General features: G+C 39.7%; 1 protein-coding gene across 7 annotated transcripts; it reads right to left on the bottom strand.

Annotated features, from left to right (window-relative positions):
* Positions 1 to 3,344: 3,344 nt before the first annotated feature.
* Positions 3,345 to 92,374, bottom strand: LOC101443891 (zinc finger protein 596-like). Of its 7 annotated transcripts, XM_058289611.1 has the most exons (9): positions 92,246 to 92,349; positions 89,961 to 90,021; positions 79,651 to 79,682; positions 65,737 to 65,807; positions 61,232 to 61,317; positions 53,626 to 53,752; positions 52,848 to 52,895; positions 52,162 to 52,253; positions 46,141 to 51,723 (listed from the first exon to the last, which is right to left on the bottom strand). In XM_058289611.1, exons 5-9 carry the CDS (start codon positions 61,262 to 61,264, stop codon positions 50,098 to 50,100), a joined length of 1,926 nt encoding a protein of 641 aa, XP_058145594.1. In that variant the 5' UTR covers positions 61,265 to 61,317; positions 65,737 to 65,807; positions 79,651 to 79,682; positions 89,961 to 90,021; positions 92,246 to 92,349; the 3' UTR covers positions 46,141 to 50,097. The 7 variants fall into 7 exon arrangements, with proteins under 7 accessions (XP_058145598.1, XP_058145594.1, XP_058145595.1 ...); XM_058289612.1 differs by lacking the exon at positions 65,737 to 65,807 and having other exon boundaries at positions 92,246 to 92,374; XM_058289610.1 differs by lacking the exon at positions 79,651 to 79,682 and having other exon boundaries at positions 92,246 to 92,323.
* Between the last annotated feature and the right edge of the window lie 51,805 nt (positions 92,375 to 144,179).

A 144,179-nucleotide genomic window follows, 5' to 3' on the forward strand; every position in this document is an offset into this window, starting at 1 on the left:
GCAATATATTGAGGACTACTCCAAGTCCTGAAAATACCCCAATATCACACCTCTTTTTCCCTATCCCTGCCTTCAGCAACTCCCTTGCCCACTGTTGCCACATCAATGATATAATTTCTCCCATTGCTAGAATCACAATAATTTTATAATAGAATACCAGTAAGTCAACTCTAATTTATATTTTAGTCCCCCATCCTTAGGACCCTGGGATGGTGATGTCCAGTCAACCTCTAAATTGCAAGGGGGCTTAGATCCCACATGGCTGATGGATGGGAATTTCCTGCTTGCAGCTGTAGACTCTCAGTTCCCTGGTGTGGTCGTTCACCATCCTCACCTCCCTGGTAGCTGACCTGAATAAGTTCCATGCACCAGAAAGTAGATGTTGCAACACTGCTGAAGCTCAAGGTCAAGCTGGCACATAGATAGACCAGAGATTCAAGTCTCCAGAGCATACACCAACCCCAGCATCAACCGCAGGTTCAGTAAAAGTGACAGAAGAGACAAGCATAGAGACATCACATCTGAGTCCATATCCAGGAGCACTAATTCCAAACTAGGGCCCATTGACAAGACACTGAACTCCAGAGCCATCTGTCATGACCATAGGACCTGGGTGTCTCATTTGCCCTCAGGAGATCCCCTACATGGGCTTGTATCTATTTTGGCTGTCTCTAATATACTGCTGAGATGTGCATAAGCATGACCCCTCTGATGACCTCCTGACTCATTTGACTTTACCATTTCCATCTTTTACTCAAGGTCTTTTTCTACTTTGTATCACCAGGCAGGTCTTGGTAGTAGTCCCTTGGCACCAGAGAGGCTCATCCCCAGGAGTCATTTCCCATGCTGTAGGGGAAGGTAATACATTTACATACTGGGCTTGGCTTAGAGAGTGGCCACATTTGAGCAACATGCAGGCCCTCAGGAGGTAACTCTTAGGCACCCTGCAGCTCTAGGCCAAGTTGAACTTTCAAGTACACAGGCTCATAAGCATAGTCATCAGTATCAAGGGCCCATCATTGGGCTTTCCTTCTTCACTGGTCTTTGCCCTTGCACTTGGGGAACTGTTGCTGTTCTATTGTGGAATTTGACAGAGCTCCCCAGGTTTGGAACTCAGCACTCCCTCAGTTGTCATGTAAAACTCTACCCACTATGTCAATACCCAATGAACATCTGAATGTATCAATATACACTATATGCATGCTCTGCTGAATTCCCTCCCACCCAAGCTTATCCCATCAATGATACCCCACCTCAGTGCTCCTTCCCTGCCATAGCTGAACCCCTCTGTGATCCAAAACTTCTTCGAAAATGAAGGATAATATATTGCCAAATTCAATTGAGAGGAAAATAAAATAGTAATGATAGGTTTAAAGATTAGAAATGGAATACATAATAATTTAGAAAAACCAAAATCAAGTAAAAAATAAATCAAGGTATTAAAAAATGAAAAATATTTCTGACATTTTTCCTTTCATCACTGCAATAGGTGTCTCCTTGTATGTACAGTGGCAAAGCAATCACTTCCAATTCTTCCTTAGTGTCTACATCCTTTTTTTTTTCATTATGTCTTCAAAAAAGTTTTAGGTCACAGTATAGTCACATATAGAATATAGAGTACTCCTGTATACCCAACATCAAACCCTTTTCCCCCTTCCCCAGCAACAGCCTTTCTCCATATGGATGTTACATTTCCTGCAACTGATGTACATATATTGAAACATAGCTATGAACCATGGTTCCATTATGGTTTACATTGTGGTTTACATTGTAGATTGTACAGTTTTATAAATTTTGGCTATATTATGGTTTCTATTTTAGATTATACACCTTTATTAATTTTTGGTGATATTTACCATGACCTGCATCCATCATTGCAGGATCATGTAGAACACTCCCATTGCCCCCCAGTTACCCACTCTTCCAACTATTCTCTTCCTCTCTGCCCCTCCCCTCAAGGCCCACAGTGACAACCAAGTTTCACTGCTTGAAGGACAAGATCCATAGGTACTTGCAACAATGCTGAGGGCTTGATACACTAATCTGTCCTCTCCCATTATGAGCCACCCATGCTCTAGAGACACATTCCCCTGAGAACATTAGGCATTCCCAGGATGGGGGTACAACACCTTCTCACTTCTCCACCCACTGATATAACACACTATGACATGATGAGCACTCACACACTCCCAAAAAGCCTGCTCCAGGTGCACCCTGTGCCAGATGCCCCCATCGATACTATACCAGTAATCCTTCCTTATTATATTTTCTAAAGAGTTTTCTTAACATTATTGTTTCAACCACATACCTGACAACCTCCCATGTCCACTTGCTTCCCCCAGTGCTCCCCCCAATTCCTTGGACCTCTGACCCATCCTCTCAACACTAGTCCCCCTCAAGCCTGTAAAACCCAAACCAATAGTATCCTTATGCCCCCATCTTATCCCTTCACTGCAAAACTACTTACCTCAACTTTTGTCATAGATTTTGCCCATGTGGACATTGGCTCTCAAACTTCCTCTCCCCACCTATTTCCTGTAAGCCTATCTTCCAATCTCTAGCTCCATGAGACAACTTTATTTTCTTAATTCATATCAGAAAGGACATGTAGTATTTATTTGTCCTTCAATGCCTGGCTTGCTTCACTCAACATAATGTCCTCAAGATTCCTCCCCTTTATCCTGTATGTTAGTACTGTATTCCTTCTTCTTTTTAAAAAAGATTTATTTTTTATTTCTCTCCCTTTCCCCCCACAGTTATCAGCTCTCTGTGTCCATTCACTGTGTGTTTTTCTGTGACCGCTTCTATCCTCATTAGCGGCACCGGGAATCTGTTTCTTTTTGTTGCATCATATTGTTGTGTTAGCTCTCCATGTGTGTGGTGCCATTCTTGGGCAGGCTGCACTTTCTTTTGCACTGGGGGTTCTTCTTACAGGGTGCACTCCTTGCGCGTGGGGCTCCCCTATGTGGGGGGCACCCCTTTGTGGCACAGCACTCCTTGCATGCATCAGCACCGCACATGGGCCAGCTCCACATGGGTCAAGGAGGCCCAGTGCGACGGTTTGCTCGGTCGGTAGAGGTGGGGTCTGGCTGTGGATGAGGGGTCAGTCCAGCTCAGGACGAGGGGTCGGTCCCGCTTGGGACGAGGGATCGGTCCGGCAGCAGACGAGGGGTCGGTCTCACAGGGGTTGCGTGGTTCGGCTGACGGGGTCGCCCGGCGAAGCCGGCGACGAGGGGGTCACCCGGAGAAGCAGGCGACGAACTGGGGACAAGTGAGGCCAGGCCCTTGTCGGGGGCTCTCAGGACTGGAGGGTGCACGGCAGAAGAACTACCGCGGAGACAAGGTAAACATGCAAGTCCACTTTATTGAGGGAGAGGCAACAGTTTTATAGGGGCTGGGGAAGGCTGATTGGTCGAAGCCATGCCCTGTTCTGATTGGTTGCCGGAGAAAGGTCAGTGGGCGGTACTGGACGGGGGAGGGGTGGTGATTAGGGATTGGCTGTTGCTGTTGCTGGGGGAAGTGGCAGGGTTTAGTGATTGGTGGCTGCTGTTGCTGGGGTAGAGGGCAGACTGGAGTTTCCCGCCCACGCCTGGCTGTTGCTGCTGTCGGGGGGAGGGAAAAGGGCAGACTGGATTTTTCCGCCCACACCTGGCTGTTGCTGCTGTTGGGGGGGAGGGGGGGGAGGGAAAAGGGCAGACTGGATTTTTCTGCCCTGCGCCTGCGCAGGGAGAAAGAAGAAGAAGGGTGCCACCCCACAAGGCATCGTGTGGCACCATCCGGGAGGAGGGGCGGCCGCGGAAGCATGGCTGCTGAGAAGGGGAGACCCAAGGGCACTCTGCGCCCATGCCGAGCTTCCTTCAGGGGTGGCGGTGGGCCCGACCAACCACCCTATTATGGGGGCAGCGGTTTGAAATAGGCCTACCGTGGCTGCCGCCCCCTGCCAGGCCAGCAAACCACACTTCAGCCTGAGGGGTGACCACAGCCCAGGGTTTGAACCATGGACCTCCCATGTGGTTGGTGGACACTCTATCCATTGGGCCAAGTCTGCTTCCCTATATTCCTTCTCAAAGCTGAGTAGTATTTCATTATATGTATATACCACATTTTGTTTATCCATTCATTTTGGATATATATCTTGGAGTGGATGTGCCAGATCATATGGTAATTCTTTGTTTAGCTTGTTGAGAAATTCCTGAAATGTTTTCTCAGTAGTTGCACCATTTTTCCTTACAACCAACAGTGTAATGTATTTACATTTCTGAATAGTATCATCAATACCTGTCATTTTGCATTTTGAAAGCAATAGTCATCCGACTCATTGTAAAGGGTTATCTCACTGTGATTTTAATTTGCAGTTCTTATATGCCTAATTAGATTGATAATATTTTCATGTGTTTACTAACCACTTATATATGTTCTTTGGAGAGATGTCTTTTAAAGTCCTTTGACCACATTTTAATTTGGTACTTTGTCCTATTGTGTGGAATTGTAGGAATTTTTAAATTTATTTTTAAGGAAGTTGTGAGCTCACAAAAGAGTCATGCATATTGTACAGAACTCCCATACATCACAACTCCATCTTCATCTTGCATTGTTGTGGAAAATTTGCTGTAGACTATAAACGAAAATCATCAAACTATTACTTCTAACTCAGGTGCACAGGTTACATTAGGTGTATTTTTCCCATAAACTTCCCTATCTTTAACATCATGTATCAGCATAGTAAATGTGTTATAGTTCAGCAGAGAATGCTCTTTATTTGTACTATTACCCACAGTCCATCACCAACCACAGGGTACACTGTGTTATATAGTTCCATTCCTGTACAAACCATCAAAATATATACTTAGTGGCTCTCAGTTTCATCAGACTATGCTATCATCCTTTCAGACAATGTTTTCATTACTTCAAAAAGAGACATATATTTGTGGTGTTTCTTTTATTAACCTTATTTAACATTTCTAATTACCTTCATTTGTTCCTGTATATTTTTGTTTCCATTCATTGTCTTTTTTAAATTCTAATACAACTTTGTTCCTACCTCCTGATATTGTCAAATATATTTCAATTCTATATGTTGTGAACTAATTCTCTACTTCATTAGGAATAATGGAGCTACAAATTGCATCAGCAATGAGATGTTTTGCCCATAATTTTAATAAGAATTAGTAAATGACTATATCATATACAGGTAAGTAGGTATGTGAGTAGAATGGCATGAGTACAAATTGGAAATCATTTTGGTAAAGTTAACTGGTGATATTTACAAATATGTAAAATCTATTTTATCAATTGCTATCAAATTATTTATTTTAGAAACATATTTTCATATGTGAACAAAAATTCAGGTACAAAAATAATATTCAAATTATTCTTGAAACTTAAGTAGAAGGTTGCATTGCAAACTGTCTATTGGTTACTCTATTTCTTATAAAAGTTGCATTGAAAGAAGTTGAAATTCAAGCAGACTTGATTTGCACATACTTGCCAAGTCTCACATAATTCAATCTCATTGAAAATATTTTTTGATTAATGATGTATTTTAAAAGTCTTTCACTGAAGCCCAATACACATCGAACCCAGACAAGATGTGAAAATGTATATGCAAAGCAACATCTGGATATGTGTCTCCAGATTATCCACTACACATGCTTTTGTCCCTCCCAGTTAACACACAGCTGGCACAGTTCTTCAGTTACATCTCACAGTTTTCTTCACTTGGGTAGTGACTATCTATTAAGTCTCTCTGATTTTCTGTCAACAGTGGTATAAGCCCAGATTAGGTTAGAGTTCAGATTGATTTACAGAAAGGGCTTTTTAAAAGGTCAAAGATTTCACCATGGGGGTGTTGGCTCACAACCTTCCTCTCCCCACACCACATTTCCGGTAAGCCTATCTTCAAGAGTTGTTCTCAATGATATTGCAGGAACAGATGTGGGACATCATGTATACTGCCATAACCCACTGAAGGGACTGGGAGAGAGTGTCAACTACAATGTAAACTATAATCCATGCTTTGCAGCACAGCTCATCAAATGCAATGAATGTACCACACTAATGAAAGAAGTTGTCAGTGTGGGAGGAGTGAGGGATGTAGGGAGTGGGGTATATGGGAACCCCCTCTATTTTTTAATGTAACATTTTGTATGATTTATGTATCTTTAAAAAAGATAATAAAAATAATTTTTAAAAAGTCATAGATATGTTTGAATTAACATATCGCCCACATTTCACGTGAGCTTGGATTAGCATCTTGCCCACATTCCGTCTGTCTGGATGCAACCTTGAATACACATTCAGTCTTTCTTTCTGAACATTCAAAGCCCATCCTTTCTGAACATTCAAATCCACTTAACTGGATTTCTAGAGACTAGGCACACATGGATACAGAATTAGATGATTTTGAATTTATGCACAGGCTATATTATATTTCCCACTCAAGGCCAAGGCCAATTTCCCTTAAGTTTTGGCATCACCACCATCAGAGTTTCCCTGGACTGACTGGCATGTATAGAGAGTTTGCATTGCTAAATGGCCTCCCAGGACTGGAGTTGTTGCCATGGTCACCAAGGGCAGGACTGCAGCCTCTCACCATCCCACACCCACAAGTCAGGACAGACAGCTTAGGTTATCTCCAAAAAGACAAAGAGCCTCCCACCCATAGCCCACTTCATTTTCCCCCCTTATGCTGAAGCTTAACTTGCTAAGTTTTGGCATAATTACTGTTGGAGCTATGAGGTGGATGGCTCTTTTGATTGATTACTTATTAATTTTCCAGGATCCTGTTTTCAGTTCAGAAGTTTTCATTCTGGACATCAGAATCATGGGGTAGGGCCCCCCTGCAGTCATCTTGGGGCCACCAGTGCTCACGTGGATTTCCAGTTAGGCTCCAGATCCATCTATTAATTTTGTCTTACACTTAAAGGGCTTACACCTTTAATCTTAAAGGGGTGCTGAAGGGAGATGATCTCTTTTCTGTAATTGCTTCCTGCTGGCCATGGGCTGTAGTCATGACCTAACAATGTGTAAAACTCTATTTTATTTTCAATGGAGGAAGATGGATCTGGCATTCTGTACGAAGTTGGATGAAGTTTTCATATGGTTAATAAGATGTTCATTCTGAAAGAAACAAACAATTAAAATTTTGGAATACCCATTTTTAAAAGAGGACATTGGATTACAGAGGTAGGCAAGGTTAGGTGCCTATGAAGATGGCACCCCTTTTTAAAAGCTGGTGGGAACAGTATATATATATATATATATATATTCTCTAAGTTATTTTCAGAGAGAAATTGAAATAGATACTTAGCTTTGTTTTGAAGATGCATTTCAGGCTGTTTAATAATTGGTACTCATGTGTTCTGTTAGATGCTCCTGGTGAATTGGCACCTTTTGGGTAGTTGGTTTCATTCAGGATTAGTGCACCAAGTTGGAAATTTTCTAAGTTTTTAGCTGTGGGAGTGGTCTGAACTACAGAATAAAGGTTTTTTACATTTTGGTTTTAATTGTACAATCTCTCATAATTTTGACTGTTCAATAAGTGATTTATTATTAGCAAGCAAGCCTCATTTTTGCTACACAGTAGAGTACAGTAGAATAGTAAGTTGACTGAGTCTGGTTGAGACTGCCACCTTATTCTATAGACATGTTTATTAACTGTTTAGAAAATGAATTTACCAGGAATTTAACATGTTTAATATACTTTTGCACATGATCCAATAGAAAAGAGAACGTTATAATTATTAGGCATATATTTAGTACAGGATAAAAGTACAGCACTTTAATATTAATTAATGTATTAGGATTCTGAGTTGCAATTAATAGTTTTAAATTTCAGGATTGTAATACTTTACATATTATCTCTCCATGAGAGCAGGCCATAATGCCAATTGTGTTTAAGCTTTACTTACAGCATCCTAGTATCATGGCTCCACATAGCATGTTCTTCACACAGTGAGCAAGTCACAGCATCATTTGATCCTAGAGAGAGTTTCCAGTATTCTACCAGCCTGGTGCATAGTGCTATCTGGCACTATTGAATAGTGCCAGTCTGGAGGTGATATCCATTGTACACTTGGCATACAGGGTCATCATTGGCTGCTGCAGGAGCTTGAAACTGAATGTAGTTTCCATCAACTTCAGGAGCAGAACCAGAGGCTGATATAGCAAATATTTCTAATTGAGGGCTGAGTGACCAGCCTAGCTAATAGCTCACATCGAGAGGCACAATATAATGTATTCAAGGCCTGGTTTGAATGCACAAAAGAGTTTGACAATGTTAAAGTTTATTCCTTGATTTTATATATATTTTAAACAATTTAATGCAACACATCATATATCAATTGACTGTTTGCTTATACAATTTTACCCCTAAGATAATAGTAGGTATTTTACTTTAGTAATAGAGGGAATAAATTATTTTTAATTGTTAAAAAGGAAACAGAAGGTTCCCAACAGAATTAAGATGACTTTTTATTACAACTTACTTAAATATGCACCTTGCAGTGGCCTTCAGACAGGTTTTATTATCACGAGGTTATTCTTTGCCACCAATACGAATCCAAGTTTTTAGTTAACAATGACTTCTTGAAGTAGAACTATTTAAACATTTTCAGTTTGGAAGATGTTTTACAAACTATAATCGACTACAACCACACTGATGAGTTACCTTACATTTAAATAAACTTACTAAATTACAATTACTAACTAAAGAAGTTTATTTAAGAGAGCATATTTACAATCTTTCTTCTTTAGCTTAATTCATTAAAGTGAACTAATTTTTATTACTGTAAAGATTTTGTACATATAATGTTAATTTATTTAATGGGTATTTGATAAACTAAGGGAGATTACACCCAAGCTAAATAAAATTGAAACCATTATAGTTTATGCAGGAATGTTCTCTTTTTTTTTTTTTTCAGGAAGCTAAAACTTTTCTTTAAGTTATGAAAATGAATAATTTTTAAGAGCATACTGACTACCAGGTTTCAAAACACATTACACAATTTTACCTAATTTGTTTAATCATAATCCAGGAAAGATCTCTCCCATAGTTTTTATGGGCTTTTCTTTACTTACTGAAATTTGTCAACAGAACTACTAACTACCTTTATTTTATGGCTGTCAAAAGGTTTAAATGGGGAAATTACAGGGCAAACTGATTCTTAATTCCCCAGTCTAGTAGATAGGCTTAATCTGCCACACCTAGTCCTGCCCTCAAAGCTCTTGCAAAGAAGAGGCCCTTTCCCAATAATTCCTATATACAGATTTCTATATGCTCTTTCTATTCTGTTTAGTCTAATTTGGGCTCCAAGAATATATATTCACATATATAACTGCATATTTAATTTTTAACAATTTGAATAGAGCTCTTTTAAGAATTTTCATTTGTTAATTTGATATTATTATCCTGATGTATGAAGACATACACTGAGCAAATGGGCAGACACAAATAGTTAGACACAGAAACACAACCCATTGGTGTTACTTATAATTTGCATTATTTTATATACTATTTAGCTTAATTTGGGTTCCAGAAATACATATTACCTATAAAACTGCATATTTAACCTCAACAATTTGAGCAAATAGGCAGACATGGATAGTTTGACACAAAAACATATTTTAGTTACTTAAAACTTCCATTTTTTACAAAGTAAGTGTGACTGCAAAACATTTCAAAGAATCCTGAAACTTTTTCTTAATTTGCACTATGACTGTGAAATTTTGCACAAGAATTTTGTTTCTTAACTAATGACTTGTAACCAAAATGTTCCCAATGCTTTAGCACCATTTTCTTTTGTTTCAGAACCTTATATCTTACCTTGAATTTAGCAGAATTTTGATAAGCAACAAGATTAATTCTATATATATTTACCAAGGCAATTTGAAGCCTCAGGGAGACTGGTTTCTCTCATGAATTGCCACTCTTAGGAACACTGACAGTCAAGGCAGGAGACTTCCTTTTTTTCCCCACTCCTTGGAGATAATAAAACTCCAGTGGTTGTTTAACCCCAAGGGCTAAGAATTTCACCAGGCAACAATTTAGTTTACACTTGGATTCATGAGAGAAAGCAGGGTTCCTAACACCATTAGGACAGGAGACAGGGATGTCTCGGCTTTTCCCTGGACTGTAGGGGCAGAAGCTGTTACAAAATAATCATAGACAAAGGCAAGGGGTGAGGTTAGGCTTGAAGTGACCATAAACCAAGGTAAGGTTAGTTTAGAATTTACCCTTACAATAATAGGTTCAGGCTAAATTCACCCAGTTATAATTTCAGTTATTATCCTTCTGCTGTTTTATAATATAAATGCATCTATAAATGATCTTAACTCTTACAGTTTTCATTAAATTTTAACCTTAAGGTGAACTGGATACCTTAATTAAGCTACAAGGATTTTATTAGTAACAATTCTGTGAAGTCCTGCCTTTTCCTAGTAATGGAACAAATTCTCATCTGCAATTTACACATTTAATTCACCAGCAAGAGAATATTGGCATTTAAGGATTCATTTTAAACTACATTTTTACCTTTTTCCCGTGAATTCTTAGGTGCCAGCAACTGACAAAAGCCAAACATAGATTTTAAAGTGGGATTTCATTCCTTTTTTTTAAATTTCTTCCTCTGTAGTCTCACAACCCTGAAGTTCCCAGCCAGACCATTGAAAAGGCTATCAAGTGATTAGAGGTTTATTGTTTGAAGCTATACCCTCCGTTCTTCAGACAAGTTTACCATTCTAAAACATTTTAAAGTATTTCTACAGTCTTAGAGAGATTCAGAAAAGTAGAAGAACCTGGGCAGAATGCAAATCTATTTTAGCCTTTGACACCTTAGGGAGGGAACTTTATTGCACTTATTTTGATCTTGCTTTTCATCCCCTTCACCTTCTGCCTTCCAGGCAGTCAGGTGCATGACAATCAAATAGGAGTGCAGCTTATGAATAGAATGTGTGGACTCATTGGAAAGGGGCAAGCCGCTCCCCCCTTTCCAGCTTTCTGCCAAAATGGGCAGACAGAACCTACTCAAATTCAGCACCCTTCCTGGGGACCCAGCCACCCTGCCTGGGGCAGCCCCAACAAACCCAGGTGCATGGCATGGACAGACAGCCTCCAAGCCCTGGCAAAGGGGCAGACCAGAGATGAGGCAGCAGAGGATGCACAGACATCCAGACTCTGCAGTTTTGCCCTTGCCAATTGCAAGGGAGGATTCCAGCTCAACTAAATTCCACCACTTCCCATAACTACGCAACTCCAACACCAGCATTGACCTGACACAGACAGAAGCACAAAGGTCACTAATCTGACCCGCAAATTCTCTCTATATATATTTTTTCCAGCATGGCTGCCCTTGCAGCCATCACAAACCTTAGAGAGAACATTGAACATTAACATCTGGTATAAAGTGAATTTGTTCGCAATTCAGCACCATAACAAGAGATTCCAGCTAGACCTTTTTCACTGTTTAACTTTACACCAAGCTTCACTAGAAAAACTGATCCATTTTCATGTAACCAAGCTTTTAAAAATCCAGACAAATTTCCAGGATGTTAGGACTCAAACCTATAAACATCCCTTTCTATTATAATCAAGCCTCCGCTCCATCAGTGAATATAACACCAGTACCAGATTCTAACGTGCAGTTAGACAAACCCAAAACACCAGGCTTTTCTGTTTTTCTGCTTTTTCCAGACCTAGAGAAAATGGCTTCCCCACAATTTTCTGGGGCTACTGGGGTTCTCTTGGTAGATGATCAGCATCCCTCCATAGCAATCAAAGCTACGGTTCTCCAGACTGTGCTCCCCCAGGGAGTCTTACCTTCTTCCATGTTCAGAGTTCTTTTTCATTCCCAGAATCCTTCTCTTCAGACCTTCCATTGCCCTTGATTTTTGTCAGGAAGATTTTGGTGGAGCCCACATCTTTTTTGGATTAAATTTAATCCACGGGCACCCAGATTTGGGGTTCACTCGAGTCCTCCCAGCTTCCTTGGGGATTTGGAAGGGGTGGTAAAATGCTACCATCTTTGGCCTTCATTTGCAATCCCAGACAAGCCCCCCCCAAAATGTTGTAGAAGTTGAGAGAGGTTGAATTATTTGCATATAGAAAGGCCAGGACTCAGGAATGATTTTGAGAAGGAAAAATGATTTATTGATGGCCGGCCAGGCTCTGGAGCTTTCTGTTTCAAACCTGAGCCTCAAACAAGATATTCAAGTTCCTTTTACACAGGGTAAGAACTAAATCATTCTTTGTTTTGGTGTTCAATAGGTTTGAATTAGCATATATCTTCCACATCCTAGGTAAGCTTTTAGCATGGACTTCATTCATTCTAGATAAGCTTTTAGCACATTTGTTTTGCATTTTCCCTGAATATTTAGTTTATAGGGTTTACAATGCTAAACTGTTTCTCTGGGACTGGAGTCGTTGCCATGTTCGCCAAGGGCAGAACTGCAGCCTCTTATGGTCCCACACCCACAAGTCAGGACACAGACTACTTAGGTTATCTATGAAGAGATGAACAATCTCCCACCCACAGCCCACATCAACACCTGAGTCCTTCATAAAGTTATTTTTCAAATCATTCTTAACAATCAGTACTTAACCCTCAAGTGCTCAATGTTTTCTTCTGCAGTTCCTTCAGCTTTGAACCATATTTTAACTCATGTCATCAAAATGTCAATGGCTTCCCTTGTTGCCTTGAAACCACAGAATGTACCTGTCAGACTTGCTTATCTAACCTCTCTCATCCTCAGTGTTAATGCAGTTCACCTTCCTGCTCTGTGTTCCTTTTTCTCCTGACAAATGTAGCTTCTTCTAGAGGAGCTCTGCTCACTGCAAGAAGGCAGGATGACTGTCACTTTCAGACTGACCTACTGACCTCAAGTATAAAATCTTTCAGTCTCTGCTCCTCTTTATTTCAGGATCCATCAAAAAACTACTCAATAAGTAGTTGTTACTCTTCTTTTGTCCCAAAATTTTTATTGAAAACTTACTAATAGCATTGTGTGATGAATCTGATTGAAAATAATTAACTTCACGATTTGCAAGTAGCTCTAACCTATTTAAGCTAGCTTCATGCAGAATTCAGATTATTAAAAAATAATTGCTTAATTTTTTCCTCACTAAATTCCATATCAGACTTCTTCTATTGTATTACAAAAATACAACAGGACAACTCCACGTCCTGAAAACGCCTCCACATCTCATCTCTTCCTCCCGTTCCCCACATCCAGCAGCCCCCATGGCTACCATTCCCACACCCATTCCACATTTTCTCTGTGGACACTGGATTGGTTGTGTCCATTGCACATCTATGTCAAGTGGGGGCTTAGATTCCACATGGATACTGGATGCACTCCTCCTGCTTTCAGTTGTAGACACTCTAGGCTCCATGGTGTGGTGGTTGACCTTCTTCAACTCCATGTTAGCTGAGGGGGATAAGTCCAATAAATCAAAGTGTAGGAGCTGAAGTCTGTTGAGGCTCTGGGCCTGGGTGTCATACTATCAGTCCAGAGATTCAAATCCCCTAAATATATCTAAAACCCCAGCACCAACTACAATTCCAATAAAGTAGCATGTAAGTCTAGTGAAAAGAGATCCCCTCTGAGTCCAATTCCATCACGCAGAAACACCAGCTCCAAAGAAGGGTCATCTGCCATGGCAGTGAACCCCATCTGCCATGACCATAGAACCCGTGGGTCTCTTTATTCCTCAAAAGAACCAATACCTGGGGTTGTATCTACTTTATCTGTCTCTTAGACTCTGCTCAGTTAGCACTCAGAAATTGATAATACAATTTTCTTTTTTTGGGTCCCTCATCTATAAAATGTTTATTCATTGTATTTTTTATTTTTTACACTTTTTAAATTAAAGTTAATAGATCACAAAGAATGTTACTTTAAAAAACAATTAAAAAACCATAAGAGGTTTCTATATACCCTACTCCCCACCCCCACCCTATCATTTTTGTAAATTGTTTTTTTTTTTGAAGATATATACATCACAAAAGAAGGATCCAGTCATTCTGAAGGCAATTTTCTTTTAAAGAAGTATGACATCATAAAGGTTATGCACATGTAAATACAGATTTTTAGCTATGATTTTTTTTTAAGATTTATTTATTTATTTCTCTCCCCTTTCCCCCCACCCCAGTTGTCTGTTCTCTGTGTCTATTTGCTGTGTCTTTATCCGCTTCTGTTGTTGTCAGCGGCACAGGAATCTGTGTTTCTTTTTTGCTGCGTCATCTTGTCATTTCTCCATGTGGGCAGCACCATTCTTAGGCAGACTGCACTCTCTTTTGCTCAGGGCAGCTCTCCTTACAGGGCGCACTCCTTGCACATGGGGCTCCCCTACATGGGGACACCCCTGCTTGGCAGGGCACTCCCTGCACGCACCAGCACTGCACGTGGGCCAGCTCCACATGGGTCAAGGAGGCCTGGGGTTTGAACCACGGACCTCCTATGTGGTAGACGGATGCTCTAACCACTGGGCCAAGTCTGCCACCTCTGATTATTCTTAAATTGGATGCAGGTTGCAGGAGGATAACTCACAAAGTAGTCTTATCCTGGAATAACTTGGATAGTGCACAGATGATAATTTGGTAATTAATATATTAATTTATGTATTTATTGATTTAGACATCCTTGTAATCTTTATTTATAATATCTATCTTTAAAGATATTTTAGAGTGAATTATGTACAGGTATTTGTTTGGAAGTTGTGGAACTCCATTATGAACAATGCTTACATGACTTTCATGACATGTTATGAGAAAGTTCTGAAATTACACATGAAGTATAAGGAGTCATGTGCACTATTTATTTTTATAACAAGGACTTTTATTCACTATGTAATGCTGAGTATAACAAAGTGTTGGGTCAAGAGAAAATAATATGAAAATAATCATTGAAATTAATTGATTTGCAATAATACACAAGAATCTAAGTTTATATTATTTTAGGATAAAACATATCAATCAGAATTATATCTGTTTAATTGTAGATTTAAATTAGCATTCTGCTTACTGAAGCTCTGGTCAGTGTGCAGAGCTGCTCCATCTGCTGCTGCAACCAGCTCATTCTTTGCTTCCATGAACAGCTATGGATTCTGCTAAAACTGCTTGAAGTGTGAGTTTATTTCATTGAATGAAAAAGAAGAGGTTTGTCTCATTGTGTGAGTACTTTTCATATATATATATATTTTAAACATAGTTCCCTTGACAGTTTTTCTCCAAAAATCAACTAAGCAGTACAAGAAAGAAACGCAGGTGATTTCTGGAGAGAATGGAAGGAAGAGAGAAAAAACGTTAACATCAAAGTCTCAAAAGTTAATTTTAATTATTATTTACATTGGATAGCCATGTCAAGATTTCTGATAAGGGTCTACCTGGGGGCAAGGCTGAGTGGGCATATTTGATAGAGATGACTGACATCCTGTCTGGAGGCTTTCTATTATAACAAGAGTTTCATGTTAAGTTTTATATCCAAATGGGGGTCTCCAATGGCATCATAGAAAACACGCAGGAGCACAGGTTTTGGCACCAATAATAGCCAGTGCCCACAGGTAATTTCAAAGAGAGAATTGGTTCTTGGTGGTTAGGGAGCAGAACCCAAATAAAATCTGTCTATGAGCAGCACTTGTCTATAAGAATATTAATGTATTTGAATGCAGAAAATGCGGGAAACGGACTTTGGCCCAGTGGTTAGGGCGTCCGTCTACCACATGGGAGGTCCGCGGTTCAAGCCCCGGGCCTCCCTGACCCGTGTGGAGCTGGCCCACGCGCAGTGCTGATGCGCGCAAGGAGTGCCGTGCTGCACAGGGGTGTCCCCCGCGTAGGGGAGCCCCACGCGCAAGGAGTGCACCCATAAGGAGAGCCGCCCAGCGCGAAGGAGTGCCGTGCTGCACAGGGGTGTCCCCCGCGTAGGGGAGCCCCACGCGCAAGGAGTGCACCCATAAGGAGAGCCGCCCAGCGCGAAGGAGGGAGCAGCCTGCCGAGGAATGGCGCCGCCCACACTTCCCGTGCCGCTGACCACAACAGAAGCGGACAAAGAAACAAGACGCAGCAAAAAGACACAGAAAACAGACAACCGGGGGAGGGGAGGGGAATTAAATAAATTTTTTAAAAAAATAAATCTTTAAAAAAAAAAAATGAATGCAGAAAATGGTGTAGATTAAATGGATAATCAGAAAGAAAATCAGTTTCCCTAATATTCTCAGTGCTCTTGATGTGGGCTATGGGTAGGAGGCTCTTTGTCTCTTCAGAGATAACCTGTCTGTCCTGACTTGTGGATGTGGGATGGTAAGAGGCTGCAGTCCTGCCCTTGCTGACCATGGCAACCACTCCAGTCCCAGGAGGCCACATTTAGCAATGCAAACTCTATATACATACTAGTGAGTCCACAGAAACTCTGAGGGTGGTGATGCCAAAAGTTAAGGGAACTTAGACTTGGCCTCAATTGGGAAATAAAATATAGCCTGTGCATAAATTTATTTATTTTTTATTTTTTTATTGACTTTGTAATAATATTACATTAAAAATATATATGTGAGGTCCCATTCAACCCCATCCCCCCCACCCCACCTCTCCCCCCCCCAGCAACACTCATTCCCATCATCATGACACATCCACTGGATTTGGTAAGTACATCTTTGGGCACCTCTGCACCTCATAGTCAATGGTCCACATCATGGCCCATACTCTCCTCCATTCCATCCAGTGGGCCCTGTGAGGATTTACAATGTCCGGTGATTGCCTCTGAAGCACCATCCAGGGCAGCTCCATGTCCCAAAGACGCCTCCACCTCTCATCTCTTCCTGCCTTTCCCCATACCCATCAGCCACCATGTCCACTTTTCCCAATCCAATGCCACCTCTTCTATGTGGACATTGGATTGGTTGTGTCCATTGCACCTCTGTCAAGAGGAGGCTCAGATTCCACATGGATGCTGGATGCAATCCTCCCACTTTCAGTTGTAATCTCTCTAGGCTTCATGGTGTGGTGGTTGTCCTTCTTCAACTCCATCTTAGCTGAGTGTGGTAAGTCCAATATATCAGATTGTAGGTGCTGGAGTCTGTTGAGGCTCAGGACCTGGCTATCACATTGTCAGTCCAGAGATTCAAATCCCCTAAATATATCTTAAACCCCAACATTAACTGCACCTCCAGCACATTAGCATGAAAGTCTTATGAAGGAAGATCCCATCTGAGTCCAGATTCATCACACATAAACACCATTTCCAAAGAGGGGCCATCTGACCTGGTAGTTAACCCCATCGGCCATGACCATAACTCCCATGGGTCTCTTTAGCGCTCAAAGGAACCAATATCTGGGGGTTGCATCTGCTTTATCTGTCTCTCTGACTCTGCTCAGTTGTGCATGAGGGCAATCCTTCTGCCAGCCTCCAGACTCTTTTTTAGAAACTCGTAGCCATATAAACTCATTTCTCCTTTCCATTTCCCCCTTACTTTAGGTCAAACAGCATTTTAAAGTCATGTTATTTTATGTAGACAGGGATATTCTCCTGATCCGAATTGAACCTTCCGTTTAAGGTCATTTTCCAGTTGCATCATCAGTTGGTAGTTGATAGTGGTCCCACGGTGCCAGGGAGGCTCATCTCCGGGTGTCATGTCCCATGCTGGGGGGAAGGCATTGCATTTACATGCTGAGTTTGGCTTCGAGACTGGCCACATTTGAGTAACATGAAGGCTGACAGGAGGAAATTCCCAGGCACAATGTTGCTCTAGGCCTTGTTCTTATTTTAGGCTTATCAGCTCACAAGCATAGTCATTAGCATCAGGGGCTCACTGTTGAACCCTCACTCCCTCCCGGTCCCCGCCGCTGTACCTGGGAGACTGTCGCTGCTCCCCTAGGGACCACGACAGAGCACCACTGGCCAGGAACCCAGTACCACCCCTGCTGTGGTTTTTAATTGTTGCCACTATGAGTATATCCAAACATTACCATGCACCCTGGACATATGTTCTGTACAGCTCCCTGTCAGCCATATATCACCTGTCATTGGTATCCCATACCAGTATCCCTCCATTGCCATTGTTGAAACACTCTGTGATCCAGAACTCCCCGAAATTTGAAGCCCAATATAATGTCATGGTCCCTTACTAGGGAATGGCATATAGCGATAGGTTTAAAGGTTAGATAAAGAACTTGGATAAAGTTAGATAAAGAACTTAGATAAAGAATGTTGACTTGAAAAAATTCTACATCCTATCTTTTTCTTTTTTTTTTTTTTCCCCCTAATTATTCAGCTTCTCTTCACAGGAGTCCTAGACCACAGCAATGCATATATATAATATACAGCACTCCCATACATCCACCACAAAACCTTTTTCCTTCCACAGCGATACTCTTACACCCTATTCACATCATATTTACTTAACGTGATGTACAGAGTCTAAGACATTAGCTTTCTAACAAGGTGACATCTGTGCTTACATTATGGTGCATACTTTAGGACACACAGTTCTTTACATTCTTAGTTATCCTATGTTTTACATTATGGTTTACATTATCAGTCTGTCATCTCCTATATGTTATGGTGTAATATTACATGTTTTATATCCATCCTTGTGTACTCTCAAGAAACTCCTCTCTTACCCCCCATTTACCTTGGTTCCACACATTTAACGTCCATTTTCCCTTCCACCTTGGTGCCCACAGTGACACCCAACCTCTGTTTCCTGAGGAGCCACTTCCAGAGATAGATGGAATAGTGTTCAGGGCCTAACTTGCTCAACTGCCCCAATGCCCTGGGAGCCACCCTTTCTCTCGAGGGATACAGTTCCCTCTATTTGATGGCATTAGTCCTCCCCAGGATGTGGGTCCACCCCCACTCTCACTACTTGGGTTTCTACCCCATGGTATCACCCACTCTGGCAGAATGAGCATTTAGACATTCCCCAGGAGCTCGTCCTGCATCAGACCCTCCCCTCCGAGCATTCTAAACAGGTAACCCTCTTTATTATATTTTGATATGATTTTCTCGGCATTTTACTCTCCACCAACACCTGACCCTCTCCTGTGTTCGTATGCTACCCCTCCCTCCCCCCACTTTTGGGCAATGTTACCCATCCGTCCCTCCCCAGCCACCCTCAAACCCGCAAAGCCCCAACCAAAGGCAACCCCTTGCCCCCCTTTTATCTCTTCTTTGTGTTCATACTTACCACCATCTCGTCTTAAATTCCACCCCTGCAGACATTGGCTCATATCCTTCCTCCACCCTCCGATTTCCTGTAGCCTATCCTTCAGTCTCTTGCTATCTAGGGCAGCTTGTTTATTTCATATCATTGAGGTCATGTAGTATTTGTCCTTCAATGTCTGGGTTGCTTCACTCAACATAAGGTTCTCAAGATTCATCCATGTTATCACATGTGTTTGTAGTGTGTTTGTTCTTACAGCCGAGTAGTATTCCATTGTGTGTATATACCACATTTTATTGATCCACTCATCTGTTGATGGGCATTTGGGTTGATTCCAACTTTTGGCAATAGTGAACAATGCTGCTATGAACATTGGTGTACATATATCGGTTTGTGTCCTTGTTTTCAGTTCTGCTGGGTATATACCCAGCAGTGGTATTGCTGGGTCATATGTGTGCATAAATTTAAAGTCATCTAATTCTGTATCCAAATGTGCCTAGTCTCTAGAAATCCAGTTAAGTGATATGGGCTTTGAATGTTCAGAAAAGATGAAAGATTGAATGTGTATTCAAATTTGCATCCAGACAGAATGTGGGCAAGATGCTAATTCAAGCTCACCGGAAATGTGGGCGATATGTTAATTCAAAACCTACCTGGTACTCAGGCAAAGACTTAACTAACAAAGAAAGTAGTTTTCTTTGAAAGAAGAACCATTTCACTCCCCACCCTGTATAAAAAGAACTTGAAAATCTTGTTCGAGGCTCAGGTTTGAAACAGAAAGCTCCCAAGTCTGGCTGGCCATCAATAAATCATTTTTCCTTCTCAAAATCATTCCTGAGTCCTGGCCTTTCTATATGCAAATAATTGAACCTCTCTCAACTTCTTCAACAATTCCATAGATATCTATCATTATATAGGCCTTGTCCCTGACATCAACATGACTAATATAGATTGTGCCTTTCTACAATGCCAGTTGTTTCCATTAACCCCTTTGCTGTACCTAGGAACTCTTGATTCTTCAATCATGTTCTGTCCATGATTGGAAACATGATAATGTTTATGATTCCCACCATTAGGCAGTAAACATTCCATACTTGTGTTTTTGGGTCCAAGTTTTGTCCAGGGTTAAGCAGATCACTTACAGTTCAGCGCATTGTGTATTTTCCCCCAGTGCCATAGTTAGTTTGTCTTTCTGAGGTTAGGTACACAGCAGCTGCTGCTCAAGGGATGCCAATGGCTTCTGCTTGGCTCATCCATCAGTGAAACAGCATCTGATGGGCATCCTTGAATTGGGGACCTCTGGATTCCAATGCAGGGAGGGGAGGGCCTTCATCTCATATTATAACAGAATCATTGTTGAGGGAGGCTTCTGCCACCACTCTGTGCAGGCATGTAATTGTTTGGAGGCCCAGCCAAGAACAATCTTTAATTTACTGCTTCCATTTGATAATACTCTGTCATTGGGCACATCCTGGATAGTATTCTGATTACCCAGGACATGTTATCTGATGAGGATTTCAAGACTTAGGAGGATCTGAGAGCTCTTGGCAATCCTTACCATTTCTATTTATACCAAGGCCCAATAGCATATCAGAAGTTTCCTTTGAAGGACTAGTTCTGGGTTTTGTCTGGGAACTTTATGGCCTAAAAGCATGTAACTCTGCTTTCCATATGACCCAATATAGTAGTGCCAGGAGGGTGTGAAGATGTGGAATAGGTCAGCACCAATATGCAAATAGCCTAATAAACTAGTGGGATTCCTTTTTGGACTTGGATGGTTTTGGGAATGCTAATTTCTCTTGCACTGCTTCAGGGATCCAGTGCTAGCTTGAGCTGATATACCAACAAAGAAATTGACCTGTTGAGCTGGGACTTGCATCTTCTTAGAATTTATGACCAAACCAAATTGTCAAATCCTACTTAACAATGCATGCTGTCTCTGGGCACTTTGTTCTTCACCCTGGCCAAACAACATGAAACCAACAATATAAGGAAGTACTTGGAGTTCTTTGGGAGGGTGTAGCTTACTCAAATCCTGTCCCATCCGTTGATGGCAGATAATGGTTGAGTTTAAATGCACATGTGGCTGTTCAATGAAAATCCACTGTAGGCATTGTTATTGGAAAAAAAGTTGATTCTGGTCTTCCTCTCAAAGTGGGAAGGCAAAATAGATATTTGCAAGATCAAAATAGCATATCACACATCAGGGGAAGCCAGAATAGTTTACAAGAGTGTCACAATGTCTGGGACTGCAGGTGCCAAAGGCAATACTTCTGCATTCAAATACCAATAGTCTGCAAATAGTTAACCATGCTCCACTTACTTTTACCAATGGCCACAATAGGCTATTCTAGACAGAGATGGTGGAACAGAGGACAGCTGCAGAAGGAAGGACTTTTATGAGTTCCTTTTCTCCACCAGGAAGGAGTATTGCCACTGTTGGACAATGAAAAGAAGTGGGAGCACTGGGAGATGTTGAGTCCAGCTCCCCCCAACTATGACAACCAGAATTTGTTGGCATTGGGGAGCTTATGCTTGTTGTCATGCTTGGGATGTGCAGTGGCACAGGATATCAATTGCTACAATGTATTCTGTGGCAGGAGGCATGAACACAGTGGTGGCCAGAGGCCAATGGAACAATGAACAGGGTAGCAGTAACCTACAATCTCCAAAACCTTGTGGAATGCCTAAGGTCTCCCCTCTTCATCTTCTAGAATGATAGTGACATGGGTGTCTGTATCCAACAATGATATGAAGCTCTGTTCACTACCCCCAAACTGTATATACACTGAGGCATATGGCCTACAGTCCTGGAGAATTATTGGAGTTCTTGCCCACAATCCTCAGCTGTTCTCAATTTAGTCATGTCTTGTTTAAGAGAATGCTCCCAGAGGCCAGACTCTTCACTCACATTTGAAGGTGGAGGCAGGAGCTTTCCAATTTGCTCTTCCTCTACTGCCTATATTTGGCAATTGAGGGGAGTGGATCTGGAAGAATTAGATTGTGCCTATTGAGCCTGTGGCCCTTATTCTACGTTATATTTTCCTCAAAGTTCTCCACTGGAGATCAGATCTCATCTATGTATTCCAGGTAGCTGAAGCCCCAATCTCATCAACCTCAGTGTGTAACTATCCAGCTAACTTCCTGGAATTCCTGGGTAGGTTCTTAAAGTCCCATTTATTGCTACACCTTCTCCATTGGATGGAAACAACATGCTTAGTTCCTCCACCTGTGGGCCATTACCTCTACCCATTCTGGTAGGGAAGGGGTGAACCTTCAGTTTAGCCCACAAGGACATCAGTCCTGTTTTGTCCAAAATACTCTTGTACAAAAAGAATGCAAGAGCAATGAAAACAATGGTCAAAAAAAGAAACAAAACAAAACCCTCCATTCTGCACTTCCCCATGCACTGTGCTTGCCAGAATAAAACCTGTGGAGCAATTTGCTCTATGGTGCATAATGGGAACACAGGCTCAGTCACAACAACTTTTAGTAAATGAGCACTTTATTCCTTGCACAGAACAAAGTGTCCAAATTGTCCAAAAGTGCAAGGCAAAGGATTCCATTATGGCCAGTCTCCCAGGAAGGCTAACTGCTCATGCCTGTGTTGGAAGTGACAGCTCTGTATGCTTCTCCTTGGAGAGGAGAGACTTGTATTCTTTGAAGGTTCAGTATTTATATACCACAGCATGTGATGATCTGGCAATGAGCATTCTCTCCCTGATAAGCAGGTGGGACTAAGTATTCCCAGTTTCTACATTTAAGGGATGTTCAGGCTTTTCCATTAGACCTAACAGAGACAACAGGCTGTGGAATGGAAACATAAGGCATGCATACACAATAGAATTGGGAGTAGATAAGACCTGAGAGATGGTCTCTAGGTGTATCTCTGACTACCCCAGTGTATTAGATTCTCCAGTGTGCTCCCTGTAAGCACCTGTTATTGTATATTGGGCTATTTTGTCATGTCCTGAAATAGTGTTCTTGCCCACTGTAACATTAAATTCAGGTAAGCTCAAAAGAAACAATCCTCAGAATCAAATACCATCATTTTGTAACAGTAGTCATGTGGAACTTCTTCCAGGGGTGGCCTGGTGATATTTATGCTTTCAATACAAAAGAAGATTTCTTCCTCAAGGTTGAGACACTGTATGTGAAGTCCTTGGGCTTCAAAAGATGTCTCCCATGGCCAATGGACTCTATCCTTCTTATTTATAGAGTGGTGTCCTTGAGACAGTAGTGAAAACAACCAGCTCACCAGTGTGGTCCACAATATTGACATTTTGACTGGAATGATATGGACTGATGGTTAAATGCTGTTACGGTTGAAATATTTGCTTAGGATGATGACTCCAGCAAAATACTGTATCGTTTGGACAAGGAACAAATTATCCAGGAAACAGTTGGTCAGGTAGGTTAGGCAGACAGGCAGGCAGAGAGGGAGATAGAAATATCCAAGGGCCCCAACCTACACAAGACAGCAGGATTCCAGCATGAAGATGTCAAGAGACACTGCCAGTAGCAGAGGCAAATCCCCCAAACTTGGCTATTCCTGGCTGAGAGACCACACCTCCGGACCTCCTTCCCTTGGGTTGGAGGTGGCAAGCTGGCTGCATCTAGGATTTTGTGCTAGGATTTTTTTATCCAGGATGAGGGAAAAGAAGGCTGAGTGGCCTGAACTAACAGGGCTTAGAGTCAAGTGGGTGGAGACCATTGAGAAACAGCAGTGAGTCGATCTAGCCATCTGGGGAGTTTAGAGATGGAGGGTTCCCTTGCTAGGGAGAATTCTGAAGTGTCCTCCAAGAGATAGCCCATTAGGAAAAGGAACCCCAAGGAGGCAGGAAGTGCCTGGTAAAATCCCAAGGTCTTGAAAACAGCATCGAATGTGTTCCAGCCACCCTCAGAAGGATGGTCAGGGGCTCTGGTACTGCCCAGAGCAGAATCCACTGTGGCAGGGAAGTCTAGTAGGATGGTGTCCATGGGGGGTGTAGACGGTGTGGATGAGGGTTTTTAGGGGGGTGAAGTGTTAGGGCAGCACCATACTTAATCAACTGCACCACCAGGACCACAGCTATAAGCTTCAAGGGCCTTTCCAAGGAAGACTGCTCTCAGACAGCAAAGGCACAGGAGATGGCAGTGAAGGTTCCGCCCAGTGCATGGGACTGTGGAGGCTGCTGACAGGGAATCATGGGGAGACTCTAAAGCCCCACCTCCCTCTCCTTGCAGACACCTTGAGATATGCCTATCCAAGGTCATCTAAGTTCCCAGCTCCAGGGGCATTTTCTCCCAGACACTTCTGCCTTCAGATGACCTGCTTCCAAGCCCAAGCCCACCAGTGTCCATCACAGCCCCTGGCTAGGGTTTCCCACTATAGTGGACTGCATCAGAGCTATGATTTGGCTTCTACTGCTGAATTAAACAGATGCTCCATTACAGAGTATGTGTGTGTCAGTTGAATTTGCATGGGTGGACTAGGTGGGATCTCGGTGACAGTGTCTCCCCTAGCACCAGCACTCTGAATAGATGTTAGTTTTCCACCTTGAGTAATTCTGGTTGGGCTCAGATGGCTGAGGACAGAGTCTGGGCTGGAGAATGTGTACTTATTTTATGGAAGCCAGTAGCAAGAGTGCTGTGGCCACATGGGTGGGAAGACATCTTCTGGGATGGCTGTACCCTATGAGATGATAGGCATGGTGACTGCTTGGCCTAAGCTCCCTAGAGGAGTGATGTTCCAGAGTGTTGGGTGGAAAATGAGGCCTTGGGCATCCTCCTGAAACTAGCCTGGTGCATTCGATCAATTCTGCTGGGCTGGTGGGGCCTTGACCAGGTGGGCTGCCCAAGGACATTCTAGGAAGGGACTGCAGGGCTGGGCAGGCCATCAGGGTAGAGTAGTGGTTCCAGCTATACACATCAGGAATGTGTGTGGGGCACTTGTGGGCTGGGAATGGGTGTGTGTGGTTGTGTGGAGATGGGGACTGAGCCAGGCTGGGAAGGGTGGGGCACACAGAGGGCCCAAGGTCACACAATCTGAGGATTTCTGACTTGGTGGGATGTCAGAATACAAGGGGAGGAAAGCTTCTTTGGAAACTGCCTAGCAAAGAGACTTGTACCCCAGGGAGCCCTTGGCCTCTGGTTTGCTATATGGGTAGCTGGGCACTGTCAGGGCCATCTCAATGCCTGGCCTGCCTGCTGGCTGCCACCCTAGACCTCAGGGTGTGAGCAAAACCCAAGAGTGAGGTGTACCATGGGGGCCAGGACACCCAGATGAATAGTGGACATTAGCAGGTCCAGTGGCCCCTAAACCTTGCAGAGTGACAAGTTTTAGCAGCAATGCACAGCACATACTCTTGAGGCTCCAGGCTGTGACAACCAGCATCTATGGCTATACCACCCTGAATATGTCTGATACAGACGGATGTCTGATTTTTAAAGCTAATCTGGGTAGGATCTGCTTAGTATTTGCATGGGAGACTGCTTGGGAATATTAGGTGTTGTAGGCTTTTAACAGCAGCATTTCTATAATGCATGCATGTTTTCTTTCTCTCTCTCTCTTCCCTCTTCTTTTGGCAGCACCTGCCCAGAGCATGACTCCCTCACCAATGCCTCCTGTCTGCAATAACCCTGCACTTTTACCATCACCTCTACCTATGCCATTGGGACATAGGTAGGCAGTTCTGTCCCAACCATTAATTTGATCATCCCAGTCAGCATAAGCCCAGGCCTGACAAGGGCAGAGGAGACTGCAACTTTAGAAACAAAGAAAGCTCACATGCTAGACCTCTTCTTGGCCATTGGGGCCCTAAATCCCCTTGGCACCTGCATGCAAATGGGCCCCAAAGGAGTCACCCTTGTCCTTTGCTGCCTTCACTGGCACAATATTGATGAAGTGAGGGAACTATCCCTTCCCTTTGCAACTTGACCCCTTTCTACACACTCCCACTGTACTTCAGTCTCCAGAATGCAAGACACATCACCTATGCCTCAGGCCCCCTTAGACATGTTCATGGCTTCTGATCTCTAGCAAACATGCATGGCATTTTCAGCAATTCCAGGGGGCCCCTATGTAGATGAATGAGAAAAAACACTCTTGGAAATAGAGAAATAAGCAAACAGGAAGACATACCAGTGACCCATTGGTCCTCTCACACAGACTGGCAGGGTTCAGAAGGGAAGATGCCATGAGAGACTGCCAGTGGCAGCAGTGGCACATCCTGGGGAATCAATCTATCTGATTCCCAGCCCCAGGCCAGTGTCTTACTCTCTTGGTCCAGCCCAAGCATGAACTTCTGGCTCACCATTCCGTCTCCATCCTGGGCACTCTTCATTGTCCACTAGTCACCCACTGGAACAGAGAGCCCAGGTCCAGGGCCTGTGACTTCTGCCACATCTGGCTGCAGATCTGAGATTTCTTCCCTTCAGATCAGAGGGTCCAGGCTGCCTCCAGATCTGCCCTGTGCTGAGATCCATTCTCAAGGAAGAGAGGAGAGCTGGCTGAGCAGCTTGCTTTCATGGAACTTAGAGTTGAGTGGATGAAGACCAATGGGAAACAGAGCAGGGAGCCACTCTAGGGTAGGAGAGGTTTACAGAAATTGGGCTCATTTGCAGGGGAGAATGAAGAACTGCTCCTATGCCCAAGTAATAGCCCAGTGAGAGAAAGATCACATAAGTGCCTGTAAGCACCTCAATCTATGCTTTCCAAAAGTCTTGGAAATAGCACACAACATTTTCCTTTCTCCCTTAAGGCAGAACTTCAGGATCTCTGCACCCACCTAAATCAGAATGGTTCCAGGGTGGGGGTAGAGATGGGGTTGGCATGAGCTTAATTTGTGTGTGGTGTTGGGGCAGCAGCATCCCAAACCCTACTGCAAACCTCAGACCATAGCTCTGTTTTGCAAGGCTTTTTGAAAGCCAGCCCACAGATAGGAAAGGTGGAAGAGGTGTGAGTAAAAGTCAGAGTCCAGGACAGAGTGCTTATAGTATTCATGGAGGCTCAAGATGGCTGCTGAGCACATAACTGTGGGTTAAGAAAAAGCATGAATATGGTGAAGTAGAAATCATCATTTTCCCAGTTTGACAGGTCAGGGTGTCTCAGCTTTCTTCTTTTTTTAAAGGATATGTTTTATTTATGTATTTCTCCCTATATTAGTCAGGGTTCTCTAGGGAAACAGAATAAACAAGGGATATCCATTGATAGTAAAGATATATCAGAGTCTTTCATGAGGTGTGGGGATGCACAAGTCCAGGTTCCACTGGCAGGTTGCTACCAGGAGCTCCAATGAAAGTCCAATGAAGATACTTGATGAGTTCTTGGAGATGCTCGCTGTCCAAAATGAGCTGGGAAATTCTCTCAATACTAGAATCACTTCACCTTTTAAGGCATTCAACTGGTTGGGTTAAGCATCACTCACTGCTGATGGTAATCTCCCTGACCGATGTAATTATAACCAGCTATCTGTAATTTCTCACTTCAGAAAAGTCAATGGTAACTAAGGTCTATAAATGCCTTGCATTACAGTTAGCCCAGGGCTTTCTTGACCAAACAACTGGGCACAATTACCTGGCCAAGTTGACACAATAGCCTAACCATCACACTCCCCATCATTGTTTCCACTTGCTTTGTCTCTTTCTCATCCTTGTTTCTTTAGGAAGCACTGGGAATCAAATCCTGGAATGCTGATGTGGGAGCTAGTTGCCTAATTACTTGAGCCACCTCCATTCCCTGCTTTGGTGTGTCTCTCATTATGTTTATCTTCTTGTGTCTCTTATTGCATCCTCTTCTTGTGTCAGCTTGCCACACCTACCTGTCATGCCAGCTCAGTGTCTTATTTAGTAGGCACCAGGAACTGAACCAGGGAACTCCCATGTTGTAGGTGGGAGCCCAATTTCTTGAGCCACATTGTTTCTCTCAGCTTTCTTCTTTATCCAACCTAGAGTTTGTAATTTTTTATGACATTCCTTCAGGGATTTTTTAAAGATCTATTTATTTATTTACTTATTTCTCTCCCCTTCCCCCCACCCCGGTTGTCTAGTCTGTGTGTCTATTTGCTGCATCATCTTCATTGTCCACTTCTGTTGTTGTCAGCAGCATGGGAATCTGTGTTTCTTTTTGTTGCATCATCTTGTTGTGCCAGGTATCCGTGTGTGCGGTGCCATTCCTGGGCAGGCTGCACTTTCGCACTGGGCGGCTCTCCTTATGGGGTGCAATCCTTGCACATGGGGCTCCCCTAAGCGAGGGACACCCCTGTGTGACATGGCACTCCTTGTGTGCATCAGCACAGCATATGGGCCAGCTCCACATGGGTCAAGGAGGCCCGGGGTTTGAACCGTGGACCTCCCATGTGGTAGACGGACACTCTAACCACTGGGCCAAGTCCGCCACCATTCCTTCAGTTTTTATGATAGCTTTCTAAGGGGTGTGTCACTGTAACATTATAATTTTATAAATATGCTCAATCTTAGTTACTTTTGTACTTCGTATACAATTTATTTGAACAATATTAGAAGTTTTCATAAGTTCATGTTAAAAAAGAAAAGGTCTCATTGGATTTTAACATTTTTATTACTGCTTTTAACTTATTTGTATTTTTTTTGTACTAGTTTTCCAGTTTTTCCAAACATTTAATTATTCAGGAATTCCAAGTGTCTTAAATACTTACCATATTTATCATACAAAGATATATGTCAGAATAAGGCACAGGAGTTTATTCCACCTTGTGTGTACACGGGTAACTGGAAGCCATTAGGTAAGTAGTTTGGAATGCTAGCTCTACAACCCTAAAGATATTTGTCATGTCAGAGCAATATTCTTGCATTTTCAGAGAAGAGTGGGTATGCATCAAATAGAAGTGAAGAACTAAGGTTTGTTTCTTCCCACCCACTGTGTTAAATATGAGACTAATTAAAAAACATTCCACCTGTCTCACAAGATATCAGTAAGTACAGTAATCTCCACTTTTGGCAAGAATATGTGGGGGTATTGGTTTAAGTATGAGACTTATGCGCCAGGGCACAGGTGACTCAGGTTATATACCACAAATTATACAAACCATGCCCTCAAAAAGGATATATATCAGTATTTTCCTGAGATACAGATTTTGAAATACAAAATTAATTTTCCTACACTAAATCTCATATATTTGTTGCAACTTATCCTTATGATATAGTCATTCTTTGCCCTTCTGTATAAATCCCAGCCATGTAAATGGAAGATTCTAGATAGTATCTTACTCTCAGCATTCCCTCCCTCTCATTTCTGGTTCTTCTGATTTCAGTAAGGGCTTCAATGATATTCAGTCTTGTCCAAATCATGCCTTCTAATGATTTGGGAATCTACATTAAATTCCATGGCACGAGTAGCCAAAAGTGGATGATGAGTCAGATGGCTGAGTTAACTTTTCTCCAACCACTCAACTTCTCACCTTGTGCTACTGTTTAGTCTTTCACTCCTTATTTCTTGTGTCAACTCATCTACCCTCCCTCAAAGGCCTACTCATTTTTAACTAAAAGACCTGCTTCCAGAACTTCTATCTCCAAAATATGACCTTGAGCTGTAAAGCTTAACCAAACAACCATTTGAGCTCTCTGAGAAGAGATCAAAGGCATACGATAATCTTAGTACTATTTATGCTTCTAAGAAGTCAGGAAGTCTGTGGCATCTAATCTGAGTCTGCTCCCATTCACTCTCCCACTCCAGCTCAGTCATTGGAGAGGTGCTATGAAGGAAGGATATGCAAGGAGACCAGGAGCACTTCTCACACAATCAAAAAGGGCTCAATGGGTACAGATGAAGCTCAGTGACTGAATGAATCCCTCCCATGTTTGAGGTCCCAGTTTCAATCCCTGGTAATTCCTATAAAAGGGATCTCATTAAATATGGAGCAGTGGCACACCTATTCCAAGCAGCATAATCAGTTGATAAGATGATCTGGGGACAGAAAATTGGGGATGACCTAGGGATGTGTTGTAGGGAAGCACAGGTCTAAATGGGGCTTCATGCAGGAGCAGTAGAGGGCAAATAGGGCCCTGTAGCAGTTTGATATAGTTATGAATTCCAAAAGTAGACAATGGATTGGTCTGTACCTGGGTATAATTAAAGTATAATTAGGGCTTTGATTGGGCCATGTCAGTAGGGTTGTGAGTCCCCACCCACCAAGTGATAAAAGACATGGCAAAGGACAGTTAGGAGTTTTGATATTGGAGTTTTAATGTTGGAGTTTGATGCTGAAATCTTAAGCTGAAGCCCTGAGAAATAAGCACACAGAGGAAAGAGAAGCAAGCCCTGGGAAGAGAGGAACCCAGGAAGCCTGAAACCTGGCATCTTTCTCCAACATAGACTTTGGTGAGGGAAAATAAAAGTAACTTATGCTTTATGGTCTGGTAATGTGTAATTCCTACCCCAAATAAATACCCTTTATAAAAGTCAACAGACTTTTGCTATTTTGCATCAGGATCCCTTTGGCTGGCTAATAGAGGCCCCATTATCCATACACTCCTAGCTGATCCTGAGGCTATACACATGCACACAGGAGAAATGAAAGGGCACAGCAGAAAGAAAACATCAGAGCAGATACAAAAATGTCAGGGAACTTTCAATAATGCTCTACCCACATAGACTGATGAGCAAAGGATTGAACCCTTATGGTCAAAGTTGGTTGAAAACCACTTCTGCCCATTTATTAGTTGAGTTAATCTACACAGAAATGGGTGCAACCTATCAGAAGCCAGAAAAAATTGTGCAATATATGTTATATAAAACATGTTACTTTTTGTGTTTATGCATATACATGCACACATATATATCAAGAACAGACATATATTGTTGTATAGTATAGGGGAGAGAAAAGTCATAGATTTAGGCCAAGCCAAGACCAAAATAAAAATATGAATGAGAAAAATTAACAGCAGCAACAGTAAGCACCATAACAATTAAAGCTAAGACTCCAAATATGCTACAATACATTGTCATCCAGAATGATCATTTTTCAGAAAATGAAGGTGATTCATGGACAGGGGGAAATGTATTGAATAGGAATGGTCCATAACTATCTTCAGAAGTCTTTCAAATGAAGACATCAAACAGCTATTATAAATCTGTCCAAGAACTAAAGATCATGTTTAATGAATGAGAAAAAAGTAGGACTACAGTGAAGCAGCAAAAGGAATTTCTATAGAGAAAGATAAAAATTATTTTTTTAAAAAGAACATTTTAGTGTTGGTGAAACAATAATTCATGAAAAATCCTGTAGAGGAATGCCACAGATGATTCAAGATGGCAAAAGAATGAATCTTTAACTAACAAATATAATCCATTCTCCAGAATCAACTGAAAATTACTGACAGGAAATTAATAGAACCTCAGTTACCTGTGAGAAACATCAAATATACCAACTTCCATGTAACAGAACTCCTAAAAGGAGTGAAGAGAAAGGGGAAGAAAAATATTTCAAGAAATACAGACCAAAAATTACCTAGATTTAATGATAAACAATATTCATGTCCAGGATGTTAAAAAAAAAAGCTAAGATGTATATAAAGAGATCTGCACATCACAGACAAACTATGAAAACCAAATACAAGTACCCATAAAAGGAAACAATGTCTAGAAGAAAGATGGGAACTCTAAGTTTCAGGGACCTCAGTTCAGCTTATATCAAGCCAACAATTGCTCATTCAAAAAGGAGGAATTAAAAAGACTCTGTAAGGCATTTCACTTGTGGCTTCAGCCAGAAAAACACAACAAGGAAGAAATTATTTCTTAGTTGGTCCTGGAACTGTTTATGATGAAAAGATACTGTAGAAGCAGATCCACTTTGAGAAGGAACTGGGATTCAAGTGGAAGAATCCTAGGGAAACTCATGGAAGATCTGACCAATGACTGCATGAAGTCACCTGATTTTGTCCATGTCCACAAGTAGGCAGAGAAAGCCCACTTCTCAGAGAATATGATCTTAAGGGAAGTCATTCATCTCATGTAAAAAAATGCCAGCAGGAACCCCAAGAGGAGTGAGCATGAGGACACCCCTCCATGGTTCCCAAAATATTCCCCTTCAAACAGAACAAACAGATGAATATCAACATTCTGTGATATTCCAATCAAGTAAATGAATATATTACTAATCGAGGCTATCAAGTACCTTCCCTAGTTATTATTCAGGAAGATAATAGCCCTAAGCCGGAAGAGGGGTATGGATCTTGGGAGAACCTGCCTAACTCCAGAAGAGCAAATCTTGGCTCCTCCATATCCAGAAGAATCCCTAGGAGGACCCTCTTCTCAAGACATCCCTATGTAGGTGGAACCAGTTTCTTCCCAGGATAGATCAAGTAGCCCTAAGCCTATTTCTACCAACCAAAGCAATGATGAAATATCCAGATGTAAAAAAGAAACCAAGAAAGTGTCCACAGAGCCCCAAAATCATACAAGTGTGAGAACTGTCCCAGGATCATTAGGTACCAGCTCAGAGACACACACCAGAGAAGACACAGGAATGTGAGACCATTTTTTTACCAAGTGTCAGAAAGGTTTCTTCCAGATATGAGACCTCAATGTGCAACAGAAGATTCACAAACTGGAGAAGGCCTTCAAGTGTATCACATGTGAAAAGTCCTTCAGTCAAAAAACCAAACTGTGGGCTCATGCAATAGTCAGAGGAGCTAGGCCAGTTTTCTACATACCACTGCCATATGAGGGCCAAGCAGAAAATTAATCTCAAAACTGATTCTGCCACATCAGAAGACTCCTCTGCTACTGTTCCCATATAAGTTATATTTTTTAATAATCCAGTATATCTAATCATTCCTGCAAAATGGTAATTACTTTAGTAGGTAGATCATTTAAAGATTGGTTACTTGGTAGAATTATTCTGTCTTATGCATTCCTTTAATAAGTGACACACTTACACAAAGTTTAATTCAGACAGAAAAAGAAAATTAAAATCAAAGACAATGAGAAAATTTTCAAAGCAACCAGAGAAAAATGATGCATTACATAAAGTGAAGTAGAAATAAAATTCATGGATGGTGGGCAGCGGACTTGGCCCAGTGGTTAGGGCATCCATCTACCACATGGGAGGACCACGGATCAAACCCCAGGCCTCCTTGACCCGTGTGCAGCTGGCCCATGCGCAGTGCTGATACACTCAAGGAGTGCCCTGCCATGCAGGGGTGTCCCCGTGTAGGGGAGACCCACGCGCAAGGAGTGCACCCCATAAGGAGAGCCGCCCAGCATGAAAGAAAGAGCAGCCTGCCCAGAAATGGTGCCACACTCACGGAGAGCTGACACAACATGATGCAACAAAAAGAAACACAGATTCCCAAGCTGCTGACATCAGAAGGGGACAAAGACGATGCAGCAAACAGACACAGAGAACAGACAACCAGGGTGGGGGGGGGGAAAGGGGAGAGAAATAAATAAATGAATAAATCTTAAAAAAAAAATTAATGGATGCTGGCCACAAAGCTGTGGAATGACATTGTCAAAGTACTGCAAGAAAAACATTGTCAAGTATGAATTCTATATCCAGCAAAATGAAAGTAAAATAAAGGCAATCCAAGATAGACGAACACCAAATATTTACGTGGTTGGTTTAAATAACAAGAATTATTGACTAACAATTTCAGAAACTAGCCATCTTAAATGAAGATGTCAGCAAGGCTATACTTTCTTTTCCAGTCAGTCATTCCGGTGATAGCAGTGCTTTATCACATGATGTCTTATATCTATGCCTCTGACTTTGTCCTTCTGATGCTTGCCAAAATAATTTTGCTTATAAATGATCCAGTGCAATGTAAACTATAGTCCATGCAGTGTAGCAGTGTTCCAAAGTGTATTCACCAAATGCAATGAATGTGCCACAATGATGAAAGAGGTTGATGTGGGAGGAATGAGGATGTGGGCTGTGGGGTATATGGGAACCTCTTAAAATTTTTAATGTAACATTTTTGTGGTCTATGTAACTTTTTAAAAAGACAATAAAAATTAAATTTTAAAAAGGATCCAGTATAAGGTTCTATTTACCAATAGGTTCATACTCAAATTAACAGTGATTAAGAATAACAATTTGGCATTTCTGAGGACAAATAATTTCAACTACCATGCATCCCTTACAAGAAAACTGAAGGAAGTTTGTCAGACTGAAAAGATATTACTTCACTGGAAAGCAATGAAGAGCACAAGAAATGATAAACATGTGGGTTAATATAAACACTTCTATAGTTATAACTTTTCTTATTTCCTGTTTTAATTTAAGAGATGTAAAATTGTATAAATCAGTAATTATAGTATTACATGAAGCATTTGTAATATATAAAAATATATATCATAACAACCTAAAAAAAAGGGGGGAAAGAAATGGAGGTACATTGGAGCAAAGTTTCTATATTTCTGGGTTGATCTGAAGTAGACTGTCATAAAATAAGCTGTATTTTAATTTTTCAATTAGAGTCTCAAAGGAATAACTAAAGGACATATTAAAAGTAAACAAATCAATATAAATGGTACACTAAATAATAACTTACGCAATACAGAAGAACAAGAGAGGACATATAGAAAATAGCTAATATGGGATATATAAATCCATAAATGCCAACAAACCCATTGAATGTGTATTGCCTGAACAGGTAATCAAAGTTAGAGATCATCAGACTGGATGAATTTACAAACTCTAAGTATGTATTTTTTACAAGTGACCCACCTCAGATTAAAAACACAAATGAGTAAAAATAAAATGATGAGAAAAGATGTATCATTCAAATAGAAACCATTAGAAAATTGGAGTAATTACATTAGTATCAGACAAAATATACTTTCCAAGAAATATTACTAGACACAATGATGGATATTTCATGAGGAAAGAATCAATACAGGAATAAATTATAATTTTAAATAAATGCATATTTAATATCTAAGCCTCAAAATACCTAAAATAAAGCCCTGACACCTACCTTAGCAATAGCCCTGTGAAGGAGGGAACAAGGTTACTGTCATATGATTTTCCCCAATTCAGTTCCTCCTACTTGATGCTGCCAAGTTCATAGCATTTAGACTGATTGTTTCAAGCACATGTTTACTAATTTAGCTCATGTAGATCATGTTGTCCCTCTGAATGTCCAACCTATACTAGTATTAGTATGTACAGCTGATATACAATGAATGCTTTTGCATAAAAAAAAGAGGAGTAAATGAATGAATGGATGATACCCCACACAGAGATGGAGAAGCAAGGGAGCATAGCATATTCTAGAAACTGTTATAAGTTGTTCCAAATGGCTTCAGTAGCACTTTTCTAAACTGAATTCCTAGTGATGTTAATGGGTTTTCAATGAAAAACAGGAGTTCAGTATTCAAAATTTGCATTCTGTTTTTTATGGATATTCTTTATGCCCACTACTGTGTTTAAACCAATTTCCCCACTTTCACAAATGAAATTATTTGTTCAGAATTGTATTAATAACTTGAGAGTTTCTCCCCAGAACCTTTTTAGAATATCCTGATCTCTAGTGAAACATAACTGTGAAGAGATGGTAAGAGTGAGCCTGGAGACATCAACTGTGGACAGATCATGAGAGTTTTGGTATGAAATGCTGAAGAATTTGGACTTTATTGTGCAGACTACATAAACAAAGGAAAGACTTTTGATAAGGTTTTTGTATTTTTAAATAGCATCAGTACAGAGGATGAATTGGAGAAAGTCCTGGCAAGAGGCAGAGGAACTAGTAGGAATTTTGTGATAGTCAGCCTACAAGTAACGAAGACTTGGGCTAAGTCTATGGCAGGAAAAACAGAGAAGAGGAAGGAAATTAAGAAAACATGTTTAGGGAGTAGACACATTATCACTAAATGCACTAATGAATGAAAGAGTAGGACATGTCAAGGAGATCTTCCATCTTCTGGCTTAGAGTATCGGTGGTGATATGCAACCTGACAGGGAAGAGGGGGAAGCACATTGTATGAAGAGCTTGAGTTTGAGGTATCCATGAGAGTCCAACTGCAATTCAGATGTGGGGCTGAAGAGATAGTTCTCATTAGATGTGAAGAGTTTGGTTCACTTGTAATTTGATTCAGATGAATCCAAAGTTTAGAATTGACCACTCCAAAAATGTATTAGAGTGAGGTGTATATGGGCAGGAGATTGAAACTTTGGGAATCAACAGGAAAGGATTAAATGATAAAAGACTACACTGAGAAGGAAGAAACAGAGAAGTAGGAAGGATGTTGGAAAGGATGATATGGGTAAGCCAAGGTAGCGATAGGGAAAGATATACTCAAATCTATAAAAAATGAGAAATCAGGAAGAAAAGATCAAGAAGATAAAGAAAGGAATGTGTCCATTACAGTAGAAAACTTGAAAGTAGCCTTAAGAGAGCAGTTTCAGTGGAGTAGTTGGCTGAAGTGCGACAAGATTACAGCTAGTTGAACTTGAAATGAGTATAAATGGTGCCAGGTCATGACCCTAGACTCAGATATCTAAGAACCTTAGCTCTGAGAGGAGATTGAGGGAGCAGTACTTACAGTGGTGGGAGCCTTCAGTAAAGCTGTTATCTCAGTTCTGGATGAGACAAAAAGAGGAAAAGCATGCTTATGTGTCAAGGGAAAGTCAGAGAGAGAGAGGGGAGACATCTGAAGGGACTGAGCAAGGTAGTTGTGGAAAGATGAGAAGTAACATAGTCAAGGCCAACTGAACTAGGCCTATTAATATTTTCTTATTCAAGTATCTTGTTCACCAATTGGCATATTTTTCTAAAACCCAATATTTAGGATAGATTAAGTAAATTAGGCAGAAACATGTTCTTACCCATTTGACTCTTCCTTACCATAGTAGGTTAGAACAAATAAGGGTTAACTTACCAAGAAATATGCCATGTTCCTCCAGTCACTTCTACCCTGCTCCCACCACTCTCCATAGAGATTCCAAAGTCCCATGTGATCTGCCTTCTTCTCAGCTCTCCAATTGCATTCCCAGCCAATTTTCCCCACTTTCTTTTCTGTTTCTTGAACTGGGGAACTTCTTTCCCCATTTAAAACATTTGCCCTTCCTATAACTGCTAGCAGGAAAGTTCTTTTCTTAGCACTTTGAGTGGCTGCCTCCTTCAAATTCTTCATAACTAAGCCTGAAGGCCACTTCATCTCCTCACATGAAAGGATATCTCTGTAGTCACCTATACTTTCTTAGTGATGATACTAGTCTTTATTTATTCTTTTATTCTTTGGTGTGATTATGTTTTAACTTTATATTTAGAGATGTTTAGATTCATATTTACAGAAAAATTACAATAAAATATAGTGAATTCCCATACAACATCCTGGCACCCATATATGGTTACTATTATTGACATCATAGATTAGTGTGGTCCATTTGTTAAAATCGATGAACCAATGTTGAAGCATTGTTATTTTTTGTCTTTATTTATTTAATATTACATTAAAAAAATATGTCCCCATATACCCCCCATCCCCCTCACCCCACTCCTCCCCCCATAACAACAATCTCATCCATCATCATGAGACATTCATGGCATTTGGTGAATACATCTCTGAGCACCGCTACACCTCATGGTCAATGGTCCACATCATAGCCCACACTCTATCACGTTCCACCCAGTGGGCCATGGGAGGACATACAATGTCCAGTAACTGTCCCTACAGCATCACCCAGGACAACTCCAAGTCCTGAAAACACCTCCACATATCTTTCCTGGCATTTAATTAGGGTTGCTGGTAATAAAGCACCATCAAGGTGACAGTGATTTACCATAATTCCAGATTTTCAGTGCATGTAAGTGCAAAACATTCCAAATTGTGGAATGAATAAGATCAAATATGTCAAGATTTATTGTCCTCTTGCCCCTGAGTGTATAAATCTCAATACTGAAACAATACAGTCAACTCTCTCCTAGTGAAACATAAAAAGCAGCCATCTACCAACTCTGGCCTGGGTAGTTCACCAGACTGGGAAAATAGCCATGATTGAATCTTTTCCCCTCCTCTTTCAGCCATTTGTGCTAAATAATAAACTGTTCATTTACTAGAAGAGGTTTTGTGTCTGAACCTGTGTTCCCAAGATGCACTAAAGAGCAACTTGCTCCACTGATTTTGTGGGCTGCAAGGTGAGTATCTTGAAAATTATGGAATGGGATGAATTTTGGCAATTATTTCCATCTTTCTTTCATACCTTTTGTTCAGAGGTGTCTCGAGCAAAACAGGAATGGTATATTTGTGGAGTAAACTGTAGCTGATCAATGATCACAGCTTTTGATTATTGAATTCAGATCACTGGGTAATGGCTCTGGGGAAAGTTATTGTTTCAACCTGGACTGTACATAGGTGGTTACAGCCAATGTTTCAAACTTGTCTACAATCCTGAGTAAAGCCCCACAGTTGGGGTACCTATGGCATGATGTCTACATCCTCTTGAGGAAGGGTATAAATAAATGGCTTTTAAGAATCCCCCATGAATACCAGGGAATTGTCTAGTTGGTTTAATCCTGAGATCAATGAGGTTGGGGGTACCAGTGCCTGGCCCATGGTTTCCTTTATCTCTATTCATTCTAGAACCAGGATTAAAATCATGCCTGCAAGAATAATATTGTGGTGAGTGTGAGGCCAGTCATTGTTCAGGAGATTATGAGAACTGAATATGGTGACCTGGAGGTGAAATCAAAATTATGAGACATTAGGAAGATGACAGAGTAGGGAGTTCCAGTACTCAATCCATCTACCACAACAATTATAAAACAGGCAGGGAACATCTGAAACATCTATTTGAAATGTCCACAGTACAGAAGAACACTGAACAACATCCATGGAAGAGCAGGAGGAGGAGGAAAAGAAGCTATAGTAAAAAACTCTAATTACCGTGGCAGCTACTTGTGTCCATCATACAATATCACAACAGAACAGCTCCATGGAGTACAGTCCCTGGCTAGCTGCTATTGTCAGAAAGGTATTTAAAAATCCTATTTCCCAAGAACATGGGAGGCACAGTTGATCACTGATCACAGCTTTTTTTCCCCTTATTTTTTAAATGTTACATTCAAAAAAATTAGCTCCCCATATACCCCCCATGCCCCTCATCCCACATCAACAACCTCTTTCATCATCATAGCATGTTATTGTATTTGGTGAATACATTTTGGAGCATTGCTGTATGACATGCATAGTGGTTTACAGTGTAGTTTACACTCTCCCCAGTCCACCCAGTGGGCCATGGCAGGACATACAATGTCCAGCATCTGTCCCTGCAGTACCACCTAGCACAACTCCAAGTCTTGAAAATGCCCCCACATCATATCTCTTCTTCCCTCTCCCTACCCTCAGCAGCTACTGAGGCCACTTTCTCTACATCAATGCTATAATTTCTTCCATTACTAATCACAATAGTTCCATAGTAGAATATGAGTAGGTCCATTCTAATTCATACTCTATTCCTCCATCTTGTGGACCCTGGGATGGTTATGTCCACTTCCCCTCTATATCAAGGGGGGCTTATATTCCACATGGATGATGGATGCAATTCTCCTGCTTGCAGGTGTAGGCACTCTTGGCTCACTGGTGTGGTGGTTGACCTTCTTCACCTTCCTGTTAGCTGGCCAGGGTAAGGCCAATAAACCAGACAGTAGGAGTTATAAATCTGCTGAGACTCAGGGCCTGGCTGTCACATGGACAGTCCAGAGATTCAGGTCTCCTGAGTATACACCAACCCCAGCACCAACCACAGGTCCAATAAAAGTAACAGAAGAGGCATATGTAGAAAGGTCACATCTGAGTACATCTCCATCACACTCAGGTACACAAACTCCAAAGTAGGACCAACTGACATGGCACTGAACTCCAGAGCCATCTGTCATGACCATAGAAGCTGTGGGTCTCTGTAGCCCTCAGGAAACCAGTACCTGGGCTTCTATATACTTTGGCTGTCTCTAGGACCCTGCTGAGGTGTGCGTAAGCATTACTCCTCTGATGACCTCCTGACTCTTTTTTGGAGACTCATAGTCATATAAACTCTTGTCCTTTCCATTTCCCCCTTTTATCCAAGTCATAAAGCAGTTTTTAACACCTGATATTACATGTAGACTAAGATATTCTGTTGGTCTTAGTTGACCCTTTTATTCAAGGTCTTTTTCTAGTTACATCATCAGCAGGTACTTGATAGCAATCGCTTGGCACCAGGGAGTCTCATCCATGGGAGACATGCCCCAAGCTGGGGGGGGGAGGGGGGGGGAAGAGGTAATGCATTTACATGCTGAGTTTAGCTTAGAGAGTGGCCACCTTTGAGCAACATGGAAGCTCTCAGGAGGCAACTATTAGGCTCCCTGCAGCTCTAGGCCTAGTTCATATTTCAGGTGCACAGGCTCATAAGCATAGTCATTAGTATCAAGGGCTCATTTTTAGACCATTCTTCTTTATTGGTCTTTGCCATTACACTTGGATTTTTGCTGTTCCATTGGTGAAGGTAATAGAGCTCCCATCACTAGGAACTCAGCACTCCCTCAGTTGTCATTTTTAACTACAACTACTATGAAAATATCCAAACATTTTTATGTATCCTGTATACATGCCCTGGAGAACGCCCTCCCAACCATGTGCCCCCTATCAATAACACCCCACAACTGTGTTCCTCCCCTGCCATAGTTGAACCTCTCTGTGGTCCAAAACTTCTTCAAAAATGAAGCCTAATATATTGCAAGGTTCCATTAATAGTAAAATGGAACATAGTGGTGAGTTTAAAGGTTGGATATAGAATACAGATTAATTTAGAAAAATTAAAGTAAAAATAAATTGCGGTATCAAAAAATAAAACTGCTTTGTTTTTGATGTTTTGCCTTTCATCAGTGCAATAAGTGCACAGTGGCGACGCAATTTCTTTCATTTCTTCCTCAGGGTCTACATCCTTTTTTTTCCTACTTATTAAGTTTGTCTTCACAAGAATTTTAGATCACAGTAATTCACATATACAATATACAGTACTTCCACATAGCCAACATCAAACAATTTGTCCTTTCTCCAGCAATGATCTTTTTACATGTTATTATATTTGCTGCAGCTGATGTACAGATATTGAAACAATAGCTTTCAAACGTGGTTCCATTTGGGTTCATGTTATGGTTTATATTTTAGCCTATACAATTTTCTAAATTTTTAAATATCTTATGTTTTACATTATAGTTTACATTTTAGCCTATAGACTGTTATACATTTTTGGTGAAATTTTACATGTCCTTTATCCATCATTGCATGATCTTGTGGAACACTCCCATTGCTCCACAATTACACTGATTCCATCTCTTCAATACCTCTTTCCACCTCCCCTCAGGGCCCACAGTAACAATTTTCATTACTTGAAGGGCCATATTGAGAGATACTTGCAACAATGTCGAAGGCTTGACATATTCAACTGCCCTAACCCATTGGGAGCATTCAGATCACTGGGTAATGGCTCTGACAGAAGTTATTGATACAACCTGTTCTGCGCTAAGGTGGCTGGAGCCAATATTTCAATCTTTCCTGGACATAGGCAGAAACAGTGGTGATTTAAAGAAGCAGTAGTTCCCTAGAGCTCTGGGGGACAGTAAGCTGAAGTACTGCATTTGCTTGCCAGGCTCCAAACCTCAGCTTTAGGAAGCCATTCAAAAAAATTCTGTTGCCCTTCCTGTCCTTCTCCATAGGACACATTAGAGAAAATCTGTAACTTTCAATAGTCTCTGGCTTTGTTATGGCTCGGAAAAAACAACTTGGGAAATTCTTCCCTGGAGTGACCATCCTACCAGAATTTTCCTGTACACTAAAGTAGCGTGAGACAATGAAAGGGGTGTAAAAAACTAAAGAAGTGGAGTGTGTGAGTAAAAGCCTGCAGTTTCTAATACTCAGGAGAGGATAGTCTATATACTATGAAAAAAGCAGAAAACCAATCTCCTGTCAACAGTTTCTCTTGACAAACCTTCCTGATAGGAGGGCTGAAGCCCAAGAAAATGTTTTTCTCACCAGCTGTTTACAAAATGAAAAAGATACATTCCATGCACAAATCCAAAAATTAACATTTTACATATTAACACATAGATTGTGCAAGGAAAAAACAAAATACAAACAGAGAAACAGGAAATGATGGTCCATCCAAAGGAAGCAGATAAAAATACAGAAAACTTCAATGAAGGAGAGGAGAATGTGGACACAATTAACAAAGAATTTTAAAAAGAGGTCTTAAAAATTCTAGAGGGTGAATGAAAGTCCAGATAAAGAACTGAAGTAAATCAGAAAAACAATAAATGAGCAATATAAAAGTTTAAGTAAAGAGAAAAATGTAAAAGTAACAAAACAATAGTCCTTGAGTTGAAGACCATAATTACTGGTATGAAAATTTATCAGGAGGGTTTCAAGTGTAGACTGGAGCTGACAGTGATCTTGAATAAAGATGTTTGAAATGAGTCAGGCTGAGGAAGACAAAGAGAAAAAAAGTATTAAAAGTGAAAATAGCCTAAAACATCTATTGCATACCAATATATAAGGGTCTGCCCAGATGGAGAAGAAAGATAAAAAGGGCCAGAGGGGGTATTCAAAAAATAGCACAGAAATTCACAACTTTTAAGAAGGTGTGAATATGCAAATCCAAGAAGCTCAGTGATCACCAAATGGGATGACCATGTAAAAATATTCCCCACCATACATTACACTACCTAATTCAAAGGAAAAGGAGAGAGTTCTGAAAGCTGCACGAGAAAGGTAACATTTTACAAACAAGGAAGTCCCAATTAGATTGAGTGATTAATTTCTCATCAGAACTCAATGGAGACAAGAGGGCAGAGGGTTGAAATACTTAAACTGCTGAAGGAAAACAACTGCCAGGCAAAAATTTATATACAGTGAGTTCTTTCAAAAATGAGGGAGAGGTAAGCAGATGTGGCTCAAGAGATAGGGCTTCCATTTACCAAATGGGAGAACCCAGGTTCAATCCCCAGGGTCTTCTGATAAAGGCATGCCCACACAGCAAACCAGGCCAATGCAGTAAGCCAGGCCTGCACAGTAAGCCAGCACCCATGCAGGGAGCCAGTGCCCACATGGCAACCCATGTCATGAGCCAGTGCTCATGTAGTAAGCCAGTGCCTGCATGATGACCTATATGGTAAGCCAATGCATGCATGGTGAACCAGTGACTTTATAGCAACTCTCACAGTGAACCAGTGCCTGTGCAATGATCCAGTGCCCATGCAGTGAGGCAGTGTCCACATGGTGAGCCAGACAAGATGATGACACAACAAAAAAAAGAGAGACAAAGGGGAGAGTCAAGGTGACTCAGAAACCAGGACTGAGGTGGCATAAATGACAGGGAACCTCTTTTCATGTTGAAGGTCCCCAGGATCTAATCCTGGTGAATCCTGGAGGAGAAAACAAGAGAAGACAAGAAAAGAGAGAAATAGACATGGAAAATCACACAGTGAATGGACACGGCAGAAAGAGCAGGTGGCAGGGAGAAAAAAAGAGGGAGAAATTAAGATGTTCTCTGTTAAACAAAAGCTGAGGGAATTCATCACCACTAGACCTGTGTCGCAAGCAAAGCTAATGGGAGTTTTTAGACTGAAATGAAAGTACAGTAGAAAGTACTTCAAAACGACCTAAAGAAACAATGTTCTGCAATACAGGTAACCATTTGGGTAATTGTAAATGCCGGCATTATTGTATTGCATTGTTTGGTATGTATCTCCACATCTTGTTTCCTACAAGTGCCTAAATGAAAATGTAAAAAGGCATTAATAAGGCCTTTTGTACTACAATGCACAAACATATAAGTGGTAACAAGTAAAAAATTGTGGGGGTTCAGAGGCCTATAATATACATGCAAGCTATTGAAGTTAAGTAATTATCAAACTGAAGATAATTGTTAGATACTTAGGATGTTAAATTTTAAACTCATGGGTTAAAAACAAATGAAAAACATATCCAGATAGAACTGGGGAGGCACTCAATATGGTACAACACAGGAAAGCAAATTATTGTTAAATAGAACTGAGTGTTCCAAGCAGGGCACCATGTAAAATGACAGCTTCCCACCAAACTGAGAGGGATACATCAAAACAAAGAAAGGCTCAGACAAGTCAAGCTTAGTGGACAAAGAACATTTTATAGGGGGCTTATGTGGGGGCTCAAGCTTGATGGTCCAGAGGGGAGATCCCCTCTCTAACAGAATCTGAAACTGGTTATGGCCTAAATCCTGATCTGTGGCTGCAAGCAGAGAGAACATGACATTTCTGAAGCTTCAGCCACACTTGCCACAAAGCAAGAGGAATCTTTGATACCACATGTTTATGTGCAGATGGAGAGGGCATATGAGGAGGGAGCATGATTAAAAGTGCAGTGCTCCAGAGAGATAATCAATGCCCAGTGATTCATAGTATTTTCCAGCAGGGCAGAATTTACACATTCACAGGTACTGTGTAAAATAAGCATTTACCACGTTGGTCAGCAGGGCTGAAGTTACGACTCTATAATTCCTAAGGAAACTATTGATACAAAGGTGGTCAAGCAATTCACAGATCACATTATTCATAGGGGTTCTGGGAGAGAAGTCAAAGCACACATTTTCTTTATCTGTCATGAGCTCAGTTATTTCTCAAGGATTGCTGTATAACTATTAAGAAATGAAATGTTTCTGTGACTAGAAGGGGAAAGAAATGAAATGGTTGTGGGAAAAATTTAAACCCATATATGCTACAGTGAGAGCCAAAAATAGTATAAGACTTACAAAGGTAAATAGAAAAATAGAAAAATAACCTATTGTTCCCTTAAATGTAAATGAAATATACTCTCCTCTCAAAAGGAAGAGATTGCTAAAATGCATTAAAAAGCATGAACCAACTATATGCTGTCTGCAAGACACTTATGTTACATTCAAAATACAAATATGTTGAGGGTGAAAAGATGGAAAAAATATCATATAATTTGTCCCCAAAAAAGACTGAGGTGGCTATAATAATATAGGACAAAATAGTGTTTAAATAAAAAACATATATAAGGGTCAAAGATGGTCATTACATACTGATAAAGGGAACAATTCAACATGAAGTTATAACAATTATGAATATACATGCACCTAACAGCAGAAACCAAAAATATATGGAGCAAGTACTGACAGATTTGAAGAGAAAAATTAAAAGATCCACATTAATAGAAGAATTTGACACACCACTCTCAATAAGGGATAGACCATCTAATAAGAACATTAAGGTATTACAGGACTTGAATAAGATACATGCAACCAACTTGACCTAACAGACATATGTAGAACTCTGCATCTGGCAAAAAAAGTACATATTCTTCTCAAGTGCACATGGATCATTTTGCAGGCTAGACTATATACTGGGGTGCAAGTCTCAATGAGTTAAAAATTTTGAAATCATACAATGCATGTTCTCTGATCACAACAGAATGAAGCTAGAAATAAATAACAGAGAGAAAGCGGAAATGCACAAATATGTGGAAATTAAACAATATAATCTAAAACAACCAATGAGATAGAGAAAATCAGAAGCATAATTAGGAAATATCTTAAGGTGAGTGAAAATGAAAATAGTACATACCAAAACTTTTGGGATGCAGCAAAGTCAGTACTGAGAGGGGAATTTATAGCTCCAGATGCTTACATTAAAATGGAAAAAAGACTTCAAAGCAGACACATAACCACAAAACTGGTAGGTTGTGAAGAAGAGCAAACTAAACCAACAGCAAGCAGGAGGGAAATAATAAAGATAAGGACAGAGACAAATGAAATAGAAAACAATAGAGCATTAAAGAACCGTAAGTTCATTCTTTGTAAAGATCAATAAAATCAACAAACATTTAGTTAGACTGACAAAGAAAAGAGAGAGGATACAAATAAAGAAAATCAGAAATGAAAAGGGAGATAGTACTACCATCCTTAGTAAAACATAAAAGGGCCATAAGTGGATTCTATGGACAGATGTGTCTTAGTTTGCCATAGGCTGCTGATGCAAAATATCACAAATGGTTGGGTTTTATAATAAGAATTTTATTTAAGGGAAAAATTTACAGTTCTGAGGCTATGAAATGTCCAAATCAAGTTATCCACAGAGATGCATTTTTCACCAATATTAGCTACTGGTGACATTGCGGTTTTCCCACACAGCAAAGCAAAATGGTCACCATTCTCTCTCCAGCTCCCTACATTCACTTACAGAACCTACCATCACATGGAGCTCACCTGTGGACAAGCAGTCACAGGGATTCTCTCTTTCAAGGCCTCCTCTCCAGTCTTGGCTGCTTTGCTTTCTTCCAAATGTCATGTTATAATGCATATGTCTGATCTCTTTGACCATGAACTGTTCTGTGGGCCATCCTCTTGTGAGTGTTGTATTTAAATTTTGAATGCTAGTGATCCTCAAGCTGTCCCTCATATGGCAGGAACAAAAACGACACTTTTTCTCTGTCTCATTTACATAAGGTCTAGCCTAAGGACAGAATTCCAAACTGTGTCACATTTCAGTGATGTACTCCAACCAAAAGGGCTTGACACAGGAAGGGAATAGTTCACAAACTTAATCTTTTCCTTTCTGGGGTGCATAAAGGAACTTCAAACACGTCACGGATGTAAGACAATACAATAAATAATGTAGATGAAAAAGATAAATTCTTAGAAACATAAACTACCTACATTGTCTGAAGAAGGAATAGAAGATCTAACAAATCAATGACAAAGAGATTGTATCCATAATCAAAATGTCCCCAAAAAAGAATAGTTCAAAAGAGCACATGGGTTCACAGGAAAATTTTAACAAATATTTAAAGAAGACATCTTTAAATCTGCTCAAACTCTTCCAAAAACCTGAAGAGGAGGGAAAACTACCTAACTCATTCCATGAGGCCAGCATTACCTTAATAGTTAATCCAGATAAAGATAACACATAAAAGAAAAACCAGAGAAAAAAATCTCATTAACTTAAAAGTAAAAATTCCCAACAAAATACCACCAAACTGAATCCAGCAGCATATTTTAAAAATTATACATGATGAATGATGAAGTGGTAATCATCCCTGATATGCAAGTTTGGTTCAACATGAGAAAGTCAATTAATTTTATCCACCACACTACCAGAAATAAAGAAAATGCCCACATGATCATCTCAATCAAAGCAGAAAAAGCATTTGAAAAATACAGCACCCTTTGTACATAAAAACACTTAGAACACTAGGAATAGGAGGAAACTTCCTCCACATGAAAAGGGCACATATGAAAAACCCACAGCTAGCATCCTATTTAGTGGTGAAAAACTGAATACTCTCCCTCTAAGATCAAGAACAAGACAAGGATGTACACTTTATCCACTGTTGTTCAATATTGCACTAAAGTTTTGCCACAGCAATGAGGCAAGAAAAAGAAATAAGGACTTCCAAATTGAAAAAAAAAAAAGTAAATCATTTCCTATTTGCACTTGATATCACTGTACATCCAGTTAATCCTGAAAAATCTACAACAAAATTCCTAGAAAATATGAATTCAGCAGAATGTCAGGGTAGCTCAAGAGGCAAAAATCACTAGTGCTTCTATATACAATGAACAATTGGAAGAAGAAAAAAACCCATTCAAAGTAACAGATTAAAAAATCAAATGTAAAAGAATATATAAACCAAGTATAAAAAGGACTTCTAAACAGAATACAATAAAATATTGCTAAAAGAAATTTTAAAAGATCTAAATAAATGGATGGCTATTCCATGTTCATGGATTGGATATCAACCTGTTGTCAATACTGCCCAAGGTAATTTGTAGATTCAAAGCATTTCCAATTAAATAAAATACAATCAAGTTTATTTTCAGAAATGGAACAGAAAATCATAAAATTTGTAAGGATGGATAATGGGCCCTGAGTAGCTAAAGCCATCTTTAAAAAGAAAACTAAAGTTGGAGGACTCACATTTCCCAATCTTAAAAGGTATAACAAAGGCATGATAATCAAAAGCCGATGGTAATGTCACAATGATATATAGAATAATGACATCAAATTGAGATCTCAGAATTCAACCCTCACATTTCTGGCCAACCAGTTATTGGCAAGGTGGAAAAGACTTCTCAATAGGTAAAGAATTGCCTCTTAAACAAATGGTGCTGGGAAAACTAGACCACCATGAGTTAAAAATAGACCTTTATTTCACACCATATACAAAAATAAACTCAAAATTATATGATTCCATTTAATATGTAAATATAAACCAACTTATAAAGATGAAGTTGGATTAGGAATTATGTAGGGCTGTGGAAGGATAGAGGGATTGTGAGGTCATTTCAAAGGGGTGTGGAGTTTTCCTTTTTTGAGTAATGAAATTGTTCTAAAACTTTTTTGATGAAGACACAACATTCTGATTATACTAAAACCCATTGATTATATACTTAGGGTAGATTGTATGGTATGTAAATACATCTCAATAAAACTGCTTTAAAATAAATATGGAAGAATACCCAGAAAGAGCAGCTATATACAGCAGGGGAAGCACAGAGAGATTGAGATGTGATAAATTTCTATTTTTTGCCTTTTTTATTATCATTATTGAAATAATGAAAATGCTCTAATAATGACTGAAATGAATATACAATTATGTGATTATGTCAAAAACCATTGACTGTACACTTTGGATGGACTGTATGCTTTTCTAATATGTATCAAAAAAATTTATTTGTTCTAAAACTTAACTGTAAGATTTCCATGTTTGCACATTCTGGATGCCAAGGACAGAATTTCCAAATATCGACCATCAGAATTGCATTGACTATGGGCATTGAAGGTTCTGGATTCTATCAGGTATTTTATTATTAATAAGATGATTATTGCAGTGCATTTTATCTGTATACTTCCTACAGGGAAACTAGCCATGGGAAGTATGAATGATCTGGATCTCTTCCTATTACAGAGAATGACTGAGTACATGATTCTCATGCCCAATGATAAAGATCCTAGTCACTGAGTTGAAGTATTGTTTCCTTTAAGATTGGGAACAAAGAGGCAAAATGTGTTCCTCCCCTTCAGTTATTTATTCACTGGCCCAGAAAAGGCAAATAAATATATTCATCTATGTGGGAAAGATGTCAAAATCACAGACTTCACACATTCTTCTATCCCCAAACCTGTAAACATTTTCCACAGTCGATATTCATAAAATCAGCAGGCACCTCAAACAATATTCCTCAGAGTAACACAATTACTGATGCACACATCCTCCCCAATCTCTGAATAAATGATTTCCCATGATTTTTAATTGACTGCATTCTCCACCATGAATTTTCTGGAAATCCCTGAAGGGATGTCATCCTCCTAATAGAGACTTTTCACTCTTATTTAATGTTTTGTGGTTATTCTTAAATGGTGTTTCCTTTAGCACACTAAGACTTAGCTTCAACTGAATGGTACTGCACAGTGATTACAGACCTATTATTTCACTATTGTGGAGTTCACTCAATTAATTTAGAGGATAAATTAGGAATTAAGGCAATCCCACATTGAGTACAGGTGTAGACTTCCTAACGTGATTTCTCTGGTGAGCTTATCAGAGTGGTAGAAAAGTCTTCTCCAATTCCATTATATTTATATTATGCATTCTCTCACATGGTATATCATCTATCTACGTAGGGCTTTGCTATTTAGATGGCATGTATATGGATTCTCCACCAGTAGGAAAGTTATTAGATTATCTGAAGTAGTATGGATGACTACAGGAGCTACTAAAGATTAAAAACTGTTTATTCACTGTGTGAGTTCTTTTCTATGTTTAAAGGTTAAATCTATGACTGAAGTCTCTTTCATATCCAAAACTATTATACTGTTAGTTTTTACATTTAAAGTAAGAATACTGACTAATGGATTTGTCCAATTTTTGGCATTCAAAGGGATTCTCTTTAGTTGAGTAATCTCCTGTTGTTTAAGGCTAGAAAAATAAATGTTCTCCCATACATATATTATGGTTCCTGTCCAACATGAATTCTCTCATGATTCCTGAGGCCAGAACTAAAAGTGAAAGCTTTCCCACATACACAACATTCATAGGATTTCTCGCCAGTGTGAGTTCTCTCATGTAGTTTAAGGTAAGAGGATGTAGCGAAGGCTTTCCCACAGAGATGGCATTCATGTGGTTTTTCTCCAGTGTGACTTCGCTCATGTTTTTTAAGGGAAGAGGATACAGCAAAGGCTTTCCCACAGAGATGGCATACATGTGGTTTCACTCCAGTGTGAGTTCTCTCATGTAGTTTAAGGTAAGAGGATGTAGCGAAGGCTTTCCCACAGAGATGGCATTCATGTGGTTTTTCTCCAGTGTGACTTCGCTCATGTTTTTTAAGGGAAGAGGATACAGCAAAGGCTTTCCCACAGAGATGGCATACATGTGGTTTCACTCCAGTGTGAGTTCTCTCATGTAGTTTAAGGTAAGAGGATCTAGTGAAGGCTTTCCCACAGAGATGGCATTCATGTGGTTTCACTTCAGTGTGCTTTCTCTCATGTTGTTTAAGGTAAGAGAATGTATTGAAGGCTTTCCCACAGAGATGGCATTCATGTGGTTTCATTCCAGTGTGAGTTATCTCATGTTGTTGAAGATATGAATGTTGACTGAAAACTTTCTTGCATATATGACATTCATAGGATTTCTCTCCACTGTGAGTACTTTCATGTTGTTTTAGAGAAGATGATTGAATGAAGGCTTTTCCACAAAAATGGCATTCCTGCAGTTTTTCTCCAGTGTGACACCTCTCATGTTGTTTAAGGGAAGAGAATGTAATGAAGGCTTTCCCACAGAGATTACATTGATGGGGTTTCTCTCCAGTGTGAGTTTTCTCATGTTGTTTTAGTTTAGATAGCTGAATGAAGGCTTTCCCACAAAGATGACATTCATAGGGTTTCTCTCCAGTGTGAGTACTCTCATGATACTTAAGGGAAATATAATAACTAAAGGCTTTCCCACACAGATGGCATTCATGTGGTTTTTCTCCAGTGTGACATCTTTCGTGTAGTTTAAGGTAAGAGGATTTAGTGAAGGTTTTCCCACAGAGATGGCATTCATGTGTTTTTTCTCCAGTGTGCCATCTCTCATGCTGTTTAAGGTAAGAGGATCTAGTGAAGGCTTTCCCACAGAGATGGCATTCATGTGGTTTTTCTCCAGTGTGACACCTCTCATGTTGTTTAAGGGAAGAGGATCTAGTGAAGGCTTTCCCACAGAGATGGCATACATGTGGTTTTTCTCCAGTGTGACATCTCTCATGTTGTTTAAGGGAAGAGGATGTGGTGAAGGCTTTCTCACATACATGGCATTCATGGGTTTTCTTTCCAATGGAAGTCACATAGTCTTGTCTGAGGTCAGAGTGTTGGATAAAATTTTTAGCACTTTCGTAGCATTCACTTGATTTACTTCTATGGTGATGATGCTTATGTTCTTTAAAATACGAATAGCCACTGAGGACTCTTGCAGATGGTTTCCTGAAATTGGATTTCTTTGTTTTGTGAATCATGGCATATTGGCTCACTGTGGATGGGTGAGAGGAATCTTCTTGGAAAGAAGTACACTTAAAGGAATTCTTTTGGGTGTGAGAGCTGTGCTGTGGGGAATTAGATGAGAGACTGTAAAACTTTTATCCATTTACATGAATTCCTTCATTTCCCTACATAGGAAACTTAGACTAATCCACTAGTGGTAGTCTCCAATTAAAATATCTGCCATGTTGGTTTCATATAAAAATTATTCTACTCCATACACAGATTTTCTCTAATATAACAATCTAATTGCAGAGGTACCAGATCACTTTTGAGTTTCATGATGTTTCAAGATCTGTTTGTACAATTTGTTTTTCATGTGACCTAAGATTAGAGTTTGTATTTAAGTTAATTTTTACCTAAAATTCAAACTATCACAGCTTTTTGCTGGGTTAGAACTTAATCCAAACATTAATTACAAATTCATTATTTTACTGAATTCCTAATTTATTCTATCCCTAGGTATCTATTTGGAATACTAGGTTTCACAAAATTGAGCTTACCAATGACATAAGCTTAGAAGTGTCTTTCCTACAGGTAGGTTGATTGAGTAACATTTCTATGATTTCCCATGTTTTAAAGGCACATTTCCTCCCTGTAGTAATTGGGAAAAAAGCAGAATAAGTTGCTAGAATAGTACTAGGGGAAGAGAAGTTTAGAAAGTTCCAAGTATCCCTTTCAGTATGTTTCCCACATTCACAATCAGCTGGGAAATAATATCAAAGAAATGAATATTTTAGGGATAAGTATTCATAAGTAAGATAATTGTAGGACATTACAGTTAGAAAAAATTTTGAGGCATGGAATATGAGAAAAAAATTGGAATGTCTGGGGGGTAAAAAAAAAAAAAGGGAAAAATCTTCCAAGAATAGGACCAGAACAAGGATTATTATGTGAAGGAGTAATCGCAATAACAAATGAATATCCCTTTCCTAATGCCAATGACACTCAATAAAGCTTGAGAAGTGTATGGAACAAACACATGTGACTAAAATTTCCCCAATATCCTCATCTACACTTTAGAAATAAAAACTCATATCAGGAACACTGAAGAAATCATTACTCACTTAAGGAATCCTGAAGTTAAAAAATATTCAAGCATTCATGAGACCCCTCTTCTAATGCACAGGTCTTTAGAGCTCATGTGGATACTGGTATTGAGGAAAAGCTATTCTTTCTCTCCACATACCTTCCTGTTCCAACTCGGAAAGCACATCTGTTTTGCAGACTTGACATCCTGTTTGTATGAAAATAAGTTACCTGGGTTTTGAGTTATGAAAGTAACATGGCATGATCATGATGCATATCACAAGTTATCAAAAAAAACAAGTGAAGCACTGAGGGTCACAATGCAATAATGACTTGAACTTAGATTATAGACAATATTTCAACAAAAACTATCTCTTGACCTTTTATTTATTTCAATAAGGACCACTGGTTGTTGTTACTTAGGCACTGTAAAAAGAGACTACATAATTGTCTATTTCTAAATAGAGAGAAATACGTTTCCAAAGTGAATGAATATTATGTTAAAAAATAATCCAACTAAAATAAATTCCAACAGAATGATTTAAATTTTATATGGAAAAGGATATATGCAATGTTTTTACTACTATGTTCTGTACCCTCAGCATAGCCCTTGGAGGACAATACATAATTTCTGCACAGCCCTGAGTGCTGGAAATTGAGATCAAGAAAGACATTAAATTGTGGTCATGAAGATTAAATTCTATTGGGGTGAACTAGATGTAAATAAAAAATGAGGAAAAAAATTCATTTTGGGATTTTTTTAGTACAATAGAAATTCATTAAAATTATATAAAAATATAATGTTAAAGATGATAAAATTTGGAAAAACTGATTTGGATATCTCAATTAAAAATGGAAGATTATGATAAATATATAGGTAGATAAATTAGACAGATGATAGATAAAAAATAGATGTAGATACATTTTGAGAGTCTCACCTACTGAGACCAGGTTATTGATATTCTCCAGCATCACTTCTCTGAACAGCTTTCTCTGGGATGTGTCTAGCAGGTCCCATTCTTCCTGGGTGATGTCTACAACCACATCCTTGAAGGTCACTAACTCCTAAAACATCACAGAAATTTCTGTTCACACAGGGTTATCCTTACCAATGTCTTGAGTGGGATGTACAAAATAATAGCACTAAAGAGGCATAAAATGTGTATATAAAACTTAAAACGTGTATGTGGTAACAGTAATATCATTATCAATGCTGAACTGCCACCTGCCTGTCAGATGCACTCACAGACACACACTCTGAATTCACTGTAAAAGAAAATCACATGACATAGGGTGTGATATAACCTGGAAATATCCCAATAAACTTGTAATTATGCCTTCTTGCTGCTCATTACAAAGCTTTCATTTGAGCATTCTTAACTAAATCAATCTTGCTCAACAATTTTAAGTAAATGCATAGACTTACTATAAGGCAAACAATATCCATGATATATATCATTTTTAAAAATGAGTACGGTTAGATTACTCTCCTATATAGATGAGGTCATTTTTCTTATTTATAAAATCATTTGGCCCTTGCCGATTTCCAGCTTCATTCCACTGTGTTCAGAGAAGTTATTTTGTATGATTTCAAACTTGCTGAATTCATTGAGACTTTCTCTGCAGCACAGCATTTGGTTTATCTTGGAGAATGATCCATATGTGCTTGAGAAGAATGTATATCCTGCTGTACTTGGGTTTATTGTTTTATGTATGTCTATTAGGTCCAGATACTCTAATATATTGTTCTAAGTCTTTGTTTCTTTATTGATTCTATGTGGAGATGTTGTCTAATTGTGATAATAGTGTATTAAAGTCCCCCACTATAATTGTAGAGGCATCTATTTTTCCACTTACATTTTCTGGTGTTTTACTCATGTATTTTGAGGTGCCCTGATTAGGTGCAGAAATGTTTATGATTGTTCTTTCTTCTTGAAAGATGGCCCCTTTTTCTAATGTGTGGTGTCCATCTTTGTGTCTCATAATAGTTTTTCATTTAAAGTACATTTTTTTTGTGATATTATTATAGCTACTCCTGCCCTTTTATGGTTGTTTACTTTACAGCATATACATGCGTAATATTTCCTTATCGATTCTGCCAATCTGTGTCTCTTGACAGGTGAGTATAATCTATTGACATTCAGTGTTATTACTCTCAAGGAATTACTTACAGTAGCCATATTTTCTTTGCATTTCTGTATGTCATATGTTACTTTTATTTCATCTTTTTAGTTGTTCTCACACTCTTCTCCATCCCTGTCCCTCCTGTTTTGTTTTTTTTTTAACTTTCTTCCTGTACAACTCCCTTTAGTACTTCTTGAAAGGCGGGTTTCTTATTGGCATACTCTCTTAATTTCTGTTTATTCATGAATATTTTGAACTCTCCATCATTTTTGAATGCCAGCTTTGCTGGATAGAGTATTCTTTGCTGGAAATTTTTTCTTTTAGTATTTTGACTATGTCATACCACCGCTTTCTTGCCTCCATGGTTTCAGATGATAAATCAGCACTTAATCTTAGTGAGCTTCCCTTTTATGTGATGGTTCTCTTTTCTCTTGCTGCCTTCACTATTTTCTCTTTGCCGTGAGCATTGGATAATTTGACAAGTATATATATTAGCTAGGCCTGCTGGAATTTATACTCTTTGGGGGGTATTGCCCTTCCTGGACATATACGCCCATCTTCTTCAATAAGTTTGGGAAGTTTTCAGCCATTATTTCCTCCAACTCCTCTTCTGTCCGGTTTCCTTTCTCTTCCCCTACTGGGATGCCTATAATGCATAAGTTTGTGAATTTTGCATTGTCATTCAAATCCTTAAAGACCTGCTTGATTTTTTCTACCTTTTAACCTATCAATTCTACTGTCTGTTTGATTTCAGATGTACTGTCTTCCACAACAATAATTCTTTGCTCTGCCTGTTTAAATCTGCTGTTATTTGCTGAGTGTATTTTTGATTTATTGGATTGTGCCATTCATCATCATATCCATTATCTTTTTGTGTATATTTACTATTTCTTCAGTATGCTCTCCAAGTGTTTTCTTAATATCCTTAATAACTTCCTTCACTTCATTAAGTTGGTCCATGATATTTGTTTGGAGAGCTTTGTTTAGTTGTTTGATGTGCTCCCCTTCCTGGCTTTTAGTTTGTTTACTGGATTGGGCATGTCTTCCTGATTATTAGGAAGTTTTGTAATTTTTTGTTGCTTTCTGGTCATCATTTTATCTGGATGGGTTTCTTCAGTTAATTATCTTCTCTGTCTAGTTTCAGGGTTTATTTAAGTGCTGTTTGTGTGTGTGTGTGTTAAGTCTTCTCTTTGACACTTTGTTCTTCTTAATCTATTTCCTTGATGTTCTGTAAGTTCCCATGAAGGAAAATGATTAAGGCCAGGGAAAGCAAGAGGTAAGAAAAGAAGAAGTATAACACAATTATTGATACTAAATATCAGCAGAACCATGTAAGACCTAGAAGAATGAATATTAAACTCACATTAGCAGTGTAGAGTTATAGGAATAAAAAAGTGGAGTGCCTACAATGAAATGGGAAACTGAATATTGAGAAGAATGTAGTATGAATTAAAAGGCCACCATGATGAGAAGAGAGGGAAAGAGAAAAGAAAGGACAATAATAGAGTTAATAAAAGATAGAAAACAGAATAGAAGTGTTAGAAATAAAAAGCCAGGAAAAAAACTGATGGCTAAACAAAGACTGGTGGAATGTAAGAGCAACAAAGAAGGTGGAATATAGAAAAATGCAAGAAGGAAAAGAGATAGATAGCACTGGTAGCCAAAATCAGTACATACAGAAAATAGGAACTAGAGGATGAGGAAGCACAGCAAACAAGACACAAGGAGCACCTAACTGGAAAAAAAAAAAAAAAAAAAAAGAATGTGTGGGGGGATAAATAGGAAGGAAAATTAAGAAAACAAACAGAAAACAAAACTCAGACAAGCCCACAAGCAAGGAGTCGACCAAACATTAAGAAAAATCAGCTTCCCTCCCACACCCCTGGGGAGCCTGTCTGGTGGCTAGTGTTCACCAATCAATCACCCTGCAGCTTTCTCACTGCAGACCTTAGTCTTGAGTAAACCCAAGCCAAATTTTGTAACAAATGTAATCTCTCTTTTCTTTTAGGAAAAATAAGAGACTGAAGGGAAGCTAATACAAGGATAATGTCTATGTTTCCCCTGTCTCAAAGTATCTGCCAGATATTTAATATCCCAGTCACTACTCTAAGAAGAGCCAGGAACTGAACCAAGACTTTGCACTTTCAAGGCTGAAACTCCTTGACTGAGCCACACCCTTCTTCTGGGTCAATTATAATGTTGAGAAAAACTCTTAGAAACTGTAAGAAGGAAGAGCTACTGGTTTAAGGTGTTTGATGGGGGGCATCTGGCACAGGGTGCACCTGGGGCAGTCTTTTAGGGAGAGTGTGAGTGCTCATCATGTCATAATGTGTTACATAAGCAGGTGGAGGCCCATACAATGAGTGGGGAGGTGTTATGCCCCCATAATGGTGAGGCCTGATGTTCTCAAACAGAGTGGAGGGTGTCTCTCAAGAGCATGGGTGGCTCCCTATGGGGGAGGACAGACTATTGTGTTAACCCCTCAGTATTGTTGCAAGTATCTATGAATCTTGTCCTTCAAGCAGTGAAGCTTGGTTGTCATTGGGGGCCCCAAGGATAGGGGAGAGAGGAATAGAATAGTTGTAAGATGGGGTAGCTAGGGGGCAATGGCATCATCCTGCAATGAAGGATACAGGACAAGTTAAAATATCACCAAAAATTTCTAAAGATGTATAGTCTAAAATGTAAACCATAATGTAAACCATACTGTAACCAAAAACATATAAAAGTGTAAAGTCTAAAATGTAAACCATAATGGAACCATGGTTAGTAGCTATGTTTCAATATCTGTACATGAGTGACAGGAAATGTAACCTTCACATGTAAAAAGATCATCATTGGGAAGGGGGAAAAGTGTTTCATGTTGGGTATATGGGTGTCCCCTATATTCTATATGTGGCTTTACTGTGACATAAAACATTTTTGAAGACATATTAAAAAAAAGAATGTAGACACTGAGGAAGAAATGGAAGAGATTACCTTGCCACTGTAGATACAGGGCAATGCCTATTAAAGCGATGAGAGGGAAAACATCACAAAAGTTTTTTATTATATTTTTATTTTTTAATACCCCAATTAATTTTTTAATTTTAGTTTTTCTAAATTATTATGTATTCTATTTCTAATCTTTAAACCTACCAGTATTATATCATTTTCCTATTAATTATATTTGACAATATACTAGACTTCATTTTTTAAGAAGTTTTGGATCACAGCGTGGTTCAACTATGGCAGGGTAGGAGCACTAATGTGGCATATCATTGATGGGGGATGCATGGGTGTGAGAGAGTTCTCCAGGGCATGCATATAGGGTATATCGATATGGTTGTATGTTTGTTGGTATTGAGATAGGGGGTAGAGTTTCATATGACAACCAAGGGAGTGCTGAGTTCCCATTCTGGGAAACTGACACACTCCCCAATGGAGCAGCAACAATCCCCCAAGTACAAGGGCAAAGACCAGTGAAGGATTGTCCCTTGATACAAATTACTATGCTTATGAGCCTGTGTGATTGAAATTTCAACTAGGTCTAGAGCTGCCTGGTACCTAAGGGTTACCTCCTGAGAACCTCCATGTTGATCAAATGTGGTCAAACTCTAAGCCAAACTCACCATGTAAATACATTACCTTCCCCCAGCATGGTCCATGACACTGGGAATGAGGCTCACTGATACTGAGGGATTACCACCAAACATCAGCTGATGATGTAACTAGAAAAATACCTTGAATAAAAGGGGGAAATGGTAGACAAATGAGTTTGTAAGCCTCAGAGACTTCAAAATGAGTCAGGAGGTCATCCAAGGGGTCTTCCTTATGCAAATCTCAGCAGGATCTCAGAGACAGTCAAAGTAAGCATAATCCCAGGTAACAGTTCTCCAGAGGGCTATAGAGGCACCTATGTCCTATGGTAATGACAGATGAATCTGGAGTTCAATGCTTATCCAGGGGGCCCTACTTTGGAATTTTCACTCCTGAATGTGATGGGGTTGGAATCATATGTGATCTCTCTACACATGTCTCTTCTGTCACTGTTTTGAACCTCTGCTTTACACTGGGTTTGGTGTATGCTCAGGAGACTCGAATCTCTGAACTGTCCATGTCACAGGTGGGCCCTGAGCCTCAGCAGTGTTGCAATACCTATACTCTGGTTCATTGGACTTACCCAGGTCAGCTAACAGGGAGATGATGATGGTCAACTACCATACAAGGGAACCAAGACAGTCTACAGCTGCAAGCAAGAGAACTCCATCCATCAACCACATGGCACCTAAGGCCCCCTCTCAATTTAGAGATGGAGTGGGCATCACCATCCCAGCATCCTCAGGATGAAGGTATAAAATATGGATTAGAGTGAGCTTATGGGTATTCTACTATAGAATTATTGTGACTCTAGCAAAGGAAGAAAGTATATCACTGATGAGGGGACAATAGCCACAGGGGTTGCTGAAGGCAGGGAGAGGGAAAAAGAGGTGATATTGGGACGTTTTGGGACTTGGGGTTGTCCTCAATGATATTGCAGGGACAGATGCAGGACATGATATATCCTGCCATAACCCACTGACTTGGAGAGAGTGTAACTTTAAAATAAACTATGATCCATGCTTTGTAGCAATGTTCCCAAATGTCCTCATCAAATGCAATGAACGTACCATGGTAATGAAAGAATTTGTCAATTTTGGAGGCGTAGGTGGTATGAGGAGTGGGGTATATGGGAACTGCTTTTATTTTATAATATAACAATTTGTGTGATCCATGTACCTTTAAAAATGATAATAAAAAAGTTTAAAAATAAAATCATTTAAGAATATGGAATGCATTTTGACAAATGTCAATTAAGGTGTGAATTGCTTTCTATCTAAATTCAATTCAAATGTCTATTATTCATTAAAATCATGACAGGGAATCTTGAAGAAATGTCCAGAATCTTGCAACACTGAATAATTTTCAAATCAATAATCCTGCTTTCCTCAGTGCTACAAAACTCAGGTATTCCTTGTAATGTATAAATACAGATGGTTCCAGGTCACAAGCCAGGGACTCCTGAGACAGCTGTACTGATAGATGGCCTTAGACTGACCATTCCCATTGTAGGAGGCCTCCCAATCCTAATTTTTTTGGGGTGTACAAAGACCAGTTTTCATTGCCTCACTTTTATCTTCATTTCATCTGTCTGTGAAAGAGTAGAAGAATCCTGTTCACTACTTCTGACCTCTACAAATCTTAAAAAAATTTCACAGAGACATAAATTTTATTCCAACTATTAGCTTCTGAAACCACAGCCACAATGAAGGAAAAAATCATTCCTATACATGACATCCATTTATAAATTTTGAAAAATCTGATTTAGAAAATTGAAGTTGGGAAATTTGAACAAGATGTTAAGGGGAATTGAAGTTTTCAAAAAAGTACTTCAAGGGGAATGTATATGGAACAAGGAGTTGAGTTCCTGCCTACAACATGGAAAGCCCTGGGTTTGGTTCCCAGTGCCCCCCTAAAGGAGATGAGCAATACAGCAAGCTGTAATGATGAGTTGGAATAGCAACCTGAAACAACAGGATGATGCAATGAAGAAAAAATGATGCAATGGCCAGGCATGGCAAGCCGATGCAAAAAGATGATGCAATGAAGAGATACAAAGAGGAAATATAATGTGAGACAAGAAGCAGGAGAAGAGATGGCTCAAGCCATTGGGTATCTCCGTCCCAAATGGGTGGTGCTGGGTTCAGTTCCTGGTTCCTCTAAAATAGAAGATGAGTACACAATGAAAAGACACAGAGATACACAGTGAGTGCAAACAATGAGGGGAAATTAATACATACACTTTTAAAATCTTTTCAAAAAGTATTTCAAAATGTACAAATATATTCCATCAAAACTTGAAGAAAACTAAAATTGGGGAAAATAAATATATCATTCCTCATTTCCTTTAATTTACAAAACTTCTCATGTGCTTCTGACAAATATACCTACTCCCTATACTTCAGTACCTGTAATGTTGGATTGACTGAATGCACAGCTGAAGACTCAGCCTCCCTTCTGACTATAAACATCTCTTCTTACTCATCTCTGTCATCACTATTCATCACATGCCCAGGCCAATCTCAGGCACTAACATGATCCTTGGATTCATTATTTATCCAAAGAGCTCACGGGATGGGTGAGAAAAAGAAAACTTTTGCCATCTCCTCAGAGAATACACAGTCTTTATAGTAGCTTTAGCTAACTCTTGCAATTACCTTGGAAGATTACTCATTGACGAGGACCTAACTTACATAATTATTAAAGAGTCCTATATAAACTTAAGCTAAGATCCTTGAATAATTCCTGAGTACACTTGAAATATTTATACCAAGAAGAGAAATCTTCCCATCTGCTGGCAACTGAGGTCCAATTTCAGTTGAAGAAGAATTACATACTCACATGTGTTTGCATTGCCAAGACCTTAGCCGGCATCTATCTTCCTCTGGATTTTCACTCACAATCAGACAAGCAGAAGGAAAGCAAAGCTGAGAATGAGAAAGAAGTCTTAAGATTCAAGTCTTGACCACAATTTTCAGATCCCCCTGTCATGAATGCCCAACTTTTCATCTGGGAGTATTCCCTGCCCAAACAACAAAAGGAACATGAGGTATGCATGAGAGAAGAGAGGACTCTCCTCTCCCAGGGTCAAGATGTTGGAGGTTGTTTTTTCTCTGGCTAATAAAGACAGGATTATTTTCATATTATAGATAAGAACATGAAAATCCGTGAATTGTATTTATTAATTAGCCCATGATGTTTGGAGACTTTTAATTCATTGCTGATTCCAAAACATAGGAATCCCTGACCAACATCACAGCTGGAATTGGGTCCTCACTATAAAAGGAAGCAGATTAGAATATCTCAGTTATAATTATTACTGGTTTCTGCAATAGCATTCATTCTCTCACACACATTTCTGATTTCTGGATTCTCACTCCCTTCCTGCTCTACCATGAATCTGACCTTCTGGATACACTTGTCCTAAAACATCTTTACTCTTCCATATGTACAATGCAGACTACTCAACACTGAGTTTTATATTCCACCCAAATATATTTGGAAATCAACTAAGAAACTTAAGAATATACATTATTAAAATAAAAGGAAAAAGAAAAAAGGAATATATGTTATTATGAGGTATATCAGACCCAAGATTAACAAAGCCATTTGTACCTCGAGTCCAGGAAGAAAATGATTGTATTCAATGTTTGGAGAATTACATATTTTTAAAAATTTAATCTTCTCAGTGACCCAACTGATATAGGTTAATTTAGTCAGTTAACAAATGTCCTAAATGGAGGTTCTGAGAGCTGAAGTAAAATGACAAATTTATAGGGCCACTGAAAGATACAGCTAGAGTTTGAATTTTTTCTTTCTGTTTCCCAATTTCAAATCTCTTAGGGTTACATACCGCACCTAGGTATTACATGGAATGTCCCCTCTCATTTCAGTATTCAGGTCCTCACCCTATTGTCAAAACTTCCTCTTAATACAGTGTGCTATACTCACAACCATGAACAGCAAACCTGTTCAAGAAACTTTTGCATTGAACTTGTTACCAGATTTTCTCTATATTCTTCTCTAAGCTACAAGAAATGAATTTCAAGAGCAAGCTGGATTAGTTAGGCCAGTAACTTATTAAAGAATGGTGAGAAGAGAAATGGGATAAAATAACAGATCATGGGGGCCAAGTAAAGCGCAAAAGGTTGAAGAGTGCTAAAGAGGGTTGACCGACAATTTCCATTATACACTATAAATCCCCAGGTTTACTTGTGTATTAATCTAGGTGAGGGGTGAAGAAGGCCAGAACAGGGGTCAAAAGACAAGAGAGGGCCAGTATGGACTTTGCACTTGCTTTTGAACCATTAATTATTACACCTCTTTGCTAATGACAGGAGTCCCAGGTGTTTGCAGTTCTGATTACCCCACCCATCAATCTCCACGGAGGGATCAATGCTGAGGTCCCTGAAGAAGATCCAGGGCTTCTCCTGGCTTCCAGAGGAAATCTCATTCTGAATCGGATTCTTGCAGGTTTTTCCAGCAGCCATCTTGGTGGTACCAATATCTACATGTTTAATAGTCATGGTTTATCAGCCAAGTTCCAGATTTATTGATTACCTAAGTAGCCTCCTTCAAACCTATTTCCCAAACATTACCTTCCACCTCATATAATATTTACTGCCAGATGTATTCCAAGCAAGTATGCATATTTCAGCATATGTCTCATGAGAACGTTTTTTTTTAAATTTTACTTAGTTTTTCTTTTTAATAGATACTTAGATTATATAAATGTTACATAAAAATGTAGGAGATTCCCATATGTCCCACTCACAACAGCTCCCATATTTTCCCACATTAACAACATCCTTCATTAGTGTGATACATTTGATGCAATTGATGAACATATTTTGGAGCACTGACAATAACTTTGGATTAAAGTTGACTTTACAGTTTATTTACACTCTGTCCTACATAATTCTGTAAGTTATGGCAAGATATATAATGGACTGTAACTGTCATTGCAGTGTTATTCAGGACAATTCCAATGTCTCAAAAACACCCGTCTTTCCCTCTCCCATCCCTCAGATGCAGTGGCCACTGCATCCACAGCAATGATAAAATTTCTTCCATTGCTAAAATCACAATAGGTCTATAGTAGAATACCAGTAAGTCAATTTTAGTCCATAGTTCATTCCCCAATCCTGAGGATTCTGGGATGGTGATGTCTACTCCACTTCTAATTATGAGGGGGCTCTGATCCATTAGGGCTAGCGGATGGAACACTCTTGCTTGCAGTTACAGACTTTCTCAGTCCCTTGGTATGGAAATTGTTCATTGTCATCTCCTTGTCAGTTGTCCTGGGTGTGACCAATGAAATAGTTAAGTGTTGCAATTCCTTTGAGATTCAGAGCCCAGCTGTCACATGGAGAGCCCAAAGATTTAGGTCTCTGTGATGTACACCTACCAACTCTAATACTAATTATAGGTTCAAATAGAAGGACAGAAGAGCCATGTGTAGGGAAACCACAACTTAGCCCAACTCTATCTTCCTAGGGAACATAAATTCCAAAGTGGAGCACACGGGCAAGGCACCAAACTCCTGAGCTATCTGACCTAACTATAGTGTCTGGATGTCTTCAACATCTCAGGAGCCCTGCTATTTGGGATAGTATCCACTTTTGGCAGTCTATGAGATCCTGCTGAGATGGGCATAATCATAACCTCTGGAAGCATGTGCCAACATGCTTTGAACTCTCTTGGCCATATAAACTCATTTGTCTTTACCTTTTCCACCTTTTTGTAAAGGTCTTTTTCCAAGAGCAACATTTCTGATGCCACTGTATTTACCCTATGTGTCAATCAATATCTATTTTCCATATCTGTCCACATAGGAGACTCTAATTTTGTGTCATGTTTATTACTGCATGTCACACAGCACATTACTAAGCTCTTATTTTATGACTAAATACACAATCACAACTCATAGTGCTTTCAAATACACCTGGGAAAAAGACTATATTTTGATAATTAAGGCATTCTTCCATCTTCCATAATCACTTCAAGTCCTATGGTTTGAATACCACCTGTTCTCACATTTCACATTACTTTTACCAGATGAGATTAACATTGAAATAACCAGGTTAATGATGTAATTTTTAAAAATTACCTAAGCTTAGCACAACAATGTCTACAGATATCCCTGTATTCTATACCGATTAGTTACTCCTCTCTCATTGAAGGGATTTGTCACTTGTTAGAGTTGAATGTCTCCAACTGAAGTCCTGGCTTTCCTGTTTCTTTTGGAAATGAGTACCAGCAACTGCTCTCTCTTATCACAATCACCTCATCATTTAACCTTACAGTTTCTCTTCTATTATGAACCTAAGTGCCCCCTGTGCCTATTTCATCTCCTGTGCCTGATATCCTTTTGTTGTAGAAGCAGATAGGATTCAATGATCATATATTGAAGGCTAGGGGTCAGGAATATTCTGTGAAGGAAGATTTATTTTAACCAGTCAGGCCCAGTAGACTCCTGTCCAAAAAGCCAAAGCCTGATTATGAGCTTTAGATTATTTTTACATAAGAGATATACATGCTGGGGGCCAGGAGAGGTTTAGCCATTTGCTTGAATACCAGCTAAGCTTGAATTACCACATTGCCCACATTCCAGGTAAGCTTGAATTAACATATCACCCACATTCCAATTAAGCCTGAATTAACATATTGCCCACCCTACAGGTAAGACTGAATTAACATATTGCCCACAATCCATCTGGATGTAAACCTGAATACATATTCAATCTACATCCTTTCTGAATATTTAAAGCCTATAGGGCCTGTATTACTTAATTGGCTCTAGAAACTAGGCCCACTTGGATACAGAATTAGATAATTCTGAATTCATGTGCAGGCTATATTATATCCCCCCCTTTGAGGCCTTGCTTAAGTTTATTAAGCTTTGGCAACACTATTTCCAGAGTTATGAGGTGGGCCACTATTTGTGTTTTTACTGTATTATTTATTAAAGCATGTACTCTAGTTATGATTAAGGGGAGAAAGCAGGGAAGTATGATAAGAGTGAAGTAGGCTAGTAAGATAGGGAATAGACAGATCTGGAACCTGGCAGAGAGTCCATGTGGACATTAGTAACCCCAAGACGGCTGCTGGAAGACCCTCCCCCAAGATTCTGCCACTCAGAAGAAGGCTTCCTCTGGAACCAGGAGAAGCCCCAGATATTCCCCCAAGGACTTTATCACTGGACCCTCTTCGGAGATTGATTGAGGAAATAAGCAATCAAAGTGGTGAACAGTTGGAACTTCTCCCATGCCATTAGCAAGGGGTGGAATAATTAGGAGTTTAAAAAATGGCACCGGGCCCAAGTTCTGTCTCTCATGCACTCTTACCTCTGGACCCGGGCTCCGCTGCTTCTCCCCTGCTTGGATCACCATGCAAGTAAAACCTGGGCATTTATAACCTATAATGGAGAATTGTAAACTATAAATCAGCCCTCTTTATCACTTTTTAGCCCCATCCTCTCTACCTGTGACCCCTGCTCTATTATTTTCTCCCAGTTCTCTTCCCTCCCTACCTGAATAAATTACTGGCCTAAATCACCCAACATGCTCTTCAAATTCATTTCTCCAGCATAGTCAAAAAACCTAAATGATATCCAGTAACATATTTGGCTAGCCAGTCCAGGAGGTTATTGGTGAGTAAAACTATGACCTACTGCTTAATGCCTTTCTTTGGTTCTCTATTTTAAACAGGCTCACCTAGGAGTGCCCAAAGGTCATAATCCATGGAGGGAAGGGGACTGGAGCTCGGGAATTCTCCATTTCTGCACCACACACCCACTTATGAACTCGGACCCCAGCCAGGATGGCTGCGTCATAGGGCAGTGGCTTAAATCATGGCCCTGCCAGGACAGAGGTCCCCTGGGAGAGCCCAGGGCCCTGCAAAGCTCCTTAAAACCATTTTAGCAGCTGGGGGCTTTGTCCTCAGTCCTTACTGCCATTGCCTTCTCCAGCCCTCTCCCCTCAGAGGCAGCAGGGCAATAGCAGAAAGCCCTGGGGGATTACCCCTCCCACCAGGCCCATGCTTTTGCAAGCAGCTTTCCTATCTAATCACACCCAGCTACCTGGGGGGATGAAGGAGGAAAGTGGTGGGCAGAGCCAAGATGGATGCCATGGGAGTTCCCTTCCCCAGGGATGTCACAGGCCAGGACACCCTTGGAATTTCTAATGTTTCCCATGTTTTACCTTCCCTACTTCTTCCTACTGAATTTCTCTTTACAGCTGTTAGAATGCTTTGGTCTTTTTTAAAAACTGTGAAAATGAAAAGTGCCTTTGTCTAGCAAGGAAGCTATTGCCTCAGGACACCAAAGCCTATTAGCTTGAGCAATTCACCTCTAATCACTTAATGGCCTTTTGATGGCTGGTTTAACTGGGAAACTATCAGACAGTAAAATCATAGAACTAAGATTGCATCTAAAACTTCTGGAAGGATAGGAGGAAGAAGCACAGTTCAGCTTGGCAGCTTCAGGTTGAAATCTATTCAGCCTGACTCCCAAGTCCGGGACTGCCCCAGGAATGCCCAACATCAGGGGCTCTATGATTCTGTGGGGTGGTGGGAATGAGAGAGCAGCCAAACATTTCCTGAGATTGAACTCAGGAACTTCTGTTTGGGTCAGGCAGTCTTGGACCCTGAAAAGTAGGGATGCTGAGAACAAGAGCAGGACACTGAGTGGCTCCCTTTCCTTGGGCCCATCCATTCAGAGAGCAGCCAAATATGTCCTGAGACAGACTTCTTGGGTGCTTTGATTTGGGGCCACTGTGCAAGCCTCCCACCAATTCAGCTTGGGTGCATTGATCTGATTGCCAGAGGAAGCATCAGATATCCCCCAGGCTGTAAATGTTTTTAGTCAGACTAGGAACCAGTCAGACCAGAACTGTCAACTAAAACCATCAACTAAAAGGGTGCTTTCTCATTCTTCCTAGAATAATGGGTGTTAAGTCTCTAGCCTACCAGCAAACTCCCCTTAGGAGTCACTTAGGAATCAGGAAATTCTACCTACTGCTGGTCCACGTGGCCACACTATAGCCAAGAGCAGCCTCTGCACAGAACCTAAACTCAAGCTAAACCAGTCTAAGAAAAGAGAACAGATAAGTCTGAGGCCCAGAAACCTCATGTCATGTCTGCTTAAAGAAACGAGGAAATAAACTTCAAACTTCTCAGTTTAAACTCAATTGTGCCTATAAAAGGTGTGAGTAGTGATCAAAATTAAAAACCTTCACAAGCCATCAATTAGGGTCAAAGTTCCTTGAAATGTAAAGGTATAAAGTTCTCTCTTCTCTTTTAATTTGTGCATAACCTTGCATTGGACTTTAAAATCTGTTTAACTTTGTCAATTCGCTTGCGCCTAGGAAATCAGATTTGGGGTTCACCTGTTACAAATTGAAAAATGGTGAAAGGTAACCTGAAAATGAGTCTCTAAAGGTCAATAATGTCTTGCTAGTGGATTTAATGCATAAATCACGAGTAAAAGTAATTCAGTTACTAGAAAAGCAGAAAAACTTCACAAAGTTTTTAATAATAAAATTTTTGAGATTTCGTTAATAAAGGCACTCAATTCACCTTAAGGTAAAAACTTACTAGAAACTGTAAACTAAAAGTTAAGATCATTTGTAGATGCATTTATATTATAAAATAGCAGAAGAATAATAACTAAAATTATAACTGGGTGAATTTAGACTGAACCTATTATTGTAAGTGTAAATTCTAAACTAACCTTACCTTCATTTATGGTCACTTCAAGCCTATACCCCACCCCTTGCCTTTGCTTATGGTTATTTCATAACAGCTTCTGCCCCTATGGCTCAGGGTAAAGCAAATGTGAGACATCCTGTCTCCTGTCCTACTGGTATTAGTGACCCTGCTTTCTCTCATGGCTCCAACTGTGGACTAAACTGATGCCTGGTGGAATTCTTGACCCTCAGGCTTGAACGTCCACTCTCCCAGTCCAGCAGCTGCTGGAGACGTTTTATCCCTGAGACCTGGGAAGTAAGGAGGCCTCTGCCTTGACTGTCGGGATTCCTAAGATGGCAAATCATGAGAGAAACCAGTTCCCCTCAGACTTCAATAGCCTCAGTGAATATACATAGAATTAGTCTTGCTCATCCAAAGTCTGCTAAAGTCAAAGTAAAATATAAAGTTCTGAAACAAAGGAAAATCATATTAAAGCATTGGGGACATTTTGATTATATGCCATTAGTTAAGAAACAAAATTCTTGTACAAAACTGCATGGTCATAGTGCAAATTAAAGAAACAGCCTTCCAGAAGATCTTTCAAATATTATTTTACATTTAAACTTATTTCATAAGAGAATGAAAGTTTTAAGTAACTAAGTTGTGTTTCCATGTCAAACTATTCATGTCTCCCTATTTGCTCAGTGCATAACTTCATACAATCAGGATGATAATATCAAATTAACAAATGAAAACTCAAAGTTCATATTTTATAAAACTAAGTTAAAGAAATGTAGGGCTGCCCTCTCTTAAATGCATAAAGTAAATTCCATTAGTTGTCAATTGTAATCTGAGGTAAATCAGCCAGTCTGTGGTTGTGGTCAATTACAAGGAGTTTCTAAAAGCATCTTCCAAACTGAAGCATTTAAATGGCTCCATTTCTAAGAAGCCATTATTAACGAGAAACCTAGATTGATAATAATGGGCAAAAGTAACTTCATAGCAATAAAACATGTCTGAGACTCACCTCAATGTGCATATTCAAGTGGTGGTAATGAAAAGTTACCTTGATTTCATGGGGAATCTTCAGTTTTCATTTTAAAAATGGAAAAATAGTTTTTCCTCTACTGCTTAAGTAAAATACCTGCCAATGTCTTCATGGTAAAAGTGTAGAAGTAAGCAAAGTACTAAAGAGTTAAGTTTACTTGATATATAACACATGGCATTGGAAATGTTTAAAAGGTATATAAAAACCAAGAAATAGACTTCAGTGTTGTCAAACTCTCATGCATTCAAACCAGGCCTTGAATACATTGCAGTTTGCCTCTCCGTGCGTTACTGGCTAGGTTGGTCACTGACCACTAAAACAATAAAGTTATCTACTACATTTCTGGTTGTGCTCCTTAAGTCAATGGAAACTATGTTGCAGTATCAAACTCCTGAAGCAGCCAACAGTAGCTCAATATAGCCAAATATACAATAGATATCGCCTCCTGACTGGTACTGTTTCATAGGGCCAAAGAACACTATGCACCAGGATGGTGGAATACTGAAAACTACCTTCTTAGCTTCTCTCTAGGATCAATGGTGCTGAGGTTTGCTCATTGTGTGAAGGACATACCAATTGCAGCCATATTACCAGTGTACTGTAGGTAGAACTTAAATAAAAATTGGCATTATGGCCTGCTCCCATGGAGGGATAACATGTAAGGTAATGCAAACCTGAAACTTAAATCTATTAATTACAATTCAAAGAAAAACTTATGCATTTAGTACATTAATTAGTTATTAAGTACTGTACATTTATCCTGTTCTAGATATAAGCCCGATGATTATAGTGTTATCTTTTCTATTCTACATCATGTGCAGAAAAACATTAAAAATGTTAAAAGTCCTGGTAAACTTCATTTTCTAAGTAATAAATGAATGTGCTTAGCCCAGATCTCCCTCCTAGTCCTTATTAAAATTAAAGGAATTTCCAGGTTGGTACACTAAACCTGAGTGAAGCCAGCTGCCCAAAAAAGTGCCAGCTCACCTGAGGCACCTACATGGGATGTATGAATGCCAGTCATTGGAGGCCTGAAATACCTTTTCAAGAGAAAAAGCTAAGTAATGTCTGTGTCAAATTTAGCTGTTCCCTCTAACTCTAGCCCAAATGCCTATTGCTAGGGGGAGAGCAAACCAGACATCCCTTTAAGTAACCTTGTCTCTTTTCATCTCCTTTAGCTTAACTAAAAAGGGCAATGCCTCTTCCTATTCTACTGAAGACTTTGGGAAAATACAGCCTTGGAAGACACCTGACCTTTTCTACTCCTGTGGTCCTGTGTCCTCTTAGTGAGACCATATATTCTCAAAATTCTAATCAAGCTTTTCTTCCAGGATCAATGTGCCCTTGAAATTCATTTCTCCAGCATAATCAAAGAACCTAAAAAAAAATCCAGTAACAAGAGCATGGGAGGAGTTGTACCTGTTTGCTGATTTGATTATCCCACTTATCAATCCCCCAGTGAGGGCCCAGTGATAAAGTCCTTGGGGAATATCTGGGATTTTTCCTTGCTATTAGAAGTCTTTGTTCTGGATAGCAGAATCCTGGGGGTGGGGGTCTTCCATCAGCCATCTTGGGTGTTACTGATGTCCACGTGGACTCTCTGCAAGGTTCCAGATCCATCTATTAATTTCCTATCTTACTAGTCTGCTTTATTACCCCCTCAGAAAGTTTACATCTTTAATCTTAAGGGGTGCTGAAGGGAGATGATCTTTCTTCTGTAGCTTCTTCGTGCTGGTTTGGGGCTGAAGGCCCTACTGACAAGGTGTAAAAAGCCTGTTATTCTATTTTGATTGGAAGAAGATGGATCTGGCATCCTGTATGAAGCTGGATGAAGTTTTCATATGACTAACAAAATGCTGCTTCTGAAAGAAATAATTAGAATTTTGAGAATATATGGTCCCACTAAGAGGACACTGGACCACAGAAGTAGAAAAGGTTAGGTGCCTGCAAATGTTGCATTTTCCTAAAGTTGGTGGGAAACAGTTTTTTTTTAAGTTATTTTATGTTGTTGCTTAACTTGAGAGAGAAATTGCAGTAGACAACAGGATTAGACATAAAATATTAATATCAGTTTTTATGATAGAGAGGAATGAAAAGAGGCATTTTTCTTTTCAGTTAAGCTAAAGAAGATGAAAAATGGCAAGGTTTTTATTTTTTTAATTATTTATTTATTTTCTCTCTTTTTTAAGTGTTACATTAAAAAATATGAGGTCCCCACATAACCCCACGGCTCTCACCAACTGCTCCCACATCAACAACCTCTTTCATCATTGTGGGACATTATAGCATTTGGTGAATACATTTTGGAGCACTGCTGTCCCACATGGATAGTGGTTTACAGTGTAGTTTACACTCTCCCCCAGCCCACTCAGTGGGCCATGGCAGGACATACAATGTCCAGCATCTGTCCCTGCAGTACCACCTAGCACAACTCCAAGTCCTGAAAATGCCCCCACATCATATCTCTTCTTCCCTCTCTCTACCCTCAGCAGCTACCATGGCCACTTATTCCACATCAATGCTACAATTTCTTCCATTACCAATCACAGTGATTCCATAGTAGAATATCAGTAAGTCCACTCTAATCCATACTCTATTCTTCCATCCAGTGGACCCTGGGATGGTTATGTCCATTCCACCTCTATATCAAGAGGGGGCTTAGATTCCACATGGATGATGGATACAATTCTGCTTGCAGCTGTAGGCACTCTTGGCTCCCTGTTGTGGTGGTTGATCTTCTTCACTTCCCTGTTAGTTGGCTGGGGTAAGCCCAATAGATCAAATGGTAGGAGTTGCAAGTCTGCTGAGGCTCAGGGCCTGGCTATGATATGGACAGTCCAGAGATTCAGGTCTCCTGAGGAAACACCAACTGTTACTGCCTCCCTCCACCCCTTCTCCTAGCCGTTGTTATCTTCCCCCTCCAGCCGTTGTGGTCCTTCCCGCCAGTCCCACCCACATTGCCAGCATATAATCTGCCTCCTTCCTTAGACACTGCTTACCTCATAGCCATCTGCCCACTCCCACCTATCCCCCACCACCCCGTAGCTAGCCCGCCCTAGCTCCAACCCCTCCCTCTACCCAACCCTATATAACCAAGTGTATTTCCGCAATAAAGCAGACCTGATCCTGCGCTCAGGCGGTCTCCGTGGTTCCTTTTTAACCGCGCGTCCCCCACGCCTGGAAGAACTGGTGCTCCTTTCAGGAGTACCTCCCGCCGGTGGATAGGCAGGAGCGAGCCCCCCCTGACTCTTGGGCATAAGCGAGGCCGAGCCCTCGCACGAGACAACAACCAACCCCAGCACCAACCACAGGTCCGGTAAAACTAACAGAACAGGCATGTGTAGAAAGGTCACATCTGAGTCCATCTCCATTACACTCAGGAACACAAACTCCATAGTAGGGGCAACTGGCATGGCACTGAACTCCACAATCATCTGCCATGACCATAGAATGTGTGGGTCTCTGTAGCCCTCAGGAGAACCAGTGACTGGGCTTGTACCTACTTTGGCTGCATCTGGGACCCTGGTGAGGTAAGCATGTGACCCCTCTTATGACCTCCTGATTCTTTTTTGGAGATGCATAGGCAAATAAACTCATTTGTCCTTTCCATATGCCCTTTTATTCAAAGTCAAAAAGCAATTTTTAACACCTAATATTACATGTAGGCTAAGATATTCTGCTAGTTTGAGTTGACCCTTTAATTCAAGGTCTTTTTCTAGTTACATCATGAGCTGGTGCTTGGTAGTAATCCCCTGGTGCCAGGGAGTCTCATCCCTGGGAATCATGCCCCACACTGGGGGCAGGTAATGCATTTACATGCTGAGTTTGGCTTAGAGAGTGGCCACCTTTGAGCAACATGGAGGCTCTCAGGAGGTAACTCTTAGGCTCCCTGCAGCTCTAGGTCTAGTTCATATTTCAGGTGCACAGGTTCATAAGCATAGTCATCAGTATCAAGGGCGCATTTTTGGACCATTCTTCTTTATTGGTCTTTGCCATTGCACTTGGGGGATTTTTGCTGTTACATGGGTGAAGGTAATAGAGCTCCCATCGTTAGGAACTCAGCACTCCCTCAGTTGTCATTTTTAACTGCAACTACTATGAAAATATCCAAACATCTTTATGTACCCTGTATACATGCCCTGGAAACTCCCTCCCAACCATGTGCCCCCCTATCAATAACACCCCACAACCGTGTTCCTCCCCTGCCATAGTTGAACCTCTCTGTAGTCCAAAACTTCTTGAAAAATGAAGCCGAATATATTGTCACGTTCCATTAATAGTAAAATGGAACATAGTGATGAGTTTAAAGGTTGGATATAGAATACAGACTAATTTAGAAAAATTAAATAAAGTAAAAATAAATTGGGGTATCAAAAAATGAAAAAATGAAAAAGCTTTATTTTTGATGTTTTGCCTTTCATCAGTGCAATAAGTGTACAGTGGCAAGGCAATTTCTTCCATTTCTTCCTCAGTGTCTACATACTTTCTTTTTGCTAATTATTAAGTTTTCTTCACAAAAATTTTAGATCACAGTAATTCACATATATAATATACGGTATTCCCACATATCCAATATCAAACACTTTGTCCCTTCCCCAGCAATGATCTTTTTACATGTTTATATTATATTTGCTGCAGCTGATGTACAGATATTGAAACAATAACTTTCAAACATGGTTCCATTGAGTTTTACATTATGGTTTCTATTTTAGATTATACAATTTTCTAAATTTTTAAATATCTTATGTTTTACAATATGGTTTACATTTTAGCCTAAAGACTGTTATATATGTTTTGGTGTAATTTAACATGTCCTATATCCATCATTGCATGATCTTGTGGAACACTTCCACTGTTCCCCAGTTACCCTGATTCCATCTATTCTATATCTCTCATCCCCAAAAAGCTAAGCCCCATGTATGGGCTTTAGGTTATTTTTATACAAGAAACATACATGGTGGGGTCCAGGAGAGGTTTAGCCATTTGTTTGAAAACCAGCTAAGCTTGAATTAGCATATGGCCACATTCCAGATAAGCTTGAATTAACCTATCACCCACATTCCAGGTAAGCTTGAACTAACATATCACCCCCATTCTGTCTGGATGTAACTGTGATTATACATTCAGTCTACATCCTTTCTGAATATTTAAAGCCTATAGGGCCTATATTACTTAATTGGCATTTTAGGAACTAGGCACACTTGGATACAGAATTAGATAATCTTGATTTCATCCACAGGCTATATTACTTTTCCTTCTTTCACAATCTACATGAGCACTTTCACCATTTACTCACACTACGTTAAATGATGATTTACTAACACGGCAGGCTTCCTCCTAAGTAAGTCATGCCAGCATCTCCAATAAACTCCCCATGAATAAATTCAGTGTGTGTGCTTCAGTCTATATCTTGGAAGTAAAGATTTGGATCTTTTGGGAAATTTCTTTTTCCCAGACATCTCTGATATCTCAGTTCCCTAAGTGTATTCCTTCTTCTTGTATTCTGCATGGTAGTACTCAAACAGTATTAGTAGAACATCTCGAGGCTGAATTGTAGCCCCTTTCTCTCCCACTTTTCTACACTATCATGACAATCACACATATGTTCAACTGCTTCATTTTACACCACTGTTGACACAAAAATGACACTGTACATCTCTATTTTCATAAGTAAAGGCAAAAAATCCAATATAACTTGAGACATTACTACCACCATGAGCCCAGAAATTTGAAATAAAAATTATCTTTTTCTAGAGCCAACTCTTTGATTAAGCTAGATGTAAATCAAGAGGAATATAATCAAGATATGACACTTTAGCAAAATACTTTCCTTCAAATTAAGTAATTTTAAGTTAAGACTCTTCCAGGCATCCAAGGATTAAATAAGAATTCAATACTCAGAAACACACAAATACATTCATATTAGCTACTATTTCAGCACTGAACACTATATATAACCAGCCTTCATTTCTGTGGAAATCCCCTCAAAAAACTTTCCACATCATACTCATGTTCTTTTAGTCTTTGTCATTTCCTCAGAATCTTCACTAAATTCCAACCAAAAGTATCCTTTGCCCTTTGTATAGCATATATTAAAATTCTACTATTCCTTCAGGTAACTCATATAATTTTTCATAGTAAAATTTTTTGGGTTTTTGTTCATATTTTGGTCTCCCCCCCAGTCTAATTGCATAAAACCCTTCCTAGAGTGGTAATATATTAAATGAGTATCCCTTTGAAAATGAGTAAATAATTATAAAATGAGTAATAATTATATATCCACAATAAGTTAATCTGACCTCAGATGGCCTTGATCCAATTCCTTCAGTCAAAAATAATACATACTGATGAAAAAGCAAATTATTTAAAAAATAAATGTGGACTCCCCCACCTTGTTAAAATTCACTCCCTTATTCATGAGAATCCAAATGAACTGAGAATGCAAGGAATCCAAGTCTTAATAAAGCTGCTTTCATCACAAGTATAGATCAGAGCTTCTTTCTCTCTAGAAAAACCACCATTTAGATGGCAAACTCTCTTTTAATGTAGTTATTTCATCAGTCCTATAACTCAAAATACACACCTTGATTAACAAAGATGTTAGTCAAGATAAATCAACTCAAGGCACACCTTGTGTCATTCCTTCCTTCTAAAACTCTCAAAACCAACCTTCCTGCTGTTTCAAAGATATGTCACACTTTTATGGATTTTGGTTGTCCTGGGCAAGTACTCTAAAGCACCTACAGCAAAAAGATTCTTACTAATCTGTATATCTAAGAGAAATGGAAATCTACCCATGTGACTATATAAGTAGAAATGTTTGTGCTGAAAAATCAAGGAAAATTTTCATTGTTCTAGAGTGTATATCCTTTACTATCAACTACATACTGACTGAATAAGATAGCCCTCCAAAATTTTCTTCTACCAAAAAGGATGCCTCTGTACTCTTACCCAACCCTGCTTTCTATCAGAAGGGAATTCTGTTAACAGTTATAACAGAGATTCTTAACCATTTTTGTTCCAAGGACCCCTTTTCCAGTCAGGTGAACACCATGGACCCCTACTCAGAATGGAATGTAGCAGCAGATAGTTTTATGACACTCAACATTGGCATGTCTTTAAATTAAAATTTTCAAGCTAACTGACCCCCTGAAATCTCTCCCCTGACATCTCCACAGAGTCTTGGTTTAGAACCCCTGATCTATAGTGATTTCAGCAAGCTCTGGAAGCAAAGAGAGTTCCTCAAGTCATCTGGTATGTCAACTGAATATTGTGGACAAGTAACTTATCTCCTTCCTACCATTTCACTCCCATCTACTGTTGCTATCATTAACATAAAGGCTTACACAAAAATGACTGAGCCTGAGTATTTTAAAAATGCAATTGCATACTTGCATTCAAAAACAGCCACTACTAAAACAGGTATAATTATAAACTTATATGAATATTATCTAAATTAATTGAAGAACCTAGCCTTTCCAGGTCCAAAATTTTACCTTTGGCCCTCTGTTTATTCATAGCATTTATTTTAGGAAACTCAAATTCTCCTCAAATTAAATTTTTCCTAGCAGACTTATCTCTGGAAATAAATTGAGAATATTGTCACACCATGACATGACCCAATCTGTAAATCCTTAATTCATTATGACAAAGATTAATTTCAACAAGTAAAGGACACTTTTCCTGTCCAACATGACAAACACTCTATTAATCACAATCTGACACCAGGGTAATGTGTATACTGGAAATGATGCAGACAAAATATAGCCCTAGAACCCCATTGAAAGGAATTCTGCCAAGTTCCCCTAACTTCTGGTAATGTAAGTTAATTACAAGGTCTTGAGTCATGGGTCCACATTACTCAACTAAAAAAGGTTCCATCTGACTCCTGGACTAATTATGGAGACTTAAAAATCCAACTAGCCAGGAAGGGAAGACGACAATTTCACAAAGTAGACTACTTATTCCCAAGGTGACAGATCAAATCCTAACATAAAGAAGTCCTCACACAGACTCTGCCTTAATAATACTCATAACACATAAAATCTTTATATTTCCTTATGCTTTGCCCTTGCACTGGCCTGGAAAGACAATATCATTGTCTGTTTCTCCAAGGACTTTTCAAAGGAATGTAACCTTATAGACTGAATTGTCAACATAAACCCTGATATATGCGCATTGCAAGGGAACCCATAGTTCTACCCATAACTAATTTCTTTTTTATCCCAAATGCTTCAGTCTCTTCAGATCAAACTGTACCATTTATTTCATATCAAATATGAACACAAGAACCAAGGTTTTATTTTTCTACTTTAAGCTTTCTTGGGCCTGTAACTCTATAACCAAGAATTAAGAATTAGCAAAAGGTTATATTTACTGAATCATACAGAGGATTTTTCTGTAATTTTTGCACTATACTATAGAATAGCGCAAAGCTAATACCTGATATTACAGAAACTGGCTAGGTCAACCTCACCCTTTATGATTATTTCAAAGGAGGCACACCCTTGTGTTTACATACTATTGTGATGGTTATTCCAGTCTGACCTGACCTTTGTTTATGGTTATTTCAAAACTAGGCTTGTGAATATTTACTACTGTGATTGTAACCACTCCACCTTCCCCTGTCTGAAACCATAAAAACCCAAAACTCCTCAAAATCAAGAAGGCAGATTTTTGAGCCCTTGTTAGACTAATGATCTCTTTGCTTGCCTAGCAACTAAACTTTCTCACTTGGAACCCCAGTGTCTCAGAAATTGGACTTTAAAGTGTACTGGGTAGAAGAGGGGCAAGATGGTGTCAGAGAAAGTGCACCCACATCATCTCTCCTGAAAAAAAAACAGCTGAGTGGGGACAAAATCTTGCCTGAGTGAGCTGTTTTGGGAACCACAAAGCAGGAAGCTTTGGGATCTCCATCTGGAGAGAGTGCAACAAAAAGAGTGATTGCCCAAGTTAAAACCATGAGTTTCTGGTGCTTGAGGCTGGAACTGTGACATGGCTAAGCTCCTCCCTCAGGTCAGGAAGCCAGGGCATTCCCTGAACCTTGATGGCCACACAGCCAGAGGAGACAAACTCCAAGAGTGGGAGGATTCTGATGAAGGGTGGAGAGGGGAACCATGAGTGGAGAGGGGAACCATGAGTGTGGGTTCAATTGTTTGGACCCTCTTTTTTGAGCTTTGAGGAGCATACCAGCTGGCTTGAGGGGAAACCAGGAAGGGGGGGAGGTGAATCTGCTGAGGCAGCCTGATTTACCTAAATAACCTCCCTGGGAAAGGGAAATTTTGTATGGGAGAAGGTGAAGCCAGGCAATTAACTAGTCCTGTGCAACTCACTTAAGGGAGGGGGACAACAGGAAGTGCTTAATAAGCTTCCAAGAGCATATTCAGGGTTCCCAACAAGGTGTGGGTGCTCTCTTTCAAAGAGACTGAGACTCATTATTTTCTGTGTGAGTTAATTCACCAGGGTCTCATTTTAATTTCAGTGGGAACTCTCACACAAGATATTGCTTCCTGCCACCCACGGAGAGAAAGCAACTGAAAAATGGGGGCAGGGGGAAGATAGATTCCTAATTAGCAGTTTGTTCAATTGCAAAGAATCAATTGTGCCAAGGGGAAAGGGACTCTTTTTGAAGAGCAAATCAACCCAGAAAAAACGTTTACCTAAGTGGAGGAGTTTCAGCCTTGAATGTGCATGGTCTCCAGTTCAACTCTATGCTCCTCTGAGAGTTGTGACCCACAGGGATAGTAAACATCTAGCTGATACTTTAAGACAGGGAAACCTAGACATTATCCTGGTATTAGCTTCACTTGGGTTTCTTATTTTTCCTAAAAAAAAAAAAGGTTACTTTTGTTACATACTTTAACTTAGTTTACTTACTAAAACTCACTTCAAAAGCTGCAAGGAAAAAGCTGCATGGTAATTGATTGACAAACACCAGCAGCCTGAAAAGCTCCACCAGGGCCTAAGAAGGAAGTCTGGTTTTTCTTTGTTTGGTTGACTCCTTGTCTGTGGATTTGTCTGTTTTTTGTTTTCTTATCTTTCTTTGCTATTTACCCCCACTTTTTTAAAATGAGGGGATGCCAGCTTGTTTCCCATTTGTTGTGTATTTAACTCTTTTCTATGTGCACTGATGTTGGCTACCAACACTATTTTTTTTCCTTCTACATCTTTCTATCTTCCAATACATCTTTCAATAGTTGCTCTTACATTCCAGCTTTCTTTTTTTGGCTCCCACTTTTACTGGCTTTTTATTTCTAACACTTCTATTCTGTTTTCTATCTTTTATTAACTCTTTCTGTTATCATCCCTTCTTTTCTCTTTTCCCCTTTCCTCATCACACTGGCCTTTTAATTCATACTATATTCTTCTCTATATTCAGTTTCCCATTTCATTGTAAGTACTCCACTCTTCTATTGCTATAACTCTACACAGCTTTGTGAGTTTAATATTCATTCTCCTTGGTCTTACATAGGTCTTCTGCTAAAATTTATTATCAATACCACTATTATACTTTTTCTTTTCTTACCTCTTTTGCTTTCCATGGCATTAATCTTTTTCCTTCAAGGGAACATAGAAAACAACAAGGAAATAGAAAAAGAAGAACAAATGTCAGAGAGAAAACTTAACACACATACCCAAACAGCACTTAAATAAAACTTGAGACTAGATGGAGAAGCTAATCAACTGAACAAACCATCAAGATAAAATGATGACCAGACAGCAACAAAAAATTACAAATCATACCAGTAATCACTAAGACATGGCCCAGTCCAACGAACAAACTAAAAACCAGGAAGAGAAGCAGACCATTGAGCAACTAATCAAAGCTCTCCAAACAAATATTACGAACCAAATTAATGAAGTGAAGGAAGATATTAAATATATTAAGAAAACACTTGCAGAGCATACTGAAAAAATTGTAAATATACACAAAAAGATAATGAATAGATGGTGATGAATGGCATAATCCAAGAAATCAAAAATACACTCTCAGCAAATCACAGCAGATTTAAACAGGCTGAAGAAAGAATTATTGATGTGGAAGACACTACATCTGAAATCAAACAGATAGATTTGATAGATCAAAAGGTAGAAAAAAATCCAGCACAGATGTAGGGATCTGAGTGACAATTCAAAATTCACAAACATATACATTATAGGCATCCCAGAAGGAGAAGAAAAATGAAAGGGGACAGAAGGGGTGTTGGAGGAAATAATGGCAGAAAACTTCCCAAACCTATTGAGGGAGATGGATGTACAAGTCCAGGAAGTGCAGCATACCCCAAACAGTAGAAATCCCAACTGGCCTATTCCAAGACATATACTTGTCAAATTATTCAATGCTCAATACAAAGAAAAAATACTAAAGGCAGCAAAATAAAGAGAACTATCACATACGAGAGAAGCACAATAAGATTAAGTGCTACAACTGCAAGCAGGAGAATCACATGCATCAGCCATGTGGGATTTAAGCATCCTGTTGATTTAGAGGTGGAGTGGACATCACCATCCCAGGGTCCACAGGTGAAGGAATAAAATATAGATTAGAGTGGGCTTACTGGTATTCTACTATGGAACTATTGTGACTGTATCAATGGAAGAAATTGTATCATTGATGTGGAGATACTAGCCACAGTAGTGGCTGACGGCAGGAAGAGGGAAGAAGAGATGAGATGTAGGGGAATTTTGCGGGCTTAGAGTTCTCCTACATGATATTGCAAGGACAGATGCTGGACATTATATATCCTGCCATAACCCACTGAATGGATGGGGAGAGTGTAAACTACAAGGTAAACTATAATCCATGTGGTGCAGCAGTGCTTCAAAGTGTATCTACCACAATGATGGAAGAAGTTGTTAAAGTGGAAGGAGTTGGGGAGTAGGCTGTGCAGTATATGGTACCCTCTTATTTTTTGTGTGATTTATGTATCTTTTTTAAAAAGACAAGTAAAAATTTTTAAAAAAAGATTAAGTGCTGATTTCTCATCTGAAACTATGGACAAAAGAAGGCAGGGGTATAACACAGTCAACATACTAAAAGAAAAATATTTCCATCCAAGAATACTCTATCCAGCAAAGCTGGTATTCAAAAATGATGGGAGATTTCAAAATAGTTATAGATAAACAGAAACTAAGAGAGTATGCCAATAAGAAACCTGCCCTTCAAGAAATACTAAAGAGAGTTCTGCATGTTAAAAGAAAAAAACAGGATAGACAGAGTTGGAGGAGAGTGTAAGAACAACTAAAAAAGATGAAAAAAGAAGTAAAAACAAAATATGACATACACAAATGCAAAGAAAATATGGCTACTGTAACTAACTCCTTGAGAGTAATAACACTGAATGGTAAGGGATCAAGCTCACCAGTCAACAGACATAGATTGGCAGAAAGGATAAGGAAACATGACCCATCTTTATGCTGTCTACAAGAAACCCACCTCTGACCAAGGGAATAAGGGAGGTTGAATGGGAAAGGCTGGGAAAAATATCCTACAAGCAAACAATAACCAAAAAAGGGCAGGAGTAGCTATACTAATATTGGTCAAAACAGACTTTAAATGTAAAACTCTTGTGAGAGACAAGTATGAACGTTACATATTAGTAAAAGGGATAATCTTTCAAGAAGAAAGAACAATCATAAACATTTATGCATCTAACCAGGGCACCTCAAAATACATGAAGCAAACACTGAAAAAAATAAGAGGAGGAACACATGCCTCTACAATTATAGTGGGGAACTTAAATACACCATTATCACCATTAGACAGAACATCTCAACAGAAAATCAGAGAAACAAAGACTTTGAACAATATATTAGAGGATCTGGGCCTAATAAACATATACAGTACACTACACCCAAATACAGCAGGATATACATTTTTCACAAGTGCACATGGAGCATTCTCTAAGATAGACCACATGCTGGGCCACAAAGAAAGTCTTAATAAATTCAGAAAGATTAAAATCATACAAAACTATTTCTCTGACCACTGGTGTGAATGAAGCTGGAAATCTGCAATGGCCAGAGAACCAGATAGGCACAAAGATGTGAAGTTAAACAACACATTTAGATCAACAGTAAGTCATAAAGGAGGAAATCTCAAAAGAAATCAGTAACTACTTTGAAACCAATGAAAATGACAACAAGACATATCAAAACTTATGGGATGCAGAAAAATCAGTACTGAGAGAGAAATGCAGTCACCAAATCATTTATCAAAAAAAAAAAAAAAAGGAATAGCTAAAATTGAAGGCATAACTGCACACTTAGAGGAATTAGTAAAAAAACACAACAAACTAACCCCAAAGAAAGAAGACAGAAATAATAAAGATCAGAACAGAACTAAATGAAATAGAAAATAAGAAATCACTAGGAAAAATAAAACAAAGGGCTGAATCTTTGAGAAGATCAATAAAATTGACAAGCCCTGAGCCAGACAAATAAATAAAAAAAGATGCAAATACACAAAATAAGAAATGCAAAAGGGGATATCACCACTGAACCCACAAAAATAAAGAGTATCATAAAAGGATACTTTCAAAGCCTATATGCCAAAGAGGACATTCAGAGGAAATGGATAAATTCCTAGAAACACATAAGCAGTCTACATTGAAAAAACAATAAACTGATGATCTCAACAAAGCAATCACAAGTAAAGAGATAGAATCAGTCATTAAAAACCTCCCAACTAAGAAGAGCCTTGGGACAGATAGTTTCACAGGTAAATTCTACCAAACTTTCCAGAAAGGACTAACAACAATCTTGCTTAAACTCTTCCAAAAAATCAAAATAGAAGGAACATTGCCTGACTCATTCTATGATGCCAACAGTACCCTAATACAAAAGTCAAACAAAGACACACAAGAAAGGAAAATTACAGACCAATCTCTTTAATGAACCTAGATGCTAAATTCCTCAACAAAATACTTGCTAATCTTATTCAGCAACACAACAAATGAATTACACACCATGACCAAATGGGTTTCATCCCTGGTATGCAAGGATGGCTCAACAAAAGAAAATCAATTAAGGTAATACAAACTACAAACAGATCAAAGGGGAAAAAATCACATGATCATATCTATAGGTGCAGAAAGCATTTGACAAAATACAGCTCCCTTTCCTGATAAAAGCACTGCAAAATACAGCAATAATAAGAAACTTTCTGAACATGATATATAAAAAAACCCACAGCTAACATCATTTACAATGGTGAAAGCAAAAAACATTTCCTTGTTAAGATCAGGAAAAAGTCTAGGATGCCCAATCACCCCTCCTATTTAACACTGTTAGAAGTACTTGCTTGAGCACTGAGGCAAACAAACAGATATAAACAAAAATTGAGGGAGTGCTCAGTTCCTCGCCAGGGGAGTTCTGTCACATTCCCCAATGGAACAACAAGTCCCCAAGTGCAAGGGCAAAGACCAGTGAAGAAGGATGGTCCAATGATGAGCCCTTGATACTGATGACAATGCTTATGAGCCTCTGTGCCTAAAATTTGTACTACGCCTAGAGTTGCAATGTGACTAAGAGTTCCCGCCTGAGAGCCTCCATAGTGTTCAAATGGGGCCACTCTCTAGGCCAAACTCAGCATGAAAATGCATTACCTTTCTCCCAGCATGGGCAATGACTCCTGGAGATGAGCCTCCCTGGTGCCAAGGGATAACTACCAATCACTAACTGGTTATACAACTAGAAAAAGGCCTTGAATAAAAGGGGAAATCATAAAGAAAAATGAGTTTAAATGGCTAGAGTCTTCAAAAAAGAGTTGGAGATCATCAGAGGGATTGCACTTATGCATGCCTGAGCAGGATCCCAGAGACAGCTGAAGTAGATAAAACCCCTGGTACTGGTGCTCCTGAGGGCTATGGAGACACACAGGTTCTATGGTCACGGCAGATGGCTCTGGAGTTCAGTGCCTTGTCAGTGGGCTCTACTTTGGAATTTGTGTTCCTGAGTGTGATGGAGTTGCACTCAGATGTGACCTTTCAAACCATGCCTCTTCTGTCACTTTTATTGAACCTGTGGTTGGCACTGGGGTTGGTGTATACTCAAGAGACTTGAATCTCTGGACTGGCCATGTGTAAGCTGGGCCCTGACCCTCAGCAGAGTTGCAACTCCTACTCTCTGATTCATTGAACTTACCCAGGTCAGCTAACAGGGAGGTGAAAGTGGTCAACCACCACACCCGGAAACCAAGAGTGCCTATAATTCCAAGCAGGAAAATTGCATCCATCAACCATGTGGGATCTAACCCCACTCTCAATAGAGAAGTGAAGTGGATATCACCATCCTAGGGTTCACAGGACAGAGGAACAAACTATGGATTAGAGTGGACTTAATGGTATTCTACTACAGAACTATTGTGACTAGTAATGGAATAAACTGTAGCACTGATGTAGAGAAAGTGGCCACAGTAGTTGCTGTGGGCAGGGAAAGGGAAGAAGAGATGTGATGTGGGGGTATTTTCTGGACTTGTGGAATTGTCCTAGATGATATTGCAGGGACAGATGCTTGACATTACATATCCTGCCATAACCCACTGAATGGCCTAGGGGAGAGCATAAACTACAATGTAAACCGAAACCATGCTGTGTAGCAGTGCTCCAAAATGTATTCACCAAATGCAATGAATGTGCCACAATAATGAAAGAAGTTTTTGATTTGGCAAGAGTGGGGGGTGGGGGTTGGAGGTTGAGGTGTATGGGAACCTCTTCTATTTTTCAATGTAACATTTTTTGTGATCTATGTATCTTCAAAAACATACAATAAAAATTTTTTTAAAAGACATCAAAATTGGCTATTTGCAGATGACATGATCTTATCAATAGAAAGCCCTGAGTAATCTATAACAAAATATTTTAGAACTTATAAATGAGCTCAGTAAATAACAGGTTATAAGATCAATGTGCAAAATCAGTAGCATTACTATACACCAATAATGAGCAATCTGAGGTGCAAATCAAGAAGAAATACCATTTACAATAGTAAATAAAACAATCCAATACCTAGGAATAAATTTAACTCAAGATATAAAAGACTTATACACTGAAAACTGCACTAAATTGTTAAAGGAATCAAAGAAGATTTAAATGAATGAAAGAATATCACAGTTCATGGATAGGAAGACTAAATATGTCTATCTGACCCAAACTGATCTACAGATTTAATGCATTCCAAAAAAAATCAATGCAACATTTTTTACTGAACTGGAAAAACTAACTACCAAATTTATTTGGAAGGGAAAGAGGCCCCAAATACCCAAAGATATATTTAAAAAGTAAAATGAAATTGGAGGAATCACACTACCTGACTTCAAAACATACTACAAAGCTACAGTGGTCAAAACGTCATGGTATTGGCACAAGGGTAGACATACTGACCACTTGACTGAATTTTGAGTTCTGATATTGATCCTTGCATATACTTTCATCTGATGTTCAACAAGGCTACCAATCCCACTCTCTTGGGAAAGAATGGCCTCTTCAACAAACGGTGCTTGGAGAACAGGATATCCATGTGCAAAAGAATGAAAGAGGAATACCATCTCACACCTTATACAAAAATCAACTCAAGATGTATTAAAGATCTAAATATATGAGCCAAGACCATAAAGACCTTGGGAAAAAAATAGGGAAGCATCTACAGGAACCTGTAATAGGAAAAGGCTTCATGAACTTTACACCCAAAAAATGAGGTATGAAAGAAAAAATAGACAAATGGGACTTCCTCAAAATTAAAGCCTTTTTCACCTTGAAGGAGTTTATCAAGAAAGTGAAAAGATAACTGACATAATGGAAGAAAATATTTTGTAATCATATATCTGATAGGAGCCTAATATCTAGCATATAAGAAGAAATCCTATATTTCAAAATAAAGAGACAAACAACCCATGTAAAAAATGGGCAAGAGATTTGAGCAGATGCTTCTCCAAAGAAGAAACACAAATGGCTAAAAAGCACATGAAGATATGCTCACCATCATTAGATATTAGGGAAATGCAAATCAAAACTATAATGAAATATGATCTTATACCCATTAGACTGGCCACTATTTAAAAAACAGAGGACTACAAGAGTTAGAGAAGATGTGGAGCAATGGGAACCCTTTTTCACTGCCAGTGGGAATGTAGAAGGATCCAGCCATTGTGGAGGACATTTTGACAGTTCCTCAAAATCTAGCTATAGATATGCCATATGACCCAGCAATTCCACTGCTGGGTATATACCCAGAAGAACTGAAAACAAGGTCACGAACTGATATTTGCACACAAATGTTCATAGTGGCATTATTGTCTCTTGCCAAAAGTTGGAATCAACCCAAATGCCCATCAACAGATGAATGGATCAACAACTTGTGGTATATACATACAATGGAATACTACCCAGCTGAAAGAAGGAATACAGTACTAACACACAGGATAACATGGATGAAATGTGAGGACCTTATGTTGAGTGAAGCAGGTTAGGCATTGAAGGACAAATACTACATGACTTCTCTGAAATGAATTAATCAAATCAGGCTGTCTCATAGACCTAGAGAGTGGAAGATAGGCTTACAGGAAATAGGGGAAGAGGAAGGTTGTGAGCCAACACCTACATGGGTGAAATCTATGATGAAGTGGAGGTAAGTATTTGTGCAGTGAAAGGATAAGACTGGGGCATAGGGATAATACTGAATGGTGTGTGCAGGCTTGAGGGGGGCTAGGGTTGGGAGGAAGGGTCAGATGGCCCATAAATTGGGGGGAGGGCTGGAGGAGCAGGTGAACACGGGATATTGTCGGGTATGTGGTTGAAACTATAATGTTGAGAAAACTCTTTAAAAATATAATAAGGAAGGGTTACTGGTTTAAGGTGTTTGGTGGGGGTCTCTGGCACAGGGTACATTTGGGGCAGGCTTCTAGGGAGTGTGTGAGTGCTCATCTTGTCATAGTGTGTTATATCAGTGGGTAGAGACCCTTACAATGAGTGGAATGTGTTGTACCCCCACCCTGGGGAGGCCTGATGTTCTCAAACAGAGGGGCATATGTCTCTCAAGAGCAAGGGTGGCTCCCAATGGGGGAGGACAGACTAGTGTGCCAATCCCTCAGCATTGTTAAAAGTATCTATGAATCTTGTCCTTCAACTTGGATGTCACTGTGGGCCCTGAGGGAAGAGGAGAGAGGAATAGAATAGACGGAAGAGGGATTAACTGGGGGGGGGGGCAATGGAAGTGTTCCACAAGATTGTGCAATGATGGATACAGGCCATGTTAAATTTCACCAAAAATTTATAAAACTCTGTAGTCTAAAATGTAAATCATAATGTAACCAAAAATTTATAAAAGTGTAAGTCTACAATATAAACCATAATGTAAACCAGAATGGAACCATGGTTAGTAGCTATGTATCAGTATCTGTACATCACCTGTAGCAAATATAACATCCACATGTAAAAGATTACTGTTAAGGAAAGGGGGAATGGTTTGATGTTGGGTATATGGGAGGCCACTATATTCTATATGTGACTTGACTATGACCTAAAACTTTTCTGAAGACATAATAAAAAAATTTAATAAAAGGCTGTAGACACTGAGAAAGAAATGGAAGAGATTGCCTTGCCACTGTACAAACAGGGCAAAACCTATTGAAGTGATAAAAGGCAAAACATCACAAAAAAAGTTTTATGGTACTTTTCATTTTAACACTCCAATTTATTTTTTACTTTAATTAAATTTTCTAAATTATTACATATTCTATTATGAATCTTTAAACCTATCATTACGATTTCATTTTCCTACTATTTTAATTTGGTACTATATTCCACTTCACTTTTGAAAAAGTTTTGGATCACAGAATGGTTCTAAAGTGGCAGGGGAGGAGCACTGGTGTGGGGTGTCATTGATGGGGGATGCATGGGTGGGAGTGCTCCAGGGCATGCATATAAGGCATACAGATATGTTCATATGTTCATTGGGTATTGACATAGTGGATAGTGTTATACATATCAACTGAGGGAGTGCTGAGTTCCCATCCTGGTGAGCTCTGTCACATTCCCCAATGGAATAGAAACAATTCCCCAAGTGCAAGAGCAAAGGCCAGTGAAGAAGGTTAGTCCAATGATGTGTCCTTGATGCTGATAACTATGTTCATGAGCCTGTGTGGTTGAAATTTCAACTTGGCCTAGAGCTGCAGGGTGCCTAAAAGTTACCTCCGGAGAGCCTCCACATTGCTCAAATGTGGCCACTCTCTAAGGAAAACTCAGCGTGAAAATGCATTACCTTCCCCTAAGCATAGGACATGACTCATTGATGAGCCTCCCTGGCCCCAAGGGATTACCACTGAGCACCAGCTGGTGATGCAACTAGAAAAAGACCTTGATTAAAAGGGGGAAATGGTAAAGACAAATGTGTTTATGTAGTTAAGTGGCTTCAAAATGACTCAGGAGGTCATCAGAGCAGTAGGAATTATAAACATCTCAGCAGGATCCTAGAGATAGCCAAAGTAGATACAACCCCAGGTAGTGGTGCTCCTGAGGGCTACAAAGACACACAGGTCCTGTGGTCATGGAAGACGGCTCTGGAGTTCAGTACCTTACCAGTGGCCCTTCTTTGGAATTTGTGCTCCTGAGTGTAATGGAGTTGGACTCCATTACAGATGTAACCTCTCTACACATACCTTTCTGTCATTTTTACCAAACCTGGGTTGGTGTATGCTCAGGAGACTTGAATCTCTGGACTGTCCATGTGAGAGCTGGGCTCTGAGACTCAGCAGGGTTGCAACACACACTTTCTGATTATTTGAACTTACCCAGGTCAGGTTATAGGGAGGTGAGAAAGGTTAACCACCATACTAGGGAACCAAGAGACTCTACAACTGCAAGCAGGAGAATCCTATCCATCAACCATGTGGGATCTAAGCTCCCTCTTGATTTAGAGATGGAATGAACATCACCATCCCAGGGTCCTCAAGATGGAGGAATAAACTATGGATTAGAGTGGGTTTACTGATATTCTACTACAGAATTATTGTGACTCTAGCAATGGAAGTGATTTTATCACTGATGTGGAGTCAGTGGCCATCAAGAGTTGCTGAGGGCAGCGAAAGGGAAGAAGAGGTGGGATGTGAGAGCATTTTCAGGACTTGGAGTTGTCCTGAATGATATTGCAGGGACAGATGCAGGACATCATATATTCTGCCATAACCCACAGAATGGAATGGGGGTGAGTATAATCTACCATGTAAACTACAGTCCATGCATTATAGCAATACTCCAAAATGTATTCATCAAATGCAGTGAATATGCCACAATGATGAAAGAGGTTATTGATGTGGGAGGATTAGGTGTGGTGGGGAGTGGGGTTATGAGGATCTCATTATTTTTTAATATAACATTTGTGTGATCTGTGTATCTTTAAAAAAAGACAACTGAAGTGGCTGTGGCTCAATCGATTGGGCTCCCATCTACCATATGGGAGGCCCTGAGTTCATGTCCCGGGGTCTCCTTGTGAAGGCAAACTGACCAGTGCCCCTCCTGGAGTGCTGACAGCCCATGCCCCACAGTGCAGCAAGATGACACAACAAAAAAAGCAGACAAGTGGACACAGAAGAATATGCAGTGAATGGACACAGAGAGCAGACAGCAAAAGAAGCTGCAAGGTGGCGGGGGGAGAAGAAATAAATATAAATAATACATCTTTTTAAAAAAGACAATAAAAATATCTTCAGAAAAATAAAGTGTATTGGAAGGAAAGAACCTGTTTTTGCTCAAGGTCCACCATACAACAAACACAACTAATCAGGAGAATTATAAAGATATCATAGAACAGTTGGAAAAGTTACTATATTAGGCCACATACCTGCACGAACTACAAGTTACCTTAACAATGCATGTCCACTTTCAGGTTTAGAGTACTGGATCTGCAAAATATTCACAACACAAATATTCAACAGCTTTTCATCTGTAGTCTCAATAAGACAGACCCTTGGATACTACAGACAAATGGTAGTATTTCTACTTATAAATATATGAATATCACTTTGACTGTATGTACATTGTTCTGCCTGGCAATATTTTTTTTTTTCTAAGATTTATTTTATTTATTTCTCCCCAAACCCCACTGTTTTGCACTTGCTACCTGCTCTCTGTGTATTCTATATCTGCTTGTTTTCTCTTTAGGTGGTACCAGGCTCATTCTAGAGCCTTCCAGAGTGGAAGAGCAGTGCTCAGTCTCGTGTGACCTCAGCTCCCTAGTCTGCTGCCACTCTTATTGTCTCCTCTGTGTCTCTTTCTGTAGTGTCATCTTGCTGGGCAAGCTCTCTCTGCTTGGGCCAGCTCTCCTGCACAGACCAGCACTCTGCATGGACCACCCTGTGTGGACCAGCACTCCACTCAGGCCAGCTCACCATGATGGTCAGCTTGCCTTTCAACAGGCAGCCCTGGGAATCAAATCCTGGACTTCCTATAGGGTACATGGGAGCCCAATCGCTTGAGCCACATCCATTTCCCCAGCCAGGATTTTTATTTTGAAAATGTTTTCAGATATTTGACTGGGTTGTAAAGTACCTTAATAATTGGCAAAATGTCTGGGCAAGGTGCATTTTGTCACCTCACAGTCCCTTAGGAAGTTATGATACATCTGAGACTTCTCACAGGACTATTCCCTTCAATGTACAGTCTCAGGGGAAAGAGGATTTACCCAGGGATTTAATAATATTCTGGGTTTAGTTCTTTGGGCAGATTGCTGCTACCTTAGCTTGGGGTTAACACAAATGAAAGCAGAATTAGATATCTATCAATCACAATAGGAGAAATTACTGAATTTATTGTACAGCAATCGCTGCACAGCAAGTCACTAGATTTCTAAGCCAAACGTGTTACTTATCAGCTGAACAAGGAGGCATTTTTTTCATTGTCAACATCACTTGTTGTATTTGGGTACACACTTTGGTGGAAGTTAAGGCACAATTGCATGAAATAATTAAATGCACTACATGATTAAATCAACTAAGGCCTTCCTGAAGATTCTGATCTGATCACTTTGATTTCATTTGGGTCAAATAATGGGAACTGGGCTTAGGCATATACAATGAGGTGGGCATTTGGACCTTTTATCACTCATAGTACTCATTATAATCTCTCTGGTGGATTGTTTGGGTTTTTTCCAAGAGTTCTGAATGTGGTTCCCCAACCACTTGTGACCCAGCAAATGATTTCTTTATGTCTGGGATGACCTAAAAATTATGATCATGGAAAAACTGACATCATGGCCATCTATGAGCACAACAGGAAAACAACCAGAAATACTAACCAAGACTTCATGTAGTAAATGAAAATGGGTTCAATACCTTCAATTTTAATCACAACTCTCAATGGCTGAGAGCCAGATTAAACTGGGGTAAATTATTAAATAAATTAAGTAGACTCTTGATGGAGACCTTTCTGCTAAGCCCTACATCAGCAAACTGAAGCTCAATTCTCCTAGCTCTTGTAAGTGCTCCTTTCCTCAGAACCTGAAACGTAACAACCTGCCATAACCTGCCAGTTTCTTTCCTCGTTTCCTTCTCAGGAATCTTGATCTGTTCTCTTTGTCTCTGTGTAGAATTTTGTCCCCAGCTTCTATGATTTGTTTAGTCTCTTCCTCACCCAGTGCCCCATTTTCCTTACACTTTCCATTTCTGAAACTCCCCAATCCAGCAGCAGTTCAGTTTAACCCTCCCTCTTCATTTTTCTCTGTGAGGCTTTTCTGCCTAAAGTTTCTTCCCTGCTAGGTTATCCTGTCTCAGAGAGTCAGAGAGGGTCATTGCAGAAAAGCTCATTCTGCATTTGGGGAATTCAACCATCAGAAATTGGAAGTAGTGAGCGCACCACTTGCCACAGCCATTCTACTGCGATCTTACTCCCCAGTCCCCCAAAATGGGGGCTTTTGTTTTCAGCACTCCTCGGCAGCTTGTTTTCAGCACTGGGTCGCTGTACCCGGAGACACACCGGGTTCCAAACCAGAGCAGTTAGTTCTCTAAAATCTGTTCCCCCGTGAGAGCGATCCAGGCTGCTTGCTGCCTCTGGAGAACCCAAAGGTTTTGCACAGGACCCACTGGGAGGGAAGCGAAGAGGACCAGTATCTCCCGGATGGAAGTTTCCTACCTGATAGTTCTCTCCTCAATTCGGCATTTGTGGAACCCTTCTCCAGTCTCTACCATCCTCCAGCTTTTCTGCGGTGGTTTTTTCAGGGTTTGGCTTCCGTCGCTGGGCTGATGACGTCACCCCTCAACCACGGATTTTTTTTTCAAGAGGTACCGGAGACTGAATTCAGACCTCTTACACCGAAGGAGGCATTCGACCACTGAGGTAGAGCCACTCTTCAATGAGATTTTGTTCATTTCATTTTTTGTTTTGTTTTTAGAAGGTACCAGGGATCCAACGCAAGACCTCATACATGGGAAGCAGGAAATAACTACTCTGTTTGAGCTACATCCACTCCCTCATTGATTTTCTACCTATCTCAGCTTCAAAAAATAAAATAATATACAAAAGACAGCTTAACAAATTATGAAAGCATTAATCTAAAAATTTCTGTCCAGTCACATTTACCATATTTAATCCTAAGAACAAACTCAATTATTTCTCCAGTGTTCAGAAAGATACATAAATGAGCAGATATTGGTCAAATGGTATGACCCACATTTCCTTCATAATGAAGAAAATAAAGAAAAAAATATTTAATCATACTCATGTCTCATAAAGCTAAACCTTTTTTTTACCTTTAGCATTGATATAGTACCTTCTTTGCCTTTCTTACAAAAATATTACAGTATTATAATTATTATATTAGTTGTCTTTTTCTTATTCATCACCAAATTCTTAACATCTTATAGTTGAAGAACATTCTTGTATTTATATTATTAAGCACGATCTCATCTACCACCAAAATCCCTGTTATTCATCCCATAGACTATCCTATACCTGCCTTTCAATTAAAATTAAGCTCCCTAGTGTACATCTTTCAACTACAATCCCAAGTTATAAGTAAGCAGTGTGTATAATAGTCATTATAATGTGCTACTCTCAACTCTATCCATTACAACATATTTACAATTACCTTGTTAAACATTTTGCATACATTCCATATCATGTCCCCCTTCTTAGCCAGCCTTCTATCTCCTAATAACCTGTAGTCTATAGTGTAATTCCATAAGCTTACTAATAATATTTAGTATATATCAGTGAGAACATACAATATTCATCCTTTTGTTTCTGTTTTATTTCACTCAACATAACATTCTCAAGGTTAATCTTTGCTTTCACATGCATCCTCATTCCATTTCTTCTTAAATGTGAATAGTATTACCTTGTAAGTTTATACCACATTTTGTTTATCCACTCATTGTTTGATGGACAGTTGTTTCCATCTTTCAGCAATTGTGAGTAATGCCTCTATGAACATTGATGTGCAAATATTTGCTAGCACCTTTTCTTTCATTCCTTTCGGATATATTCCTAATAGTAGGATTGCTGGATCATAGAGCAGTTCTATATTTAGCTTCCTGAGGCACCACCAAACCATCTTCCACAGAGGCAACGCCATTTACATTCCCACCAACAGTGAAAGAGTGTTTTTTTCTCCACATCCTCTCAAACAACCATAGTTTTCTGTTTTTTAAAAAATAATTGCCATTCTGTATGGCATGAAATATTATCACATTGTGGTTTTGATCAGCATTTTCCTCAACAGCTACAGATCCTGAGCAACGTTTCATGTGCTGTTTTGGCCATTCATATTTCATCTTTGGAAAAATGTCTATTCAATTCTTTTGCTCATTTTTAAATTAGGTTGTTTGTTTTTTTGTCATTGAGTTATGTGATCTCTTTTTAAAATATGGATATAAAACCCCTGTTGGTTTTTCTCTCATTGAATATAATGCCTTTTTACCCTCTTAAAAAAATTGTTTGAAGCACAAAAAAGTTTAATTTTAAGGAATTCTTAAGACCTATTAATCTATTTTTACTTTCATTGCTTGTGTTTGGGTGTAAGGGCCAAGAAACCACCACTTACCACAATATCTAAAAGTTGTTTCCCTACATTTTCTTCTAGGAGTTTTATGGTTGTAATTTTTACGTTTAGTTCCGTGACATACTTTGAGTTAATTTTTGTATAAGGTGTAAGACAGGGATCCTTTTCTTTCTTTGAGATGTGTATATCCAATTTTCCCAGCACCGTTTGTTGAATAGGCTGTTCTTATTCAACTGTGTTTGTTTCACAGCCTTGTAAAAATCCCTTGAGAGTCTGTTTTGGAACTCTTGGTTTGATTCCATCAATCTATCTATCTTTATACCAGTACATGTTGGTTTTTTTTTTGTCACTTTAGGTAAATAATATGCTTTAGAGTCAGGAATGAGGGTCCTTCAACCTCACTCTTCTAGTTTAAGATTGTTTTGGCTATTCAGGGGCCCATGTTCTTCCAGATAAATTTGGTAATTGGCATTTCCAATTTTTTAAAAAAAGGCTGTTTGAACTTGTATCAGCATTGTACTAAATCTATTGTTCTCTTTGGGTAAAATTGACATCTTAGTGATATTTAGTCTCCAACACATGAACATGGAAAGTTCTTCAATTTATTGAACTCTTCCTTGGTTTCTTTTTAAAATATTTTGTAGTTCTTTGAATACAGGCCCTGTATGTCCTTGGTTGGTTATTCCAAAATGTTTCATTCTTTTAGTAACTCTTGTAAATGGAATTTTTTTCCTACCTTCCTCCTTAGTTTGCTCTTTAGCAGTTTATAGAAACTTTATTGATTTTTTGCATATTAATTTTTTATTCTGCCACTTTCTGAAAATGTCTGTTAGTTCTAGTAATTTTGTTCTGGATTTTTCAGGATATTCATATCATCAGGGGGAATAGCAAATGTTTTACTTCTTCCTTTCCTATTTGGGTGCCTTTTATATGTTTTACTTGCATAATTGCTCTAGTTAGAACATCTAGCACAATACTGAATAACAGTAGAAATAGTGAACATCCTTGTTTTTTTCCCAGTCTCACTGGGAAAAATGATCTTTCACCATTCACTACCATGTTTGTCTTGGGTATTTCACAAACGCCCCTTATGCTATTGAGAAAGATTCCTTCTATTGCTATGTTTCAGGTGTTTTTAATCAAGAACTCATGTTGTATTTTGTGAAAAGCCTTTTCTGGATCAATTGCAATAATGAAGTGATTGTTTTAGCTTCAGTTTTTTAGTGTGGATTTTCTTAGGTTGACTCATCCTTGCATACCTGTTCTAAAACCCATATGATCAGGGAGTGGATGTTGGTCAAATGGCTGAGCACTTGCTTCCTACATGTTCAGTTCCCAGTGCTTCCTAAAAACAAAAACAAACAAGCAAACAAATGAAAAAAAAATTAACTCAGGGGGGCCAATGTGCCTCAGTGGGTAAGTCCTGGCTTTCCACATATAAATTCCTACATCCAATCCCTGGAACCAGTAAGTGAAAAAAAAAGCCCATATGATCATGATGTATAATTTTTTTTTTCAGGAAGCAAGTTTTTTATTAATATCTCCATTTTACAGATTAGGAATGTATTATAATAGTAGTTACCATCTTTGAACATCTATTAAGTGCCTGACACTGTACTTAGGGCTTCACATTTATTTTCTTTTCTTTTTCTTCCAAATTCTACTCAATTTATTCATTTTTTAAAAGATATTACATTCAAAAAATATGAGGTCCCCATTCACCCCCACCGCCCCCACCCTACCACTCCCCCCACAGTAACACTCTTCCCCATCATCATGACACATCCATTGCGTCTGCTGAGTACATCTCCCGGCATCGCTGCACCCCGTATCCCATGTTCCACACCATAGCCCACACTCTCGCACGTTCCATCCAGTAGGCCATGGGAGGACATACAATGTCCGGCAATTGTCCCTGGAGCACCACCCAGGACAACTACCAAGTCCCAAGAATGCCTCCACATCTCATGATGTATAATTTTAATGTGCTTTTTAATTTGGTTAAGAAGTATTTTGTTGAAGAGTTTTCCATCTATATTGATTAGAGATATTTGTGTATAATTTTCTTTTTTCATATTATCTCTATTTGGCTTTAGTATTAAGGTGATGGCTTCAGAGACAGAGACTGGTAATGTTCCTTCTGCTCAAATTTAGGAATAGGCTGAAAAAGATCATTAGGTCATCTTTGAATGATTGGTAGAATTCACTGTGAAATCATCTGGTCTTGGGCCTTTGATTTGGGGGAGGTTTCTGATGACTATTACTTTTTTTTTTTTACTTGTGATTGGCTTACTGAGGTCTTTGATTTCCTCTAGGGCCAGTGAGGTTTGTTTATGGATTTCTAGGAATTCATGCATTTCATGAACATTGTCAATTTTGTTGGCATATAGTTGTTAATAGTATCCTCTTTTGATATTTTAAATTCTGCTCATTCAGTATTCAAGTCCCCCATCTCATTTCTGATTTTATTTACATTGTCTCTATTCTTCCTTTGTTTAAACTAGCTAAGGATTTTTATATTTTTAAAATCTTCACCAAGAACCATCTTTTATTTCTGCTAATTCTCTCTTTTGTCTATTTTTATTAGCCATTTTATTTATTCTGGCCCTGATCTTTGTTTCTTTTCTTCTGTTTGCTTTTATGTTGGTTTGCACCTCTATTTCTAGTTCCTCCACATGTACAGTTATGACTTTAATTTCAGCTCTTTCTTCTTTTATAAAGTAAGTATTGAAGGCTTTAAATTCCATTCTGAGCACTGCCATAATTTTTCTAGGAAGTACAGGGGATTGAACCCAGGGCCTCACACATAGGAAGCAGATGCTTAAACACTTGGTCTACATCTGCCCTCCCATTTTAAGTTTTTTTTTAGAGATTTATTTTATTTATTTATTTCTCTCTGCCCCCTTGTTGTTTTTCACTTCTGTGCCTGTTCATCATCCTTGATTTTTCTTTAGGAGGCACAAGGAACCTATGCTCACTGCTATTGTGTGTCCCTCACCATACTTTTTCTTCTTGTGTTTCTTATTGTGTGAACTAGCCATGCCTACCCAGTATGCCAGGTCACTGTCTTCTTTAGGAGGCATGGGAATCTAAAACAATGAATTACCATGTGGTAGGCAGGAGCCCAGTTTCCTGAGCCATATCTGCTTCCCAGTCATGTTTTTATATGTTATGCCTTTGTCTCACTCATACTGAGATATTTACTGACTTTGCTTGCAATTTCTTTCAATCACTGATTATTTAAGAGTATATTGTTTAATCTAAATATGTTTGTGAATTTTCCATTTTTTCAACTTATTAATTTCCAACTTAATTCCATTATGATCAGAGACAGTACTTTCTTTATTTACAATCTTTTTAAATCTATTGAGATCTGACTCATATCCCAACAAAAATTCTATCATGGAGAAAGTTTAATAAGAACTTGAGAAGAATGTGTATCATGTTGTTTTGGGGTGTAATGTTCTATAAATATAGATCTATTCATTTATCATATTATTCAAGCTCTCTTTTTCCTTATTTATCCTCTGTCCAGGTGTTCAATCAATTCTGAAAGTAAACACTCCAATTTCTCCTTACAGTTTTGCCAGTGTTTGCCTCATGTTCATTGGGGCACTAAGTTAGGTGCATAATATTTGTTATTGTTATTTCTTCTCATTTACTTTTCCTATTTATTAATATATAGTTACCTACTTCATCCATTATAACAGTTTTGCATTTAGAATGTCTGATAATAGTATTATTAATCCAGATTTTTAAAACTTTTTTAAAGATACATAGATCATACAAAATGTTACATAAAAAATAAAACAGGTTCCCATAGACCCCCACTCCTCCTATAAAACAACCTGTTTCATTGGTGTGGCTCATTCATTGCATTTGATGAATACTTCTTGGGAAAATATAGCCCAAGTGGTTGAGTGACTACATCCCATGTATGAGGTCCCAGGCTCAATCTAGATCTTTTGTTACTACTATTTGCATGGAAGAGCTCTTTCCAAACTTTCACTTCCAGCCTGATGGTGTTCTGGCACCGAAGTGAGTCTTTTGGGGAGAGGGTGTGGCTCAGTTGTTGAGTGCCTGCTTTCCATGTAAGAGATTCTGGGTTCAATCCCCAGTACTAAAAGAAAATTAAGTAAAAAAAAATAAAAATGAATAAACAAAAAAAAACTAAAATTAAAAAAATACAGTGAGTCTCTTGTAGACAACAAACAGATGTCTCATGTTTTTTTTTTTATCCATTCTGCAATTCTGTCTTTTGATTGAGGTATTCAATACATTTACATTCAATGTTATTACTCTAAAGACATTACTTAACTTGTCCGTTTTATCCCTTGGCTTTCTCTTGTCATAACTTACTATTTTCTCTCCTTTAACTATTCCAATAACCCTTATTTATTATCTTCATCACTAAACTCTTCTCCAAGACTCTCACCCTTGTTGTTTCCTTTCAGGTTGTACCATATAGTATCTTTTGTAGAAACAGTCTCTTGGTGACATACTCTCAGTTTTTCTTTGTTTGTGAAGACTTCAAACATTTCCTAAGGATGGTTTTGTGGGAGACAGAATTCTTGGATGGAAGTTTTTTCTTTCATTACCTTAAATATATTATGCCACTGTTTCCTTACCTCCATTGTTTCTGATGAGACATCGGCACTTAGACTTATTCTGATTAGGGTAGTTGTAATTCTAGAATATTAATATTCATGTCTTTCATAAGGTTTGGAAAATTTTCAGTCATTCTTTCCTTAAAAATTCTTTCTGCCCCTTTTCCATTCTCTTCTACTTCTTGGAATCCTATAATGCATTGGTTTGTGTGTTTCATGCTATCATACAAATCCTGGAAACCGTGTTCACGATTTCCATTCTTTTCATCTGTCTTTTCAAGTTCAGATGCTCTATCATCTAATTCACTAATTCTTTCCTGAACAAAATCAAATCTGCTATTATGTGCCTTTAATGTATTTTTAATCTATTCTATTGTGTCTTTCATTTTATAAGTTCTGTACTTTTCTTTACAGGCTTTCAAATTTTTCTTTATGCTCACACAATATCATCTTAATATGTTCATCTCATTAGTCATATCTTCCTTCAAATTCTTGAGTTGGTTAAGGAGATTTGTGTGAGCATCACTGTTTAGTTATCTTTACTCCTTTGTCTCATCTGGATTCTTGGTTTGTTTTCTTGCTTCACCATATATTCCTATTTCTTAACATGTTTTGTTTTTGTTTTTGTTTTAATCTAGGCATTAGTCATCTTGGTGACCTTACTCTGTTCATCAATTTGTTTCTCTTGCCTAGTGGTTTTTTCCCACAGCTCTTCTTTGATTTCTGGTTCAGTTTTTTCTAAAACTTTAAGTTTTCCCTGTTTAAGTTATCCAAGCGGGGTCAGGGATCCATTAATGGGGCACAAAATAGATCTAAGGTGACTGGGAAAGAATCAAGGGCAAAAAAGCCTGTCTTTCTTCACTTTCCTGACTGGCTATCAGATGGTGCTCTGTCAGATCTTTCCACTGTGATGAATCCTTCAATTTTCATTGACTTCTGAGTCATAGATGCAAAACCAACTTTATTGGTTAACCTCACTTAAGAGAAACCACAGTCAGGCCTCTGCCTCACCCTCTCTTTTCCCTGGGAGGAATATGTCCTTTTTTTCCTCTGTTGGCTGCTGAACTGCAGGTTTTATGGAGTTTGTTCTCCTTGATGGTCGGGGATGGGTGCCATTCCCAAGTGTGGGATCAGCAACTCAAAGTTTTCCTTTTGGGCCCATAGAATCTCCATCCCCATTTCTCTTCAGTGATGAATGTTGCACTCTTCTTTCCTGCAGGTCTCCAAACTAGCTCCCTGGAATGATATCTACGCTTTTTCATTTTTTTAAAATTTTTTATGAGAGCTGCATCCTGTCTGAACTACTCTGGTGCCATCTTCCCAGAACTCTCACCATTGATTTTTGTTGCCTGGGTTTCACTTTTGCTCAAAATTTAATTTCTCTTAATTCTAGACCTTTTGGAAGACTTATATCACTTGCTAATTTTTGTAAACATTTCTATTGCTCTTTTCTATATTTGAAAGTGTCATGTCTCATCTTCATGTTTATGAGGATTCTGTATACATGAGACCATTCCATATTATCTTTCTTCATGAATATGGGCTTTCTGTTTTGCTTCCAACCCATCAGGATTGGAGGACAGATGGAGATAGATACTCACATGGGCCCATTAATAACAGATTGTCATACAGCCCCAGGATGTATTAAGGTACTATTTGTTATAAGACACATTTAAACCTAAATTTACACCACCTGGAAATGTTCCACATTTTTCAGCATGTATGAGATGGAAGACTACTCTTTCTCTATGAATATCCTTCAGTAAATTTAAATTAGTTCTCCAGGACTTTTTACATTAAGGTAAGTGCCACCAGGGAGATTAGCAACTCCACTTGATAAATTATAATCACATTAGAAAATAACGTGGGGCAAAAAACCTCTCCCACCATGATGAAAGCAGGCAATATTAGCAATATTTGTAATTGTAATATTATTACTGGTAATTATTCATGCTAGGAAGGGAAACAGAATAAACCAAGAAAAAGCCTATGGAATGCAGAGCTACACCATTCCATTGGTTTTTTTTTTTTTTTTCTTTTTCCTTGTTCTGGGTGTTTTCATTGATTTGTAATCCAGGGGCTCAAATCTTCCAAATCAGCCATTCTTACAAACAAAAATGTCAAATGCTGAGAAGCATATGCTTTCAAATTTGGCTAATACAAGCCCTGTTGTACAAATACCTTGCTGACTTGACTATCCCCACTTGAGCAAACAATTGCTGCAAATCACCCAGGGGAATTGGATAAATTGGAGGAGCTGACTACAGGCTAATGCAGGAGCTCTGATATCATTCACAAATATTTTAATTACCAAACAAACTGACACATTATTAGCTACATGCTCCCAAATTTGGCCATATGATTTAAAACCATTTTGCAACAGAGTCCTTCTCATCACCTATCTGAGCAAAACCTAGGACTGTTGGGAGCTTTTACATTTAGCTACTATTAATTGGGACTTTAATCCTACTAATTGCTTTCTGGCTCTTTGGTCAAATTACAGCAACATCAACTTTGCTAGATCTGCACTCACAAAGCCCCTTGATTTAACAGATATCTGCAAGTCAAAAACTTGGCCCAATATTGTCTTCAAATACAAGCAGTTAGAGGTCCTGAGATGCAGGTCATAAGCCCTGTGTGTAGTCTCTCATATTGGGGTGATAGGCCCCTTCGGATGATGGGCCCCTGCACCAACATAGGCCTTCTCCTGTCCCTGCTCCACTTGGGCAGTTGCTCCTTCATATCCTGGACTGTCAGTCTGCACAGCCATGATCCAGGCAGACCAAGGACTCAGCAACTGGAGCTCTATGCCCAGAGGTGTCCGGAGGTTTTGGGATGCCTCAGTGCTGCCACTGGTAGTGTCAGATACTGGGAGAAGAGGTGGAGGCAAAATGTTCTCCTTCAAGCTGCCCAGACCCACATTCAGATCCTATGCCCTGATGCTGACCTGGACTGATGATAGATTTAATTTGGAACCAAATATTAAAAAACTGAAGCTAGTTCTTTTGCCAGGAGTATTGTCATAAATGAAGTCAATTTTGTACAAAAATGCATTGCAACAGTCACAAGTCAATATGATTTGTGGGGAAAGCTGATATCCAGTAATTTTAAAGTTTCCTTTATTAACGCTTCACTTAAGAATATTCTTATACTATTAACCACGATCTTCATACATCACCAAGATCACTATAGTATACAGCCCCTCACTATTCTCTAACTTCAATTAAAATATTACAACCACAGACTACCCCTTTCAGTCACAATCACTTTTATAAATCAGCAGTGTTAGTTATAATAAGTCTAATGTATTATCATCAAATCTATTCATTTCCACACATTTACAGGAAACATTATTAAAAAGTCTACATACATTAAGCATCAGCTTCCATTCTCAAACCAGATTCTATTTCCTGGGGAGTAGAAAGGGTTATGGGATTTTTCTTTTTGGAGTAAAGAGAATTATTGAAAATTGAGGTGATGACAGTATAACTCCACGATGAATATGAGAGCCACTTATTGCAAAATTTGAATGGATTTTACAAATCATGGGACTGTATAACACAATGAATCATTTGGTGGAAGATGGATTGTGGTTAAATGAACAAATATGAGAACAGTCTCCTATGAACAATAACAGGTATAAAATACTAATACAGGGTGTCTAACCAGTGGTTGTGGGGGAAATACACCTAATGCAAAATACTGGCTATAGGTTAATGGCAATGTTTTCATGATGCTCTTTCATAGATAGTAACAATTTTTTGACAATAATGCAAGGTAATGGTGGTGGGGTAATGCATGGGAGCCCTGAATGATGATATGCATGTTTGTTTTGTAAGGTCACAACTTTTCTATACATTTATTGTTTATGGATGTTCATTTCTGAATGATAAACTTCAATTTTTAAAAAGTTTAAAAAACTTCCTTTATTCCAGATGATCCATGTCATTACAGAAAGTCCATTACAAAACCTTCTTCTTGGTGAACACGATGTTCCTTTGTAATGCATTGAGCAAATTGTCACAGTAAATGACCACAAAAAGAAGCAGATAGTCCTAGGCCCCAAACAAACACTGAAATTTAATCCAACAGAGTTAGTTATTTTTTGTAAAGATTCCAGGAATGTCAGATTTTGCTTTGATAAATCATGTCCCAAAACTGCCAAAAGGTAGATCTTGCAATGTCTCACTACTCCCAGCCTACAGACTTGCAGCTTATTTTTATACTTGAATATGCTGGGAAAAATACCACAATTCAGTCAACAAAATAAATGGATACCCTCGCATGGTTGAGGAGGAGGTGTTAGAGCTGGTGGTTGGAAAGTTACTCAGAATGGGACAGAGAAATCAATAGGATGGGTGTTTCTGTGTGGGGAGTTTGTTCCGTTAGGGTTACATGATAGCCACTTGCCTTCCGGAATCCTTTTTACTGCCAAGTTCTTTAGCAGAACAAGACTCAAAGTAGTTTTCCCATTATTTGTTGGAAGAAGGGTGCCACTCCTGTGCTGGAGTCACCCGTATGGCAGTTCTTGGTGTGAATGGCCCCCACAAAAGATGTTTTGCAGCAGAGAAAAATTGATCAGAGTATCTTTAATGCAATAACTATAAATCATCCATTGAGAAGCGATGCTTACAAATTAGATTTGAATAGGACCTTGTCTAATATTCAAGAATTACAAAAGGTATTTGTAAAACTTAAGCTACTATGTGTTAATGCACCTTTTGAAGAAACTTAACAGTAATATCTATCTTCATTGGCATGTACTAGGTGGTTATAATATGTAATGGCATTCCTTAAAATTTAGTAGAACTTATGTATATACTGGAAAGCAAACATGCCACTGTAATCCTACAATAGGTGGAATAGTAGATTTGAGTTACTTCATAATTTCTATGGCTGGCTATCAGTTCCTGGAGAGATGCAACCATTTAAAGTGATCAGAAAAAGAATCTCCCTTATTTTTGCTATTCTTGGATGCCACATGGCAACTGTTAGAACAATATCAAGCCATGTTCAAGTTTTTTGAAACTTTCTTACTGGTCCTGTGCAATAGCACCCACATCTCCCTGTTAGATATGCTGCTATTCATCTGTCCTCATCAGTGGGTGAAGCAAACCACAGAATTTGCTGTCTGTGAAAACAGTCAATTAGGTTATTAAAAGGGCTTAAAATTCACATTGGTTTGGGACTGGTCTTTTCAATTTACAGCAAAGCATCACCCCATTTTCTGTAGTACCTTATACATTGGGAAGAGCATGTTTTATTCACAGAATTGCTCCATGAAATCTTTTAAATGGGCAAAGATAAACTACAGCTCCCCAATAATAGGACTTCTGTTTTCCTTCAAGAATGCATTCCTCAGTGACCAATCACTTCATCAAAGGAGAAACTCCTTAATATTACAACTGAAACCAGAATTATGGGAAGATGGTATCATATGAGGCAGAGAGTGCTCAACTCTTTCACAAAAACAATGAGAAAGAGCCAAAAGCTGTCCAAGGGGCCTGCTTTTCGGGACAGCAAACCAGGACAATGCTTCACAATTCATAGGAGAGTAAGGGACAGAGAGATGAATGTAAAACAAATGTAAGTTACCAAACCCTTGCGGCATTCTGGAAGGGCTCCATTCCTGAACCCCAAGATATCAAACTGGGGTAAAACCCTTACCGCAGCTGACTGAGAGGGGAACATATTCCTAACTGTGAGCTGTTAACAGGGAAAAGAAAAGGGATTGGGGGAACTGTCTTCAATGAATTCAGCCAGCAGAGCCTGATTTCTATCTGAGCTTTGGCCAAACCAAAACACAGGAAAACAGATATTGAAATAAACACCTCAGTGGAAAGATGCACTGGCAAGTGCCATCTACAGGCATGTGTGGAAATTGCATGAAAAAACTGCTTTGAGATATCTCTGTTATCCAAACTCCTAGGAGAAAATCTGCACACTATTATTAATGAGTCCAGGCCCAATTTTGATAACTTAAGCTGGGCATTTTTAAAACCACAGAATAAGTTGAACCTAATATAAAAGAATCTATGTGGGGAAACGGACTTGACCCAGTGGTTAGGGTGTCTGTCTACCACATGGGAGGTCCACGGTTCAAACCCCGGGCCTCCTTGACCCATGTGGAGCTTGCCCATGTGCAGTGCTGATGTGCACAAGGAGTGCTGCCCCAAGCAGGGGTGTCCCCCATGTAGGGGAGCCCCACGCGCAAGGAGTGCACCCTGTAAGGAGAGCCGCTCAGCGGGAAAGAAAGTGCAGCCTGCCCAGGAATGGTGCCGCCCACACTTCCCGTGCCGCTGATGACAACAGAAGCGGACAAAGAAACAAGACGCAGCAAATAGACACAGAGAACAGACAACCAGGGGAGGGGGGGAATTAAATAAATAAATAAATCTTTAAAAAAAAAAAAGAAGCTATGTGAAAAAAGAAACAATAGGCCAGAGAAAGAAACTGATCATCAGAATAAATTCACCAACATATTCATGCCTAGATCAGCAAAAATATTACAGACCATATCAGGAAAAAGGAAGAGGTGACCCTGGCAAATGAAAAAGACAAATATTCAAAAGAGATGGGATTTCAGACAAGGCATGATAACACACAAATCTCCTAAGTCAATTCAAAGAGTTTAAGGAAAGTATGACTATTAGTCAACCAAAAGGGTGCTGATGCAAAATACCAGAAATTTGATGTCCATTTTAAAGGGTATTTATTTAGGGTAGTAGCTTACAGATACCAGGCCATAAAGCATTAGTTACTTCCCCATTAAAACACCCCAACTCTATCATTTTCCATGCCTTTTATCTGTGAGTCCCCTCCCACCAAGGGGCCCAATCAAAGCCCTAATCATAACTCAGTCATACCCAAGTACAGAGCAGATTACAAATATGATGAAATATGTATTTGTGGAATTCATAACCATATCAAACTGCTATACTCCACTCTCTGAATTCCAAAAAGACATTACAATATATTTTTTAAAAACTTAAATCAGTAACAATGCAAGTACTAAATCATATCATAATGAATTTAAAGAAATTCAATTTGTCTTGGGGCAAAGTTCTGTCTGCTAAAGACTCTGAAGCTTACAAAACAATTTATCTGTTTCTAATAAACAAATGGACAGACAAAAGATAACCATTTTCATTACAATAAGGAGAAATTGGGAGGGAAACATGAGTCAAAAAAATTCTATTAAAATTTTTAAAAAATAATTTTACTTACCACTAGTGGAAAAAAACAGCATGGTACTGGCATAAAGCAGACCTACTGACAAATACAACTGAATTAAGCACTCAAAAATAGGCCCTCACATCTGTAATCAAGTAATTTTTGAGAAGATTGTTAGACCTACCCAGTTGGCCAGAACAGTGGATTCAACAAATGGTCTTGGCAGAATGGGATATCCATATCCCAAATAAAGTCGATCTTGATCTCACACATTAGAGAAAAATTAACTCAAAATAGATCAAGAACCTAAATATAGCAGGTGACAACCTTAAAACTCATAGATGAAATTATAGGAAAACATCATCACAATACTATAGTAGATGGTAGTTTCTAAAAGTTTACACCCAAAGCATGGGCAAAAAAAGAAAAAAGAAATAAGTGGGACATCCTCAAAATTAAATACTTTTGCACTTCAAAGATCTTTGTCAACTGGGTGAAAAGGCAGCTGACTCAATGGGAGAAAATATTTGGCAATCACATATCTGATAAGGGTTTAATACCCATGCTATATAAAGAAATCATACAATTCAACAATAAAAAGAAAAACAATCCAGTTATAAGTGGGCAAAGGACTTGAAAAAGCAATTATCCATGAGGTGGGGCAAGATGGCATCCAGATGAGTACAACCTCTTAATCTCTCTTTCAAAGGATTGGCTCAGTGGGGTCAGAATCTTGCCAGAGTAGGCTGTTTCAGAACCTACAAAGCAGGAGGTGTCTGGATGTTGATCTGGAGTGACTGAGACAAAAGGAGGGCTGGATCAAGGTGCTGCAGGTAGTGTTTCTTGTTTCCTCATCCTCGATTCCCTCTTTTCTGTGTGTACTGATTTTGGTTAGCAATGCTACCCTCTTTCCTTTACATTTTCTATCCTCCATTATTTATAGTTCCTCTTACATTCCACCTCTCTTTGTTTAGTCCCCAATTTTTCTGACTTTTTATTTCTAATACCTCTATTCTGTTTTCTATCTATTATTACTTCTTTATATTATTGTCCTTTCTTTTCTCTTTCCCTTTCTCTTGACAACACTGGCCTTTTAATTCATAATATATTCCTCCCCAAATTCAGTTTACTATCTCATTATAGGTACTCCACTTTTCTTACTGTTACAATTCTACACAGCTTACATAATTTTAATATCCATTCTCCTAGATCTCACATGGTTCTTCTGTAACATGTACTTTCAATACTACTGCTATACTTTTTCTTTGCTTACCACTTTTGCTTTCTCTGGAGCTAATATTTTCCATCAAGGGAACTTAGCCAACAAAAAGGAAATAGAATAAGAAGGAAAAAGTGACAAAGCAAAGACTTAGCATGCATGAAAAATAACAACTAAATAACCCCGAGTAGATGAAGAAACTAATCAACTGAATAAACCCATCAAGATAAAAGGATGACCAGACAGCAACAAAAACTTCAAATCAAACCAATAATCAGGAAAACATGGCCCAATTCAAGGAACAAACTAAAAACCAGGAAGAGGAGCAGAACATTGAACAAATATGCAAAGTTGTCAAAACATATATCATGGGCCAATTTATTCAAGTGAAAGAAGAGATTAAGAATATTAAGAAAACACTTGGAATGCATACAAGAAAAATTGCAATCATATGCAAAAAGATAATGGATATGATGGTGATGAACAGCACAATTCAAGAAATCAAAAATAAACTCTCAGCAAATAATAGCAGATTTGGAGAGGCAGAGGAAAGAATTAATGATGTGGAAGACAGTACATCTGAAATCAAACAGATGGTAGAATTGATCAATAAAAAGGTAGAAAAAATACATCAGGAACATAGGGACTTGAATGACAATGCAAGATGCACAAACATATGCATTATAAGCATCCCAGAAGGAGAAGAGAAGGGAAAGGGGACAGAAACGGTGTTGGAGGAAATAATGGCTGTAAATTTCCCAAATTTATAGAGGGAGATAGATGTGCAAGTCCAAGAAGCACAATGCACCCCAAATAGTACAAATCCCAACAGGCCTACCCCAAGACATATATTTGTCAAACTATTCAATGCAAAAAACAAAGAGAAAATACTAAAAGCAGCATGAGAAAAGAGAACCATCACATGCACAGGAGGCTCCATAAGATTAAGAACTGATTTCTCATCTGAAACCATGGAGGCAAGAAGGTGGGGTTTGACATGATCAAAGTACTAAAAGAAAAATAATTTCCAACCAAGAATACTCTATCCAGGAAAAGTAGCATTGAAAAATGATGGAGAGTTCAAAATATGCACAAATAAACAGAAACTAAGAGAGTATGTCAACTAGAAACCTGCCCTTGAAGAAATACTAAAGGAAGTGCTGCAGGAGGAAAGAAAAAAAACAGGAGAGACAGAGTTGGAGGAGAGTGCAAGAACAAATAAAAGACAGAGGAAAAAAACAAACAAAATATGACAAACACAAAGCCAAAGAAAATATGGCTAATATAAGTAATACCTTGAAAGTAATAACATGGAATGTCAATGGTTATACTCACCAGTTAAGAGACATAGAGTGGAAGATTGGACAAGGAAATATGACCCATCTATATGCTGTCTACAAAAAACACATCTTAGACCAAGGGATTCAAGGAGATTGAAAGTGAATGGCTGTAAAACAATCTTACAGGCAAAAAATAACCAACATAGGGCAGGAGTAGCTACATTAATATTGGTAAAAATAGATTTTAAATGCAAAAAATTTTGAGAGACAAATATGAAAATTAGTGAGAGGGATAATCATTCAAGAAGAAAGAACAATCATAAACATTTATACTCCTAACTAGGGCACATCCAAATATGTGAGGCAAACACTAGAAAAACTAAGTGAAGGAATAGATGCCTCTACAATTATAGTGGGGAACTTTAATACACCACTATAACCATGAGACAGAATATCTCAAAAGAGAACCAATAAAGAAGCAAAGACTTTGAATAATATATTAGAGGAGCTGTGCCTAATAGACATAAACAGAACATTACATCCAAATACAGTAGGATATACATTGTTCTCAATTGCACATATATTGTTCTCCAAGATAGACCACATGCTAGGCCACAAGGAAATTCTCAATGAATTCAGAAAGATCAAAATCATACAAAATAATTTCTCTGACCACAGTGGAATGAAGCTGGAAATCTGCAAGGGCCAGAGACCCAGATTTGGCACCAAGATATGGAAGTTAAACAACACACTGTTAGAAAAACAGTGGGTCAAAGAGGAAATCTCAAAAGAACTTAATAACTACCTTGAAACTAATGAAAATGTTGACACAACATATCAAAACTTATAGCATGCAGCAAAAGCTATACTAAGAGGGAAATTTATAGCCATAAATTCATACATAAAAATAGAAAAAAGAGCTAAAAGTGAAGAACTAACTGCACACTTGGAGGAATTGGTAAAAACAAAACAAAACAAAACAAAAAAACCTAAACCCAAAGGAAGAAGAAAGGAAGAAATGAGAAAGATCAGAGCAGAATTAAATGAAATAGAAAATAAGAAAGCACTAGAAAAATAGACAAAACCAAGAACTGATTCTTTGAGAAGATCTATAAAAATGAAAAACCTTTAGGTAAACTAACAAAAATAAAGAGAGAGAAGATGCAAATAAAATAAGAAATGAAAAAGGAGATATCACCACTGACCCCACAGAAATAAAGACTATCATAAGACGATACTTTGAAAAACTATATTCCAACAAGAAGGACAATTTAGAGGAAATGGACAAATTCCTAGAAACACATAAACAGCCTACTTTGATGAAAGAAGAAATTGACAATCTCAACAAACCAGTCACAAGTAAAGAAATAGAATCAGTCATTAAAAACCTCCAAACTAAGAAGAACCCTGGTCAGATGGTGTCACAGGGGAATTCTATCAAACATTCCAGAAAGAACAAACACCAATGATGCTTAAATTCTTCCAAAATTTGAAAAAGAAGGAACATTGCCTAACTCATTCTATGATGCCAATATCACCCTAGTACCAAAGCCAAACAAAGACACCATAAGAAAGGAAAATGATAGACCAATCTCTCTAATGAACCTAGATGTGAAAATCCTCAACAAAATGCTAATGGTATTCAACAACACATCAAATGAATTATACACCATGACCAAGTGGGATTCATTATTGGTATTCAAGGATGGTCCAACATAAGGAAATCAATTAATGTAATACACCGCATAAACAGATTGAAGGGGAAAAATCACATGATCATATCTACAGATGCAGAAAAAACATTTGACAAAATACAGCACCCTTTCTTCATTTAAAAAAACTGCAAAAGATTAGAAGAGAAGGAAACGTTGTGAAGATGATAAAGTGTATATACGAAAAACACACAGCTAACATCATTTAAAAGGATGAAATACTAAAATCTTCCCTCTAAGATCAGGAAGAAGGAAAGGATGCCCACTATCATCCCTTCTATTTAACATTGTGGTAGAAGTACTTGCTCGAGTACTGAGACAAGAACCAGACATAAAAGGCATTCAGATTGGAAGGAAAGAAGTCAAAATTTCACTATTTGCAGATGACATGGTCCTTTACATAGAAAGCCCTGAGAAGTCTACAAAAAAGCTTCTAAGACTTATAAATGAGTTCAGTAAAGTTGCAGGTTATAAGATTAATATACAAAAATCAGTAGCAATTCTGTACACCAATAATAAGCAATCTGAGGGGGAAATCAAGAAACAAATGCCATTTACAGTAGTAAATAAAAATATCAAATAACTGGGAATAAATTTAAGTAAAGTTGTAAAAAACTTATACACAAAAAACTACACAACACTGGTTAAGGATATCAAAGAAGACCTAAATGAATGGAAGAATATTCCCTGTTCATGGAAAGGAAGACTAAACATTATTAAGCTGTCTATCCTACCAAAATGATCTACATGTTCAATGCAAAACCCAATAAAAATCAACACAGCATTTTTTAATGAACTAGAGAAACTAACTATGAAATTTATTTGGAAAGGAAGAGGCCCCACATACCCAAAGACATATTGAAAATTAAAAATGAAATTGGAGGAATCATACTACCTGAATTCAAAACATACTGCAAAGCTACAGTAGTGAAATTGTCATGGTATTGCCACATGGATAAACACACTGACCAATGGAACTCAATTGAGAATTCTGATATACATCCTCATATATACAGTCATATGATATTTGACAAGGCTACCAAACCCACTCAACTGGGAAAGAATGGCCTCTTCAACAAATGGTGCTTGGAGAACTGGATATCCATATGCAAAGAATGAAAGAGGATTATCATCTCACACCTTATACAAAAATCAACTCAACATGAATCAAATACCTAAATATAAGAGCCAACACCATAGAGACCTTGGAAAACAATGTACGGAAACATCTACAGGACCATGGAATAGGAAATGGCTTCATGAAGTTCACACTCAAAGCACAAGCAGCAAAAGAACAAATAGATAAATGAGACTCCTTCAAAAGTAAAGCTTTTTGCCCCTTAAAGGAGTGTGTCAAGAAAGTGAAGAGACAGCCTACCCAATGGAAGAAAGTATTTGGTAACTGTATATCTCATAGGAGACTTAGATCCTGCAAATATAAAGAACTCCTATATCTTGAAAATAAAAAACACAAACAACCCATTTAAAAAACGGGTAAGAGATTTGAACAGACTCTTCTCCAAAGAAGAAATACAAATGGCTGGAAAGTACATGAAAAAATGTTCAAAATCACTGGCTATTAGGGAGATGCAAGTCAACACTACATTGAGATACAATCTTACGCCCATGAGACTGGCAGCTACCAAAAAAACAGAAGACGATAGGTGTTGGAGAGGATGTGGAGGAATGGGAACTCTCATCCACTGCTGGTGGGAATGCAGAAGGATCCATCCATTCTGGAGAACAGTATGGCAGTTCTCAAAAAACAAGCTATAGATTTGCCATATGACCAAGCAATTCCACTGCTGGGCATATACCCGGAACAAGTGAAAACAAGGACACAACTCGATATATGCACGTCAATATTCATAACATTTTTAACTATTGCCAAAAGTTGGAATCAATCCAAATGCCCATCAACAGATGAATGTATAAACAAAATATGGTATATATGTACAATCAAATACTACTCAGTTATAAGAAGGAATACAGGAGAGTGGGGGCAAGATGGCGGCTGAGTGAACATCCCTGTTAGGGTCTTCTGCAGGGAATCGGCTGGGCAGCGTTGGAGACTCTTTGGGACCGGATTGTTTCGGGATTTTTGCTGGTCCGGAGGTGTCTGGACATCGATTTGGAGGGAAGGTAACAGAGAGGATTCGTCTGTGAAATATACACGGAGATCCCAGCTACCTGTAGAGGATTCCCTCCTTGGGTAGGCAGAGACAAGGCATCTAGCCCCGCTCGGTGGGGCTGAGCCAGGCCGGGCCGCAGCGGCGGATGCCGGAGCTGGGCCGGGCTGCGCCGGCAGCGAGCGGGGCTGGGCGGGGCCGGGCGGGGCCGAGCCAGGCCGAGCTGGGCCGCGGTAGCGTTTGGAGCCGGGCGGGGCCGGTTCAGGCCCCGGCTGCGGCCTGCGGTAGCGTTTGGAGCCGGGCGGGGCCGGTTCAGGCCGCGGCTGCGGGCCGCGGTAGCATTTGGAGCCGGGCGGGGCCGGTTCAGGCCCCGGCTGCGGGCCGCGGTAGCGTTTGGAGCCGGGCGGAGCCGGGTCAGGCCGCGGCGGGTACGGAGCCGGGCAGGGCCGGTCCAGGCCGCGGTGGCGGGAGGTGGACGCCGGAGCCGGCTGGGCCGCTGTAGCGAGCGGAGCTGGGCGGAGCCAGGCCAGGCCAAGGCGGCGTGAGGAGCCGGCAGAGCCGGTCCAAGCCTCCGCGGCGGGCGGAGCCGGGCCTGCGGAGGGGTTTCTGTTTTTTTTTTGTTTTTGTTTTTGTTTTTGTTTTGTTTTGTTTTTTAATTTATTTTACTTAATTTTTTTTTTTTTTTTTGGAGCATTTGCAGTACTGGGGAATTCGTGGGCCCTGGGCGGCCTATTGGGGGTTTGTGGGAAGGGAGGTGCTTACAGACCCATTTGGGCAGACAGACGGGGGGTTTTAGGGCAAAGCGGGGGGAAGTTGTTGTTTTAGATAGTGTTGCAATTGTGACACGTGTGTACCTGTATCTCTCTTCTCCCTATCCGTTCCCCACCGTTTGCCCATCCTCTTTTTCTTTCTTCCTTTCTTCTTGTCTTTCTTTTTTCTTTATTATAATTAGTTTTTTTTTTTTTCGGTTTTCTCTTTCCCTCTTGTCCCTCATCTTCCACTTATTTTTACTTTAATTCAAGTATACAATAGGTGCTACAGGGAACACCTCACATTTGCTGGGTTTTCCCATCCTCCACTGCCTCATTTCTGTGTGAACTGATTTAGGCTACCTACACTATCCCCCTTCCCCTGCATCTTGATATCCACTATCATCTACTGTCTCTCCTATATTCCACCCCCCACCTCCCGTTCTTTGATCCACAAAGTGTCTAACTCTTAATTTCTAATACCTTTGTTCTGTTTTCTGTCTATTATCCACTCTTGAAACTATTACCTTTCTTTTCTTTTTCCCTCTCTCATGAAAACAATAGCTGTGTAGTTCATACCATATTCCTCCCAAATTCAGTCATCTACTTCATAAAAGGTACTCTACCTACAGCTATAACTCTATACAATCTACATGAATCTAACCTCCATCCTTCCAGATCTCATATTCTTGCTTTATTAACATACATCACCAATACAACTTTACACTTTTCCTTTGCTTACACAATTGCCTTTCCCCAACACTAATACTTTCCTCTAAAGTGAACTTAACCAACAACAAGTAACTAGAATAAGAAGAAAAAAGTGACAAAGAGAAGATATAACACCTGTGCAAAAATAACAACTAATTAACCTCCAAGAGCAGACAAAGAAGCTAAGGAACTGATTAAATTCGTCAAAATAAAGAGATGACCAGAAAGCAACAAAAATCTACGAACCAAACCAATAATCAGGAAAACATGGCTGAATCCAATCAACAAACCAATAATCACGAAGGGGAGCAAAACTTGGCACAAGCAATGAAAGATCTCAGAACATTTATCACCGACAAATTTGATGCAGTAATGAAAGAGGTTAACAACATGAAGACATCACTTGGAGGGGAAATTGCAGACATACGCAAAAACATAACAGATATGATGGGAATGAACACCACAGTTCAAGAAATCAAAAATACAATTGCAGCAAATATCAGCAGACTAGAAGAGACAGAGCAGAGAATTAGTGATGTGGAAGACAGTACATCAGAAATCAAACAGATAGTAGAAGGGGTCAATAAGAAGATAGAAAAAATCCAATTAGGATTTAGGGACCTGAATGACAATGCAAAACGCTCAAACATACGTATTATAGGCATTCCAGAAGGTGAAGAGAAGGGAAAGGGGTCAGAAAGAGTGTTGCAGGAAATAATGGCTGAAAACTTCCCAAATCTACTGAAAGAGACAGATGTACATATCCAAGAAGCACAGCGCACTCCACAAGTCATAAACCCCAACAGGCCCACCCCAAGACATATACTTGTCAAATTATCCAATGCTCAAGACAAAGAGAAAATCCTAAAAGCAGCAAGAGAAAAGAAAACCATCACATACAAGGGAAGCTCAATTAGATTAAGTGCTGATTTCTATTCTGAAACCATGGAGGCAAGAAAACAGTGGTATGATATAGTCAAGGTACTAAAGGAAAGAAATTTCCAACCAAGAATACTTTATCCAGCTAAACTAGCATTCAAATATGATGGAGAGTTCAAAATATTTGCAGACAAACAGAAACTGAAAGAGTATACCAACAAGAAACCTCCCCTTCAAGAAATTCTAAAGGGAGTGCTGCAGGAAGAAAGGAAAAAACAGGAAAGGCAAAGTTGGAGGAGAGTATAAGACCAACAACAACAACAAAAAAGACAAAAAAAAATATACAAACAAAATATGACAAACACAAATCCAATCAAAGTATGGCTAACACAAATAATTCCTTGATAGTAATAACACTGAATGTCAACGGATTAAACTCACCTATCAAAAGATTCAGACTGGGACATTGGATAAGGAAATATGACCCATCCATATGCTGTCTACAAGAGACACATCTTAGACCCAGAGATGCATGGAGATTGAAAGTGAAAGGCTGGAAAACAATCATACAAGCTAACAATAACCAAAAAAAGGCAGGAGTAGCTATATTAATATCAGACAAAATAGACTTTAAATGTGAAACAATTGTGAGAGACAAAGAAGGATACTACATTTTAGTCCAAGGGAAAATCTTTCAAGAAGATCGAACAATCATAAATATCTATGCCCCTAACAAGGGTGCCTCTAAATACGTCAGCCAAACGCTGGAAAAACTAAGTGAAAGAATAGATACATCTACAATTATAGTGGGGGATTTTAATACACCACTATCAACTCTGGACAGAACATCTCAAAAGAGAATCACCAAAGAAACAAAACATCTGAATAGTATATTAGAGGAGCTCGATCTAATAGACATATATAGATCGCTACACCCAAACACAGCAGGATATACATTTTTCTCAAGCGCACATGGATCATTCTCCAAGATAGATCATATGCTAGGCCACAAAGAAAGGCTGAACGAATTCAGAAAGATTGAAATCATACAAAACATTATCTCTGACCACAGTGGAGTCAAGCTGGAGATTTGCAAGGGAAAGAAGCCCAGATTTCACACCACGATTTGGAAATTAAACAGCACACTCTTAGAAAAACAGTGGGTCAAAGAGGAAATCTCAAAAGAAATCAATGACTACCTTGAAACAAATGATAATGATAACACAACATACCAAAATTTATGGGATGCAGCAAAAGCAGTACTGAGAGGGAAGTTTATAGCCATAAATTCATATATCAAAAAAGAAGAAAGAGCAAAAATTGAAGAACTAACTGCACATTTGAAGGAATTAGAAAAACAACAACAAAGTAACCCAACAGGAAGAAGAAGGAAGGAAATAACAAAGATAAGAGCAGAACTAAACGAAATAGAAAATAAGAAAGCACTTGAACAGATAAACAAGACCAAGAGCTGGTTTTTTGAGAAGATTAACAAAATTGACAAACCTTTAGCAACACTAACAAAGAAAAAAAGAGAGAAGATGCAAATACACAAAATAAGAAATGAGAAAGGCGATATCACCACTGACCCCACAGAAATAAAGACTATCATAAGAGGATATTTTGAAAAACTATATTCCAACAAAAATGACAATCTAGAGGAAATGGACAAATTCCTAGAAACACATAAACAGCCCATATTGACAAAAGAAGAAATTGATGATCTTAACAAACCAATCACAAGCAGAGAGATAGAATCAGTTATTAAAAATCTCCCAACTAAGAAGAGCCCAGGGCCAGATGGCTTCACAGGTGAATTCTACAAAACATTCCGGAAAGAACTGACACCAATCCTGCTGAAACTATTCCAAACCATCGAAACAGAAAGAACATTACCCAACTCCTTCTATGATGCCAACATTACCCTAGTACCAAAGCCAAACAAAGACATCACAAGAAAGGAAAATTACAGACCAATTTCTCTAATGAACCTAGACGCAAAAATACTTAACAAAATACTTGCTAATCGTATTCAACAACACATTAAACGAATTATACACCACGACCAAGTGGGATTCATCCCAGGTATGCAAGGATGGTTCAACATAAGAAAATCAATCAACGTAATACACCATATAAACAGATTGAGGGAAAAAAATCACATGATTATATCTATTGATGCAGAAAAAGCATTTGACAAAATACAGCACCCTTTCTTGATAAAAACACTCCAAATGATTGGAATACAAGGAAATTTTTTGAACATGATAAAGAGTATATATGAAAAACCTAAAGCCAATATTGTTTACAATGGAGAAATCCTAGACTCCTTCCCTCTAAACTCAGGAACAAGACAAGGATGCCCACTGTCGCCGCTCCTATTTAACATTGTCTTAGAAGTACTTGCTCGAGCACTGAGGCAAGAACCAGAAATAAAAGGCATTCAAATTGGAAAGGAAGAAGTCAAAATTTCATTATTTGCAGATGACATGATCCTATACATAGAAAACCCTGAGAGATCTACAACGAAGATTCTAGAACTCATAAATGAGTTTAGTAAAGTCGCAGGTTATAAGATCAATGCGCAAAAATCAGTAGCATTTCTGTACACCAATAATGAGCAAGATCAGGAGGAAATCAAGAAACAAATACCATTCACAATAGTAAATAAAAAAATCAAATACTTAGGAATAAATTTAACTAAAGAGGTAAAGAACTTATACACTGAGAACTATACAAGATTGTTCAAGGAAATCAAAGAAGACCTAAATAAATGGAAGACTATTCCTTGTTCATGGATAGGAAGACTGAACATTATTAAGATGTCTATCCTACCAAAACTGATCTACACATTCAATGCAATCCCAATAAAAATCAATGCAGCCTTCTTTAAGGAACTAGAAAAACTAACTATGAAATTTATTTGGAAAGGAAAGAGACCCCGAATAGCCAAAGACATACTGAAAAAGAAAAACGAAATTGGAGGAATCACACTACCTGACTTCAAAACATACTATAAAGCTACGGTGGTGAAAACAGCATGGTATTGGCATAAGGAGAGACATATAGACCAATGGAATCGAATTGAAAGCTCTGATATAGAACCTCACATATACAACCACATAATATTCGATAAAGCCCCCAATCCCTCTCAACTGGGAGAGAGTGGCCTATTCAACAAATGGTGTCTGGAGAACTGGATAGCCATATGTAGAAGAATGAAAGAGGATTACCATCTCACACCTTATACAAAGATCAACTCAAGATGGATCAAAGACCTAAATATAAGAGCCAAGACCATAAAAACCTTAGAAAGCAGTGTAGGGAAACATCTACAGGACCTTGTAATAGGTAATGGATTTATGAATATCTCACCAAAAGCACGAGCAGCAAAAGAACTAATAGATAAATGGGACTTCCTCAAAATTAAAGCCTTCTGCACCTCAAAGGAGTTTGTCAAGAAAGTAAAAAGGGAGCCCACACAGTGGGAGAAAATATTTGGCAATCATATATCTGATAAGAAACTTATAACTTGCATATATAAGGAACTCCTATATCTTGAAAATAAAAAGATAAACAACCCATTTAAAAAATGGGAAAAAGACTTAAACAGACACTTCTGCGAAGAAGAAATACAAATGGCAAGAAAGCACATGAAAAAATGTTCCAAATCTCTAGCTATCAGGGAAATGCAAATCAAAACCACAATGAGATACCATCTTACACCCATAAGATTGGCAGCTATGAAAAAAACAGAAGAATACAAGTGCTGGAGAGGATGTGAAGGAAGGGGAACACTCATCCACTGCTGGTGGGAATGCAGAAGGATCCAACCATTCTGGAGAACAGTATGGCGGTTTCTCAAAAAACTGGCCATAGATTTGCCATATGACCCAGCAATACCACTGCTGGGAATATACCCAGCAGAACTGAAAACAAGAACACAAACCAATATATGTACACCAATGTTCATAGCAGCATTGTTCACTATTGCCAAAAGTTGGAATCAACCCATATGCCCATCAACAGACGAGTGGATCAATAAAATGTGGTATATACACACAATGGAATACTACTCGGCTGTAAGAACAAACACACTACAAACACATGTGATAACATGGATGAATCTTGAGAACCTTATGTTGAGTGAAGCAACCCAGACATTGAAGGACAAATACTACATGACCTCAATGATATGAAATAAACAAGCTGCCCTAGATAGCAAGAGACTGAACGATAGGCTTGCAGGAAATCGGAGGGTGGAGGAAGGATATGAGCCGATGTCTGCAGGGGTGGAATTTAAGATGAGATGGTGGTAAGTATGAACACAAAGAAGAGATAAAAGAGGGGCAAGGGGTTGCCTTTGCTTGGGGCTTTGCAGGTTTGAGGGTGGCTGGGGAGGGACGGATGGGTAACGTTGCCCAAAAGTGGGGGGAGGGAGGGGTAGCATACGAACCAGGAGAGGGTCAGGTGTTGGTGGAGAGTAAAATGCCGAGAAAATCATATCAAAATATAATAAAGAGGGTTACCTGTTTAGAATGCTCGGAGGGGAGGGTCTGATGCAGGACGGGCTCCTGGGGAATGTCTAAATGCTCATTCTGCCAGAGTGGTTGACACCATGGGGTAGAAACCCAAGTAGTGAGAGTGGGGGTGGACCCACATCCTGGGGAGGACTAATGCCATCCAATAGAGGGAACTGTATCCCTCGAGAGAAAGGGTGGATCCCAGGGCATTGGGGCAGTTGAGCAAGTTAGGCCCTGAACACTATTCCATCTATCTCTGGAAGTGGCTCCTCAGGAAACGGAGGTTGGCTATCACTGAGGGCACCAAGGTGGAAGGGAAAATGGACGTTAAATGTGTTGAATCAAAGTAAATGGGGGTAAGAGAGGAGTTTCTTGAGAGTACACAAGGATGGATATAAAACATGTAATATTACACCATAACATATAGGAGATGACAGACTGATAATGTAAACCATAATGTAAAACATAGGATAACTAAAAATGTAAAGAACTGTGTATCCTAAAGTATGCACCATAATGTAAGCACAGATGTCACCTTGTTAGAAAGCTAATGTCTCAGACTCTGTACATCACTTTAAGTAAATATGATATGAATAGGGCGTAAGAGTATCACTGTGGAAGGGAAAAGGTTTTCTGGTGGATGTGTGGGAGTGCTGTATATTATATATATACATTGCTGTGGTCTAGGACTCCTGTGAAGAAAAGCTGAATAATTAGGGGGGGGGGGAGAAAAAAATAGGATGTGGAATTTTTTCAAGTCAACATTCTTTATCTAAGTTCTTTATCTAACTTTATCCAAGTTCTTTATCTATCCTTTAAACTCATCGCTATATGCCATTCCCTAGTAAGGGACCATGACATTATATTGGGCTTCAAATTTCGGGGAGTTCTGGATCACAGAGTGTTTCAACAATGGCAATGGAGGGATACTGGTATGGGATACCAATGACAGGTGATATATGACTGACAGGGAGCTGTACAGAACATATGTCCAGGGTGCATGGTAATGTTTGGATATACTCATAGTGGCAACAATTAAAAACCACAGCTGGGGGGGTACTGGGTTCCTGGCCAGTGGTGCTCTGTCGTGGTCCCTAGGGGAGCAGCGACAGTCTCCCAGGTACAGTGGTGGGGACCGGGAGGGAGTGAGGGTTCAACAGTGAGCCCCTGATGCTAATGACTATGCTTGTGAGCTGATAAACCCAAAATAAGAACAAGGCCTAGAGCAACTTTGTGCCTGGGAATTTCCTTCTGTCAGCCTTCATGTTACTCAAATGTGGCCAGTCTCGAAGCCAAACTCAGCATGTAAATGCAATGCCTTCCCCCCAGCGTGGGACATGACACCCGGGGATGAGCCTCCCTGGCAACGAGGGACCACTATCAACTACCAACTGATGATGCAACTGGAAAATGACCTTATACGGAAGGTTCAATGCGGATCAGCAGAATATCCATGTCTACATAAAATACCATGACTTTAAAATGCTGTTTGACCTAAAGTAAGGGGGAAATGGAAAGGAGAAATGAGTTTATATGGCTACAAGTTTCTAAAAAAGAGTCTGGAGGCTGGCAGAAGGTTTGCCCTTATGCACAACTGAGCAGAGTCAGAGAGACAGATAAAGCAGATACAACCCCCAGATATTGGTTCCTTTGAGGGCTAAAGAGACCCATGGGAGTTATGGTCATGGCCGATGGGGTTAACTATCAGGGCAGATGGCCCCTCTTTGGAAATGGTGTTTATGTGTGATGAATCTGGACTCAGATGGGATCTCCCTTCATAAGACTTTCATGCTAATGTGCTGGAGATGCAGTTAATGTTGGGGTTTAAGATATATTTAGGGGATTTGAATCTCTGGACTGACAATGTGATAGCCAGATCCTGAGCCTCAACAGACTCCAGCACCTACAATCTGATTTATTGGACTTACCACACTCAGCTAAGATGGAGTTGAAGAAGGACAACCACCACACCATGGAGCCTAGCGTGATTACAACTGAAAATGGGAGGATTGCATCCAGCATCCAGTTGGAATCTGAGCCTCCTCTTGACATAGAGGTGCAATGGACACAACCAATCCAATGTCCACATAGAAGAGGTGGCATTGGATTGGGAAAAGTGGACATAATGGACAAAGGGTATGGGGAAAAGCAGGAAGAGATGAGAGGTGGAGGCGTCTTCGGGACATGGAGCTGCCCTGGATGGTGCTTCAGAGGTAATCACCGGACACTGTAAATCCTCACAGGGCCCACTTGATGGAATAGAGGAGAGTATGGGCCATGATGTGAACCAATGTATATGAGGTGCAGAGGTGCCCAAAGATGTACTTACCAAATCCAATGGATGTGTCATGATGATGGGAACGAGTGTTGTTGGGGGGGGGAGAGGGGGGGTGGGGGGGTGGGGTTGAATGGGACCTCACATATATATTTTTAATGTAATATTATTACAAAGTCAATAAAAAATAAAAAAATTAAAAAAAAAAAAGAAAAAAAGAAAAGGCAAATATTGTGAAAAAAAAAAAAAAAAAAAGAAGGAATACAGTACAAACACATGGGAAAATATGGATGAATCTTGACATTATGTTGAGTGAGGTACGCCAGGCATTGAAGGACAAGGACAAATATGAAATAAGTAAATCAAGTTGTCTCAAAGAGCTAGAGACTGGATGATAGGGTTAAAGGAAGTGGGGGGGGGGGAGAGGAAGGTTGCAAGCTGATGCCTACATGGGTAAAGTCTATGATAAAGAAGAGATAAATATTTGTACAGGGAAGGGATAAGATGGGTGCATAGGAAAATCTTTGGGTGGTTCTTTGCAGGCTTGAGGGTTGCTAGGGTTGGGAAGATGAGTTAAATGGCCCAATGAATTGGGAGGAGGACTGGGGGAACATTTGAACATGGTAGATTATCGGGTATGTGGTTGAAACTATAATGTTAAGAAAACTCTTTAGAAAATATAAGGATTACCTGTTTAATGTGCTTAAGAGGGTCATCTGGCACAGGGGTGGCTTTTAAAGAGTGTGCGAGTGCTTATGTTGTCATAGTGTGTTCTATCACTGGGTGGATGCGACGGTTTGCTCGGTCGGTAGACGTGGGGTCTGGCTGCGGACGAGGGGTCGGTCCAGCTCTGGACGAGGGGTCGGTCCCGCTTGGGATGAAGGGTCGGTCCCACTTGGGACGAGGGGTCGGTCCGGCAGCAGACGAGGGATCGGTCTCACAAGGGCTTGCGCGGTTCGGCTGACGGGGTCGCCCGGCGAAGCCGGCGACGAAGGGGTCGCCCGGAGAAGCAGGTGACGAACTGGGGACAAGGGAGGCCAGGCCCTTGTCGGGGGCTCTCAGGACTGGAGGGCGCACGGCAGAAGAACTACCGCGGAGACAAGGTAAACACGCAAGTCCACTTTACTGAGGGAGAGGCAACAGTTTTATAGGGGCTGGGAAAGGCTGATTGGTCGAAGCCACGCCCTGTTCTGATTGGTTGCCGGCGAAAGGTCAGTGGGCGGTACTGGACGGGGGAGGGGTGGTGGTTAGGGATTGGCTGTCGCTGTTGCTGGGGGAAGGGGCAGGGTTTAGGGATTGGTGGCTGCTGTTGCTGGGGTGGAGGGCAGACTTGAGTTTCCCGCCCACGCCTGGCTGTTGCTGCTGTCGGGGGAAGGGAAAAGGGCGGGCTGGATTTTTCCGCCCACGCCTGGCTGTTGCTGCTGTCGGGGGAAGGGAAAAGGGCGGGCTGGATTTTTCCGCCCACACCTGGCTGTTGCTGCTGTCGGGGGAGGGGAAAAGGGCAGACTGGAATTTTCTGCCCTGCGCCTGCGCAGGGAGAAGGAAGAAGAAGGGTGCCGCCATCTGGGAGGAGGGGTGGCCGCGGAAGCATGGCTGCCGAGAAGGGGAGACCCGAGGCCACTCTGCGCCCATGCCGAGCTTCCTTCAGGGGTGGCGGTGGGCCCGACCAACCACCCTATTATGGGGGCAGCGGAATTAGGCCTACCGCGGCCGCTCCCCTGCCAGGCCAGCAAACCACACTTCAGCCCGAGGGGTGACCGCATTTCCCCCTTCTTTTCAAATAAGGGCCAGGATGGCAGCAGCAACAAGTAGCCGAGGCCCAAGAGGCAGTAAGCAATGAGGGAAGCGGGGCTGAAGAGGGAGGTGAGTATGATGGGGATACAAATGTACAATTTGGGGGGCAGTATCTTGCCGTTGCAAGCAAGGGTGGCCAATGTCCAATTCTTGTTGATCTCGGTGGCTATAAGGTCCATCTGCTTGTTAAAAGTCCAGGATGACAGCGCGTTACAGGTAGTTGATCTCTTCTTGGCGGCGAAGAGCGGTAGAGGCAGACTGTGTGATGGTCTGGAGGATCGCAGCGGTGAGGACAAGTCGCGTCAGGGCACCAGCGACGGTGGTGGTGGCAGCGTCGGGAGTGGTGGAGATGTAGGCGAGGACAATAAGAAGGCCAAAGTCTTCATGGGCGCGAGAGAGGCCGATGTTAATGGGGCGGGCCAACATGGGGCGGCCCAATCTGCAACGCAGTAGGGGTTCAAGCGAAAAAAGGAGGGGGGCGGGGGACGAGAAAGGACGCTTTGGATGGCTGAGAAGAGGAGTGAGGTCGAGACAGGAGGAAGCTCCGCAGAAGTATGGGGAGCAAAAGCAGAAACGTTATTAGATGCTAGAAAGCAGGCCGTGGGCTGGGGAAAGTGGGTTGCGGGCCGTTTAGTGGGGCTGGAGCTGCTTGAGAGTGATGGCGGCATGGGGGGCCGCGGTTACAGAAGACTTGGGGCTGTTTCAGAGAGATCTTACACCGGTGAGTGTCTAGGAGACCGGCGAGGGCCCAAACTTGTGGGGCTTGCTTAGCAGATAGGATGGCCATCGCTAATGGCCTTTTGGAGGTTATAAGAAAAGGGGCCCTTACCTTGAGAGCGCGGCGATGGGAGCCGAGGTGCGCGGTGAGACGAGGGGTCGGAGCCGGTGGGACTCCGACGGTGGTCGCGGGCCAAAGGAAGGCCCCGACGAGGGGAGGGCGGGACGACGAGCAGTGGAGCAAGGCAAAGGGGAGCAAGCGTGAAGGGGAGGAGGCAGAGGTGAAGGCAGGGGTGGAGGTGCTCAGGTACGCGCTCCTGAGAGTTTTATTGGCGCCTCTTAATCATAGCGGGTCGGTATAAGCCCCCGACATGGAAGGAGAAAGCCATCCAGCGATTCTCCCAGACCGCCGTGGATCATATGAGGTCACCAAGGTTCAGGAGCAGCAATGCAGAGCAAAAAGATAGGGGTGAGAAGAGAGGAGAGCGTAGGGCTATGGTAGGATTACTTCAGACGTGCAAGCGCGCGCTCCCGAGAAATCCAAGGCTCCTCTTAATCATAGCAGGTCGGTATAAGCCCCCGACATGGAAGGAGAAAGCCATCCAGCAATTCTCCCAGACCGCCGTGGATCATATGAGGTAGCCAAGGCTCAGGTAGCAGCAATGTTGCACGAGAGAAGTCCCAAGGTGAGAAGAGAGGAGGGGGTAGGGCTGTGGTAGGATTACTTCAGACGTGCAAGCGCACGCTCCGAGAAATCCAAGGCTCCTCTTAATCATAGCGGGTCGGTATAAGCCCCCGACATGGAAGGAGAAAGCCATCCAGCGATTCTCCCAGACCGCCGTGGATCATATGAGGTAGCCAAGGCTCAGGTAGCAGCAATGTTGCACGAGAGAAGTCCCAAGGTGAGAAGAGAGGAGGGCATAGGGCTGTGGTAGGATTACTTCAGACGTGCAAGCGCGCGCTCCCGAGAAATCCAAGGCTCCTCTTAATCATAGCGGGTTGGTATAAGCCCCCGACATGGAAGGAGAAAGCCATCCAGCGATTCTCCCAGACCGCCGTGGATCATATGAGGTAGCCAAGGCTCAGGTAGCAGCAATGTTGCACGAGAGAAGTCCCACGGTGAGAAGAGAGGAGGGGGGGGCCGCCAGGTTATGGAGTGAGGCTGTGGTGGGGTTGCCTTGCCCCACGTTGGGCGCCAACTGCGGCGGCTTGCTCAGTCGGTAGAGGTGGGGTCTGGCTGCGGACGAGGGGTCGGTCCAGCTCTGGACGAGGGGTCGGTCCCACTTGGGATGAAGGGTCGGTCCCACTTGGGACGAGGGGTCGGTCCGGCAGCAGACGAGGGATCGGTCTCACAAGGGCTTGCGCGGTTCGGCTGACGGGGTCGCCCGGCGAAGCCGGCGACGAAGGGGTCGCCCGGAGAAGCAGGCGACGAACTGGGGACAAGGGAGGCCAGGCCCTTGTCGGGGGCTCTCAGGACTGGAGGGCGCACGGCAGAAGAACTACCGCGGAGACAAGGTAAACACGCAAGTCCACTTTACTGAGGGAGAGGCAACAGTTTTATAGGGGCTGGGAAAGGCTGATTGGTCGAAGCCACGCCCTGTTCTGATCGCTTGCCGGCGAAAGGTCAGTGGGCGGTACTGGACGGGGGAGGGGTGGTGGTTAGGGATTGGCTGTCGCTGTTGCTGGGGGAAGGGGCAGGGTTTAGGGATTGGTGGCTGCTGTTGCTGGGGTGGAGGGCAGACTTGAGTTTCCCGCCCACGCCTGGCTGTTGCTGCTGTCGGGGGAAGGGAAAAGGGCGGGCTGGATTTTTCCGCCCGCGCCTGGCTGTTGCTGCTGTCGGGGGAAGGGAAAAGGGCGGGCTGGATTTTTCCGCCCACACCTGGCTGTTGCTGCTGTCGGGGGAGGGGAAAAGGGCAGACTGGAATTTTCTGCCCTGCGCCTGCGCAGGGAGAAGGAAGAAGAAGGGTGCCGCCCCACAAGGCATCGGGTGGCGCCATCTGGGAGGAGGGGTGGCCGCGGAAGCATGGCTGCCGAGAAGGGGAGACCCGAGGGCACTCTGCGCCCATGCTGAGCTTCCTTCAGGGGTGGCGGTGGGCCCGACCAACCACCCTATTATGGGGGCAGCGGAATTAGGCCTACCGCGGCCGCTCCCCTGCCAGGCCAGCAAACCACACTTCAGCCCGAGGGGTGACCGCAGGTGGAGTCCCATAAAATGAGTGGGAGGGTGTACCCACACCCTGGGGAAGCCTGATGTTCTCAAGAGGGAATTGTGTCTCTTAGGAGAATTGTTGGCTCCCAATGGGTTAGGGCAGTCTAATATGTTGAGCCCTCAGCATTGTTGGAAATATCTGTGAATCTGGTCCTTCAAGTAATGAAGATTGATTGTCCCTGTGTGCCCTGAGGGGAGGGGGAGAGAGGTATTGAACAGACGGTACCTGGGGGACAGTGGAAGTGTTCCACAAGATTGTGCAATGATGGATATAGGACATTTTAAAGTACACCAAAAATGTATAAAAGTCTATAGGCAAAAATGTAAACCATAATATAAAACATAAGGTAAAAATTTAGAAAATTTGTACAGTCTAAAATATAAACCATACTGTAAACCAAAATGAGACCATGTTTGAAAGCTATGTTTCAATATCTGTACATCAGCTGCAGCAAATATAACATGAACATGTAAAAATATCATTGCTGGAGAAGGGGGATAAGGGTTTGATGTGGGATATACGGGAGTTCCCTACACTGTATATGTGAATTACTGTGATCTAAACCTTTTGTGAAGGCAAAATTAAAAATTACAAAGAAAAAGAAAGAAAGTATGTAGACACTGAGGAAGAAATGACAGAAATTGCCTTGCTATTGTACATACAAGGCAACATCTATAGCAGTGATGAAAAGAAAAACCTCTAAAACAAAGCTTTATAACATTTTTCATTTTTTAATACCCCAATTAATTTTTACTTTATTTTAGCTGTCCTAAAATATTACGTATTCTATTTCTAATCTTTAAACCCATCACTCTATTTCATTTTCCTATTAATTGAATTTAGCAAAATTGTAGGCTTTATTTCTCAAGAAGTTTTGGACCACAGAGAAGTTCAACTATAGCAGGGGAGGAACACTGGTGTGGGGTGTTATTGATAGGGGGCACATGATTGGGAGGGAGTTCTCCCTGTCATGTATAAAGGTTACCTAAAAATGTTTGGATATTTTCATAGTAGTTACAGATAAAAGTGACAACTGAGGGAGTACTGAGTTCCTATCCAGGGAGCACTGAGGTCCCAGCTATCACATTCCCCAATGGAACAACAATCCCCCAAATGCAATGGCAAAGACCAATAAAGAAGAATGGTCCAACAATGAGCCCTTGATACTGATGACTAGGCTTAGGAGCCTGTGTGCCTGAAACATGAACTAGGGTGCCTAAGAGTTACCTCCTGAGAGCCTCAATGTTGCTCTAATGTGGCCACTCTCTAAGCCAAACTCAGCATGTAAATGCATTACCTTCCCCACAAGATGGGACATGACTCCTGTGGATGAGCCTCCATGGCACTGAGGGATTACTACCAAGCACCAGCTGGTGATGTAACTAGAAAAATACCTTGAATAAAAGGGTCCACTCAGACCAGCAGAAAATCTTAGCCAACATGTAGGATCATGTGTTTAAAACTGCTTTTTGACCTTGAATAAAAGGGGGAAATGGCAAAGACAAATGAGTTTATATCTGAGTCTTCAAAAAGCATTGGGAGCTCATCAGAGGGGTCACACTTATGCATGCCTCAGCAGGACCCCAGAGACAATGAAAGTAGATACAACCCCAGGTACTAGTTGTCTTGAGGGCTACAGAGACCCACAGGTTCTATGGTCATGGCAGATGTCTCTGGAATTCAGTGCCATGTCAGTTGGCCCTACTCTGGAATTTGTGTTCCTGAGTGTGATGGAGTTGGACTCAGATGAGACTTTTCTGCAAATGTCTTTTCTGTCACTTTTACTAAGCCTGAGGTTGGTGTATACTCAGTAGACTTGAATCTCTGGACTGTTCATGTGCCTTTTGGGCACTGAGCCTCAAAAGAATTGCAACTCCTATCCTCTGGTTCATTGGACTTACACAGCCAGCTAACAGAGAGGTGAAGATGATCAACCACCACACCAGGGAACTGAGAGTGCCTACAACTGCAAGCAGGAGAATTACATCCATCATCCATGTGGAATCTAAGCCCCCTCTCAATATAGAGGTGAAGTGGACATCACCACCCCAGAGTCCACAGGCTGGAGGAATAAAATATGGATTAGAATGGATTTACTAATATTCTACTATGGAACTATTGTGACCAGTAATGGAAGAAGGATCATTGATGTGGAGAAAGTGGCCACAGTAGTTGCTGAGGGCAGGGAGAGGGAAGAAGAGGTTTGATATGGGTTTTTTTTTTCGGACTTGAAGTTATCCTAAATGATATTGCAGGGACAGATGCTGGGCATAATATATCCTGCCATAACCCACTGACTGTACTGGGAGACAATGCAAACCATTATCCATGTGGTACAGGAGTGCTGCAAAATGTTTTCACCAAATGCAATGAATGTGCCACAGTGATGAAAGAAGTTGATGTGGAAGGAGTGGTAAGTCGGGGTGGGGCGTATATGGGAACCTCTTATATATTTTTTAATGTTGCATTAAAAAAATAAAGTGATAATAGAACCCAAAACTTTTTAAAAAAATCATCCAAAGAATAGAAATTGTGAAGAAAAACATGAAAAAACATGTAACATTACTGGCAATTAGAGAATTCAAATCATTTCACACCTATTAGATTGGCCACTATTAAAAAGTTAGAAAACTGTAAAGGTTAGAGAGAATGTGGAGAGATAGGAATGCTTTCTTCACTTTGGTGGAAATGTAGAGTTGTACACCCACTGTCAAGGATGGTTTGGAAGTTATAAGGAACTTAAACATTGACTTTTCATGTGATCATTGCTAGGTATATATCCAGAAGAACTGAGAACAGTGACATGAACAGATATCTTCACACTGCCTTATTCACATTGCCAAAAGTTGGAAACAACACACGTGTCCATAAACTGATGAATGGATAAGTAAGTTGTGGTGTATATATGTATGATGGAATATTATGCTGTGGTAAGAAGAAATGAAATCATGGAAGCATATTGACAACATGGATGAACTTTGAGGATATTATGTTAAGTGAAGCAAGCCAGACACAAAAAAAGACAAATGCTGTATGATTGTGCTATTATGAACTAAATTATATTATGCAAACTCATGGAATTAATAATTAGAATATAGTCACTAGAAGATAGAATGATGGTAGAGAGTATATCTGTGCAGAATTGATAAAAAGTTTGCTTGTAAAGCTTTGAAAATGAATGGAAATTGTGAGAGCACATAATGCTGTGTATGAGCAGCAGAGCTATTTTATGGGTTTGACAATGGTTAAAGGGGAAATCCTAAGGATATTTACTAGAAGAAACCTATAAAATGTAACATTGCATATATACGACTGTTTTTACAAAATATAATTATAAATAAACTAGACAAATGGAAACAGAATAGCAGTTAGGTAAAACAGGGGAAGCATAGAGAGATTGAGTGGTGATGAGTTTTGTTTGTTTCATTGGGTATTTTTAGTATTGCTATTATTCCTGGAATAATGAAAATGCTGTAAAACTGAATTGATGAATGCACAACTGTGTGATTATATCAAATACCATGCTTGTACACTGTATGAATTTATACTTTACTAATAAGTATCAATAAACTGGATTTGTTAAAAATATGAAACACACGTATAAATACATACACAGCTATCTTGGGTACTCAAATTATTAACAAATATTCAAATTCCTTTTCTCAGTTGTGTTAGGGTAAAAGGATGAAATTTTCTTTACTTAACAAGGAGGAAAGTGACAGATGCTTCCCATTCTCCCTCCTTAGATAATCTCCTTGTAACCATAATAAACTCAATAAGAACACTGAACTTTTGATTTTACACTGCAACATCTTGGGCCATCTAACCCTCGGAATTGTAAAGATATACTTCCAAAATTAGTTCTTGTTTCATTCACTGAGAGTCTTAGTGTACCAGGGCTTCTATGACAAATAACACATAGTGGTGGGCTTAAACAACAGGAATTTATTGTCATACAGCTTGGAAGGCTAGAATCCCAGCATCATAGTACCCATATGGTATGCTTTCTATCAGAACCTGTAGTGTTCTGGTGCTAGCTGGCCAGTAATCCTTGGAGTTCTTTAACTTGTAGGTGCATCTCTGCATTAATCACAAGGAAATCTCCCTCTTCTTCTCTGGCTTCTCCTCTACTTTCCATTTTTCTTATAAGGAATTCAATCTTATTTGATTAAGGCATGACCTCAACATATACTTGTCAAGTTGTCCAATGCTCAAGACAAAGAGAGAATACTGAAAGCAGCTAGAGAAAAGATGTCCATTATATACAAGGGAAGCTTGATAAGATTAAGTGCTGATTTCTCATCTAAAACCATAGCGGCAAGATGGTGGTATCATGCTTTAGTTAAGGTGCTAAAAGAAAAAACTTCCATCCAAGAATTCTCTATCCAGTCAAGCTGGCATTCAAAAATGAGTGTGAGTTCAAAATATTCACATAAAAGCAGAAATTAAGAGAGTTTGTAAAAAAGAAACCTACACTTCAAGAAATATTAAAGGAAATTCTACAGGTTGAAAGGAAAACATAGGAGCGAGAGAGAGCTGGATAAGAGTGTAAGAATACCTAAAATATAAAAAGAGAAATAAAAACAACATATAGCATGCATAAACCTAAAGAAAATATGGCTAATGTAATTCCTTGAAAGTAATAACATTGAATGTTAATGGATTAAACCCTCCAATGAGAGACAGAGACTGGCAGAATGGGTACAGAAATATGACCCATCTGTAAGCTATCTGTAATAAACTCACCTTAGACCCAAGGACACAAGGAGGCTGAAAGTGAATGGTTGTAAAACAATTTTACATGCAAACAATAACCAACAAAGGGTGGGATTAGATATACAAATATCAGATAAAATAGACTTTAAATGCAAAACTATATTAAGAAACAAAGAATGCCACTATATATTAATAAAAGGGGCAATCTATCAAGAAGAAAGAACAATCATCAACATTAAGGCACCTAAACATGACACCTCAAAATACATGAGGCAACCACTGGAAAAATTAAGTGGAGAAGTAGATTTCTCTACAACGATAGTGAGGGTCTTTTTTTTTTTTTATTGATTTTGTAAAAATATTACATTAAAAAAATATATGAGGTCCCATTCAACCCCCCTACCCCCACCCCACCACTCCCCCCCAGCAACACTCATTCCCATCATCATGACACATCCATTGCATTTGGTAAGTACATCTCTGGGCACCTCTGCACCTCATGGTCAATGGTCCACATCATGGCCCATATTGTCCCCCATTCCATCCAGTGGGCCCTGGGAGGATTTACAATGTCTGGTGATTGCCCCTGAAGCACCTTCCAGGGCAGCTCCAAGTCCCAAAGACGCCTCCACATCTCGTCTCTTCCTGCCATTCCCCATACCCATCAGCCACCATGTCCACTTTTCCCACTCCAATGCCACCTTTTCTCTGTGGACGTTGGATTGGTTGTGTCCATTGCACCTCTATGTCAAGAGGAGGCTCAGATTCCACATGGATACTGGATGCAATCCTCCCACTTTCAGTTGTAGGCACTCTAGGCTCCGTGGTGTGGTGGTTGTCCTTCTTCAACTCCATCTTAGCTGAGTGAGGTGAGTCCAATAAATTGGATTGTAGGTGCTGGAGTCTGTTGAGGCTCAGGGCCTGGCTATCACATTGTCAGTCCAGAGATTCAAATCCCCTAAATATATCTTAAACCCCAACACCAACTGCAACTCCAGCACAGTAGCATGAAAGTCTTATGAAGAGAGATCCCATCTGAGTCCAGATTCATCACGCATAAACACCAGCTCCAAAGAAGGGCCATCTGACATGGCAGTTAACTCCATCTTCCATGACCATAGCACCCATGGGTCTCGTTAGCCCTCAAAGGAACCAATACCTGGGGGTTGTATCTACTTTATCTGTCTCTTAGACTCTGCTCAGTTGTGCATAAGGGCAATCCTTCTCACAGCCTCCAGACTCTTTTTTAGAGACTCATAGCCATATAAACTCATTTCTCCTTTCCATTTCCCCCTTACATTAGGTCAAACAGCATTTTAAAGTCATGTTATTTTATGTAGACAGGGATATTCTGCTGATCTGCATTGAACCTTCCATTCCAGGTCATCTTCCAGTTGCATCATCAGTTGGTAGTTGATAGTGATCCCTCGGTGCCAGGGAGGCTCATCCCCAGGTGTCATGTCCCACGCTGGGGGGAAGGCATTGCATTTACATGCTGAGTTTGGCTTCGAGACTGGCCACATTTGAGTAACATGAAGGCTGTCAGGAGGAAATTCCCAGGCACAATGCTGCTCTAGGCCTTGTTCTTATTTCAGGCATATCAGCTCACAAGCATAGTCATTAGCGTCAGGGGCTAGTGAGGGTCTTTAATACAGAATTATAATGATTAGGCAGAACACTTAGAAAGCCAACCTATAGAAACAGAGACATTGAATAACACATAGAGGACCTGGACATAGTAGACATGTACAAAACATTACACACAAATACGGGAGGACATACATTCTTCTTAAGTGCACATGGATCATTCTCCAGGATAGACCACATCCCAGGCCACTAAACAACTCTCAATGGATTCAGAGTGATTGAAATTACACAAAATAATTTCTTTTCCACAATGGAATGAAGTGGGAAATCAATAAGGAGCAGAGAAGCAGATTAGGCACAAATATATGAAAGTTAAGCAACATACTCTAAGACAATCAGTGGATGAAGCAGGAAATGGAAATCATTAACTACTTGAAATGAATGAAAATGACAACACAACATACCAAAACCCATGGGATGCAGCAATAGATGTACTAAGAGGGAAATTCTCAGCCATAAATGTCTATATTACAAAAGAAAAAAGAAATAAAATTAGAGACCTAACTGTACACCTGGAGGAATTAGAAAAAGAACAACAAACTAAACCTAACAGAAGTAGAAAGATGGAAATAACAAAGATTAGAGCAGAGCTAAGTGAAATTGAAATTAAGAAAGCATTAGAAAAAATTAACAAAACCAAAAGCTGGTTCCTTGAGAAGATTAATAAAACTGACAAACCCTTAGCTAGACTAACAAAGAAAAAAAGAGAACTTGCAAATACCTAAAATAATAAATGAGGAAGGGGTTATCACTCACTGAGATCACTGAAATAGAGTATCATAAGAAGATACTTTGTAAAAGCGATGCCAACAGATAAATAATTTAGAGGAAATAGACAAATTCCTAGAAACACACAAGCAGATTTCTTTGGTGAAAGAAGAAACTTATAAACTAAACAGACCAATCACAAGTAATGAAATAGAATTAGTCATCAAAAACCTCCCAAATAAGAAGAGTCCGGGACCAGATGACTTCACAAGTGAATTCTATGAGATACTCCAAAAGAACTAACACCAACCCTGCAAAAACACTTCCAAAATATTGAAGTGGAGGCAACATTGCATAACTTTTCTATGATGCCAACATTACCCTAATTCTAAAGCCAAACAAAGATGATACAAGAAAGAAAAACTATAGATCAATCTCTCTAATGAACCTAGATGCTAAAATCCTCAACAAAATACTTGTTAATTATATTCAACAACACATTGAACAAATTAAGCACCATGTCCAGGGGTTTCCTTCCCTGGTATTCAAGGATGGTTCAACATAAGAAAATCAACCAAAATAATACACCACATAAAAAGTTCGAAAGAAAGAAATTACATGTTTATCTCTATAGATTCAGAAACAGCATTTGACAAATACAGCACTCTTTCCTGATTAAAAACACTTCAAAATAAAGGAATCAAAGGAAACTTCCTCAACATGATAAATGGTACATTTGGAAAACACACAGCTAACAACATATTCAATAGTGAAATCATAAAAGCATTCCTTCTGAGATCTGGAACAAGACAAGGATGCCAACTGTCACTGATCTTCTTTAAAATTGTGATAAAAGTGCTTGTTTGGGCATTTAGGCAAGAAAAAGATATAAAAGGCATCCAAATTAGAAAGGTAGAAGTAAAGATTTCACTATTTGCAGATGACATGACTGTATACCTTGAAAGCTCTGAGAAACCTACAGCAAAGCTTCTAGGGCTTATAAATGAGTTTAGTAGAGTGACAGGTTATGAGATCAATGTGCAAAAATCAGTAGCTTTTCTTTACACCAACCATGAGCAATCTGAGGAAGCAGTAAATAAAACATTCCCACTTAAAATAGCAACAAAATTAATCAAATACCAAGGAATAAATTTAAAGATATAAATGATTTATATGCAGAAAACTACTCAACACTGTTAAAGGAAATCAGAGAAGACCTAAATACATGGAAGAATATTCCCTGCTCATAGATAGGAATAATAAACATCTTTAAGATGTCTGTCCTGCTCAAAATGATTTACAGTTTGAATGAAATTCCAATAAAAATTACCGCAGCATTTTTTCACTTAATTGGAATAGCTTACTATGAAAATTATTTGGAATGGCAAGGAGTTATGAATAGCCAAAGACATATTGAAAAAAAACAAAACAAAATCAGAGGAAACACACTACCTGACATTAAAATAAACTACAATACTACAGTGGCTAAAACTGCTTGGCATTGGCACAAGGATAGAAACACTGGCCACTGGAACTGAACTGAGAGTTCTGATATAGATCCTCAAATATACAGTCAACTGTATATCGAGGAGGGAGAGAATGGCCTCTTCATCAAATGCTGCTTGGAGAACTGGATATCTATATCCAAAATATTAAGAAAGGAACACCATCTCACACCTTATACAAAAATTATCTCTAGATAGATCAAAGATATAAATATAAGAACCCTAAGGATCTTAGAAGATAATGTAGGGAAGTAACTAATACAAGGTTTTGTATTAGGAAATGGTTTCATCAGCTTTATACCAAAACCACAACCAATAAAATAAAAGGTAGATAAATGGGACCTCCTCAAAATTAAAAACTTTTGCACGCCAAAGCTGTTATCAAGTCTGTGAAAAGGCAACCTATTTAATGGGAGAAAATATTGGTAATAATATATCTGATAGAATATCCACCATATATAAAGAAATACTGCACCTCAAAATAAGAAGGCAACCATTTAAAAGAAGGACAAGTAACTTGAATAGACACTTCTCCAAAAAGGAAATACGGATGGTGAAAAAGCACCTGAGAAGATGCTCGACATCACATAGCTATTAAGGAAATGAAAATCAAACTACAATGAGATAACTTACACCCATTAGACTGGTATCTATTTAATAAAACAGAGGACTGCAAGTATTGGAGAGGATGTAGAGGAATGTGAATGCCTCCCCTGCTGGTGGGAATGCAGAATGGTGCAACTATTGTGGAGGACATTCTGGTGGTTCCTCAGAAAGTTGACTATAGAACTGCCATATAATCCAGGAATCCCACTACCAGGTATATTCCCAGAAGAATTGAAAGCAGGGACATGAACAGATATATGCACACCAATGTTCATAGTGACATTATTCACTACTGCCAAAAGGTGAAAACAACTGTAATGTCCATCAACTGAAGAAAGGATGGGCAAACTCTAGTGTATACATACAATGGAATATTACTCAGCTATAAGGAGGAATGCAGTACTAACACATGGGATAACATGGGTGAAACTTGAAGACCTTATGTTGAATGAGACAAGCCAGGTGCTGAAGGACAAATATTACATGACCTCACTGATATGAATTATGCAAATTGAGCAGACTCAGAGAGCTAGAATCTGGAAGATACGTTTACAGAAGACAGAAAGGGAGTAGAGGGTTTTGAGCCAATGCCCATATGGGCAAAATCTATGATAAAGTGAAAAGGTGAAGATGTTCAGTGGATGGGCATGACAGTGGTGCAGTGAAGCTATTGGTTTGGGCAGTACTGGCCTTTGAAGAGGGTAGAGTGGGGTTGTTACACTGTCCATGGAACTGAGGGGAGTGGGGTTGTTACACTGTCCATGGAACTGAGGGGAGGGTCAGTGGAAGGAGAAGATGAATTCTGGATATTTACAGGTTTGTGATTGAAACTAAAATGATGAGAATGGTTGGTGTTTTGTTTTTTTTTTTTTTTTGCAATTATGGCAGGGGAGGGTTACCAGAAGACAAGATGAAAAAAATAAGAAATTGGAGTTATAAACAGAAGAAAATGTCACTGTACATACAAGACAACAGGTCTTATAGTGATGAAAGACATACCAAATTGTTTAATTTTATTTTTATATTTTCTTATATCAAATTCTTTTTAGCTTTCTTACTCTTGTCATTTTTTAAATTATTATTTCATTTTCTTATTTTTTAATTTTGTTGGCTTCATTTTGAAGAAGTTTTGGGTCACATAACAGTTACATCTGTGGCAGAGGGGTATCTTTGGTGTGGGATGTCCGTAATGGGTATACATGGGAAGAGGTTCAAATGGGAGATACATATAAGTTACATGAATGAGTTCAAGTGTTCATGGGATATTGTCATGGTGGATGGAGTTCCATACAATAACAAAAAATATCAACTTCCCACCCTGGGGAGTTCTGACACATTCTGTAATGGAACAGCAAGAATCCTCTGAGTACAGGGCAGTGACTAATGAAGGAGGATAGACCTCTAACAGGCCCTTGATATTGATGACTATATTTATGAAACTTTTATTCTGAAATTGAAAATTAATCTACTGTTATATGTTGCCTAAGAATTGCCTCCTCAGGGCCTACTTGTTTCTCAAATATGGCCTCTCTCTAAGCCAAACTCAGCATATAAATGCATTACCTTCCCCCCAGAATGGGACATGATTCCAGGAGTGAGCATTCCTGGCACCAAGGAATTACTACCAACCATCAACTATCAATGTAAGTGGAAAAAGACTTTGATCAAAAGGGGGAAAGAGTAAAGACCAATGATTTTATATGGTTAAGAGACTTTAAAGTGAGTCTGGAAGCCAATCCAGAGATTATGCATATGCATTTTTCAGCAGGATCTCATTGACTGCCACCATAAAAATTGTTGAAACAGTAGGGCTCCTGAAGGCTCTGGAGACATCCAGGTACTATACGCAGGGCTGACAGCTCAGCAGTTTTCTGCTCTGCCATTTGGCCTTACTTTAGAACTTAAGCTCCCCAGTGTGACAGACTTGGACTCAGTTGTGATTTCCCTACATGGCTTTTCTGCCCCTTCTATTTGAACCTATAGTTAGCACTAGATTTGATAGGTTTATGTCCAAGAGACTTAACTCTTTGTTCTTTCTATGTGCCAGCTGGAACCTGAATCTCAAGAGAGCTGCAAAAACTACTCTCAAGTTCTTTGAGACAACTAAAAGCAACTAAAAAGGAAATGATTGTGAATAACAACAATCCCCAGGAACAGAACCTACAATTGCAAGCAAGATACTCTTATCCATCTCTACTCCATGGGATCTAAACCTCCTCACAATTAGAGGCAGAATCCTCAGGAATGAAATAGAAATAGAACCTGTACTAGAACCAGAACTGGAACTAGAACTAGAGTAAAATTACTGTTATTACCCTATAGAATGTAATATGTTCTGATTTTGAGAGTAGTTGTAAAATTTTTCCACCTGAATTCAAACTGCTAATTCAGGCATATGAAGCTCTAGTAATTCTATATGTAAGAATAATCCTGAAGTTTACACTATTTAAAAACCTCTTGAGCCTTACTTACTTCCTTCAAATATTTTTAAAAGTGAAGGAAAAAGGTGTAAATTTTGGTTTTATGTATATCTGCCATTATAAATGTAAATTCATGTTTAGGTGATTTGTAGGAAGTATCCTCTTTTAACTGTAGTGGGGATAATCAGATATTGTTGCTGAATTTATTCTGTTTGCATCCATTTTTACTACCATGTACTAACAGTTACCTAATCCTTGGTCAGATCAGCAACCTAGACAGCAGGAAAATGAACAGGCTTTTTTTAATGAAAATTTTTATTGGATTTTTATTAAAGATATATAGATCACACAAAATGTTACATTAAAAACATGAGAGGTTCCCATATACCCCACTCCCCACCCAACCCCCATTTCTCCCACACCAACAACCTATTTCATCAGTATGGCACTTTCATTGCATATGAGGAATACATTTTGAAGCACTGTTACACCATATGGATTATAATTTAAAATATACATTATACTCTTCCCCAGCCCATTCTGTAGGTTATGGCAGAATATATAATGTCCAGCATCTGTCCTTACAATATCATTTAGGACAACTCCAAGCCTGAAAATGGCCCCATATCCCACCTCTTCTTCCCTCTTCCTGCCCTCAGCAACTCCTGTGGCTGCTGTCTTCACATCATTGATAAAATTTATTCCACTGCTAGAGTCACAATAGTTCTATAGTAGAATACCAGTAGGTCCACCCTAATCTATATTTTATTCCTCCATCCTGCTGACTCTGGGATGGTTATGGCCATTCCATTTCTAAATTGAGAAGGAGTTAGATCCCACATGGCTGATTGATGCAATTCTCCTGCTTACAGTTGCAGGCACTGTCTGTTCCCTGGTGTGGTGGTTGACCACCTTCACCTTCCTGTTAACTGACCTGGGTAAATCCAATGAACCAGAGGGTAGGAGTTGTAACTTTGCTGAGGCTCAGGGCCCAGCTGGCAAATGGACAGTCAAGAGATTCTAGTCTCCTGACATACACCAACCCCAGCACCAACTACAGATTCAATAAATGGTACAAAAGAGGCCTGTGTAGAGAGGTCACATCTGAGTCCAACTGCATCACCCTCAGGAGCACAAATTCCAAAATAGAGCCCATTGGTAAGGCACTGAACTCCAGAGCTATCTGCCATGACCATAGGACCTGGGTGTCTCCATAGCCCTCATGAGCACCACTACCTGGGGTTGTATCTACTTTGGCTGTTTCTGAGTTCCTGCTGAAATGTGCATAACCTTGACTTCCCTGATGACATCCTGACCCATTTTGAAGTGTCTTAACCCAATAAACTCATTTGTCTTTACCATTTCCCCCTTTTATTCAAGGGCTTTTGCTACTTGCATTACTAGCTGGTGATTGGTAATAATCCTTCATTGCCAGGGAAGCTCATCACTGGGAGTCATGTCCCATGCTGGGGAGAAGGTAACGCATTTGCATGCTGAGTTTGGCTTAAAGAGTGGCCATATTTAAGCAACATGGAGATTCTCTGGAGGTAACTCAGGCACCCTACAGCTCTAAAAACCTAGTTGAAATTTCAGGCACACAGGGTCATAAGTATAGTCATCAGTATCAAGGGCCCATCATTGGACCAAAGTTCTTCATTTGTCTTTACCCTTGCACTTGGGGAATTGTTGCTGTTTCATTGGGGAAGATGACCTAGTTCCCCCAGATGGGAACTCAGCACTCCCTCAGTTGTCATGTGTAATTCTACCTACTATGACAATACCTCTATTAGTCAGCCAAAGCGGTGCTGATGCAAAATACCAGAAATTATTTGGTTTTTATAAAGGGTATTTATTTGGGGTAGGAGCTTATAGATACTAGGCCATAAAGCATAAGTTATTTCCCTCACCAAATTCTATTTTTACGGGTTGGATCAAGATGGCTGCTGACATCTTTGAGGGTTCAGGCTTCCTGGATTCCTCTAGGCTCAGCTCCTGTCTTCTCCACAAGGACAGATGTAGACTATGAGGCTCTCTAGGCTTTGCCTCTCTCCACAAGGTCAGCTGTAGACTATCAGGCGAACTGCTCTCTCTCCCTGGGGCTCCAACTTAAGACTGAGGCAACAAACTCCAACATCAAAACTCCAACATTAAGGACTCTTCAACTCTGTTCTTTGCCATGCCTTTTATCTGTGAGTCCCCACCCACAAAAGTGTGGGAACTCAAAGCCCTAATCATAACTAAAACATGCCCAGGTAGAGATCAGATTACAAACATGATCCAATATCTATTATTGGAACACATAACCACATCAAACTGCTACAATATCCAATGGATATTTGAACATATTTATATACACTATATGCATGCCCTGGAGAAATCCCTCCCACCCATGCTTCCCCCATCAGTGACACCCCACACCAGTTCCCCTCCCCTGCCATAGTTCAACCCCTCTATGACCCAAAACTTCTTCAAAAATGAAGCCAATATATTGCCAAATTCAATTAGTAGGAAAATGAAATTGTAACGATAGGTTTAAAGATTAGAAATAGAACACATAATAATTCAGAAAAGCTAAAATAAGGTAAAAAATAAATTGGGGTGTTAAAAAATGAAAAATACCATAAAACTTTGTTTTTGACACTTTGCCTTTCATCACTGTAATAGGTGTTGTCTTGTATGTACAGTGTCAAAGCAACCTCTTCCATTCCTTTCTCAGCGTCTATGTTTGTTTTGTTTTTTAAATATGTCTTCAAAAAAAGTTTTAGATCACAGTAAAGTGACATATACAATATAGGTGACTTGCATTTATCCAATATCAAACCATTTTCCCCCTTCCCCAGCAATGATCTTTTTACATGTGGATGTTATGTTTGCTGCAGCTGAGGTACAGGTATTGAAACATAGCTACTAACCATGGTTCCATTACGGTTTGCATTATGGTTTATATTTTAGACTCTACACTTTTATAAATTTTTGGTGAAATTTAACATGGCCTGTATCCATCCTTGCACAATCTTGTGGAATACTTCAATTGCCCCCCAGTTACCCCCTCTTCCATTTATTCTATTCTATTCCACTCTCCCCCTACCCTCATGGCCCACAGCGACAACCAAGCTGTACTGATTGAAGGACAAGATTCACAGATTCTTGCAACAATGCTGAGTGTTTGATACACTAGTCTGTCCTCCTCCATTGGGAGCCACCCATGCATGCTCCTGAGAGACACCCACCCATCTGTTTGAGAACATTAGGCCTCCTCAGAATGGTGTTGCAACACTTTTCCACTCATTATATGAGTCTCCATCCACTGGCATAACACACTATAAGATGAGCACTCACACATTTCCTAGAAGCATGCCCCAGGTGCACCCTGTGCCAGATATCCCCATCAAATACCTTAAACCAGTAACCCTTCCTTATTACATTTTCTAAAGTCTTTTCTCAACATTATAGTTTCAACCACATACCTGACAATCTCCTGTGTTCATATGCTCCCTTAAACCCTCTCACCAATTCCATGGACCATCTGAACCATCTTCCCAACCCTAGACCCCTCAAGCCTACAAAGCCCCACCCAATAGTATCCCTATGCCTCTGTCTTATCCCTTCACTGCAGAACTATTTACCACCTTTTATCATAGATTTTGCCCATGCAGGCATCAGCTCACAACCTTCTTCTCCCTTCCATTTCCTGTAAGCTTATCTTCCAATCTCTAGCTCACTGACACAACTCGATTTGTTTAATTCATATCGGAGAGGTCATGTAGTATTTGTCCTTCAATGCCTTGCTTGCTTGTTCACTCAACATAAGGTCCTCAAGATTCATCCATGTTATCCCATGTGTTAGTACTGTATTCCTTCTTACAGCTGAGTATTATTCCATTGTATGTATATACCATACTTTGTTTATCCCTTCATCTGTTGATGGACATTTGGGTGAATTCCAACTTTTGGCAATAGTGAATAATGCCGCTATGAACAATGGTGTGCATATATTGGCTCATGTCCTTGTTTTAAGTTCTTTTGGGTATATACAAATCTATAGCTAATTTTATGGCAAATATGGCATGTGGCAGATCTATAGGCAGTTTTTTGAAGAATTGCCAAAATGTCCTCTAGAATGGCTGGATCCTTCTACATTCCCACCAGTAGTGGATGAGTGTTCCTATTCCTCCTCATCCTCTCCAACACTTGTAGTCCTCTGTTTTTAATAGCCACCAGTCTAATGGGTGTAAGATGGTATCTCATTGTAGTTTTCATTTGCATTTCTCTAATAGCTAATGATGTTGAGCGTCTTTTCATGTGTTTCTAGCCATTTGTATTTCTTCTTTTGTGAAATGTCTATTCAAGTCTCTTGCCCGTTTTTTGAATGGGTTGTTTGTCTTTTTATTTTTGAGATATAGGAATTCTTTATATATGTTGGATATAAGGCTCCTATCAGATATATGGTTACCAAATACATTTTTACCATTGGGTAAGCTGTCTTTTCACTTTCTTGCTAAACTCCTTTGAGGTGCAAAAGGCTTTAAATTTGAGGAGTTCCATTTATCTATTTTTTCTTTCATTGCGTGTGCTTTAGGTATGAAATTCGTGAAGACATTTCCTATTACAAGGTCCTGTAGATGCTTCCCTATATTGTCTTCCAAGGAGGTCTTTATGGTCTTGGCTCTTATATTTAGATCTTTGATCCATTTTGAGTTGATTTTTCTACAAGGTGTGAGATGGTAATTATCTCTCATTCTTTTCCATATGGGTATCTAGATCTCCAAGTACCATTTGTTGAAGAGTCCATTCTCTCCCAGCTGAGTGTGCTTGGTGGCCTTGCCCAATATCAGATGAGTGTATATATGAAGATCTATATCAGAACTGTCAGTTTGGTACCATTGGTCAGTATGTCTATCCTTATGCCAATACCATGCTGTTTTGACCACTGTAGCTAAGTAGTATGTTTTAAGGTCAGGTAGTGTGATTCCTCTGATTTCATTTTTCTTTTTCAATATGTCTTTGGCTATTCAAGGCTTTTTTCCCTTCCAAATATATTTCAGAGTTAGTTTTTCCAGTTCATTTTTAAAATGCTGTGTTGTTTTTTAGTTGGGATTGCATTAAATCTGTAGATCAGTTTGTGTAGGATAGATATCTTTATTTTTTTTTACTTGTATACCAATGTTTATTTTTTTTCTTTATTCATTTTTTAAATATGACATTCAAAAAATATGAGGTCCCCAATTACCCCCCACCCCCCTCAACCCACTCCTCCCCCCATAGCAACATTCTCCTCCATCGTCATGAGCCATTCATTGCATTTGGTGAATATATCTCTGAGCATCATTGCACCTCATGGTCAATGGTCCACATCATAGCCCACACTCTCCCACGTTCCATTCAGTGGGCCAGAAATAACTTCTAACCCATCCAAAGGCATAGATTTTCTTGTGTGTGTGTGTGTTTTTTTCTGGTTACATTCTGTTCCCTATAATGGGTTTCAACTGATGCAGGTTCAGTGTTCCAAGTCTGTACTTCATTATTTAAGATCACTTTGTTTGGAACTTTAGATCACTGTTTCAAATCATGAGTTTCCTTTTACTTCATAGGCCTACTTTTAAAATGATATGCACTATTACCTTTAAAGCATTTGCTCTAGATAATTAAACTTAGAAGTGTTTTTGATGTTAATATTATGGTAAGAATGAGTGATATTTCAGTTTTTAAAAATAGGGCGTTAAAACCCCACTGCATATTGGAATCAGGCTTTGCACAGGAGGCTCTTCATACCAGTACCTGGCGATCCCCAAAGCCATATTTCTCTTCTTCTGAAAGTCACCAAAGACAAAGGGCCTATGGGTGTAATTCTTAGAGACTCCTTGGATTTCCCCCTCTGGCTGAAATGGCTGGCTACTCTGGGACCACATACAAAACACACAGGACTTGTTGGCAGGCATTTGGGCTGGCCTGAAAATATGTCAGTATTTACATTCTGGTAAACTACCCTTGGCACTTTTCCTTGGAAATAATGAATGCCAGTAGATCACCTGCAAAGAATTCCCTCTTCTCTCAGACAAGATTATTACCACTAAGGAATCAGGCTAGAGGACAGGAGAAATAAAAATGCACTCTCAGAATACTTCCATATTTTAATAAAAAATGAGAGAATCTCCCCCCGCCCTGTTCCTGACTTTTGCATCAATATTAAGAGGAGACTGAGAAGTAGACAAAGGTGTCATCTTAGTCTGAAACCCCCTTGTTTTCAAAGTGTGCTGGGATTCTAGCCAGAGCTGGGGGGGCAAGGTCTAAGCTTATTACAGCAATGACATTTGGCACCATTCTTTCCCCACCCCACTCCTTGTTTAAGTAATAGATGTTTTCAAATTTGGTCTTATAATTTAGAGTTTCTGATATTGCCATCTTTATTAAGAGTTTAAACACTTTTATAGTAAAGGGTTCAGTTAGCTTATTTCATTTTCTAAAACAACTTTTTATGCAAAATACC

This window comes from Dasypus novemcinctus, chromosome 28 (assembly GCF_030445035.2).
Source record: "Dasypus novemcinctus isolate mDasNov1 chromosome 28, mDasNov1.1.hap2, whole genome shotgun sequence".
Lineage (NCBI taxonomy): Eukaryota > Metazoa > Chordata > Mammalia > Cingulata > Dasypodidae > Dasypus > Dasypus novemcinctus.

What these genes read in the sequence shown, in the direction of transcription:
- LOC101443891 (XM_058289612.1), bottom strand. Translation starts at nt 61,264, where the DNA reads ATGCCGGCTAAGGTCTTGGCAATGCAAACACAT. An exon ending in CAATAACCTGGTCTCAGTAG is followed by an intron (nt 52,896 to 53,625) that starts GTGAGACTCTCA and finishes TCATACAAACAG; the next exon opens with GATGTCAAGTCTGCAAAACA. An exon ending in TTCCGAGTTGGAACAGGAAG is followed by an intron (nt 52,254 to 52,847) that starts GTATGTGGAGAG and finishes CAATTACTACAG; the next exon opens with GGAGGAAATGTGCCTTTAAA.